This window comes from Abramis brama (assembly GCF_963993115.1).
Source record: "Abramis brama genome assembly, chromosome: 25".
In the NCBI taxonomy this organism is placed as follows: domain Eukaryota; kingdom Metazoa; phylum Chordata; class Actinopteri; order Cypriniformes; family Leuciscidae; genus Abramis; species Abramis brama.
Window position 1 is genome coordinate 28054597 of NC_139987.1, and position 139077 is coordinate 28193673.

General features: G+C 38.9%; 5 protein-coding genes and 1 long non-coding RNA gene across 9 annotated transcripts in view; 1 reads left to right on the plus strand and 5 right to left on the minus strand.

Moving 5' to 3' along the window:
* smad4a (SMAD family member 4a) overlaps positions 1–3994 on the minus strand; it is a 26506-nt gene extending 22512 nt beyond the window's left edge. The window contains exons 1-4 of one of the 3 annotated variants that reach the window (XM_084104573.1): positions 3674–3994; positions 1910–2248; positions 794–968; positions 412–441 (exon numbers count right to left, since the gene is read on the minus strand). In XM_084104573.1, the coding sequence (XP_083960699.1) occupies positions 412–441; positions 794–968; positions 1910–2152 (448 nt within the window). In that variant the 5' untranslated portion in view covers positions 2153–2248; positions 3674–3994. The remainder of the gene's footprint in view (positions 1–411; positions 442–793; positions 969–1909; positions 2249–3673) is intronic. The other 2 variants (XM_084104572.1, XM_084104571.1) reach the window with 2 other exon arrangements.
* Positions 3995–5586: 1592 nt separating this feature from the next.
* On the minus strand, positions 5587–12324 carry bmp10l (bone morphogenetic protein 10, like). The gene is made up of 2 exons (XM_084104678.1): positions 11743–12324; positions 5587–10038 (listed from the first exon to the last, which is right to left on the minus strand). The coding sequence occupies exons 1-2, from the start codon at positions 12038–12040 to the stop codon at positions 9194–9196; spliced, it is 1143 nt and encodes a 380-aa protein (XP_083960804.1). The 5' UTR covers positions 12041–12324; the 3' UTR covers positions 5587–9193.
* A 20408-nt stretch (positions 12325–32732) lies between these two features.
* Positions 32733–38655, minus strand: npffr1l3 (neuropeptide FF receptor 1 like 3; the record flags this gene model as incomplete). Its single annotated transcript, XM_084105445.1, has 3 exons — positions 38163–38655; positions 36617–36716; positions 32733–33669 (listed from the first exon to the last, which is right to left on the minus strand). Exons 1-3 carry the CDS (start codon positions 38584–38586, stop codon positions 32733–32735), a joined length of 1461 nt encoding a protein of 486 aa, XP_083961571.1. The 5' UTR covers positions 38587–38655.
* A 16607-nt stretch (positions 38656–55262) lies between these two features.
* Positions 55263–94020, minus strand: arvcfa (ARVCF delta catenin family member a). 2 transcript variants are annotated; one of them, XM_084104038.1, is made up of 19 exons: positions 93842–94020; positions 90067–90183; positions 87850–87957; positions 86708–87179; positions 86180–86262; positions 84439–84748; positions 78437–78620; positions 77254–77371; positions 75988–76147; positions 74763–74780; positions 74484–74549; positions 62988–63115; positions 62289–62439; positions 61213–61405; positions 60326–60437; positions 59972–60059; positions 58881–58957; positions 56559–56662; positions 55263–55803 (listed from the first exon to the last, which is right to left on the minus strand). In XM_084104038.1, exons 1-18 carry the CDS (start codon positions 93857–93859, stop codon positions 56570–56572), a joined length of 2496 nt encoding a protein of 831 aa, XP_083960164.1. In that variant the 5' UTR covers positions 93860–94020; the 3' UTR covers positions 55263–55803; positions 56559–56569. The 2 variants fall into 2 exon arrangements, with proteins under 2 accessions (XP_083960164.1, XP_083960165.1); XM_084104039.1 differs by having other exon boundaries at positions 86723–87179; positions 93842–93997.
* Positions 94021–100438: 6418 nt separating this feature from the next.
* zdhhc8a (zDHHC palmitoyltransferase 8a) lies at positions 100439–120873 on the minus strand. The gene is made up of 10 exons (XM_084104302.1): positions 120679–120873; positions 112461–112582; positions 111548–111705; positions 111072–111244; positions 110266–110368; positions 108244–108335; positions 107337–107466; positions 105832–105940; positions 105642–105748; positions 100439–102161 (listed from the first exon to the last, which is right to left on the minus strand). The coding sequence occupies exons 1-10, from the start codon at positions 120759–120761 to the stop codon at positions 101367–101369; spliced, it is 1872 nt and encodes a 623-aa protein (XP_083960428.1). The 5' UTR covers positions 120762–120873; the 3' UTR covers positions 100439–101366.
* A 14400-nt stretch (positions 120874–135273) lies between these two features.
* LOC311076090 overlaps positions 135274–139077 on the plus strand; it is a 25941-nt gene continuing 22137 nt past the window's right edge. The window contains exon 1 of the long non-coding RNA XR_014604614.1: positions 135274–136103. This is a non-coding gene — a long non-coding RNA (uncharacterized lncRNA). The remainder of the gene's footprint in view (positions 136104–139077) is intronic.

Consider the following 139077-nt stretch of genomic DNA (forward strand, 5'->3'; position numbering starts at 1 on the left):
CGCCTCCACTCACTCACTCAGCTCAGAGATCCACTGGTTGTCGATCACACGTTGATCTGATTGGTTACAAGGTAGTTTGTGACGTCAGAAACACCAGCGATTTCAAAGCGTGTTTTTGAGACCGTCTTTGGTTCACTGCAGTTTTAAGGAGAAAATACTCAGCAATGGAGTCGACTTATGAATTTACACATGGTTTGTCTTAAAGCAGATTAAAAACACCACATAGACACATAAACAACATTAAAAGATGGATTTTCACCACAGGGGGACTTTTAAAATTTTGGTCAGCCCTACAAGGAATGTATAAAATAAAAAATAAAAATAAAAAGATTTCATGTTGACTTTAATTTAAATCTATTCAAAACGCTGCAAAAACAACCAGAAGGTCTTTTCCCAGAGAATATCACTCACCAGAGCCTGACAGTGTGAGTCCAGATAAATCTAGATTAGAAGAAAATACAGGATAGATGAATTATGCATAGAGGACATGATGAATGAGCTTAACGCTATTAAAACAAACATCACAGTGGCTACGTTTACATGCAAACAAATCATCCGTTAGTAATGGGACTGACGGCTCAATCGGACTGAAAATCCTTCATGTAAACACTTTAATCGATCCGACTGAGCTCGATCCCAATGACACGTCGATCGGATTGAAAGGGGTTTATTCCTTTTCTAATCCGATCGAGAGAACATGTGAACACTTGATCGGATCGAAACCGAAACTCAGATTCATGAATTGGAATTAACTCAGTCCGATTGAAACAGAAGTATAAACACATCCACTGACCGATTCCCGGAGACACGACTCTCTCGTAATGGTAGGGGTTCACACACACGCTGTCACATTTGAGGTCAAAGGCAAACTGGCAGTACTTGACGTGTTTCAGCTCGTTCTTATGAAGGTCAGGCCATCGCCATAACCGTGCGTAGATGACATGTGGGAATCCTTTACGACCAGCCACCTGAACACACACACACACAGACAGAGGACTAGAGTACAGCCAATCAGACTGAAGTATGCGTTTAACAACACCAGTATATACAGATGTGCATGTGCACTACCAGTCAAAAGTTTGGGATCGGTGCGAGTCTCTTCTGCTCACCAAGGCTATGTTTATTTGATTAAAAATACAACAACAAAAAATAATATTGTTTAGTATTATGTCAATTTAAAATAACGGTTTTCTATTTTAATGTATTTTAAAATGTAATTTATTCCTGTGATCAAAGCTGAATGTTCAGCATCATTACTCCAGTCTTCAGTGTCACATGATCCTTCAGAAATCACTCTAATATGATGATCAAGAAACATTTATGTTGAAAACATTTTTATTCCAGGATTCTTTGATGAATAGAAAGTTCAAAAGAACAGCAATTATTTGAAATAGAAGCTTTTGTAACATTATAAATGTCTTTACTGTAAATTTTGATCAATTTAATCCATCCTTGATGAATAAAAGTATTGATTTCTTTTATTTATTTCCCCCCAAAAATAAAATAAAAATTCTTACTGACCCCAAACTTCTGACCGGTAGTGTTTAATGTTACAAAAGCTTCTATTTCAGATAAATGCTGTTCTTCTGAACTCTCCATTCATCAAAGAATCCTGAAATAAAAATGTTTTCAACACTGATATTAATCATAAATGTTTCTTGATCATCAAATCATCATATTAGAGTGATTTCTGAAGGATCATGTGACTCTGAAGACTGGAGTAATGATGCTGAACATTCAGCTTTGATCACAGGAATAAATTACACTTTACTATATATTCACATAGAAAACATTTTTGTATTTTTAATCAAATAAACGCAGCCTTGGTGAGCAGAAGAGACTTCTTTTAAAAACATTAAAACCCTACCGATCCCAAACCTTTGACTGGTAGTGTGAGATGTGTGTGTACCTGCAGCCGGCCGTCTAGCGTTCTCTGTATGGTCACACACTTGCTGGGATGAGCGCCGTTAGTGGTGATGGCCGTGATGAGAGAGTCCAGCTCGTCTTTCTTCTCCTTCAGCTTCTTCACCAGACTCTCGATGGCCCGTTTGGCGAAGGTCTCGCTCTCGCCGCCCTGCCGGTGGCACATCAGACTGTGGACGATGCTCAGACACGCGTCGTTACTGGTGGGCGTGTTTGTGATGGACATCATGCGCTGGTTATCGGCCTCGGGGTTACCGAGGCTCCCGGTGCCGGTTAAACTCGGTTCAGCAAGACACCGCCGTCAGTGAAGCGTCCATTCACACGCCTGACAGGAGGATCGAGATTGAGATTAATAGTGAGATATTGAGGGGTAATAATAATCACACACACACACACATAATATATAATATCTAAATTACTGGTCAAAAGTTTGGAAAAATTACCATTTTTAATGTCTTCTGTTCATTAAGCTAGAATTTCTTTGAACAAAATATATTGTGAAATATTATAGCAAAGTGTAATTTATTCCTGTGATCAAAGCTGAATGTTCAGCATCATTACTCCAGTCTTCAGTGTCACATGATCCTTCAGAAATCACTCTAATATGATGATTTGATGCTCAAGAAACATTTATGATTATTATCAGTGTTGAAAACAGTTCATTTTGTATTGAAACTGTGATACATTTTATTTTTCAGGATTCTTTGATGAATAGAAAGTTCAAAAGAACAGCATTTATTCCAAAATAGAAATCTTTTTTAACGATCTAAATCTTTACCATAATTTTTTATCAATTTACCACATCCTCGCTGAATAAAAGGTATTAATAATTTCTTTCACAAAAAAAAAATTACCCCAAACTTTTGAATAGTAAAGTATATTACAAAAATATTTCTACTTTAAATAAATGCTGTTCTTTTTTAACGTTTTATTCTTCAAAGAATCCTGAAAAAAAGTATCACAGGTTATGAAAAAAGTATCAAGCGGATTTCAAATATTAAAATTGTTTTCAACATTGATAAATCATCATATTAGAGTGATTTCTGAAGGATCATGTGACACTGAAGACTGGAGTAATGATGCTGAAAATTCAGCTTTGATCACAGAAATAAATTATATTTTAAAGTATATTAAAATAGAAAACATTACTTTAAATTGTAATAATATTTCACAATATATCTGTTTTTTCTGTATTTTTGATCAAAGAAATGCAGGCTTGATGAGCATAAGAGTCTTTCAAAAACATAAAAAATAGTAATGTTTCCAAACTTTTGACTCGTACTGTATGTGTGTGCGGGTAAAAATATAGAAAAAAATATACAAGCATATAAATACACACACACATATAACATATATATATAAACTTGTGTATATTAACACATACAAGATATGTTGTACCTGATGTTTAAAGCAAATAAAAGCATAAAGTTATCAAAACACTGAGGACAAACATCGTGTTTACTAATGTTTTAATTACGTTAGAGAAAGCGTCTCACACCCCAACAATCCTTCACACACTTGATTTGAGACAGTGCGAAGACTTGCACATGTGGAGATGTGCAGTGAACTCATGAATGCGATGACAGTGATTTATAAACGAGCTCGAGAATGTAAACAACGCGAGATCTGTGCTAGCACATCCTGCTAACTTACATGCTAGCTCACGAACAGCGCTTGCTTCAGACTTTAACTTCTACTACAGAGTAATGAAACACATTTAAATGTCAAAGTGGGTGTTTAAATGACATACCTGTTGCGTCTCCTGGGAATGAATCTGTCTTTGTGTATCAGTGTGGGGGATTTTGATGTGAATCTTGTTAGCGTCTACGGCGCGTAGCGTTAACACACTTCAGCCGGACTAACGCGTTTAGCTGATCTCTAAAACGGATTAAAGCGACAAGAGTTATTCATTTGAGCGATAACCCTGTTAGACTGGGGTTTAGCATAAGATTTTTATTAACAACAGAGTGAAAACAGTCACTGAGCGCAACGAAAATAAACAATGTCGCCGCGATGTTTTCGACGCACTATCTCACGCCCAGCTGCGCAATATGGCGAGCTGCGCATGCGCACTGCGCCTCAACCCGCTCAAAACACACCGAGCTCTGCTGTTGTATTTGGCGCCATTCCTCAACAAGTTATACATTTTATAAGAACTTGTGAAAGTGATTCTTCTGAGGCAATATATGTTAAACACAGCATGTTTCTAGGAGATATTGATATTCTGAAACACTGTTGTACTAATAAACATATTGATATTGGGAATATTTTAACAGGTGAAACAGCCACTCATAAAAGCTCATTGTGGACCAGTGTATTTAGAAATATAAACTGGGTGTGTTTGTGAAGCATACTGTTTAAATAAAGTAAAGGAGGTTACATTTAAAATTTCACATGGTATATATCCAGCTAAAAGTGTGTTAGAGGTTTGATTTAGATATTATTCATGTGATTTTTGTTCAATAGACAAATAATCTATTATCCATCTGTTTTGTAATTGTATATACACAAAGTTTTATTTGAAAATTTCATTAGAAGGAAAACAAATTTTATAATTAAATTAAATGATTTTGATATATGTATGTTTTATTCCAATGAAAGTAATAAAAATAATTTAACTTGTATTATATTAGGAAAATTTCATATACGCAAGAAGAAATGCTCAGTATCCAAGCCAAATTTGATTCATTTTCTTCAGGAGACGAAGAATTATTGCACCAGTCTGGAGAACATTATCAATAAGAAATCAAGAAAGACTTGTCATATCCTTAAGTAATATATATATATATATATATATATATATATATATATATATTAATTTGTACACTGTCATGTTTTTTTTCATGCATTATGTAAATTCTGTATACTATATTATATACTACTAAAGTCCGTTGGATAATAAAAAATTTTTTTTTTTTAAAAATTAATTAAAAATTTAAATAAAAACACACACAGAGCTGATTATATATATGCAGCTGTTTTGGGCATCGCGTCTCATTCCAAGTCAACAACATTTTTGCCACATTCTCAGAAAGCAAGTAATGGCATCATATCCATATTCTTTATCATGTTACGGTCATTTGTTAGTGTCTCTGAAACAGAATAATTATGTGTGTGTGTTTTGTTTTGTTTTAATGTCAGTGTACTGTAAGGGTTGTTCAGATCTTTTAGATGCTATTGATCCCCGAATAAGATCATCCTTATGAGGGACCCCAATCCTAAAATTTAAAAGGCAACTACATATTTTCATGTATAAAGACCCCATTAATACTGTGAAAAATTAATAGAGCCAAAATATTGAACTCAGAAGCTCAGATCAAAAAGAGTGGAAGGCCTGACAAGAAAAGAAAAACATAAAAAAGAACTCTTTAAAATCCCATTTGTTTCTCCTAGACAGCAAAAGGATAATAGAGAAAGTGGAGTATTTTGCCTGATGTTCTTCTTCTCAAAACGCTTTCATGTGTCTCTTCTGGAGAAATCAAAAGTTCAATTGAACATTTTTATTCAAATTCTCCCAAGATCAAATGACCAGCTTCTCTTTCTGCATTCTTCATTCCTTGTGGAATAACTGTGACAAGAAATAAAGAATGTGTAGTTCACTTTGCAAAATAAATGAATAAACATAACTCAGAAATGAAACATTATATAATACATGAAACAATTGTATTGATGTTGTTTTTATTTACGAATGTATGAAAGTTTTAGGAAATCTTGTCTTATGTAACTGTTTGGATGGATGGATGGATGGATGGATGGATGGATGGATGGAGAGATGGATGGAGAGATGGATGGATGGATGGATGGATGGATGGAGAGATGGATGGATGGAGAGATGGATGGATGGAGAGATGGATGGATGGATGGAGAGATGGATGGATGGATGGATGGATGGATGGTTGGATGGATGCATGGATGGATCGATGGAGGGATGAATGGTTGGATGGATGGAGAGATGGATGGATAAATGGATGGATGGATGGATGGATGGAAAGATGGATGGATGAATGGATGGAGAGATGGATGGATGGATGGATGGTTGGATGGATGGATGGAGAGATAGATGGATGGATGATAAATGGATGGATGGAGAGATGGATGGAAGGTTGGATGGAAAGATGGATGGATGGAGGGATGAATGGATGGAGAGATGGATGGATGGATGGATGGAGGGATGGATGGATGGATGGAGAGATGGATGGATGGATGGATGGATGGATGGATGGATGGATGGATGGAGAGATGGATGGATGGATGGGTGAACTGATGAATTGATGGAGTGATGATAAACTGATGGATATATGATACAGACAGAAATAGATTAGATCGATTAAAACTAGTAGTGAAACTAGTCTCACTTTTTAGAATTATAATGACAAAAGTGTAGGAATAATAAGCTATCAGCCTACACCTTTATCAGTTATTATAATCAAATGAGGCCCAAAATAAGTCTTGATGATGATATCCATAACATGTGTGCGTGTGTGTGTGTGTGTGTTTTCCGAGCAGTGCTGAGGAATGATTGCCCGCTGTGGTGTGTGTTCTGGAAATGCCTCTTATCTCCACTCATAAAGGTCTTAACATTGAAACACTTAGTGCTTCAGATCACAACATCCAGTCTGAACACAGACCAGTGTGAGTTCATGGACACACCAGAGAGGGTTTGCTGGAGCCAGTATCTGCAGGTTTATTCACATCACACACACAGAGAGGCTCGTCAGTCATGTCAGATCATCATAACATCGCACTGTAAGAAACACAATCCATAGAAATGAAGTGTAATTTTGTGCATTATTCGTTAAGTTCACTGACATTTGCTTTAACCCGATCACTCTTAAAAATCAAAGGGATAGTTCACCCAAAATTGAAAATTGCCCCATGATTTACTCACCCTGAAGTCATCCTAGCCCTTCCTGGCTCTTCCAAGCTTTATAATGACAGCGAATGGCCGTTTCTGTTTTGAAGTCCACAAAAGTGCATTTATCCATCATAAAAGTGTATCTATCTATCATAAAAGTGCATTTCATTATCCATCATAAAAGTGCATCTATCCATCATTAACCATCATAAAAGTGCATCTGTCCATCATAAAAGTGCATTTGTCCAAAAAGTGCATCAATCCATCATAAAAGTGCATCAATCCATCATAAAAGTGCATTAATCCATCATAAAAGTGCATCTATCCATCATAAAATTGCATTTATCCATCATAAAAGTGCATTTATCCATCATTATCCATCATAAAAGTGCATCAATCCATCATATAAGTGCATCTATCCATGATAAAAGTGCATCTATCCATCATAATAGTGCATTTATCCATCATTATCCATCATAAAAGTGCATCAATCCATCATATAAGTGCATCTATCCATGATAAAAGTGCATCTATCCATCATAATAGTGCATTTATCCATCATTATCCATCATAAGTGCATCAATCCATCATAAAAGTGCATCAATCCATCATAAAAGTGCATCTATCCATCATAAAAGTGCATCTATCCTTCATAAAAGTGCATTTATCCATCATTATCCATCATAAAAGTGCATCAATCCTTTATAAAAATGCATTTGTCCATAAAATTGCATCTGTCCATCATAAAAGTGCATCAATAGACAGATGTACTTTTATGGACTTCAAAACAGAAATGGCCATTCACTGCCATTATAAAGCTTGAAAGAGCCATTGTGTTCGTCTGAGGGTGAGTAAATCATGGGCTAATTTTAATTTTTGGGTGAACTACTCCTTTAAAGGTTCCATCTAGAGCTGTTTCCTCTGAGAGGGTCACTGGACCCTGGATTACTGTTGCTCATCACCGCATTAGATGGCCAGCGGAAGCGAAGGCATCGTTGGAAACTGTTGCTGTTGGCACTCAGGAATCTGACGGCTCTCGCCTCCACCGACACACCACTTGGGATGAGGTCTCATCCTGAGTGAGGGGTCGCACACTTCTCGGTTTTTGACACCTCCTTATCTCAGCTGTGGAAGAGAACGTGTTTGTGGCTCGCATGGCATGCGGCCGTCAGGGGCGAGAGAACATTCGCGCTCGGAGGAGGAACGTTTGGGTTACATCTCATGTTATTTGACTGTGTGCAGCTGAAGCTAAGCAGATATAAAGAGATGCTCACTCTTAAAAATAAAGCTTCTTTCTCCGCATCGATGGTTCCTTTAACATCCATGGAACAGAAAAAAATGGTTGTTTTAAAGAACTGATCACTGGAAGGTGCTTTGAAGGACCATTTTTGTTCCCCAATGGCATCACTGTGAAAGAAAAAACACTTCTGGAACCTTTATTTTTTTTAAGTTTTCTGAAATGTTATGTTTGAATATGCAAATGATGCATTATCTAATTAAATATGCTTTCATTTGCATACATTTCCAGAACATTGGATAAAGCCAGGTTGAAAATCTTGTTCAATTTTGTCAAAATTGTTTTGTTTTGTAAGAGTTATTATTAGTTATTGTTATTATTAATTAAATATGCTTTCATTTGCATACATTTCCAGAACATTGAACAAATTTTCTTTAATTTCGTCAAAATTGTTCTGTTTTGTAAGAGTTATTATTAGTTATTGTTATTATTAATTAAAAATGCTTTCATTTACATACATTTCCAGAACGTTGAACAAATGTTGTTCAATTTTGTCAAAATTGTTTTGTTTTGTAAGAGTTATTATTAGTTATTGTTATTATTAATTAAATATGCTTTCATTTGCATACATTTCCTGAACGTTAGTTCAATTTGGTCAAAATTATTTTGTTTTGTTGACATATTAGAGTTTGCATTAGAATTGAAACCTACAGACGCAAATAGATGAAGTGCAATGAAATAAACACTTAAAAGTGTATTTTGGATGCTTTCTTCAACTAGTCTGAAACAACACGTTATGAAAAGCTAAACAGTCCAAAAACTGACCAGTGCATGAAAAACATGAGCAAACGATGAACAGCTGTATTTTTATTAACTAACATTTAACAAAGATTAATAAATACTGTAACAAATGTCTTGCTCATGGTTAGTTCATGTTAGTTAATACACTAACCAGTGTTAACTAATGAACCTTATTGTAAAGTGTGACCGCTTAGTTTGAACTTCTCTCATTATAAGTGACAAATGATTAGCAGTGTGTTGTATATTACAAGTAGGATGTGCAATAGAAAACAGAGTAATTTACAACAAGTAAATATACATGAGGCCTAAATAAAATGCAGTTAGATTCTGGACGTTCAGTTCACGGACGTTTTATACACTAAACAGTCTTTTTCGGACTATCTGCATCCGCATTCCTTGACCACCATTCCTTCGTATTTATTATTTAAAACCACAACGCCGTTGTCGTTCTCATACAGGAGGGATATGGGCTTTAACTCGGTCGGCACACAGCAAGCTTGCGAGGCGCTGCCAGAACTCTTCAGATTGAGCAGCGTTCGGATGATGGCGTGTTTGGTGGGCGTCACTTCGCGAGCGAGAGGATATTTGCACACGCCACGACAAGTGAACGCCTGATATTCAGACGGCGCTAAGATGAACTCATCCCAGCCGATATCCTTAAAATTCACTCGCATCTCGGCTATTTTGCAGCTTTCAGTGTCAGCGCTGCGCCGAACTCTCAAGGCGTCGTTGATTGAGCGCACCTGCTCTTCATCCGTCCTCAGTTCGTTGTCCTCTTCCATCATACGATAGTTTTCGTTTTCGTCATCCGAGAAGACGATTAGCACCGGCTCGTGTTGTCCATCAGGGTTCTTGTCAATGTCAAGGTCTACCTTCGTATTTCTAAACGTGTGGAGATTTTCAATGTGAACCTCCAGCCTAGGGGTCACGATATTGAGCTTTCGCCAATGTTGAACAGCGTTCGTCATATCAAAGACTTCCCATCCGCTCTCCTTGCGGTGCACGTGCTTCGACGCCAGCGGATCTCTCTCACCTGGGCCGTAGCGTCCGCCCCAATGCGCGTCGAATACGGTCACCTTCCACCCGGATCCGACGCGCTGGATCGAGTCTCTCTCGAGGAGTGTGTGAAGACGCAGCTCGGCGCTGACCACGCGCTCGTGCTGCGGCACCGAGAGGTTGAACAGGAGACGGTGTGTACGCAGGCTCTTGCTCGAGGTGTGGTCTGTGGAAAAGACACGTTTCATTGAGAAATTAAACTTAAAAAAAAAACGACACCATTTGTCTGATGTCAATCTGGATGAGGAACAAACAGACACCAGGAGATAAAACAAGAAACATTTCGATTTTTAATGCAACGAATGGTTAAATAATAATAATAATAATAGTAATAATAATAATAAGTATTATTAAAATAACCATTGGTTTTAATTGTAAAAAGAATAATAATAATAATAATGTTATATATAAATAATATAAAATTATTTAAAAAAATTATTTTAAATAAAAATAATTAATATCATTGTTAAAATATTATGATACTAATAATATACATTATTATAATAATACAAACACCAGGAGAAAAACAAGAATGTTTATTAAATATTATTAAATGTATTTATTGTATTAATATTATTAAATAATAATAATAATAATAATAAGTATTATTAAAATAATCATTGGTGTTAATTGTAAAAAAAAAAAAGATTAAAAAAAAGAAAATAATATTATACATAAATAATATAAAAATAATAATTAACATTTTTAATTTGAAATAATATTAATTCATATATTTATTAAAATAGTATGATACTAAAAACATAAATTATTATAATAATACAAACACCAGGAGAAAAACAAGAAAGTATTATTAAAATAATCATTGGTTATAATTGTAAAAAGAATATATATCAAGTATCAAGTATATTTGTATAGCGCTTTTCACAATACAGATTGTATCAAAGCAGCTTCACAGTATTAAATTAAAATAAAATAATACAACAAGGTTTGTTTCTAGTGGAATTTATTGATTGATAGAATAAAATTAAATATCCCCAAAATATCCCCATAATTACAATAATATTATATATAAATAGTATACAAATTATAATTATTTTGTAAATAATAATAATAATAATAATAATAATAATAATAATAATAATTATTATTAAAATAATCATTGGGTTTAATTGTAAAAGAATGACAATAGTAATATTATATATAAATTAATAAATAATTAAGACTTAAAATAATAATATTAATTCATATATTTATTATTATAATACTAATAATATAAATTATTATAATAATCATTTTATTTTATTTTTTATTTACACATATTAATAATCATATTTATTAAACAATATAAGACTAATAATATAAAACAATATTAAAATAATTAATAACATTTTTAAATTAAAGAATGGTTAAATAATTATAATACTAATAATAATTTTAAATGATAATTATCATTTCAAATTATAAATTGCATTTTTTTTTAAAGAAAAATCTTATAATTATTTCTGAAACAAGTACAAAAGCATGGAAACAGGATGGGAAAAAATGCACAATACACAGAAATACTCAATAATTAATAAATCACAATTGATGAACTTAGCAACATTGACAGTTATTAAACTGAATTGATCTGAATAAAGTCTTCTGAACAGCTGCTCGTTTTGTTTCATAATTGATCAATTTCGTTATATTATTCTTTATTAATGTGAAGCTTCTGTATTTATTGATGAATTTAGTTATTTTATTGTTTATTAATGTGAAGCTGTATAATATAAAGCACTATATAAATAAATGTGACTTGACAAGCTATAAATACTGTTAAAAACAAACAAAAAAGGTCGATTCCTTTGTTTTTTGTAACTAACGTTTGTTTAAGAACCAAACCAGGATTAACAGGATTAACCAGGATTACCTTCATTCCTGAAGCTCCTCACGATGTTAGCGGACGGCGTGGCGCTCCGGTCGTTGGCGAATCGGTTGTAAAGTTCCAGCATGTACTCGGGAGGTTTGGTGCGGCTGGAGCGCGGCTTCAATCCGGGCCCCGGATCGCTCAAGTTCAGCATGTGGAGGAACTGACCCAGGACCTCCTGCATGTCCACATTCTCCACAACACCGTCCCGCTCTCCCAGACGAGGGATCGGACCACAGTGACCCCACGACACCAGCAGAACACAGAGACCCAGGACTCGAGGACACACAGAAAGAGCCATTAGAGCTATTGTGAGTTGTTAGGATGATGTGATGTGAGGTTTCGGACACCTGATGTCTGCGCCGGTCCGGTTTTCTCCCTCGGCCCCTGACAGGTTGATGTGGTGCGAGAAGAAAAACAGCCTCGTCCTTGTGGATCTTGTGATCGGGGAGTAGAGGGCAGGACTACGCTGTCGACCCGCTTGTGCTGACAAGTTTGGAGATGTTGCCACTTGGTCTGTGGGCCTTTCCTGAGGGCCACTGGGTTCCTCACACTTTCTGTATCTTCTTTCCATGCATGCCTTTCTCAAACCTCCAGCTCAAACGTATATATACGCTCTGACTACAAGTACGTTCATATTTACAGTGAGTCTTATCCACACTCTTCAAAATACAGGTTTGACAAAGAGGGTTTTTACAGCGATTCCATATAAGGGCCATTTCGGGTCAGTTCTTTAAAGTCCCCCTGTAGTCGATCATTTTATCCTTTAAAACATCTTTGATCACCAAAATGACATTTTAAACGTTTTTTTCCTCGAAAAAATGTCTTCATGCCTTAAAATAGCTTAAGTCAGTCTTTCTTTCCTTAGAATTGGACTTTATATTACGCAATTCTGACTTTATATCACGCAAATGTGACTTTATAACACGCAAATGTGACTTTATAACACGCAAATGTGACTTTATATCACGCAATTGGGACTTTTATAACACGCAAATGTGACTTTATAACACGCAAATGTGACTTTATAACACGCAAATGTGACTTTATATCATGCAATTGTGACTTTATAACACGCAAATGTGACTTTATAACACGCAAATGTGACTATATCACGCAATTGGGACTTTTATAACACGCAAATGTGACTATATCACGCAATTGTAACTTTATAACACACAATTGTAACTTTATATCACGCAATTGTAACTTTATAACACACAATTGTAACTTTATATCACGCAATTCTGACTTTATGTCACGCAATTCTGACTTTATGTCACGCAATTCTGACTTTATATCACACAAATGTGACTTTATAACACGCAATTGTGACTTTATAACACGCAAATGTGACTTTATAACACGCAAATGTGACTTTATATCACGCAATTGTGACTTTATAACACGCAAATGTGACTATATCACGCAATTGTAACTTTATAACACACAACTGTAACTTTATATCACGCAATTGTAACTTTATATCACACAATTGTGACTTTATAACACGCAATTGGGACTTTATATCACGCAATTGTAACTTTATAACACGCAAATGTGACTTTATAACACGCAATTGTAACTTTATATCACGCAATTGTAACTTTATATCACACAATTGTGACTTTATAACACGCAAATGTGACTATATCACGCAAATGTAACCTTATAACACACAACTGTAACTTTATATCACGCAATTGTAACTTTATAACACACAACTGTAACTTTATATCACGCAATTGTAACTTTATATCACACAATTGTGACTTTATAACACGCAATTGGGACTTTATATCACGCAATTGTAACTTTATATCACGCAACTGTAACTTTATATCACGCAATTGTGACTTTGTAACACGCAAAATGTGACTTTAAACAACACTCAAATGTGACTTTATAACACGCAATTGTGACTGTAACACGCAAATGTGACTATATCACACAATTGTAACTTTATATCACGCAATTGTAACTTTATATCACGCAATTGGGACTTTTATAACATGCAATTGTGACTTTAAAACACTCAAATGTGACTTTATAACACGCAATTGGGACTTTATAACACAACTGGGACTTTACAACATGCAAATGTGACTTTTATAACACGCAATTGGGACTTTTACAACACGCAAATGTGACTATATCACACAATTGTAACTTTATATCATGCAATTGTAACTTTATATCACGCAATTGGGACTTTTATAACACGCAAATGTGACTTTAAAACACTCAAATGTGACTTTATAACACAATTGTGACTTTATAACACGCAAATGTGACTTTAAAACACTCAAATGTGACTTTATAACACACAATTGTGACTTTAAAACACTCAAATGTGACTTTATAACACGCAATTGGGACTTTATAACACAATTGGGACTTTACAACACGCAAATGTGACTTTTATAACACGCAAATGTGACTTTTATAACACGCAATTGGGACTTTTACAACACGCAAATGTGACTATATCACACAATTGTAACTTTATATCATGCAATTGTAACTTTATATCACGCAATTGGGACTTTTATAACACGCAATTGGGACTTTTATAACACACAAATGTGACTTTAAAACACTCAAATGTGAATTTATAACACAATTGTGACTTTATAACACGCAAATGTGACTTTAAAACACTCAAATGTGACTTTATAACACACAATTGTGACTTTGTAACACGCAAATGTGACTTTAAAACACTCAAATGTGACTTTATAACACAATTGTGACTTTATAACACGCAAATGTGACTTTAAAACACTCAAATGTGACTTTATAACACACAATTGTGACTTTGTAACACGCAAATGTGACTTTAAAACACTCAAATGTGACTTTATAACACGCAATTGGGACTTTATAACACAATTGTGACTTTACAACACGCAAATGTGACTATATCACACAATTGTAACTTTATATCACGCAATTGTAACTTTATATCACGAAATTGAGACTTTTATAACACGCAATTGGGACTTTTATAACACGCAAATGTGACTTTAAAACACTCAAATGTGACTTTATAACACGCAATTGGGACTTTATAAAACAATTGTGACTTTACAACACGCAAATGTGACTTTAAAACACTCAAATGTGACTTTATAACACGCAATTGTGACTTTAAAACACTCAAATGTGACTTTATATCACGCAAATGTGACTATATCAAAGTTCTGCCGGGAAGACTTAATTGTTACGTCACTTTACCTTTCATCTATTCAATCACATTCTAACACTCGTGGTATAAAAGATCGGTACTTACTCATGTTTGAGTTCGCAGATGCTGACGCTCCAATTCACCACCATCCTCCCCACCACCTCCAAGTCGAATCCTTCCCTCCATCCTCCCCACCACCACCACCAGGATGGTCCCTTCCATACCTCACAGGGGGTCGGCTGCGCCCCTGCCTTGATCTTCAGGCAGGATATGCAGAGTCCGGACCCTCAGATTGTGAGCTACGGACGGGGCCTACGCCAAAGAACTTTATTGCTTGCTGGGTTGTTAATAAATGGATAATTGTCACAGTATTTATTCTCCCGAGTCTTTCTGGTAGAACTACTGTTTTAGCATGAAGAACATTTTAGTGATCAGAAGAACCTTTTTCCACTATAAAGAACATTTGGTGCATTTGAAAGGTTCCATGGATGTTAAAGGTTCTTTATGGAACCATTCATGCAAATAAACCTTTTTTCATTTTTTTAAGAGGTCAGAGCGACATACAGAAAGATTGTGTGATCAACAGATGATAAACATTCAAGAAAAGTGATTCCTGTACAAAAAATACAAATACGCACTGTAAAACCAGATGCAAATACAATGTTCTTCCACAAAAAAGAATGGAAAACTGAAAAACTTGTGATTTTGCTACTGAATCTGTAACATCACATCACAGCAAAACAAGACAGTCTGGCGGATCGGACCTTGCAATCTGAATTTAATGTTATTCTAAATATTCACAAACAAATGACTCTTATGAGGCAGTTCCTTTTAACAAATCAATGCAAAATAATTCTGAAAAATGTATATACAGTATATAAATGACAAGCTACAAAAATACAGCAGTATTACAAAACAACCACTAGGCGTCAGTGTAAAGTCATGCAGTTGATATGTAATGTAATGCAGGTTTACTGTAAGACTATTACTTTAATAGCGTTATCAGTTTGATGAGATGATGTGCATTCAAGCATCACTTTGAAAGAGAGGTTTAAAGAGCACAATAAGGGCTAATTAAGGGCTGGATTGCTGTGATTGGGAAATCATAACCGGCTCGCACATCAGAGCGGTTTTTCCTGGCGCTTGATTAAGCCCTGCAGGAGGCTGATACTGGCATTTACTGTGTTTTTCTGTCTGTATATACAGCGCCAGAGACACATGGTATAGACGCATTCATCCACAACAGCCACGCAGTGATAAACACGGAGTGGTTTTAAAATAAGATGCAAAATGTACGGCACGATGGAAAAACGGTGATGCAAATTATCTCGACGGGAAGGGTTTAATCGCAGGACTGACTGCGATACACAGCTGAGATTACAGTCGTTCTTCAGTCTCATGCTGTGCTGTTCTGCCAGACTGAGAACAACACACAGCCCGAACTATAGAGAAAACACTGCTGAAGGACACGAGAACACACACTCTTAGAAGAAAAGGGTTCACATATAGAGAACATTTTAGGCTTTCCCATTATGAGATCATTTTAGGATTTAGTTTTAACCTTCTTCCTTCCCTCAGGTCATTTTGACCCGGAAAATACTGGGTGTTCATCAGGACTTTTGTCGCACTTGAACCACGAATACATCAACAACAAAAAAATGTTTTAATTGATTCGAGGAGTTTTGTGGTCAATTTGACCCCCTTAGGAATGAATGGAACGCGAGGAATGCTTCAGTTCACATAGAAAAACTTAAAATACTCAAAATTCAAACTAAAAATGCTAAAACTTTACCAATAAATTATTTTGTCTACTTGTGTATCTGAATGCATACTGAAGGGAACTGACTTTAGGACCCAGAGGAACAGCTCATTTGCCCCATATAGAGCTATAAGGACATCTAGAAATATGAATGAAATATCATGTTATATAATTTTTTTCAACAAGAGGTCGGCAACGACACCCAATGTAAGATATTCTGCGCTGAATTAAAAGGGTTATGCATGAAATTGTGAGTTATTTTTTTATTTAAGTTGAAAGAATGTGAGGAATGTGCTTAAATTACTATTTATTTATTATTTAAAATTATTTATTACCAAATCTAGTAATTAAAAGGTAAATAAAATAAAATTTGCATTAAAAATTGAAAAATATTATCAAAATGAAATAAAATAAGCTTTCTGGACAAAGAAAAGAGATGAATAATCATAAATGTTTCTTGAGCATCAAATCATCATATTAGAGTGATTTCTGAATGATCATGTGACACTGAAGACTGGAGTAATGTAAAAGTCGCAATCAAGTAATTAAGTCGTATTCGCAATTTTTTCTCTCACAATTCTGTAAGAAAAGTCAGAATTGTGAGATAAAGTCGCAATTACGACTTAATTAATTGCGACTTTTTCAGACTCTTTTTTCACAATTGCCAGTTTATTTCAACTCTGAGAAGTCAGAACTGCAAGATTTAAAGTCGCAATTCATATTTTTTTGTTACAATTATGAGTTTATATCACACAAGTCTGACTTTATAACCCACAAATGCGAGTTCATATCTGACTACATATTACATTATTGGAATAATTGCCCATTGAATATACGTAAAATGAATGGCAAAGACTCTTTTAAGTACCATCTGAGAATGCACTACTTAAATTTGTGAGTAAGGAAAGGACATATTTATTTTATGAATGTAATACTGTAATCTGTCATGATTCTGCCTTCATGTCCTAGATCTTTCTTGTTTTGAGGCAGGATCATGACAGACCCATGTTTTGTGTACTAGCACATGGCCATTTGTTTGGGCCATGTGCTTGTGTTGTCTCGTTCTCTGCCCCGCCCCCTTGTTATCCTCGTTTTGTCTTGATTGCTTTACCCATCATCACCTGTGTTCCTGATTAGTTTGCTCCCTATTTAATCCCCTCATGTTTTCTGTCCTGTGTCGGTACATTGTCTTACATTGCCTGTTATCCCCTGTGGTACATTGCTTGTTCTACACTGTGAGTACTTTGTCAGAGACCTGTTATATCAGTATTGTGAGTTTGTTTCCCGTCATTGTCAAGTCAGAGTTTAGTCTTTATTTGTTATCTAGTCTTAGTCAAAGTTACCTGTCTTCAGTCCTGTTTTGCCCCCTTGTGGGTATTGTTTTCTGTTTTTGTGTTTAAATAAACCTTGAGTGTCTGCACCTCGTCTGCTTTTGGGTTCATCTCCTCCACATCCCATGACAGTAATCATTTATTCAGTCTAATTTATGATGATGTGGTATTGATGTATATAATGTTATAGTGCTATACTGTTTTTATATTAACATTGTTATGTCATTTCTTTTTTGTCGTGGACCCCAGGAAGACTAGCTCGTTTCACTTTGGTGACAGCTAATGGGGATCCTTTTTACAATAAACAATAAACTACACATCTGATCTGTGAAAAAGTCCAAATTTTGAGATAAAAAGTTGTAATGACTTTATTTTGTTATTCTGTGGCAGAAACAAGCAGAAACAAGAAACATCATATTTCTGCACACTGTCCTTTTTAACGTTTAATCAATTCAAAGTTAATTAAACATTGTTATACATAGTTTAGTTTAGATTTTACAAGACATGAAACACTGTTCAATTAATAACCACAGACATTTATGCAATGTTTCATATTTTCAATGATTTACACTCACCTAAAGGATTATTAGGAACACCATACTAATACTGTGTTTGACCCCCTTTCGCCTTCAGAACTGCCTTAATTCTACGTGGCATTGATTCAACAAGGTGCTGAAAGCATTCTTTAGAAATGTTGGCCCATATTGATAGGATAGCATCTTGCAGTTGATGGAGATTTGTGGGATGCACATCCAGGGCACGAAGCTCCCGTTCCACCACATCCCAAAGATGCTCTATTGGGTTGATATCTGGTGACTGTGGGGGCCATTTTAGTACAGTGAACTCATCGTCATGTTCAAGAAACCAATTTGAAATGATTCGAGCTTTGTGACATGGTGCTTTATCCTGCTGGAAGTAGCCATCAGAAAGGACATCAGTAGGACATGGTCAGAAACAATGCTCAGGTAGACCGTGGCATTTAAACGATGCCCAATTGGCACTAAGGGGCCTAAAGTGTGCCAAGAAAACATCCCCCACACCATTAACACCACCACCACCAGCCTGCACAGTGGTAACAAGGCATGATGGATCCATGTTCTCATTCTGTTTACGCCAAATTCTGACTCTACCATCTGAATGTCTCAACAGAAATCGAGACTCATCAGACCAGGCAACATTTTTCCAGTCTTCAACTGTCCAATTTTGGTGAGCTCGTGCAAATTGTAGCCTCTTTTTCCTATTTGTAGTGGAGATGAGTGGTACCCGGTGGGGTCCTCTGCTGTTGTAGCCCATCCGCCTCAAGGTTGTGCGTGTTGTGGCTTCACAAATGCTTTGCTGCATACCTCGGTTGTAACGAGTGGTTATTTCAGTCAAAGTTGCTCTTCTATCAGCTTGAATCAGTCGGCCCATTCTCCTCTGACCTCTAGCATCAACAAGGCATTTTCGCCCACAGGACTGCCGCATACTGGATGTTTTTCCCATTTCACACCATTCTTTGTAAACCCTAGAAATGGTTGTGCGTGAAAATCCCAGTAACTGAGCAGATTATGAAATACTCAGACCGGCCTGTCTGGCACCAACAACCATGCCACGCTCAAAATTGCTTAACCCTCTGAGGTCGGCAAACGCGCGGGCGCGTTTTGCCGGATTTTCTCCACATTGTAGCACTATAAACTTAAATTACTCCATCATTTATGGTCATACAGAAAAAAGAAATATAAAAAAAGAATCTGTGATATTTCTCCTTTTGTATGTGTCCACTTACAATCAAATCAAAACATTGTGCTTTTGTAAAATAAAGAAAATAAACAGGGTGTGCGTTCTGCCTCTCTGTCGCGGTGAACTTTTTTTTCTTGAGCACGTCTATAAACTGAAACAAAACTCAGCGAATACTTGTCACACATTTATGAGCCATATACCTTTATAAACATTTAAGTGTGTACTTTTAAATAATCGTATTCAAAACGAAAACAAATATTCTCTGTTTACGTAATTTGTATAAAACCAACAAGATGTCCAGCTTCTCAAACGCTTGCTCATTACAGTTAATTTGGCCACGCCTACTCGCGCAAAAGATATTCACATGCAAATCTCCACATGGAACGCGAACGCGCTCGTTACCTCAACAACAAAACACTTCACTTCACTTTTCGTCGAGTTTGAAAGACGTGCCTGAGCTTACATTGGATTTAGGCTACCTCAGAAGAAGAAGAACGCGATTTGAAGACAAGAAAGATAAGGTAAGAAATTCTTACATAGCCTAGTTTGTTATTGTTGCATAAATGTCACGTTGCAGTTGAACTGTTGCTAGATATATGGGGAATATTATAATATTTAGACCCGTGTTTACTGTGTTTGTGGATATCTGCTCAAACATAGATATGTTTATGGTAACCATAATGTTTTATATTTGAGCGTGATCGCGTTTGAATGTATCATATTTTGGATGAAAGCAAAACGCACCAAACGGCTTCATGTTTTTATTATTATCTCATTTCATATCATCATAACGGATGGAAACATTTGAAGTAACATGATAATCAATATATTTTTCTCTAGCTTAGTTGTTACTGAAATCTTTTGGAAGATTTATAGGCTGCTATAGGTTATTTATTGTTATTATTATTTTATCCGCACTGCGCATATACCTTATGCCTACAAGGCACAACAAACCTGGTGTTCATTATATTATATATCGTTGGAAACGTGTGTGTGTGTGTGTATTCTGTGAATTTTAAAAAGGAATTTTAAAAAGCAATTTTAACCAGAAAAATCTAATATTTATTTCCAAAATCGTGCAGGCCTTTCTCTTGATATCAGTATGTTCACTTTTTTTTTTTTCAGGTCCCAGATGCCACTGAGGACTTCAACATTCACATGAGTCTCAGTACGTGAACATGGTAAAGTGAAAATCTTGGAAATGAAAGGTATGTACAGTGTTTTTAGGAATGGCACAAAGGTCTCTGTCTTTGAAGTGCTTTTTTGGCATTTGTTGTGTATCTTTGGATTATGTTGTGTTGTAAATAAATCCAAACAATTTAAAAGCCATTCTTTTTTAAATCTCCTCATTTACAGTATTGTGCAAGGTTGCTCAGAATGATAGGGGCCTGATAGCTCCTAATAGGGCCGTTAGGGGAGGTTCTTTGTCTTTCTCAGGTGAGAAAAGCTTACATATTAATGAGCTCTCGCATAAGGCTTTTTCACACAAAACACGTCGTAAAAATTTTAAATCAATATATTGTCTTATCTGAATGAGCAGTCAGGGTGATTTTCACATAGTTTTGCAGCAAATATTCTAGGCTACGTCATACAATTTTCAAAAGTCTTGTGAAGAAATAATCAGTATGGGTTTCATGGCCTTATTTCAGTGAGAATTGTTTTTTGTATTTTCAAAAACCACGCATAAATGTCATTATCTCAAAACTACAAACTTTTACATACATGCTGTTGATATATTATTGTAGCAGAGTTTGTGCTGAATACAGTGTAATTAGACTTTAGCCATAAAAATGTCACAAGTAACAGAAATAACCAGAAATGTCAGAGCATGTCAGAACACCTCCAGGGCCCAGAAAACAGCTCAGACCTCAGAGGGTTAAATCACCTTTCTTTCCCATTCTGACATTCAGTTTGGAGTTCAGGAGATTGTCTTGACCAGGACCACACCCCTAAATGCATTGAAGCAACTGCCATGTGATTGGTTGATTAGATAATTGCATTAATGAGAAATTGAACAGGTGTTCCTAATAATCCTTTAGGTTAGTGTATTTTACTTTACAATGTATCACACAATTTTACACATCAGGTTCAAACAATTTAGTACAATTTACAAATGTACATACAGTATGAATCACAATGAAAGGAAAGGGCACCAGGGGGGCCGCAGCAAGTTGGAAGAAAAAAGAAAAGCGTAAAAATATTTATATTATTATGAGTATTGTTATGAAATAGCATTATAATAATTTGTTGCATAGCCTATCTGAACATTATACTTTTAATGATAATCTTTTAGAGATACACTGATTGATTAGCTGGTGACCGGAATTGGCCGATTTTCACGAGGTCGGCCATGACCGGCGACCGGCCGATCAGTCTGACATATGCAGGGGGGTAATCCAGAATCTGGAAAGCGTCCCCGGGGGCCGCCATTGGCTAACAAGCCTTCACCTGCTGTTAGCATTCCATTGACTCCCATTCATTTTGGCGTCACTTTAACAGCGAATAACTTTACATCTGAGGCGTTTAAAGACTCCATTTGTCCATTGTTTATTTCTAAAGAAACACGACAATGTATAAAAGGCTCCATTACCTTGTATCTTACGTTATGGCCCTGTAGAAATTACCGTATGGACAGGAGGAGAAGCTCGCAGTCAATCGGGGGGATGTGGAGGCATAAAGTCCGATAAAGTCAAGGGAGAAGCCCATAGAGAGTCATAAAGTGTCTCCTGCTCCTAGCTCATGGACAGCTCCTACTCACGCTCTCTGTCTCTGCAAGATTCGGAAGGGAATGATTCAGATTTCTCTCGGCACAGCTACTAGAAGACAGACGGGTTGCTCACGTCACATCTACGTCGTCAAGCTCAGTGTGAGTCTGCGCAGTCGCTCAGCCATCAGGAAGAAGAGCTTCTAATTTGCTTCACTTTTCTCCGTTGAATCCAATGGGGTCGCTGTGTCCATTTCTTTTACTGTCTATGGACATATGCCGATTTTATGCCGGTTAAATGCACTCGGGCGCCGCATGATTAACATTGCGCAACATCAGCATCACACGTGCACACGGAACGCACGTTATAGGAAACCTCGTGAATCATGGCCGTTTCAGACGCAAGTGCAAGCAGCGCATATTTTTTCCGGTGTGCATGTTCAATGAGTGCATTCACACCGCGAGCAGGAGCAGTGTGCGGGCAGCAGTGAAGCGGGGTTTCGGAGTCTATTTTTGCTGCGCTGCTCAATTAAAGTGAAAGCACACTTTTGATGGACAAAATAAATATGATTTCACACAAAAAAGTGCCCATGCATGTCTAGTGTGTTTTAACAAGAACTGGAGTAGGCTGTGTCAGCAAAGAAAATGAAGACTCAAATATTTATAGAAAATGTACCCATTTAAACTTGTTTTTATTATTCAGTTTGGGTAAAAGTATATGGTGTTTTATAAAAAATAAAAATATATATATATAAAAATATATTTGTGTGTGCTGTAAAGTGGTTAGAAAAAAGGAAATCGGAATCAGCTAGAATCTGCGATCGGCAGGTCAAACTCAATGAAAAATCGGAATCGGCCTAGAAAATTGTAATTGGTACATCTCTATAATCTTTCAGATTGGCTGGTATCAAACACCATCACAATCTGATGTTCACCTAGATGTTTTATTGATTTATTTCTACATTTGCCGTAGTATTTTCGATGGGTTCAATAACACATCCTGCAAAAGGGGGGCCTTGGCCAGAACCTAGTGGTATTTGGGGGGCCCTGTCATGGAAAAGTTTGGGAACCCCTGGTCTAGCCCACCAGTCGGATCACTACATATATGATCCCCCTGTGGTGTAAATCCAGTTTTTAATGTTGTTTATGTGTCTATGTGGTGTTTTTAATATGCTTTAAGACAAACCATGTGTAAATTCATAAGTCGACACCATTGCTGAGTATTTCCTCCTTAAAACTGCAGTGAACCAAAGACAGTCTCAAAAACACGCTTTGAAATCGCTGGTGTTTCTGACGTCACAAACTACCTTGTAACCAATCAGATCAACGTGTGATCGTCAACCAGTGGATCTCTGAGCTGAGTGAGTGAGTGGAGGCGGGGCTCATTTGCATATTCATAGAACCGTGCATACTAAATGAGGCGAGGGTGTCGAGTTACTAGTGATGTATGTCTCGAGACCACTTTTACGTGGTCTCGGTCTTGTCATGGCCTTGACGGTCTTTGGTCTCGGTCTTGTCTTGGTCTCGGACCTCTCGGTCTTGTCTAGGTCTCGCTGTCTCAGACCAACATAGTGGATTTAGCAATACAATACTACAATATCCACGACGACACAACGTTCGATAATGCAACATTATTATCCGCAACGGAACGGATTGAAGTGCGCGTCCGAGTGCTGACAGTGCGGCGTGTGCTCGAGCCACACGAGAAAACACTGTATCCGCGCCACTGATCGCAGCGGCAACGAGCACTTTGATCACTTGGTTTAAAAAACACATATCAGTAACATGATGGGTTTTAACTTCATTCAGGAGTCATTCATTTTGGGTAACTGCACAACTACACAACTGACAGATGACTTAGAGCGCACCGCCAACGGTGTGTGTGTGTGTGTTGTGTGTGTGTGTGTAACCATAGCGACAAAACGACCAACTTTCGGATCCCGCACTTAAGCCTATAATTTCGTTTTTAAAAATGTAATTAAGTATTTAAAAGTTGCAGAATGGGTTCATCTGGAGTCTGAGACTCCGAAATCGGCAGAGATAGGCAGGCATTTGCTTAGATGAATTTGTATCTTTGATATCTGTGTGTGTGTGTATGTTGTGGTGTTGGTGTTAGACTAAATAAATGGTCTTTTAAATATCATCTGCATATCTCCGTTGTGTTGATTAGACCTAATCCAAGTTTATAATTGTGTATCTTTAATTTGATGTTATACGTTTTCATCTACACATTAATTATAATTTCAATTGGTTACATATTTCTCATTCTTTAGACAGTTGTTGGAGGAGCAAGATGGTGTTGGAGGTGTTTGATGTTTTGTCAGATGAACCAGTCAGTACCAGTCATGTCAGTCCTCAACAGTACACAAAAGTTAAGGGAGTCTCAATCCTCTAATAGTGCAGTAACAGCCGTCATGCAATTGCTACACATAGTTGATCTCACCCAGTCTGCAAAAACACTTACAGTGAGCTCACAGTCACACACATGACATGGTCTGTCTCTGTATTGTTCTGCCTGTGTAGTTGAAGTAATACCATCTAATATGTATTGAATGTAAACTGCGGCTGAACCCTATGCTGCTGTTCTTGAATTCATACAAGTTATTGCTTAGCTTCAACACTAGTCTGTTTTTTTCCCCTCCGGTCTCGACTTGGTCTCGGTCTCGACTTGGTCTCGGTCTTGGTCTCGACTTGGTCTTGGTCTTGACTTGGTCTCGGTCTTGGTCTCGACTTGGTCTTGGTCTCGACTTGGTCTCGGTCTTGGTCTCGACTTGGTCTTGGTCTCGACTTGGTCTCGGTCTTGGTCTCGACTTGGTCTTGGTCTCGACTTGGTCTCGGTCTTGACTTGGTCTCGGTCTTGGTCTCGACTTGGTCTTGGTCTCGACTTGGTCTCGGTCTTGGTCTCGACTTGGTCTTGGTCTTGACTTGGTCTCGGTCTTGGTCTCGACTTGGTCTTGGTCTTGACTTGGTCTCGGTCTTGGTCTCGACTTGGTCTTGGTCTCGACTTGGTCTCGGTCTTGACTTGGTCTCGGTCTTGGTCTCGACTTGGTCTTGGTCTCGACTTGGTCTCGGTCTTGGTCTCGACTTGGTCTTGGTCTTGACTTGGTCTCGGTCTTGGTCTCGACTTGGTCTTGGTCTCGACTTGGTCTCGGTCTTGGTCTCGACTTGGTCTTGGTCTTGACTTGGTCTGTCTTGGTCTTGGTCTTGGTCTTGTCTTGGTCTCGATACCCTCTGGTCTTGGTAGTGTCTTGGTCTCGGTTTAGGCGGTCTTGACTACAAGTCTACGAGTTACATTCAAGATATTTTAAGGCATGAAGAAATGGGGGTTTTTTTTAAAGGAAAAAATGCCTAAATACATCATTTTGGTGATCAAAGATGAGATTTAAGGGGTAAAATGATTGACTACAAGGCTTTAAAGACAGTAGATAAGACACAAAAATATTTTCACTAATGATTCACATTAAGGCCGTGACACGTGTGTGCGGGAGTTCGCTTGATTCAGATTGTTGGATCGCCGTCGATGAGAGAGAGAACTCTGATTGGCTGTTCAGATTAGTGAACGAGTCGGTGAATGAGAATAAAAGCGAAAGCAAAGAGTCTTACGTCATTTTACCGGAGCATTACAAGCGTGAACGTTTTCATAACAACACGAGTCAACGCCGGGAATGAAGAAAGTGATCAGCATGATTGATATTCAAAATGGTCAGCAAGCGCTGCTTTGTTTGACAACACGATCGGCTCTAGTCGCCGCTCGGTCTTTGCTGTGGCGTGTCAGCCTTCAGATCAACGCTAACACACTAGGAGGATTATTCCTCAGGTAAAGGTCTCTTATATGAACTGTCAGTCTTGTAAGTAACACAACAGCAAGACAAACAACATCCAAAAATAAAAGCGCAACATCGTTCACAGAATATTACACTTCTCTAGTGCACTGTACAAGAAGACAAATGAAACCATATGAAAATCTCACGATGTCTCACTCAGATTAATGCCACAGCGTTTCATGATGAATGACTGACTTCATGTGCCATTTTCTTTTGCACATCACAGTAATATCAAAATTAAAGTGTATAAATCTTACTCAGCATTACATTTCAGCTCAATTTGCCAAAGAAAATATGTGAAGTCTACATGAAACAGCTCATTAACTTCTGTAATGTGATATTTATAACAACAATAACAACAACAACAAGTAGGGCATTGATTTTAAATCAATTGTAATGTTGAATCAGAATAACTTTCTCTTGCATCATCTCTTCTCTGATGATGTGGGCGGGGCAACCTGTCACTCACATGAGATCAGCCAATAGCAAACCACCACCATCCAATCAATTCTCACGGACACAATCAAGCCCCGCCCACATTTGTTCTTGTTCCAGAAGCGTTTCACCCGGATATACAGAACAATAGAGGAGAAAACACCAGCGCAACTTCCATTTAATGCCTTGACTTTAATGAGTTGTGGTGTCTGTAAATATAATACATTTTTAGCAAACTGTGATTTGTATATGTACATTTCTGAAATACATAACTTAGACAGTCACCTCTGATAACAGATCACTCTAAATTGTAATGTGGACTGCTTTGAAATGATGTGTATTGTGAAAAGCGCTATACAAATAAATGTGAATTGAAATGAACTGAATTGAACTGAGTTGTAAATGACAGTAGAGTGAGATGTGGTTTAAGCTAAACACTAAAAACACATCTGAGGCTCTGAGGACATTCGATTTTCATCTCCAGGTCCGTAAACAGAGCAATCCTTCATATTCCAGCATATTCTTTCTGGTCAGGAACACAAGCAGCTCGATCTCTCATGGGGAATTATGAGTGAGTCGTGAGGAAGGCACACAGTGCTGTGATGTGCTGCAGGTGTATGTAGTTTTCCTGTCATTTTCTCAGAAATTGGTTCTGTTGTCAATGGGTCTATTGTTTTTCTATAGAGAAAGAGAACAATTCATTGCACTCCTTAAATGTCAGCGCGCGCACATTTCATCCGTAAAGCCAAATGATGAAACATCTCAGATGATAATTATCTGAAGCAGAGACAATCGTTTGAACGTCATTAACGAATGTCATTTTACTGGTGATGTTGCAATCATGTTCATCTTGTGTGTTAAACTCTTCTCTAATTAAGACACTACAGGTGAACAGGGTAAAATTTGTACCTAGCTATCACCATGAAACTTTCCCAGTTGATTACCTACATTAAGATGAGAAAAAAATGTATTACGTTTTCTGTAATTTAATGTTTAAATATGCAAATTATGCATTTTCTAATTAAATATGCACTAATTTGCATATATAAAAAAAAAAACGAAATCTGAGTATTGGATAAAGCCAGGTTCAAAATTATTTTTTCATTGTGTTCACATATTAGATGGGAAAAAAATTACAGAGGCATTTATGGATATCTACTTTTGTTATCCTGTAAATCAGAATATACTGTCAATAGCCTTAAAAAATAGATTTTCGCCATGTTTTTTGGAATAAAATGTTAAAGGATTAGTTCACTTTTAAAAAAACTTTTGCTGATAATTTACTCACCCCCATGTCATCCAAGATGTCCATGTCTTTCTTTCTTCAGTCGAAAAGAAATTAAGGTTTTTGATGAAAACATTCCAGGATATTTCTCCATATAATGGACTTCAATGGGCCCCAAACGGTTCACGGTCCAAATGACAGTTTCAGTGCAGCTTCAAAGGGCTTTAAACGATACCAGGCGATGAATAAGGGTCTTATCACGTAATACGCAATTACGTTGAAAAGGTCACGCTTGACGTAGGCGGAAGTACCGAGTCAGTGTTTACAAATGTGCGGAAGGAGGACCATATACACATATTCAAATGTCTTTGTGTCAGTTTATCGTTTAAAATGCCCATTTCGTGTGCGTATCCTGGGTGTTTTAATATTAAAAAGCCTAAAAGAAAATTTTCGTCAGGACCGAAAAGCGTGACCTTTTCAACGTAATTGCGTATTACGTGACGTCACGAACGCGCATCACAGAACAGAGCAAGGCGAGCATTTGTGCTTATAAAACTTAAACTTTTTTATTTATTTTTTAAATGACCGATCATTTCGCTAGATAAGACCCTTATTCATCGTCTGGTATCGTTTAAAGCCCTTTGAAGCTGCACTGAAACTGTCATTTGGACCTTGAACCGTTTGGGGCCCATTGAAGTCCATTATATGGAGAAATGTTTTCATCAAAAACCTTAATTTCTTTTCGACTGAAGAAAGAAAGACATGGACATCTTGGATGACATGGGGGTGAGTAAATTATCAGCAAAAGTTTTTTTTAAAGTGAACTAATCCTTTAAATAAATCAGGTTAGGAATAATATATTTACAAATCCCTCTGTAAATGTCTTCATAATATAACTAGGTACAAGATTGGAAAGTTTGGTGTATATCGGTGCGACTGAAGTGGAGATTTCGGACTTGGAGTTTGAGAGAAAAGCCATTTTGAGAAAATGCTGTTATTTTAAACTTTCTATTCAACAAAGAATCCAGAAAAATAAAAATGTATCACAGTTTCCACAAAAATATGAATTGTTTTCAACATTGATATGAAATGTTTCTTGATCATCAAATCATCATATTAGAGTGATTTCTGAAGGATCATGTGACACTGAAGACTGGAGTAATGATGCTGAACATTCAGCTTTGATCACAGGAATACATTACACTTTACTATATATTCACATAGAAAACAGATGATTTACACTGGAATTTTTTTTTTTTTACTGTAGTTTTGATCAAATAAATACAATCTTGAGCAGAAGCGACTTTCAAAGACACTAAAGAAGTCACACACTTTTGAACAGTACTACTATTAATAACGTTTTCCCGAAGACAAACACCTGATATTTATCAATGTCTGATGCAGAGACTGATATCTACAGTCTGATGGTTGCTGAACTGCTGATACATACATTTTAATGAGAATATTTACACAAAATCACACTTATTTTACACAATATTTACTCTATTTCATTAAAAAATGAAGGCTCTCTCTACATAAATCTGGACACTTAAAAAGAAGCGTTTCAAAACCAGCAATGCAGGTTTGAGCGGTGGCGCCCCGCCAAATCTTGCGAGAATCACAACTTGCTTTATGGCACGACGTCACATACATCAACAACATATGAAAGACACTAGCACGCATTTCAGACGTGAATCATGGCAGAGTCGACGAAGAAAACGAAGAAAGCGCGGTCAGAAGAGTCAAGGAAAAGAAAACGAGAAACTATTTACAACAGTAACGTTAAATACAAGTACTCCACAGTGACTCTAGGGGTCGCTGTTTGACAAAAAACGGAAACTGCATAGTGTGCCTTTAAAGGTAGGGTAGGTAGGATTTTTTCAAATTTGTTTAAGCTGTCTTTATATACCAATACATAATTAAAATGTAAGTGCTCTGAAAAAGAGAGTTTAAAAATCGAGTGACTGTAGACCTTTTAATCTGCAATAAACACAGCTCATTATTTCCATTCGGGACGAAACAATTGATTGGTTTGGGCGACTGTCACTCACTCTCGCAACCATGGCAACCACCACTGTTGGTAGATCTGCCCATATGCGCGCACCCGTTTGATTTGAGGAGTGCAAGAGAGGCGCGGAACCTACGAAGAGTAAAATTATGGCAGAGAAAGAGCATTCAAAATTCAAAGCACCTGCATATGCAGTCAGCGAAGGCAAACAAGGCAAAAACTACTTCCTCGGACCCTGGTTGCCCGCACTCTTGAACGACCTCCTCTGCTTCGCCCTCGACCCCGGACCTGTCCTCGAACCGACGATGCGGTACTTGTCTCCGGAGTGTAACGTTAGTCCTCATCAGAGTCAACAATGTTTTCATCATGGAAACTCTTACATGCAGAACACCGTATATGTTATGACTCTTACACGAAATTCACCTTCATCACAGTGTAACTGATTTGGCGTCGCGCGTTCATGTGTTTTGGGGGCGTGGCTTTGGAAGGAGCCCAGAAGGGAGGGGGTGGAGTGAATGGAAATAATTAGCTGTGTTTACAACAGTCGTGAGAGGTCTACAGACACTCGATTTCTATACTCTCTTTTTCAGAGTACTTATATTTTAATTATGTATTGGTATATAAAGACAGTTTAAACAAATTTGGATTTTTTTTTTTTGTAGAAAAATCCTACCTACCCTACCTTTAAGTATTGCCTTTAGAATTCGAATATAATTCGAATTTTGCTAATATTTAAGAAAGAAATTAAAATTGAGCTTTTCAGCCATTTTGACAGCCCTAGTGAACACAAAAGCTCACAGAGACTGTACCGCGGATAATAATTTTCTCACGCTATTTTTCAGTGTAGTCGGATTGATAATGGAAACGCTTCTTTCAAATGTATCCGGATTAATGTTTATAATCCACTGTGTCTGTCAATCATTTATTTATTTATTTATATAGCACATTTAATGCAACAGCTGTTGCCCAAAGTGCGTCACAATCACTAAAAACACAAAAATAAGAGTACAGACCGAGAAATAAAAAAAGAAAAAGAAAAAAAGAAACAAGTTACAAAACATAGACAAGGTAATAATCAAACACCCATCATGAAGATGCCCAGGACGTGTGCTTTTAACATGGCCTTAAATTTCAGTAGTGACTTTACTAGGGCTGGTCCGAATACCATTTTTGAGCTTCGAAGCATCGGTAGTAATGAACATCGAATATTCGAAGCTTCGGAGAGAGGGGGCTGAACATATTCTTCTCTCTAATAAAGGCAGGAATCTCTATGTGTCTGTCTGTCCGTTTGCATTTTGATTATTTCGAGAACCGTTCATCCAATCGACTTCACAAAGGAGTGCAGTGCCACATTTGGTGCAATATAGATGGACACGTGAGACGCGACACGTTCAGAATTAATAAACTTTTAGTAAACTACAGAACAGCGCGAGCGGGAAGCGGCGCACCTCACGCGGGCAGGGCTTATGCTCCGAGGACGGACACTGCACTAGAGATATACACACACACACACAAACACAGGTCTGTTAACTTAAGCAATACTTGTAGTCTAATATTTTTCTGACTAACAAATTACTGACACAGTAAAGGGTAGATTTAAATAAAGAAAAACGAAATTTAAATAAAGAAAAACAAAATTTAAATAAAGAAAAACGAAATTTAAATAAAGAAAAAACAAATTTAAATAAAGAAAAACGAAATTTAAATAAAGAAAAACGAAATTAAGTTAAATTAAAAACGAGATTAATTTAGATTGATGATAACGGGTAAAAAGCTTAAAAGCTTAAAGCTTATATTTTGTTTCTATAATTCTATTTTCCACAATGTCAAAGCAACGCAGCTTAACCCAAAACACAAGCTCAGGCACTTCTGTCCACACACACTCCGCTGTTCTCATGCACTTCTGTCCACACACACACTCCGCTGTTCTCATGCACTTCTGTCCACACACACACTCCGCTGTTCTCATGCACTTCTGTCCACACACACACTCCGCTGTTCTCATGCACTTCTGTCCACACACACACTCCGCTGTTCTCATGCACTTCTGTCCACACACACACTCCGCTGTTCTCATGCACTTCTGTCCACACACACACTCCGCTGTTCTCATGCACTTCTGTCCACACACACTCCGCTGTTCTCATGCACTTCTGTCCACACACACTCCGCTGTTCTCAGGCACTTCTGTCCACACACACACTCCGCTGTTCTCATGCACTTCTGTCCACACACACACTCCGCTGTTCTCATGCACTTCTGTCCACACACACACTCCGCTGTTCTCAGGCACTTCTGTCCACACACACACTCCGCTGTTCTCAGGCACTTCTGTCCACACACACTCCGCTGTTCAGAGAACACTCCCGTTGCAGGAACACTTCAGTAGGCCAAGAAGAAGCAAATATATTTATTAAGTGTAACGAGGTTGGGTTCCTTCAACTGTCCATCCTATTAAAATGGCTATAGGCTATATAAGATAACTGTAAAAAAAGAGTATTGTATTTCACCAGATTTTAAACATATTAAAGCGTGAATGAGAACCGTGTCGAGGGGATGCAGGTGTGCAAAAAAAACAACAACGAATATTCGAGTGTCAAATTTTCAAATTGAATACCAACCCACCGAACGAATATTCTAATATTCGAGTCCAGCCCTAGACTTCACTGACCTTACAGGAAGAGGGAGATCATCACAAAGTTTGGGTCCGACATGGGAAAACGCTTTTATGTTTGTGTTTTGTTCCGACACTCTTCGGCCTGTAGCTGTCAGCCGATTAATCCGATGCATCTGCTGTGTTTTCAGAGCTCCCAGGCTTTATATATTTTACCTCCTGCTATCTCAATCTCTTGGAAGTGGCTTTTTCTTTTAACAGAGATGGCGCCACTTCCACCTTCGGCTTCGCCGTCTCCTGAACCGCTCCGATGCTCGAGCTCCAGGCGAACGCATCCGGTAAGATCGCTCTCGGTGAAGATCTGGTTTGTCCGTGTTCCCAAACCGAGCGGTTTTCCGCTAACACCCGTATTCAACGGGCTACAACCCTGACCTCCGACTCTGGGCTGTTTAATGCTAAATCGCCGTTTCCTTCGGCTAGGGAAACAAGCGTGCTTCTGACACGCGGCTTGAAAGCCTCTCTTGAAGTTCTCGTTGAAGTAGCCGTAGATAATGGGATTGACGCTGGAATTGGAGAACGCTAGCCAATGAGAGATGGGGAAAACATAGCTTGTTAGAAGCTCCAGATTGTCCTCGTCTGGACGAGCGTAATCAGTCAGTAGCATTAGCGTCCACAGAGGAAGCCACGATAGCATGAACAGCAAGGCAACCACAATTAGCATCTTTATCACTCGAATCTTGCGTTGAGACGCGGGACATTTCGCCTGTGAAGGAATTTCAGGCTCGGCACTGGAAAGGACGGTTGTGCCGTACAGCTTTGCCCCGATACGGCCGTACATTAGCATGATTAGCGCGAGGGGAATCACGTATACGTGCACGAACAGGACCGTCGTGTACACCTTCCTCATCTCGGGGTCGGGCCAGGTCTCGTAGCAGGAGTACAGCGGGTACGTGCGGTTGAGGTTGTCACTGTGAACCGTGAAATGGTTCTTTTCTTGCTCGACCGTCAACATTAACGCTGAGGGAAGCATAATGGTGAGCGCTAGCACCCAGATCGCCCCAATCGACACCTTCGCGACAAACAGCGTGAGTTTGGGCTTGAACGGGTAAACGATGCAGCGAAACCTGAGTTTCAGATGAGGAGAAAACACATATGCGCATCATTAACCCAGATGTAATGTTTTCTAGAGCTCACAATTATTTAAATTAACATGTGCTGGGAAACGATTAATCGCATCAAAAAAGAACGTTTGTTTTTACATAATATATGTGTGTGTTAATAATTTTTTGTATATACAAATACACACACATGTATGTTTATATTTAAGAAATATAATTTAGATTATATATAAATATATTATATATAAATAAAAAAAATGTCTTAAAGATATACACACATGTGTGTATTTGTATATACTAAATAATTATACACAGCACACACATATATTATGAAAACACAAACTTTTATTTTGGATGCGATTAATCGTTGCCCAGCACTAAATTAAACATGTGATTTTTGTTCATGCACTCTGCTATATTAAAGGAATAGCTAAATGTCACATTTATTATAACGGCTTTATGTAAACATTGTTTTAAGTGCACTTAAATTAAACATTGTTATATATTTTAAACCCTACGAAATGCTACAAATGATGGCATTTGCAATTCTATTATGCTGTAACGCTGAATTGCCATAATTACTCATTTCATCCCCAGAAATTGAGGGAAAAATCCATTTAATAGAGACATCAGTAGAAGTATTCGTGATGCTGGCCTTTATTCTTAGTACTCAGTAAAAAGATGGCATTTAAGAAATATTTAAAATAAATGTATGTCTGACAATATTGAACGCCTTCACGAAGTCTCAGTTCACTTCTGTCTCTAAATTTGTACATATGTTAAAAAAGTTAAAGCTTTGCATGGCATGGTGTGTCTATCCAAGCATTCATACGTGTGCACTTTATTAAAGTCCCCCTGAGGTGAAAATGAAGCTTTTAATGTTGTTTATGTGTCTATGTGGTGTTTTTAATGTGCTTTAAGACAAACCATGTGTAAATTCATAAGTCGACAGCATTGCTGAGTATTTTCTCCTTAAAGGGCATATTGCAGGTTTTTTTCTTTCTTCAAAATCAATATATAACCTTGTATGAAAACACCATATGAAAAGTTAATGCAGGATTTATAAATGTTTTGCAAGACATAAGGGCACATTTTTGTGACAGTTTCCTTGACCGTGTTGAAAAAACGTTGTTTTTTCAATATCGCGTCATATGACGTGACAAGAGTCGTTTGCCGGCTCTGTGTGTTCAGCAGGAGCGCTCGTGACTCAGAGATCACTTACTGTACATCTGTTTCAGGGCTTGAATTTCGGTGCGGGAATGCGGGGATTGCGCATAATTTAAACCATTCCCGCAAGGTTAGCTTTTATAGTGTGAGAAATTCCCGCACAAATATATTCGCTTCATCTCAGAGCAAATGATTCAAAAATAAATTCACAGATGCGAGAAAAAAGATGTCAAACTGTCTTTTATTTTCGAGTTTAATTCCTCAATCAGCGCTGGACCGGCCTTTCTGTCTTCCGCTGAGCCCTGGCCGTAGACAGATCATGATCACGCTGTCAATGCAGTGGTCTGCGTTGCGCTGATCTTATTCACACTATCGAGTGTAGGTGCAGCATTCTAACATTGAGTCATAATGAGCTGTTTGTGAAGAAATTATCCGCTTCCAAATTATGTCATTTTAATCCCGAAATTGAAACATTAAAAACCATTTTGCAAGTGATAGAGCGCGGCAGCAACGAACCCACTGATCAGCTCGCAGCGTAACAACATTGAATGCTCGGCCGAACAGCTGATCATAGCTGTACAGGGCACCTTATTATTTTTCATCTCCATAAATATATCTAGTAGAAAAGCTAATGCAAGGGCTAGAAATCAATGAATCTTTTGCTGATACTTCCTTGTCATCATGGAGAGAGCAGTTCATGGTTGCATAGCAACGACAGACGCCACGTGAGAGCAAGTGCTTGTGGAAAGGAGAGAGCGGCGCGCTCGCGCTTTCCACTTGTTTTTACACATCTAGAGCAAGGTTGTTGATTGTTTGAGCATGTGACTGCGCGTTTCTCCTTGTTTTCTATTGTTATGCGCATGAAAGACTCTGAAACTGAGAGACATAAATACATATAGTTTAAACTGAGTTCTTAATATCAATTTGAAGGAGAGCATGGCGTATTTTGTATGACGTTTTAAAAAAAAGCAAAGAATTGAACTGAACTGAAACACATGAACGACACTGAAATAGAGAGACATTAATATATAGCCTAGGCCTAGTTTAAACAGAGGTCTTAATGTCAATTTGAAGGAGAGCATGGCGTATTTTGTATGACGTTTTAAAAAAAAGCAAAGAATTGAACTGAACTGAAACACATGAACGACACTGAAATAGAGAGACATTAATATATAGCCTAGGCCTAGTTTAAACAGAGGTCTTAATGTCAATTTGAAGAAGAGCATGGTGTATTTGTATAAATTATTATTTGTTTTTGTTATTAACTGTTTTGAGAACTGGAAATGCACAATTCATGCATACAAATCTGTAGATATTAATAAATGAAGATGATTAAATTAGACCGATGCATCAAAAGTTATCCCCCCCCCATAATCTTTAGATCCCCCCCATGTGACCCATGTAAGGGGGGAATTCCCCCCCCAGTTTAAAAAACGAAAGGGACCAGTTACATTCAAGATATTTTACATCATGAAGAAAAAAACTTTAAATATGTAATTTTGGTGATCAAAGATGAGTTTTAAGGGATAAAATGATTGATTACAGGGGGACTCTAACAAATACATGCAAATACTTTTGCACTCACGCTCTACTTATCTCGCGCTCTAGTGTTTTCAGACACTATGAGCTTCAGAAACAGCATCATAGAAGAGCTGTCAGAAGGGCGAGCTATTCACCACTGCATTTCATGAGACTATAGTTCAGCTTTAACAATCTGCTGATTAGTGCTTACAGTGCTTCAATGGTTAATTTATTTAATTTGACTCTCAAAATGATTAACACTTACCTGTCCACAGCGATGGCAACTAATGTGAAGACTGAAGCACAGACTGACGTTCCTTGTACCAGGCCACTCAGTTTGCATATCGTGTTGCTGAAAGGCCAACCTGGCGAAGACAGAAACATAATCAGGTTATATAAAAACTACATCTACATTAATCCAGATACATCTGAAGTAGGGCTGGGTATCGATTCAGGTGTCCGATTCGATTCGATTTCAATTCACAAAATCTCAATTTGATTCAATTCTCGATTCGACTCACTGATTTCAGTGATTCTATTTTCACTGGCCCCACCACAAAGAAAGTAATAAATTAACAAAATAGTTATTCACTGCAAAAAATGCTTTTCTTACTTAGTATTTTTGTCTGGTTTCCAGTCCAAATATATAAAAATTCTTAAATCAAGATGCATTTACTAGATAAGTAAAATTAGATAAGAAATTATGTCTTGTTTTCTGGGGAAATAAATCAAAATTAAGTGAGTTTTTGCTTAAAAAAAGCAAAATTATCTGTCCATGGGGTAAGAAAAGTAATGTTAATTCAAACAGAAACAAGATTATTTTTCTTACCCCATGGACAGATAATTTTGCTTGTTTTAAGCAAAAACTCACTTAATTTTTATCTTATGTCATTTTACTTATCTAGTAAATGCATCTTGATTTAATATTTTTTTTGATATTTGGACTGGAAACTTACTAAGTAAGAAAAGCATTTTTTGCAGTGTTGTAATAAATAAGGTCATGATGCCAGTGAAATTTAACAATTCTCGATTCCAGTTTCAATACCACAGCTAAAACTACTGACATGAATTTCTAAGATTATTACAAACAAGTAAACTGTCATTAATAAAAAAAATTGAAGCATTTTTCAAAAGTTGCTTGTCTGCACAGAATTATTTTTATTTTTTATCATCTTACTGCACATATATAAAAATAATAAAAGCTCCCTGAGATGATACAGGGAGACCAAATTTCTCATGCTATTCTTGTGGCACAATCATTTTATTAGCAAAATATCCCACTACATACTGGAGCATATTAGGGATGTGCGAGAGGATTAAAGAGGCTATATTCTGCCCTTTTACAAAGTCGGGATGTTGTTTCAGGCTCTACTAGAACAGGTTTTCCTGCTTGAATGTTGATTATTCTCCTCATATTCTCCATTGTTGCGGCTCCTCTCTTCCCAGTCTGTCAGTAACGCTCTGTTTACTTCCTGTCTCTATGAAGCCCCTCCTTCTGAAAAGCACACAGTGCTCTGATTGGTCGGCTGGAGCAGTGTGTTGTGATTGGTCGAGTGCTTCGAGTGTGTTTGGGAAATGCCCCGCCACACTACTAACTAACTAGTACACACTACTAACTAACTCAACCAGGCCATGCCCCTTTATTCTGCGTATTAATTATTTAAATGACGATTATTGTGATGTGTTCGTTCCCGGAAGAAACTCAAGACTACAATGGAGGCGTTTCAGGAGTTCAGGAACAGACACTGATATAGAGAAGAACTAATAACGTATTATGCTAATATTGCACAATCTCCACGTTAATCTCTCACCTGTGATGAGGTTGTCCACTAACGTGGTGGGAATGCAGAAGATCCCGATCAGAAGGTCGCTGACGGCCAGATTCAGGATGAAGATGTTAGTCACGGTTCTCATGTGCCGGTTCCTCAGGACTATCGCACAAACCAGACCGTTTCCCATCAGGCACAGCAGGAAGATGAAGAGATACGCCAGCGTGAAGAGCGTGGCCGTCGGCAGGGAATGCTGGAAATAAGGAGACAGGATGAAGCCCTCCGTTGTGCTGGAGTTGGTGCTGTTGGTCTGGTTCGGGCAGGAGGCGAGATCTGAGAGGATGCAGATGGAGCCAGAGTCCCATAATCCCTCCATGGATGCCCAGAAATCCTGGGAAAACACACACATGAAATGGAACAAACAAAAAAAAACAAAAAATTCCTTCAGTTTTAGTACTGATGACATTCAGCAGAAAACACACTGAACACTTAGAAACCCAGTTAACTTTATAGATCGAGCAGCTTTTAGCACTTGTTTCCAGCAATAACTTCATAAAACAATTAACAAGCTATATGTCCACCACATAAGAAAAAAAACATGCTTTGGTAAATCATAATTTTGACATAAATCAACATTATGGCATATTAAGTCAAAATTATGACGAAAAAATTATGACATAAAAAAATCATAATTAGGCTATAACTTAGTATGTCTATGATTTTTGACTTTTGACTTTTAATGCTTTGCATATTTTGACTTGTACGAGATCAAGAACAGACATTTGAACTGGTAAACATAATTATTGATATCAAAAATAAAGGTTTTTACTAGTAAGAATTGTATTTCTGAAATGTGAAATCTGAATTTTTACTAGAAAGAAATCAATCCTTGATATCAACAATCGAATTTGAATAACAGCCTATGGTCACATTTAATTAGTGGAAATAAAATTACAGATATCAAGAATTATAGTGTTTCCAAGCTGAAATTTTATTCTTGATATCAAGAATTTGTATTTCTGACATCAATTTTTAGTGTAAATGTTATTCCTGACATAAATTTTTTACTAGTAAAAATCACATTTCTGATTAGAAATGGCATTTTAACTAGTGAATATTGAATTGTTGATATCAATAATTCATATCCTGGTAATGAATAAAAGTAAAAACGGCTTGTCATAAGGACACACAGCTCTACTTTATATCTCTTTATTTTATAAGGTTTTGAATCAAACTTCCGAAAACGAAAATGCTTCTTTTCTCTCGCTGGTTTCAATACAACTAATTGTCTTATATTAGAGTGATTTTTGTGAATTCATTTAGGCATCAGGTAAACACAATAAAATCAAGCTATGATCATGTAATGTAACACTATGTAATGAATTCACAGCTTGTGTCATTGCAAAATATTATTTGTTAAAATTGCATTGATTTTATTTTTGGGGCAAGTTGTCACATGTGTTCATGTCATAATTTGTCATTGGCCAAAACAATGGTTTGATACTTTTCATATGACATTTTCCCAATTTTGCGGTTTTATGAATTGCCTCACTGTTAGATTTGCTGAAAAAACATCACGTTAACGTTATTGGGCTGTGCCCGTTGTGACAACATGCCCCAAAATCACTCAACGAATGTCAATATGTGTTTTGTTGGGTTTTTTTCCAGGGCAACAACCGTGGAAAATAGATTATAGATAGCTTAATAGATTTTGAGGTTTGTATCTACAGCAATTGTATTACAGTACTGTACATAATATGTAAATCGCCTCAGAAATAACGTTATTCACTAGGAAAAAAAATGCGACAACTTGCCCCAAAGCGCAAATCTCTCATCTTTTATTTCGTATAAGAATATTAATGTATAGGACATGTTCAATATCTTTATATCAAAACAATTTTCCACATTATCCAGCAGTGAAGATCGTTTTATCCCGCTCATGATGACAAGAAAAGCGCGAAGAAGCTGCAGTGATTCAGACTGAAAGAACTTCACCTCAGGTGCAGGAACTGATCAAAGTAGCTTAAATACTTGATAACATTTTTGTTTTAACAGTTAATGTGAGTCACAAAGGTCTTACCTTTCTGTCCTTCTGCTCAACGGGTGAAATAAAGCCAGTGGTTTAATGATATGAGAATAAAAAGAGCTGGATTATAATGGCGTGTGTCTCTGAATAACGCTTCAGCGAACTCACACCTGTCACGCGCTTCTGATGTCCGATTCACGAACCGGTACTTTTCAATGATTCATGTGAACCGACTTACAAACCGTGTGTACAAATACTGGACTATAACTAAGGCATAACTTGTTTGGGAGAGATTAATAAAGACGTAAATACAATTAAACTCTCAATTATGTAACTTGAAACAAAACAAAAAATCAGTTTTTAAGGAACACGTCTGAGTGATGAATCATTTAAATGAATCAGCCAAGAGAGTCGATTCTCTGAAATGATTCACTTTTTCACACATCACTCACTCACAAGTCACGACAATTTTCACATTTGTTAAGATGCTGCAATTAATGTGGAACAATGATTAGACCCGCTGATTAATAATTACTGCCACATAAATGACTCGCAATAATTACATTAAATAAAGCGGTTATCATGAATGCTAATACCAATATAATTAGAGTGTATATTTAATTTAGTCGAGATTGATTCACACATATTCATAATTAGGTCGACATACAGTAATTCCTCACAAGAGTTGCAATACTGTGTGGGAGGCTAATTCCTCTGTTTAATACATTAACTAAACACTGAAATCTAAGAATAAATCACTTGACTGTTATGTGAACACGTGTTCACATTAAATATAGGCTACATAATGAAAGTTGTATAGGCCTATTATGAGAAAATGCATGTTGTAAGGTTAGTTTATGCCCTGTTGTGAAGCACCTGTACAGTATGTGGGTGTGTGATTCTTCATCAACACCTGTGAAATATTACAACCTTTTTTTTAGGTTGTAGACATCTCATGATGTTTGTTTATTGGAGAATATGCTAATTGAAATATATATTATTTGAGCATGCATGCCAGCTTGTGTTTCTTTATCCTTCTGGTGTTGTTTTCAGTTCAACATTTACAGAGCTCATGAAGATCAAAAAGAATTGTACATAAGAAACTGTTTTCTTTCATCATTTCAATAGCCTAAGACTCTCACTGTTAAATTGACTGGTTATTTGTCTGCATCATACTGTTATATGTTTAAAAAATTCAACAGTTTACAATGCTTAACATTTTCCGAACTGTAGTAGCCTAATCTATTGCATGCTTGCCCGTGATATTGCTGTTGAATCTTCAGTTTGTTTGGTTAATGAACATATGAAATATTAAACACCTTTCTCCTTTTTGTAAGCTTCTAGTTTTATATAGCTTTATTCTTCTTATCTCTCACAAATGTTTATCTTCGATTTCCCAGCTGTGTTTGCTGACATTTCTATGCAGCTCTGCTCGGATCCCGAAGGATTTAAAGACAGCAGGAAAGACTTTTGTGCACAGAGTTCAATTTTAACGGACTATTAATATCAGCTTGAGAGCAAGAAATATGGGCGTTTTAAATCAAAATTTAAGACTCCTGTATTTTTCACCTCTTTTATGTTGTGTTTTATAATGTCAGCTCTTGGTATGTAATTCTGAACTTGATAGGCCTGCCCAAATAGTTTATTATTGATAGAAAATCCATTAAAATCTGTTGCTGTTGTGTTCTTCCCTTTATTATTATCATTTTTCCACCCGTTTTGATATTGTGCAGTGTGTGGTGGCCACATAATCTAGAGTAAATAGGAACTATCCACAGCATGAAGCAAAAGTTAGACAATAAGTTATGAAAATGTTACTTTTGATTGTTCTTTGAAAGTTCTGTAACAAATAACATTTAATGACATTGATTGGTAACGTTTTGAGAACATTATTAAAGACCACAGTCTAAAAAATCTTGCATTATTTTTTCTACCCAAATCCTGGGATGAACCTTTTGAGTGCAGCTCCGTCAAATTGGTGCGTGTCTTCGGTAAAATACAGGTTTGTGTACATTTTATTTTATCTATAAATACGTTATTGTTTTATATATAGTTTAATTTTATGCAAAGCAACATACAGGGGAGCGATGCGAGTCACCTAAACGAGTGTCGAGTCAGTCTTTTCACCCGATTAACCCAATATTTTTGGGTTATTTTTTCAGTGTTTTTAGTTTCAGTGTGTTCTTTAGTTTTTGTGTTACCCAGATCCTGGGTCAGACGTAACAACCCAGTGTTTGGGTAGTTTTTGTGTTACCCAGATCCTGGGTCAGACGTAACAACCCAGTGTTTGGGTAGTTTTTGTGTTACCCAGATCCTGGGTCAGACGTAACAACCCAGTGTTTGGGTAGTTTTTGTGTTACCCAGATCCTGGGTCAGATGTAACAACCCAGTGTTTGGGTAGTTTTTGTGTTACCCAGATCCTGGGACAGACGTAACAACCCAGTGTTTGGGTAGTTTTTGTGTTACCCAGATCCTGGGTCAGACGTAACAACCCAGTGTTTTGGTAGTTTTTGTGTTACCCAGATCCTGGGTCAGACGTAACAACCCAGTGTTTGGGTAGTTTTTGTGTAACCCAGATCCTGGGTCAGACGTAACAACCCAGTGTTTGGGTAGTTTTTGTGTTACCCAGATCCTGGGTCAGACGTAACAACCCAGTGTTTGTGTAGTTTTTGTGTAACCCAGATCCTGGGACAGACGTAACAACCCAGTGTTTGTGTAGTTTTTGTGTAACCCAGATCCTGGGTCAGACGTAACAACCCAGTGTTTGTGTAGTTTTTGTGTAACCCAGATCCTGGGTCAGACGTAACAACCCAGTGTTTGTGTAGTTTTTGTGTAACCCAGATCCTGGGTCAGACGTAACAACCCAGTGTTTGTGTAGTTTTTGTGTAACCCAGATCCTGGGTCAGACATAACAACCCAGTGTTTGTGTAGTTTTTGTGTAACCCAGATCCTGGGTCAGACGTAACAACCCAGTGTTTTGGTAGTTTTTGTGTAACCCAGATCCTGGGTCAGACGTAACAACCCAGTGTTTGGGTAGTTTTTGTGTTACCCAGATCCTGGGTCAGACGTAACAACCCAGTGTTTGGGTAGTTTTTGTGTTACCCAGATCCTGGGTCAGACGTAACAACCCAGTGTTTGTGTAGTTTTTGTGTAACCCAGATCCTGGGACAGACGCAACAACCCAGTGTTTGTGTAGTTTTTGTGTAACCCAGATCCTGGGACAGACGTAACAACCCAGTGTTTGTGTAGTTTTTGTGTAACCCAGATCCTGGGTCAGACGTAACAACCCAGTGTTTGTGTAGTTTTTGTGTAACCCAGATCCTGGGTCAGACATAACAACCCAGTGTTTTGGTAGTTTTTGTGTAACCCAGATCCTGGGTCAGACGTAACAACCCAGTGTTTGGGTAGTTTTTGTGTTACCCAGATCCTGGGTCAGACGTAACAACCCAGTGTTTGGGTAGTTTTTGTGTTACCCAGATCCTGGGTCAGACGTAACAACCTAGTGTTTTGGTAGTTTTTGTGTAACCCAGATCCTGGGTCAGACGCAACAACCCAGTGTTTTGGTAGTTTTTGTGTAACCCAGATCCTGGGTCAGACGTAACAACCCAGTGTTTGGGTAGTTTTTGTGTTACCCAGATCCTGGGTCAGACGTAACAACCCAGTGTTTTGGTAGTTTTTGTGTAACCCAGATCCTGGGTCAGACGTAACAACCCAGTGTTTGGGTAGTTTTTGTGTTACCCAGATCCTGGGTCAGACGTAACAACCCAGTGTTTTGGTAGTTTTTGTGTAACCCAGATCCTGGGTCAGACGTAACAACCCAGTGTTTGGGTAGTTTTTGTGTTACCCAGATCCTGGGTCAGACGTAACAACCCAGTGTTTGGGTAGTTTTTGTGTTACCCAGATCCTGGGTCAGACGTAACAACCCAGTGTTTTGGTAGTTTTTGTGTAACCCAGATCCTGGGTCAGACGTAACAACCCAGTGTTTGGGTAGTTTTTGTGTAACCCAGATCCTGGGTCAGACGTAACAACCCAGTGTTTTGGTAGTTTTTGTGTAACCCAGATCCTGGGTCAGACGTAACAACCCAGTGTTTGGGTAGTTTTTGTGTTACCCAGATCCTGGGTCAGACGTAACAACCCAGTGTTTTGGTAGTTTTTGTGTAACCCAGATCCTGGGTCAGACGTAACAACCCAGTGTTTGGGTAGTTTTTGTGTTACCCAGATCCTGGGTCAGACGTAACAACCCAGTGTTTGGGTAGTTTTTGTGTTACCCAGATCCTGGGTCAGACGTAACAACCCAGTGTTTTGGTAGTTTTTGTGTAACCCAGATCCTGGGTCAGACGTAACAACCCAGTGTTTGGGTAGTTTTTGTGTTACCCAGATCCTGGGTCAGACGTAACAACCCAGTGTTTGGGTAGTTTTTGTGTTACCCAGATCCTGGGTCAGACGTAACAACCCAGTGTTTTGGTAGTTTTTGTGTAACCCAGATCCTGGGTCAGACATAACAACCCAGTGTTTTGGTAGTTTTTGTGTAACCCAGATCCTGGGTCAGACGTAACAACCCAGTGTTTGTGTAGTTTTTGTGTAACCCAGATCCTGGGTCAGACGTAACAACCCAGTGTTTGTGTAGTTTTTGTGTAACCCAGATGCTGGGTCAGATGTAACAACCCAGTGTTTGTGTAGTTTTTGTGTAACCCAGATCCTGGGTCAGACGTAACAACCCAGTGTTTGTGTAGTTTTTGTGTAACCCAGATCCTGGGTCAGACGTAACAACCCAGTGTTTGTGTAGTTTTTGTGTAACCCAGATCCTGGGACAGACGTAACAACCCAGGGGTTGAGTTATTTATCCTGGGCTTTTTGTTATTTATCATGGGTTATTTATCGTGGGTTATTTATCGTGGGCTCTCCTCTTCAGGAGAGAACAGTGCAGCTCCGTCAAATTGGTGTGTCTTCAGTAAAATACAGGTTTGTGTACATTTTATTTTATCTATAAATACGTCATTGTTCTGTATATAGTTTAATTTTATGCAAAGCAACATACAGGGGAGCGATGCGAGTCACCTAAACGAGTGTCGAGTCAGTCTTTTCACCCAATGCCTTGCATAAAATTTTATGATTTTATTAAAAAAAGATACAGAATATAAATGCTTAGAGAGTTGAAATATGTTCTCAGACATGTACAATGATTGTTTATGGACAGGTTATGGAGTCAGTCGCCGCATATTTCGGCTATAAGTGAAATGCAGGACGGCGGTCTGTTAGAAGTTCCCCGGCTTAAAAACTATATAAAATATGCTATACTGTAAAATATGATTAAAAAATAAAAGAATTATCATGCAAACCAGTGGTTGTGTAGAGTTTTTTACCTATATTTACCCAGCCCTTGGGTTGAAAACAATCCAAATTGGGTTGTTTTTAGCCCAATGTTTTTTAAAGTGCAGATAACGTTGAACAAACGTTCTGTTAATGTTCCTGGAAGAACGTTTACTCATCTTTGACAGAATGTTCCCTGTTAGCTGATAAGAACTGTTCAATCTAATTTCAAACACATTCCCATGTAAAGTCTATCAGATTGTTGCTGTTCACTTCAATGCAGTTCAGTTCTCCAGCATAAGTGATTGTAAAACACAGAAATAGTCGTCAGATTAACAGTTTTGTTCTTGGAACTGGAAGGTCAAGGTTTAATCAAGTAATTACTGCCTCCTGCTGAGACTTTCAAGAACATTTAAAGCTCCTGACAGGACATTATAAATGCAGAGACATTTCATTTCCCATTCTAATTTGTTCTATACTAAAGAAAATAAATTGGTCTTGTGCTACTTGCTAACAGTGACCTGAAAACAAATATGCATGCACATTGATAAGCTATTTGCTCTCAACTAACCAAACAAAGCTGAAACTACAGGCACTATCTGTGTGTCCCTCTCAGGAGCAGAATGTCCAAAAGCAAGAGATCGTTAGATCTGCTCATGCTGTGTCTCTTCGGGTTTACTCCTTTTGTTTCTTTCATTAAATTGTTGCTTTTGCAAATAATGATCATGCTTTGCATGAAGAACATGAGGCGTTTGAAGGTGTGGAGTCAAGTAGGTTTGAGAACGGCGCCATATTGATCATAAGGAGGTTTACTGAGGCTAAACTGTCAGTTTAATGAGGCTCTGATAGTCTCATGCAACCATAAGAAAAGCCGCCCACATTCCCAGCGGATTCAACAGAGCAAACACAGGACACTATATCTGTGAGCTAAAATAGCCCTTCCTTTCCTTGCAAGAAGATGCACTAGGAAGATTAGTTTCAAACCAAGCCTGATCTGTTTCACTGGCCCGTTCACACCAAGAATGATAACTATAATGATAGTTATAAATGAGCTCTTCAGTCCTCTGGTGCTCTTCGGTTATTTTTGTTTTTTTTAGAATGTTTTACTTCTCTGGAATGGTCCGAGACTTGGTAAAAGTTTTGGCACTTGCTGTGTGAACACAACACAATCATAGACATGATTCAAACAGGTTTAATGGTCCTGAAAAACAGCCACACTTGTTCTGTTCGTGGTCAGAAATGACGAGTTTGCTCTAGTGGAAGCGTTTGGAACTGCAGCCGAACAACATCTCACCGAAAGCTCATTTACTCAGATCTCAACATCAAATCTGGAGCACAACTCGTTAAGATTTAAGGCTTTGATTTTCTCACAGTTTCAGAGTAAAACATGTTTTGGAAAACATAGAAAGTTTAAGTTATAGCATGAAAAAATGCATAAAAATACAAATAGTATTTCTGTGCATTTTTCATAATAATAAACTTAAACTTTTTTTTTGTTTCATTTTTTTATTTACTTTTTTCACTTCAGCAATAATCTGCCACGTATCGCCTTTAAAAAGAGACCAAACTTCAGTCTGTGCTCCAAAGATTCGAGATTTACCACAGTTTATGTTGAAAATTTGCATATTTTGCTCAAAAAGTGAATAAATGGATTATAACTACTGCATATATATAATTTAGTACCATACAATCCACTAAAAATACCAAATATTTAATAAAAAACATGATCAAACTATAATATAGTATACATTCATGTAATTTCGAAGTCATTTTTGAGGGTTAAAGCAGGATGGATTCTGATTGGCTGGAAATAAAGTCATTCTGAAAGTGATTCCACAGATATTGTTCCTCTGTGCCGTTATTGTTATAGCGGACTGTTATTTTATATTTAGAACTATATCTTTATTGTCATGAACGGGCCTTGATCTTCATGTAACCTGCAGCTCTCTGCAAATGAAGCCACAAATAGTTCATGCATCTGTTCATTAATTATCAGTAACGCTGCTCACATTTAATATAAATCCTCATTTGGGAGGAACGTTTTCGCTTGAATTCACTAAAACACTTTAATTCCTTAAATAATTCCCAATAAATTAAACTCCTTTGTTTCCCTGCAGAATAGACAATCATGACTTTTGTGCTAACGATTAATTGTCATACAATATAATTGCGATTAATGATTTAATTCTGTTTGGTTCATGTCACTTACAGTGTAAGCCTAAAGTTATTTCTGTTTACTTGGAATCATATATAATATAATAATAAACAATTATAATAAATTAGGCTCATATGATTAATTTTAAAGCTGTGAAAAATGTGTAATATAATATAATACTATAATTAATATAATATAATAATATATTTAATATAATATAATATACTATAATGCATGCTGATTAAATCCTTCATTTCGAATGAAGGAACGCCTTTGACTTTATGTACTTTACAAGTTTTTTAACATATATGTTCTTTAGCAAAATGTGATTGAAATTTAAAGTGCCTAATTATTGCAGTTATCTCAAAATATTGCAATTAAATCGAATAACCATGATCAGCCGATTAATTAATAATCACATCAGGCCTACATGTGTTTAATATATATAAAGTGTTTTCATTCAAATCATTGCTTTGATGAGATAAAGTGTGATATTTACTTTAAGCTGCAGAAGAAATGTAATGATGCTCATATTTATTGTTTGTTCTCTCTGCCATCATGTGGTCATTCATCACATTACATATTCACATTCACTCTCACAGACGTCAGTGGCAATAAAACATCGGGTCACAGTCTGTCTGATGTCCAACGCTCTTCTCCTCTTCTGTTTAATAAACATAAAGACATAAACACATAAACATCTCACACTCATTTACTGCTCATTACAATGGAAGCCCATTTTACCCTAAAAATAAATATACCAAAATGTGTGTGAAATACATATATTTTATGCTAAGTATACTACAAATACATTTACAAATGTTTAATATAAATACATTACAATTGAACGTTTGGTATACTAAACTGATATACTTAAAGTCTGCTAAATTTGAAGAGCTAATTTTGTACTTAATGCACTTTAGTTAATAGATAAACTTTAAGTTTGATTGTGCTAAAGTGGAACTATTGCAAGAATACTTTAGATACACTTTAAATATAAATAGGCCTAAGTCTGATATTATACAGAGATCATACTATCTTTACTAAGAGTGATAATTAGTGCAATAAATACGTGCTCCAAATAAAGTTTATTTATAATAATTATATCAGTAGGTCTCAAGTGATATGTCAGTAAATATGTCAATGGATTTGTAGTATACTTAGTATGAAATAAATATATTTTAAATACATTCTGGTATACAGTAGTTTTTTTTCACTATCCACACAAATTATGTATGTCGAAATTTTGCCATAACAAATCATACTTGTGACATACAAAGTCATAATTATGAGAATAAAAAGCCTTTTTAAAAAGATTAAAGTTTTATTATAACTTTTAGGTCATAATTTCAACATTTTATGTTATTTTGAATTTTGTCAATTTTGACTTATGTCATAATTACAACTTTTAAGTCATAATTTTGACCTTTTATGTTATAACTATACATTTTTATTTTATAAAGTTTTTATTTCAAGTTTCCATGTCATAATTTTAACTTAATTTCGACTTGTCATAATTACAACTTAGAAGTCAATTGCAACTTTTTATGTCAATTATAAAGTTTAAGTCATAATTATGGCCTTTTATGTCATAATTATAAATATTAAGTCATAATTTTGACTTTTCATGCCATAATTTTGACTATTATGTCATAATTATACATTTTAAGTCATAATTCCGACTTTTAATGTCATAATTACAACTTAAGTCATAATTTTGACTGTCATAATCATTTCAATGTTTTTCATAATTTAGACTTTTGATCTCATAATTTACTTTTTAATGTCCTAAATTCAACTTTTTATATCATAATTTTGACTTTTCTCATAATTTCAAATATTTATCTCATCATAATCATGACTTTTTAAGTAATGTCAACTTTTTATGTCTTAATTATAACTTGTTAGTCATAATCTCGACTTTTTATGTCACATGTCACAATTACAACTTTTAAGTCATAATTGAAATACAACAACATGAACATAATAAAGAACAGTTAGACTTGAAAGAATCAGTAGTACCTCAGCCAGTATGAGTCTCCGGCAGAACCGCTCGAACCGCTCTCTCAAAGCTAACAGAAATCCTCTGAAGCAGAGCGCTCTTCCACTTCACACAGGACTGTGGTCTGGGAGTGTGTGTGTGAGACTGTGTGTGTGAAGGCATCTCGATCTGAGGTGAATCGCTCTGATGTTTAATGTCCTCACAGTGGAGGACATTAAACTCGTCTTTAAAGATCTTCAGCTGTGGAACTAAAGGTGCTTCACAGACAGACTGTAGATTCGAGTTTTGTTCCTCCATGTTGGTTGCTGTAATCTTTAGGGATGATTGAGGAATCAGTTTCTCACTGGTTTGAACGGCCAGTTTGAGATCAGATGAATCTTGGTTGTCCACATTTTTCTGTTCAGATGCAGAAGCTTCTGTGCTTAAATTAGAGTCAATATCATGGAAGTCAGCCTCAGTCCGTGAACAACAGGACGTCTTGGACTCATCAGGCAAGTAGAAAGAGACCCGTGTGTGTTTTCTCGTGTGTGTGTCGGGTCTCTGGTTTATCCGGCTGGTTTCTGAGCGGCTGCTGTCCAGTTTCCGGCGGCTCGTTCTCACTGGATCACCTCTCCCATCATCCGGATACTCACAGGAGCCTGTGTGGAGATATTCATATGTGTGAGAAAGCTGATAAGCAAGTAAAATCAGCTCATCTTAATCCATATTCAGTCAATTTTGTCTTTCATAACCCGGACAGCAACATAGATCCGGGCCACATCTGGGCCGTGTGGAATCCATGTGTACCGGATGTGGGCCGGATCTGGGTGACACTATGTTGATGTCTGGGAAGTAACACTAAATTTCATTTTTTTAATTCCAAAGGATGATAACTACATATCAGAAACTCAGAAGACATTGAAGATGAATTATAAAATTATATGATGTTTAGGCCACCTGGGTGTTAGACAATAAATAGTTAGATGTTTGCTATGTAGGCCCTCTTATTTATATGTATACAGTTGTATATACAATGTCCACATCTTTATGCAAGTCTTCTGCTTATTTCATCTAGGTGTTAAATACTCATTATTTTTAATCCTACTCTTGTTAATTGTATTTCTATTCTCTTGTGTATATAGGTATGTATGTATGTAAGGACCTCCTCCTGGAAACTTTGCAGATTCTTTGTGAGTTTGTGCACACTTGCCGAATAATAAATACATTCAAATAATATTGAAGACTGACCTTTGACCCAACAGGACCCTGCAGGTGACGACTGACCCTGAAATGAAATGGTTAATCATGCAGACTGACAGATCATGAACATTGATGTATACAGATTCTGATGAGGAAAAAACTGTGACTCTAAAAGAAGTTCGACACTCTAATGTACAAATATTCAGAAACTCCACGGAGCCCCTAAAGCGACACGGTGATGGTAAAAAAAATAACGAGATGGGGGGGGGGATAATTTTTCAATCCTTTAGCATAAGACATTTGCAAATGCAAAAGTTTCGCAAGCGAACACAAATATTTTGTTTTGCAAGCAAACGCTAATTTTTTTTAAGTGAAAGCAAAAGTTTTGCAAGCGAACGCAAATGTTTCGTTTAGCAAGCAAATGCAAATGTTTTGTTTTGCAAGGGAATGCAAATGTTATTTGAGTGAACACAAAAGGTTTTCAAGCGTACGCAAATGTTTTGTCTTGCGAACAAACGCAAAATGTTTTGTTTTGCAAGTGAATGCAAATGTTTTTTGAGTGAACGCAAATGTTTTGTTTTGCAAGCGAACACAAATGTTTTGTTTTGCAAGGGAATGCAAATGTTTTGTTTTGCAAGTGAACGCAAATGTTTTTTGAGTGAACGCAAATGTTTTGTTTTGCAAGTGAACACAAATGTTTTGTTTTGTAAGCAAACGAAAATGTTTTGTTTTGCAAGTGAATGCAAATGTTTTTTGAGTGAACGCAAATGTTTTGTTTTGCAAGTGAACGCAAATGTTTTGTTTTTCAAGGGAATGCAAGTGTTTTTTGAGTGAACGCAAATGTTTTGTTTTGCAAGCAAACGAAAATGTTTTGTTTTGCAAGTGAACGCAAATGTTTTTTGAGTGAACGCAAATGTTTTGTTTTGCAAGCGAACACAAATGTTTTGTTTTGCAAGGGAATGCAAATGTTTTGTTTTGCAAGTGAACGCAAATGTTTTTGGAGTGAACGCAAATGTTTTGTTTTGTAAGCAAACGCAAATGTTTTGTTTTGCAGACGAAAACAAATGTTTTTCGAGTGACCTAAAAGTTTTGCAAGCGAACGCAAAGTTTCTTGGGGGACACAAAAATATTAAGTTTCAAAAAAGTTCTGCAAGCGAACACAAATGTTTTGTTTTGCAAGCGAACGCAAATGTTTTTAAAGTGAAACTTTAAAGTTTAAAGTTCCAAAAGAGCAGAAATGTTTTGCAAAATAACGCGAAGATTCACAAAAGTTTGCAAGTGAATGCAAATGAGCAAAAGCAAAGTTTTTCGGGGAAACGCAAAAGCATTCAAATACAATTTTTTTCCCCATTACCATGTGGCCTTAGGGGCCCCTTAAAAAACTTGGTCTAATTAAAGATATTCACTTGATATTCATTTGAACAAACACTTTCGGGTGTTTGTAAAGATCCTCTAATGGATCATGTGACTGACCTCCCGAGGTCTGTGCGGTTTCTCGTCCCCCTGTCTCCCTCTCCTGGAGAGCATCCGGTGTTCCCTGCTCCTGCTGCTCGTGTTGTGGGCCATTTGTCTGCCGGGCTCTGAGCTCGTGGAGGACGACGGAGACGAGTCTGTTCCCGAACCCAACTGAAGATCTCTGACGGAACGAGTCCGAGCGTCCGAGTCTCCAGAACGACTCCTGCGCATCTCCACTTGCTTCAGCTTCTCTTGAAAGTTTCTAGGCTTCGGTTTCAAAGAGTTCAGCATGGGAACTGGCATCTTCCAGATCCGTATTGCTCTCCTGAGGAGTTTGTGTGAGTGTGTGTTCAGATAAATGGCCGGGTGAGCTGCGGAGATGCTCTTGTTTTGCCGTTGGCCTTGTGGATCTTCTCTCTGAACATCACACTCTTGCTCTGCTTTCACCTTGTGTTTGGCTGCATTTATCCGCTGCTGTTGTGTTAATTCCAGCTGTTTCGTGGCTCTGTAAGCGGGTGAAAGAACATCAGAGGAGATTCTGGACTTGGATGGACCTTCTGCAGCATCGGACAACATATCTGGACAGAAAATAAACAATTCTTAAAGGGGTGGTTGATTATGATTTCACTTTTCTAACTTTAGTTAGTGTGTAATGTTGCTGTTTGAGCATAAACAACATCTGCAAAGTTACAACGCTCAAAGTTCACAACAATGAATGTCCTGTTGCTTCTACATGTTGTCACTTCTTTTTGAGTCTCTCCATCTTTGTCTGATTCTGGTTTGATCATAAAAGGCTAAAAGTTTTTGAAATTTTCAGTGTAGGTGTGTACTTGTGCACTATTATAAGCCATTTTGTAGTATGAATACTGCAAGTAGTGCGTTCACACTGAAAATTCTAAAAAGAAAAAGTGCACTTTAAGTACCGGGATGATATTAAACTGAAAAAACCCCCAAAGTGTGGAACGTTGGACACTTCATGCACTCGACTGTCACCGCTTTAATTACGTAGCGAAGGGGGAGGGGCTATCAGACTCCGATGCTGAAAGACAAAATAAATGTATAAAGTTCATACACTACATGGTTGAGTACATAGTTTATAAGTGCATAGTGTATAGTGTGTCATTTGGGACACAGCTGTGTCTGCATGAGGTAATTGGAGCTGCTAACACACACACGCACACACACACACACACACACAAGCTCTTGAAGCTCCGCCCTCTGTGCTGGAAGCAGCAGCTCATTTGCATTTAAAGGGACACACACACTGATCTATATAGAATGACATTATATAGATCAGTGGACACATGAAAACGGCGCGTTTTTGCTCACCCTCAAAAAGTGACAATTTTGGGGTATTTTGAGCTAAAATTTCACACACACACTCTGGGGACATCAGAGACTTATTTTAAATCTTCTGAAAAGGGAATTATACCACCCCTTTAAACTCCATTGTTTAAACGTGCAATTTTAGGACAGTTAGTGCAACAGTATTATTGATATACTATTATTTATTTGTAGTCCACTTTAGACATTCTAACATGGTGTCGGCCCAGATCCGGCCCACATCTGGGCAGTGTGGAATCCAGGTGTACCAGATGTGAGCCGGATCTGGGCCGACATTATGTTGCTGTCTGGGTATAAGTGACTATATCAACTAGCAGTCATTATTGTATTAGCGGACTGTCTGCTTAATATCTGTTAACACTTTATTTTGATGCTCCTTCAACAGAAATTCTACTGACTATAAGTAACTTTAATATATAACTTTCTATAAGTAATTACGTCAACTTATTCTACTAACCCTATAACACAGTGTAATCCGGTGTAGACAGCAGCACTGATCATAATGCTTTCTTTGTGTTTTTATCACACCACAGTGTAACCTGTCTACTAATACTCTAATGAGAGTTAGGTGACATGTAGTTATCAAAATAAAGTGTAACCTTATAGCTATATAAATATTTTGAATGAGTTTTGTTTTCATTTTCAATTTTGGGTAACTACAATGGTTTTATTACATGAGCATTAACTAAGAATGAACAATACTTTTACAGCATTTATTAATCTTAGTTAATATCAATTTCAGAATTTACTAATACATTATTAAAATCAAAAGTTGTGTCTGTTAACATTAGTTAATGCACTGTGAACTAACATGAACGATCAATGGACAGCTGTATTTTTAACATTAACAAAGATGAATAAATACTGTAACAAATGTATTGTTCATTGTTAGGTAATACATTAGCTAATGTTAACAAATGAGACTTTGTTACCAAATTTGGTAAGTTTTAGTAATTTTGTTATGGTATGTTTTTTTAATATTTTATTCCAGTTTATTTTTAATTAGTTTAGTAGTAGATTTAAAATGATGCCTTGGCAAATTAACTTAAACTAATATACGTTTTCAATTTAATTTTATGTTAAGTTAACATTATTTTATTTCGTGAACTTTATTTAAATTGTATGCATGCATGGTTTAATTTTAGTTAATGATAATAACCCTGAAAAATCTCTTCCAACATTTTAGAAATATTACAGAATCTTTATAATTTCTCGTTTTGCTGAGTTACAACCGATTCCCTGTAATAAAACAACATGCTATAATAATTAAGCTAAATACGCACACAGTTCTGAACGGGCATTTCAAAAGACTTGCTCAAAGATCATAAAAAGTAAATAATATAAAGAACGTTAATTTAAATATATTTGCATATTAACGCATATGGACTCTGGCTCACCTGTGGAGTGTCTCTTGTTCTCCTCAGTCTGTAATCGATGATTTTCACTCATTTCTGCCGATCAGCATCCGAAGATTCAGTGATTCTGTAACCGATGCGATTTCAAAAAACGCGAATCTTTTGAATCGAATATTTTCTTTTGAATCGCTCAAAACATTCCACTGACAATGAGCGAATCGTTCATCTCGCGCCACGAAATGTGCCACAAAACAAGTTTTGTTTTATTTTTATTGCATTTTATTTTCTGTTAGATGCATGACGTAACAGCTTTATTAAGAACTCATTGATTTTTATTTTTCAAGCCATTAAATCACTGATGTTATGAAACAATTTTAGTATGAATGCATTAAAATCTCTGATATATTCTCTGATTTAGACTATAATAAGTACAATTTCGGTTTTGCCTGTAGAGTATTAATATAATCATATCATGTTATCATTTCTTTTTGTGCATAAAACTTTAGATACAGAACTGAAATCGTCTGTGTGGATGATCAGAAATAGATGGAACACTATTATACAATTTAGAGACTCGTCAACAACAACAACAACAACAACAAAAAAAGCAATAGAAACAACACAAGATCATAATATGGTGTATAATCAGATCTATGAGTGACTCGCCACATCATGATTCTTGAGTTTAACAGTGAAGATTGCCAAAGCAGCAAAGAGTCAAATTCCACGTTCAGACGGATCGGATCTTCAGTATTTGGTTGTTGTGTTGCTGTCATATTTCTAATTCTCTTGTTTGATTCTGTGATGAATTGTGCTGAACGTCAGTATAAATGCAGGTCTAAAAGTGGATCTGCAACCTGTGAAAACACAGAGTGAATGTCAATATTGACATGGTTAATGTGTTCATTTTAAGGGGTGTAACAATATATCGTGTCACAATATACCGAAAAAAAAAAAATGCAACATGTATTGTGGATACTGACAATATGTATTGTTTATAATTCACCCAAATTTAAAATTACTGTGCATGAAAAAATTCTAGTTGTCAGAGTTTTAGTGTTGGTACTACATGAAACTACTATATAATGTTGAATATAATGTATAATAATGCAATGGGAGAATGTTTCTGCATCCTGATAATGCCAAATGTCTGATGTTACCACAGTAAAAAGTGGCCGACATTATTATAAATATATCTAGTCAGTGAAAGAGTGAATTTGAGCTTCAGAATCATGAATATTTTGCAATATTTTACCAGCACCAAGTCCAAGCGTATTAATTTCCACAGCCAATGTAATATCAAATTTAGCATTTTAATCAGCAGTTCATTTTTTTTTAACCTTTTATAATGTATCGCAATAATATGGTATCGTGAGTTCAGTATCGTGATGTATCGAATCGTGACATTGAGGGAATCGTTACACCCCTAGTCATTTTTCAGCGGATAAATTGGGTGTTTATATGGGGTCCGTCACACAGAAATAATCATATTTGGAGATTGAAAACCCAAGAAATAACCAAGCAACTGCTCTTTCTGGCTCTTTATGACACATGCAGAGAAGCTGAAGCGATGATGTGTGTGTGATGATGTGTGTGTGATGATGTGGTTTACCGTGAGCCGGATCAGACCCATGAGTCGAGTGGTTGAGGCGTTCGCTCCACTAAACCCACCGCGGGCCTGCTGGTCCTGATGAAAGGCCTCTTATCATTCACACCCTGAAACACAATCGACAGCAGCTTCATACACACATATATGACGTCCCGAGGGGAGACTGGTGTTTAAACCATCAAAATAGGGATAATTTTTAATAATATTTGCATGAAGAGTGATGATGGTAATGTTCCTAGGCCAGACACTACTGTAAATATAAAAGGTCTCATTATTAATAGTGTCATTATTATGGTGTTCTGAATGTATTTTAGCATATTGAGTGTATGCGTGTGACGTCACCGTCGGCCGGAGTGACTGCGGTCACACACACTGAGTGGCAGAAACACTGAAACTGAGTGGCAGAAACACTGAAAGATAAGGCGCGTTTCCATTACAGATTTGCGCAAAACTTTCATGATTTTTTCTAAATGTCGACAAAAAACTATTGCGAAATGACAGCGTTTCCATTAACTGATGTTATGCGACTAAAAATTATTTTTTTTTTCTCGCGACAAGTCATTCCAAACATCATGGCGACGGATGTTGCGAGGTTTACGTATATCCCAGCCGCTGCACTAGCCATTATTATTAATGGAAGGAGACGTGTTTTCCGATGTGTGTTTTCCAAGCATTGATGGTAATGAACGACCCTTATTATACTTGTGAGCGGCACATATGAGGAGTTTCTGGGTGTTTCTCCCTCAGATCTGCTTCGAGGTCTTGATTGTGGCATTTCTTTGAGGTTTAGAATCCAGTATTCCTGTAATTCTTTTGTCTTTTGTCTCGTCTTCTGTCCAAACACACCACGTCATCTACGTCAGATGACCTGTAATTGCGCAAAAACTGTTTCCATTGCAGTTTTGCGAAATATTTCTTTTTCGAATTGCCTGAAAAAAACCCTCATGTGAACGTAACAACTTTTTTGCGATAAATGGGAATTTTTACGAAATTGACGTGTTTCCATTGGGTGTATTTTCAATTCACAATTTCAATTTGTGCAATTTGAAGGGTAATGGAAATGCGGCTACTGAGTGGCAGAAACACTGAGTGGCAGAAACACTGAGTGGCAGAAACACTGAGTGGCAGCATTTATTTTCAGCGTGAATGCAGCGAAAAACACATGAAACGCATCTAAAACAGGAAAGAGCTTTGAGATTGACTGAATATACAGATTTGACAAAAAATCTGAGGTATATTTTTATACTTCAATAGACATGAAGGACTATAATGCGTTAAGAGCTCGCTCAAGCACTGCGGAGCTAAACCATTTAGTGCTTTGTAAGTAATCAGCAATATTTTAAAATGTATGCGATGTTTAATAGGCAGCCAGTGCAGTGTTGACAGAACCGGGCTAATATGGTCATACTTCCTGGTTCTGGTAAGAACTCGAGCTGCTGCGTTTTGGACCAGCTGTAGTTTGTTTACTAAGCGTGCAGGGCAACCACCCAGTAGAGCATTACAGTCATCTAGCCTTGAGCTCATGAACGCATGAACTAACTGTTCCGCATTTGTCAATGAGAGCATATGACGTAATTTAGATATATTTTTAAGATGGAAGAATGCGGTTTTACAGATACTAGACACGTGACTTTCAAATGAAAGACTGGTATCAAAGAGCGCACACACACACACACACACACACACACACACACACACACACACACACACACACACACACACACACACACACACACAGGTTCCTAACCGACGACGAAGACTTGACAGAGCAGCCATCAAGAGTTAGACAGTATTCAGAGTATTCAACAATATTGTATTGTTATATATTCTATTGACAACTCATCAATTAAATATTTACCATCGTATATTCTGCATAATTGGATGTTTTTAAATAAACACTGACAAAAAGTGACACAAGTTTTAGGGCTGGACGATATGATGATATATATAACACTGATATAAGTGATCACATGGATTTAGACCTATATTGTGTTTATATAAAGCGTTCACAGGCAAATGTGCTTTGTGTATTTCCCCGCCGTTGAAATCAGGCTCATATAAATGTCAGGAAACACGATTCCTGCTTCATGTTAATATCCACGATCACTGGATCTTTGGTAAGTTGTAAGGAACACTATTTCCAGTCCAACCTTTAGTTTAAACTGATAATCGTTTGTTTTACTGGCGTTTTCACAGTTTCCTCTATTAAATCCAGTCACTCCGCAGCTCTTCTGCCACTCAGTCCGGCTGAGGGAGTGTGTTCCCCCGGGAAAGTGATGTCAGTGCATTCCCTCTATTGCTACAGGACACAACATGAGCATTGACCTGAAAAGTTTCTCGTTCGATCATGTGACACGGAGCGTCTCCGGCTCTCTCGGCCTGATCAACGGAGCAGTATCCATCTGAAACAGCAGAACACAACACTGCATTAAAGTGCATGAAACACAGTGGCAGCCTTTGAATACCCGTTCAAATTGAAACAGACCTCGAAAAACAGCCTCGCATCAAGCCACGCACACACACGCCAAGGTCGGAAATGAAAGCAGCTTGGGGCAAAAATGCCACCAAAAATAAAGTCCCCCTGTACTCAATAATCTTATCCCTTAAAACTCATCTTTAATCACCAAAATTACGTATTTAGGCATTTTTTCCTTGAACAAAATGTCTTCATGCCTTAAAATATCTTGACTGTAACTCGACACTCTTGCCTCATTTAGTATGCGCGGTTCTATGAATATGCAAATAAGCCCCGCCTCCACTCACTCAGCTCAGAGATCCACTGGTTGACGATCACACGTTGATCTGATTGGTTACAAGTTTGTGACGTCAGAAACACCAGCGATTTCAAAGCGTGTTTTTGAGACTGTCTTTGGTTCACTGCAGTTTTAAGGAGGAAATACTCAGCAATGGAGTCGACTTATGAATTTACTCATGCTTTGTATGTGTATTATTAAAAACACCACATAAAAACACCACATAAACATATAATTTATTATTTTTTGAACCAATCGTTCAAATGAATGACTTGACGACTTCTGCTTTGTCCCTGAATGAATCAGCCTTCTGGAACGAATCGCTTGAGTGAACGATTCAACGACTGACTCGTTAAGACAGTGATTTGCCGCAACCTACTGGTGGATTTAGTATTATTTGAGATTGAATGCTGTTTTTGTTTTCAGTTGTGATTGTAAACAATAGTTCTGGTTAAAGAGATAGAATGCGTTCATAAATAGAAATTAAAAGTCAAATATGAGATTACATATCCCAATACCATCTGTTTCTTTGAAACGGGTTTCTGAATCGCAAAGGCCGCCTCTGTCTCAAACTTACATGCCATTACATGACAGAAAGGCTTGTGGAAGAGAAGCATTTTTCTCATTCTCATGAATACAGTTCAGTAAATGCCAATCAGTGACCTTGGTTTTTCTCCATTAAGGGCAGTGTGATGTCATCGCTCCCTTGCTTGGCGTTCTTCTGCTTCTTGGGCAGGCCGGAGACGGCTGGCTGAAACACCAGATCCATATTCATCATCAGCACAACATGAACATGAAAGTACGGCAGTGAAGTCAGCAAGAGGTGAAACGCTGTTATAGGGCTGTGACGTATGGATTTCTTTCTTACCGCGGTGAAGAAGCAACAAATCAGGCTTTTATCTTTAATCTATGACTTATGATCAAGAATGCATGTTCTTGAAATTATTCAAAAAACCTCAACACCGCGGTAGGCATGTCATTACCACGGTAATGCGGTTATTGTCACAGTGCTGTTACCTTGAAGTGTGTTTTGTTCCAGCCGGCCTTGAACAGTGTGTGTCGGAGATCCTTATAGGCCCAGACGCTCTGCAAGATGTGTGACGCTGCTTTGGTCTCGCGCACTGATTGGCTGACAAGATAGATAGATAGATAGATAGATAGATAGATAGATAGATAGATAGATAGATAGATAGATAGACAGATAGATAGATAGATAGATAGATAGATAGATAGATAGATAGATAGATAGATAGATAGATAGACAGACAGATAGATATATAGATAGATAGATAGATAGATAGATAGATAGATAGATAGATAGATAGATAGAGTTTCAAACATCAACATATAAGCAATTCATCCACAAGAAACTACAGTCAAACTAAAATGTATTCACACACCTTCTACATTTCTCACATTATCACAGTTTATTCGCTATAGTTTAGAAAATGGTAATAAAATATGAGCAGAACTCAGTTGATATTTGACTGGTTTTGTCCGTCCTTCTGTTAGACTGTCTCACACATGAATTATGTTGAATATCTGTCAGCTGTTAAATTTAACTACACAATTAGATAATACCAGTTTAGCTCAACCAATCACCAAGCAATGCTTCATTGTGTTCAGTCTGTGTGTAAAAAGAGCATTAGCAATTAAAGAAGAAACACTTCAGCAAAACATGATCAGCTCAAAGTTTCCGAATCATTTTTGCTCCCACATTTTTACTGGTAGTCACTGTATGAAGAATATTTTGGTATAATATGTCACATTTGACTTTATTTTGCTCTCCTCACTTACAGAAATGAACTATAGTGTCACTAGTAAAAAAATATAATAATATCTGGTGTCTGAATAATTTTTGGTCTGACTGTACAGCTTTACTCAGATGTGATGTGGTTTGTCACCTTGTTTTGTTGATTGACACCAGCTTCTGTATTCCCTGTCCCTGGATGAGGAATCTGGCGTTCTCCAGGTTCTCCGAGACGATCTCCAGGATCGTGTTCAGGATGGCCACCACCGTGTCTCCCTCCAGGTTTTTGGCGGGTCTCTGTTGTCCACAGGGAAGATTACTGACCAGATCCCTCATGGCGAAGCTCCCTGATTGGGCCACACAGATGATGATGTCAGCCTCATTCACAATTACATTTAATCATTTAGCAGACGCTTTTACCCAAAGTGAAGAATAATAGAAGCAGTTAAAGCTGCAGTCGGCAAGATTTTTTTGATCATATTCACTGAAACCGACACTATGCTCCGACAGAACAACATAAATCAGCCGGTTTTAGAAAAAAACCCGCACCTCTACCTCCACCTGGAGCCTGTTATTTGTTTTGCAAAAATCCACCACTCCCGGTTCTTCTGGTCCAATCAGCGCAGGGCTGTGTGAGATCGCAGGTGATCGCCTGAAGTTCGCAGGTTGTGTTGGATTGTACGAAGCGTGATGGCGGAGAGAAAATCTACTAACAAGCTTCCAATTCCTCAGTTATTGCCATCTATGGGTAGATTAGCCAGGGCAGCCTATCTCCGAGTCCATGGTGTTGATCGATGCTGAAGAGACGGACGCGTGTTCACAGAAGATCTGGTGCACACACACTGACGAGCACGAACTCGATGGGGGGGTGCTCGCTGGTAGTGGGGGGGGGGGGGGGGGGGGCATGACAGTTGTCTCTAAGTCACCTCAATCTGCCAGACTTGCTGACTGCAGCTTTAAACTTACAGTAGGACAACAACAGGGGTCAATATGTGATAAATTGCCTTTTTTTCTTAAAAATTTGAACGTTGGGAGTGGCTTATTCCTATTTTGCCCAGAGCGCTGGACTGTCTTCCCCTGGCCCTGTAGCCTCATCATCATCCTCATCATCCTCATCATCCTCATCATCATCATCCTCATCATCCTCATCATCATTATCATCATCATCATCATCATCATCATCCTCATCATCATCGCACAGGTTCTGGAGAGTAAAGTCAATGGTCTTACCGATGAGATCTTTGTTCTTGTGGTCGATGGCCAGGTTTCTGAGTGCGATGGCGATGGCTCGCACCACTTTATCGGCGTCGGAGTGCAGCAGCTCCACCAGCACCGGCAGACCCTTCTCCTTACGCACCGTCACGCGGATGTAGCTCGACCACTGCAGAACAACACGCTCATCATGAGCAGCAACTTACTTACTGTTTTAGAAAAGTAATGCGTTACGTTACTTTTGCGTTACTTGTTTTCACCTGGGCTGGGCTTGTTTTAATTCTTATAACAAAAAAGTTATATTTTTGGGCAAATGTAAAGACCCTTTCACAGCAAAAGAGAAATAATAAGCCTCACACTGCAAAACATGCTTTTCTTACTTAGTATTATTGTCTTGTTTCCAGTCCAAATATCTTAAAATTCTTAAATCAAGATGCAGCCGCTTACCCTAACCTTACCCATCACAACTAAGTGCCTAACCCGACCCCTGACCCTAAACCGACCCTTAACCTCATTATAACCTTATCCCTAAAACCAAGTCTTGACCCTCATTCAGGCCTTTAAAGGCTCTCAGAAACTGTGGACCGGCCGACATGTCCTCACTTTACTCTCTCTGTCCTCACTCCACTCTCTCTGTCCTCACTCCAGTGGTCTAAAACTCAAACTGGTCCTCACAAAGATAGTTGTACAAGTACACACACACACACACACACTCACGGCCCAGTGTCCGGCACACAGGTTCTGCAGCGCCCCGGCCGCCGCCTCCAGGGTGTTCTGGTTCTGGCTCAGTTTGAGGAGCGACAGGTAGAGGCGAACCACCTCGGGCTGGTACAGGAGCTCCAGGCCTGCAGGAACACACACACACACACACACACATCTGAAGCTCCAGGCCTGCAGGAACACAGAGACACTAGGTGTGCAATAAAGGTGTGTGAGAGAGAGAGAGAGAGAGAGAGAGAGAGGTGTGTTTCAGTCAGCGCTCGACCATCAAATTGATTTCTCTTTTGTTTCCTTGCCCTTGAACGGAGACGTACACACAAAATTATGTCTATACACCCGTCTATACGCCCGTCTATACACTCGTCTATACACCCGTCTATACAGTATACCCGTCTATACACCCGTCTATACGCCCGTCTATACGCCTGTCTATACGCCCGTCTATCCACCCGTCTATACACCCGTCTATCCACCCGTCTATACGCTGTCTATACGCTGTCTATACGCCCGTCTATACACTCGTCTATACACCCGTCTATACACCCGTCTATCCACCCGTCTATACACCCGTCTATACACCCGTCTATACGCCTGTCTATACACCCGTCTATACACCCGTCTATACAGTATACCCGTCTATACACCCGTCTATACGCCCGTCTATACGCCCGTCTATACGCCCGTCTATCCACCCGTCTATACACCCGTCTATCCACCCGTCTATACGCTGTCTATACGCTGTCTATACGCCCGTCTATACACTCGTCTATACACCCGTCTATACACCCGTCTATCCACCCGTCTATACGCCCGTCTATACGCCCGTCTATACGCCCGTCTATACGCCCGTCTATACACCCGTCTATACACCCGTCTATACACCCGTCTATACACCCGTCTGTACACCCGTCTATACGCCCGTCTATACGCCCGTCTATCCACCCGTCTATACGCCCGTCTATAAGCCCGTCTATCCACCCGTCTATACACCCGTCTATACAGTATACCCGTCTATACACCCGTCTATACGCCCGTCTATACGCCCGTCTATACACCCGTCTATACAGTATACCCGTCTATCCGCCCGTCTATACGCCCGTCTATACGCCCGTCTATAAGCCCGTCTATCCGCCCGTCTATACACTCGTCTATACACCTGTCTATACGCCCGTCTATACACTCGTCTATACACCTGTCTATACGCCCGTCTATACACTCGTCTATACACCTGTCTATACGCCCGTCTATCCACCCGTCTATACACCGGTCTATCCACCCGTCTATACACCCGTCTATACACCCGTCTATACGCTGTCTATACGCCCGTCTATACACCCGTCTATACACCCGTCTATACACCCGTCTATACACCCGTCTATCCACCCGTCTATACACCCGTCTATACACTCGTCTGTACACCTGTCTATACGCCCGTCTATACGCCCGTCTATACGCCCGTCTATACACTCGTCTATACACCCGTCTATACAGTATACCCGTCTATACACCCGTCTATACACCCGTCTATACACCTGTCTATACGCTGTCTATACGCCCGTCTATACGCCCGTCTATACACCCGTCTATACACCCGTCTATACACTCGTCTATACACCCGTCTATCCACCCGTCTATCCACCCGTCTATACACCCGTCTATACACTCGTCTATACACTCGTCTGTACACCTGTCTATACACCCGTCTATACACCCGTCTATACACCCGTCTATACACTCGTCTATACACTCGTCTGTACACCCGTCTATACACCCGTCTATACACCCGTCTATACGCCCGTCTATGCGCCCGTCTATACACCCGTCTATACACTCATCTATACACTCGTCTGTACACCTGTCTATACACCCGTCTATACACTCGTCTGTACACCTGTCTATCCACCTGTCTATCCACCCGTCTATACACCCGTCTATACACTCGTCTATACACTCGTCTGTACACCTGTCTATACACCCGTCTATACACCCGTCTATACACCCGTCTATACGCCCGTCTATGCGCCCGTCTATACACCCGTCTATACACTCATCTATACACCCGTCTATACAGTATACCCGTCTACCGACGCAGCCTAATATTCCTGCTGTCGTCTGTCATTAATGTTAATAAAACAACAAAATACAGCTTTAACAAAGATGAAACTATATTTCATTTCTAAAGTGAACAAATAGTGTTATTTTACATTTAGTCTTAATTATTAATGTCTGTACCTGAATACTACTGTTAGACTGTAACTTTGTTATTTAGTTTTCATCTCTGCTTGTAATTTGTGTATTTGTTCTTATTTTATTACTGACTGTTCACTTGTTTTTACAGTTTTTCTCGATTGCTTAAACACATTTCTTGAAACTATGCCTCGTATTCTCAAAACTATAAACACAAATCCATAACGTCTCACCCAATTCCCCAAACATCCTATTTTCAGGTCAAAATGAAGCTCTACACTCAAAACCATTCACTCTTGCTGAAAAACCATACTTTGCCCTCAGAAAGGACACACAAGCCCTCAAAATCACACACACTACAACATAGTCTAACACACTGGTGTAATAAATTCAAAACAACATTTCCAAAACTGGTAAGTTATGTTGCTTGTGGTTCCCCCCTCACAAACCTTTTCACATGATGAACACAAAAGACACAACCAATGGATACATTGGCACATTTTTATTCATACACAGAAAACACACACACACACACAAAAATATTTTTTTACTCTTTTTTTTTTTACTCTCTCCTCTAAATTTTTTATTTATATTTACTTACAGTAAGATGTGTGTGACCAACATATGACAGTAAAAGAGCACACACAAACCTTATTCTAATATGAAAGTGTATTGGAATGGTAAAGAGTGTTGGTCGAGACAGGAGGGTCTCCACTCAAGGAGACAATATGATGAACACGTCTAAGAATGTTCCACATATGGTTGAAATACCATCATTGGCCTAGAAAGATAACATTCTGGGAGTCAAGACTATAAAGGAGAAAAGATGCTTCACTGTCACACTCTGTGCCACTCTGTGTGACTGTACGACTGCTGGCCTTTTCTTGCAAGAAAATACACCTCATCAAAGACTATTGGAAATGTTTGTCTCTTATTCAGTGATAGGATTGTGTTTGCCACCACACCTCCCTGAAGGTTCTCGAGGCGACGGTAAAGCGACTCAAATTTGGCCGTACTCGTAGCCCAGCCTCCCTCATAGTCATACCATTGACTAAGACATGGGCAACTAGAGTGGCTTGAACTTCATCTGAGACTGCTTGTCTTCTTGTCCTTCCTCCTCCTCATTCTTATCCCTCTTCCTTCATGTCTTTCTGGATCCATTGTTCCAAAACTCAATAAACTGATTTGGGCCCTTTTATATATCTATTGAAGGTTCTGATTGATGTGTGTTAAATTTTGACTCTTAGTGTTTCCACCTGGGTAATTGTGTGCTAACTGAGCTGAAGCTGTGCTGACTTGAGTGAACAATATTGAATGCTAGTGCTTTCTAAATGACAACATGGTCTAAGCAATGAGAAATTAAGGGATTTGTGTGTAGAGTTTTGCAGTGACAGTTCAACAAATCTGACTCATGTGTCAAAACAGGGAATAGTGTTTATAGTTTAGTGAAATGGGTGTGCTTTTTGATAAATGGCATTATGGTTTTGAAATTTTAGTTCAAAAGCCTGGTTATAGTGTTTAAGCAATCGAGAAAAACTGTAATAATGTTTGAACTTTATCGGTTAGGCGAGTAGTTTTTGATGTGGTATCAAAGAACTTCAAGTGAGCTTTAAGTAATAAATAAAAATTACCCCCCCCCCCATATATATATATATATATATAATTTATTTTTATTTTTTATGATTCCAACTGTGAGTTTTGTGATCCGCTCCCCCACTCAGAGCCACACATCTGAAGCTCCAGTAGCATCAATCATTCATGAGGACAGGGACTCATCTAAAATGCATGGTAAGAGCAAATCCTGTAGCCTACGTTTTACATTATTTCTGAGGACAGGGTGCTTGACATGGAGGTTTTTAGATTCATGCTTTAGTTTAATACTTAATGTTAGAGGTTTGTTCAAATCACGACGAGCGCTAGACTAGTGATGTAATGCCTGTAGGTTACACCTGAACCGAGAGATTCATGATTCTTTAAAGTCTCCCTGTGGTGAAAATCCAGCTTTTAATGTTGTTTATGTGTCTATGTGGTGTTTTTAATATGCTTTAAGACAAACCATGTGTAAATTCATAAGTCGACTCCATTGCTGAGTATTTCCTCCTTAAAACTGCAGTGAACCAAAGACAGTCTCAAAAACACGCTTTGAAATCGCTGGTGTTTCTGACGTGTGTGAGTGTGTGTGTGTGTGTGTGTGTGAGTGAGAGTATGTGTGTGTGTGTGTGTGTGTGTGTGTGTGAGTGTGTGTGTGTGTATGTGAGTGAGTGAGTGAGTGAGTGAGTGTGTGTGAGTGAGTGGGTGAGTGTGAGAGTATGTGTGTGTGTGTGTGTGTGTGTGAGTGTGTGTGAGTGAGTGTGTGTGAGTGTGTGTGAGTGAGTGTGAGAGTGAGAGTATGTGTGTATCTGTGTGTGTGAGTGAGTGAGTGTGAGAGTGAGAGTATGTGTGTGTGTGTGTGTGTGAGTGAGTGAGTGAGAGTATTTGAGTGTGTGTGTGAGTGTGAGAGTGAGTGTGTGTGTGTGTGTGTGAGTGAGTGAGTGTGAGAGTGAGAGTATTTGAGTGTGTGTGTGTGTGTGTGTGTGTGTGTGTGTGAGTGAGTGAGTGAGTGAGTGTGAGAGTGAGAGTATTTGAGTGTGTGTGTGAGTGTGAGAGTGAGTGAGTGTGAGAGTGTGTGTGTGTGTGTGAGTGAGTGAGTGTGAGAGTATTTGAGTGTGTGTGTGAGTGAGTGTGTGTGTGTGTGTGAGTGTGTGTGTGTGTGTGTGTGTGTGTGTGTGTGTGTGTGAGTGAGTGAGTGAGTGAGTGAGTGAGAGTATGTGTGTGTGTGTGTGTGAGTGAGTGTGAGAGTGAGAGTATTTGAGTGTGTGTGTGAGTGTGAGAGTGAGTGTGTGTGTGTGTGTGTGTGTGTGTGAGTGTGTGTGTGTGTGTGTGAGAGAGTATTTGAGTGTGTGTGTGAGTGTGAGAGTGAGTGAGTGTGTGTGTGTGTGTGTGTGTGTGAGTGAGTGAGTGTGAGAGTATTTCAGTGTGTGTGAGTGAGTGTGAGAGTGAGTGTGAGAGTGTGTGTGTGTGTGAGTGAGTGAGTGAGTGAGTGTGAGAGTGAGAGTATTTGAGTGTGTGTGTGAGTGAGTGAGTGTGAGTGTGAGAGTGAGTGTGTGTGTGTGTGAGAGAGAGTGAGTGAGTGAGAGTATGTGTGTGTGTGTGTGTGTGTGTGTGTGTGTGTGAGAGAGTGAGTGTGAGAGTGAGAGTATTTGAGTGTGTGTGTGTGTGTGTGTGTGTGAGTGAGTGTGAGAGTGAGAGTATTTGTGTGTGTGTGTGAGTGTGAGAGAGTGTGTGTGTGTGTGTGTGTGTGTGTGTGTGTGTGTGTGTGTGTGTGTGTGTGTGTGTGAGTGTGAGAGTGAGAGTGAGTGAGTGTGAGTGTGTGTGTGTGTGTGTGTGTGTGCACGTGTGTGTGTGTGTGTGTGTGTGTGTGTGTGTGTGTGTGTGTGTGTGTGAAACGTGATGGAACCCTTTAAGGTTCCATATAGAACCTGTGATTGAGCTGAAGAGAGAGAGAGAGAGCGAGAGAGAGAGAACGTGTCTGTAATACAAACACACATCGAAACAATTCCATCTGTTCCTGCAATGAGAACCAGAGTTTTCCCACACTATAGTCATGTTCTCATGATTATGAGCTGTTGCTCTCTCTGATTATGTTCTCTCAGGCTCTGAGGTCAGATCTCATGTAAGTAAACGCTGGTTCATATTGTCATTCTCAGGCTTGCTGACCCAGTTACATGAAATTACAGTCGTCTGGTCTTTAAACACACTGATCCGCTCCGATTCAATGCCACAGCAGCACATTAATAAAACATAACAATATTATGTCAATAAGACATAAAACACATCAGCGGAAATCAAAGCTGTCCACAGATGATCAGTTCAGATCAATATTTGTGCAGTTTTCCTCTCCTAATCTACTCCACAAGGAAGAATACAGAGAGAAAACACTCTTCTGGTGTTTATTAAAGCAAGTATGTTTTTAAATCATTCATTAATTTTAATATATTTGCTATAAACATGCCAATTAAGACATTGGCTGTGTGTAAAAACGTGCAGAACGTCTCATTAATACATTTATGAATTCAGTTACTTCTGTCAATCATTCATAGATGCCAGTTTTTCTCTCTCTCTCTCTCTGTGTGTGTGTGTGTGAGTCAACAAGAGGTCAGTAAGATGTTTTTTTTGAATACTTGATACTTTTATTCATAAGGACGCATTAAATTGATCAAAAGTGACATTAAAGACATTTATAATGTTACAAACAAATGCTTAAACTGAAATGCAAATTAAAAATGTTGCTTTGAAATAAAATAAGTTTAAGTACTAAAATTTAATAAAAAAAAAAAAGTAATATAAAAATAAAGAAAAGCTAAATAGAAATGTTGCTTTGGCAACTTCTTTACTAAGGCCAGTAACTCCGAGGAGGAGCCCAGGCACCGGACAGAGTTTCTCCACCTCGTCCTTCTCCAGCTTCTCCAGATCTCTCCATCTCGCGGTGACACTCCTCCTCCAGGCGTTTCTTGCTCTCCCTCTTCACCTCCTCCTGTTCTGTGGAATTCTTCAGTTTCCACAGTGTGTCCTCATTTTCGTTTCTTTATTTCCACTTCTATCGCAGGCTGCTTTGCTCTTCCCCACAGCTCTTCGTTCTTTATTTTACAGGCCATCTGATGTTAAGAACGGCAGTGGTTGGTGAGACTCGTGGCTTGCTCAGGAGGTTCTTTGTTGTTTTCCACGTCTCAGATCCGTAGAGGAGAATGGTTTTTATGCTTGAGTTGAATAGCCGTAGTTTGGTGTCGAGTGTTACGTGCTCTCCATATGGCCAAATGCATCTCTTCAGTCTTGGGAAAGTTCACTTTCTACATGAACTATTTCAAAGTTCAGTTCACAAATTTTAAAATGAACTAGTTCAGTTAATCGTTCATACTTCAAAATTTTTAACTAAGTTCACAGTTCCAAAAATGAACTAGTTCATATTTCTTTTTTTCCATATGTTGCTACAAGCTTTTTTTTTTTTTAAATATTTCCACTGCCCATATAGAACCACAGACAGCAATTATTAAAAACGTGCCGCTTGAATGGTCTTTTTTAATGAAGAATTATTAAAAGAAAAACAGGACAGTAGTCCTTAAGGTGCAAATGTTTTTCAATTTTAATAATTTTCCATTTCAGTACATACTAAAAAGGAATACTGGAATCCTGGAAAAATATACCGTGGCGTTCACAGACACCAGAATGAACGAGTTCACAGTAACGTTCATCAGGCAGTATAACGGTACGTTCAGTTCACGTTCGCCCAAAATATGAACGAGTTTATGAACTATCGTTCAATGAACGCGTTCAGGCACAACAGTGCATCTCTTGCCTTGCCTATTCTCCTCTTTACATCCCCTTCTGATCCGCCATCCCTCGCTACCTCACTTCCCAGGTAAATGAAGGAGTTGGCGTCCTCTAGTGGTTGGTGGTTAACCATCAAGCTGGCCAGCGTCTTTGTATTGGCCTTGAGCACTTTGGTCTTCTGTGTGCTAATGTGGAGTCCTGTCTCGGCTGCCTTCTGTTCTACCTCTCTCAATCTCTCTTGCATTTGTTGGTGGTTTTGGCACAGTAATGCGATATCATCTGCGAAGTCTAGGTTGTCCAGTTGTGTGAACAGGGTCCACTGGATCGCATTGAGCTGTTGTCCGTGGCTCGCCGCATGATCCAGTCGACCGCTAAGAGGAACAGTAGTGGAGAGAGTGAGCCGCCTTGCCTTACTCCTGTTGTGATGTGAAAAGACTCTGTCTGCCGGTCTTCATGTATGATTCTACACTGCATTCCCGATTAGGTGATCTTGATGATGGTGGTGAACTTCTCTGGTATGCCGTAGTGTCTCATCAGTTGCCAGAACACTTCCCTATCCAGACTGTCGAATGCTTTCTCGAAGTCCAGAAATACTGTGTAAAGTGGAGATTTAAACTCTTGTGATCTATTGCACATGATCTATTTTGCCTGAATCCAGCTTGGTTGTCTCTAAGCGGTGCGTCCACTGCTGCCTTGAGGCGTTGCAGGATTATCCGGTTTAGGATTTTGCCTGGTATGGAGAGAAGCATTATACCCCTGTAGTCGTCGCAGAGGCTTAGGTTACCTTTCTAGGGTATTTTTACCAGATGGCCTTCCTTCCATTCCCCAGGCAGGTCTTCATCCCTCCAGATCCTACCAAACAGGTCATCTAGTATTTGCGAGGATGTGCTTTAAAGCAACACTAAGGAAGATTTGGTATAATATTTAAAGGGGTGGTATAATGCCCTTTTCACAAGATGTAAAGTAAGTCTCTGATGTCCCCAGAGTGTGTGTGTGAAGGTTTAGCTCAAAATACCCCACAGATATTTTTATATCGCATGTTAAAATTGTCAGTTTTTGAGGATGAGGAAAAACGCACCGTTTTTGGGTGTGTCCCTTTAAATGCAAATGAGCTGCTGCTCCCGGCACAGGGGGCGGAGCTACAACAGCTCTACCTCACACAGACATGCACTGAATATGTCAATGTTTTTGTTTAAACCGGAGTCAGACAATGATGGAGAGACTCAAGAAGAAGTGACAACATGTAGAAGCAACAGGACATTTCTGAATGGTTAGTTGATGAGTTTGTGTAGTTATCTTCTAGACATTGATTAGCATATTCTGTCTTGATAATCTATAAATCGTGTTCAGGGGGCGGGGTTTATGTAAATTATAGGGTTAGTGATGTCACTATCCTGGGTCGTTTGTTGTAGTTCTTAAATAACGATTTCTTTAAAAGTAAATATCTTCCTTTGCTTTGAACTTTGAGCGTCGTAACTTTGAAGATGTTGTTTATGCTCAAACAGCAACATTACACACTAACTAAAGTTAGAAAAGTGAAATCATAATCAACCACCCCTTTAAAATAATGTTTCCAAAATGGTTCCAGTGGTTCATCAAGTCGTAACAGGGTGAAAAGCACTTCTGCCTCCGCTTTGCGGTCCTTTATCGGCTAAAACCACACCATGTAAGATTGCCAGACCGGGTCGCGTTTCTGTAGTTCTAATGAGACATAAGAAAACTACAAATTTGGCTTGCTTTACGTCAAGCGTTACAATAGTCATTATTTTGTTTTTCTTTGTTTCTGATGTCGCAATACATCAAACTTTCATGAAATCACGCAACATACTCTACCTTGTCTGTGGACATCGTTCATGCGAGCGAGCGTGCGACGGTAGGCGACGGTAGGCTAAATGATTTACGACAGCGGTAATGCACAATTCCGCTTCCAACCTGTAGGGCGACCGAAGAGGAAATGTTCCTTGGTGTTGCTTTAAGAGCTTCTGTATCTTATCTGGACCTGGTGTCTTGCTGTTCTTGGAGAGCTTGATGGCTTTTCTAATCTCTGCTTTGATTGGCCGTCTGCAGTCAGCTGACGGGGGACTTCTGCAGGTCGCATGTTTGCTCTGGTTGGTTCAGCAGGTCCGAGAAGTGCTCGACTCACCTCTTCATTTGTTCTTCTTGTGTATTCAGTGTCCTTCCTCCCTTATCTTTAACTGGGTGGTTCCCTGTCTGGTATTTTCTGGTCAGGAGTCGGATGTTGTCAGAGCTTTGCAGCTTCCTCCGTCTCTTATCTCTCCTAGCACTCCTTTCCCTCCCGGTCTGCTCCGCTATATGCTTCCCCAGATGTTTTCTTGGCTGCTCTTGTTTCACAATTGTTTAATAGTTTCTTCCTTTCCTCTATTCTGATCAGGGTGTCGGTTGTGAGTCATTCCCGGTGTTTTCTTTTCTTGGGCCGAACTGACTCCTCACACTCCTGTACTCGCTGCCAGTGGTTTTCTATTGTTCTGGGTTCCTCCTCCATTTCTTGTAGAGCTGTAAAGCGGTTTCTACGCTCTATTTGGAAGTCCGCTTGTTTATCTTTGATGGACACATTGTAGCGCTTGCCTATGGAGTTACTGTTGTGGTGTTTTTTCAGCGTAAGTTTTAAGTTAGCTACCAATAGACGGTGGTGCGTGCCTCATCAGCTCCTCTCCTCACCCGAACATCTTCAAGGCTTCTCCTGAATCTCTTGGAGATGCAGAAATTATCCATTTGGTTTTCTGCCCTCATGTCCGGAGATGCCCAAGTTTCCCGATGGCATGGTTTGTGGGGGAAGAGGGTTCCGCCGATGACAAGATTTGATTGCAAAGAGTTCTCCATTCATCACTCCAAGGCCATGCTTTCCCATCACTTGTTCAAAGCCGGTGTTATCGTTGCCAATCTTTGCATTCAGATCCCCCATTAAAATGGTGAGATCCGTCTCAATGCATTTTCTCCTGGTTTCCTCTCGCTTTTGGTATAAATCTTCTTTTGCCTCCTCCTCTGCTTCATTTGTGGAGGCGTAGCACGCTTATGTGAGGTCTTGAATTTGGCCATGATGATCCTTGGCTCACTGGTGTCTTCTGGGCTTCATTTGATAGCATGATTGCTACCCCGTCTGAATGAGCCGCATTATCTCCCGTCAGTCCCGTGTGTCCGGAGTATATGATTGATTCTCCTGATGAGAGCCATGTTTGTCCTGCTTCCTTCCACTTGGCTTCTGCAATTCCAAGTATATGGATGCCATATGCCTTCATTTCATCCGCGATGGTCTGTGCTTTTCCTGTAATATGCATTGAGCGCACATTCCATGTTCCAATCTTTGTGATAGATTTAGGATTAAGAAGTTTCCGCCTCCTGTCGGCGTTGACCACAAGGCTTCATCCTCCTCCCAGTTGAAGGTCCTCTTCCTCCCAATTCTAAGGTGTGTAAAATATATCGTTCAGTGTTTCTGTAATCAAAGTTTGACCTTTAGGCGGGGGATTGGCCTACCCATTCTCAGTCTGTTCCCTCTCCCGAGACCGGTTTGCCGAGGGAGACCCTACCAGGAGCACGAAGCTCCAGACAACACAGCTCTCGGCTTCACCGGGACACTCAAACCTCTCCACCACCATACGGTCTAGAAGCGGTGCTTCGGCAACTGACTGAAATTAAATAATTTTAGGATGAAGCATTACAATTTTATGGAACTAAAAGTAATAAAATAAAATTTAAATTAAATTGAAAACTGAAAATATATAAAAAAAGCTGATGTAATTGTTTAGTATGTAAATGATATGATAAACTGCTGGTTTAGTTCAGGGTAATTGTGTGATACGCAGATCTGACCAGCAGGAGGTGTCTCAGTTCCCATGATGCCTCTGTGTTTGGCCTGAAGTGTGTGTGTGTGTGTGTGTGTGTGTGAGTGTGAGTGTGTGTTGGTTTCAGATGGACTCAAACCTTTCATCGGCAGACTCCTCCTGGGCAGATCCAGACTCTTCTTCTCTACGGCTCCGTGTCGTTTACCTGCGAATCACAGCACACACATCAGCATCTGAACCTGAGTGTGTGTGTGAGAGTGTGTGTGTGTGTGTGTGTGTAGGTGTGTGTATGTGTGTGTGTGTGTGTGTGGGAGCAGCAGTGGGCGGTGAGTAGGAGCACTCGTGGAGTAAATGGAGTGTGTGTGTGTGTGTGTGTGTGTGTGTGACTCTCAGTAACAGTGAAGGATTCGACACTTACACTGATGGAACCATTCGTCTGCAGCATAAAACACAAAACACACACATTTACACACGATCACAATCCGAGAGAATAAGACCTACAACTTTTACTGTATTTTAAACATAATTAATATGGAAACAGGCATTACATGTTAAAAACAACAAGAGTTGACATCAGTAAGATTTGTTATTGCTTTTTATTACATGGCTTGGTTGAATTCTAATGTAGAGTGCGGTGTGTTATTTCTTGATATCAGACGCTGCTGAGTATAACACACCGTTGCCATGATAAACAGAGCGTTGCAATGGACGCAGGATTCTAACCGTAGAGACGGAACGGACTATTTTCTTTAGCGGAACCAATACAATCGTTTTTAAATCAATAAACTCCTTTTTAAATCAATATTTTGTGTCAAATTATTGATTTATTTGGTAGGTAGCCATGTAATAAGCGGGATAATGTAGAGCAAGGCGGTTGTTATAGCGAATAAAACCCCTTCAGGCTGACTCAAGATCCCGACGCGAGCCTCGCTCTACATTATCCCTTACTTAAAGAAATTGATACTTTTATTAATCAAGGATGAATTAAATTGATCAAAAGAGAAAGTAAAGACATTAATAATGTTACAAAAGATTCAAATAATTAATATTTTTTAAAATAAAAATATTTCAAATAAATGCTGTTCTTTTGAACTTTCTATTCATCAAAGAATCCTGAAAAATAAAATGTATCACAGTTTCAACACAAATATAAAGCTGTTTTAATCATTGATAATAATAATAAATGTTTCTTGAGCATCAAATCATCATATTAGAGTGATTTCTGAAGGATCATGTGACACTGAAGACTGGAGTAATGATGCTGAACATTCAGCTTTGATCACAGGAATAAATTACACTTTACTGTATATTCACATAGAGAACAGATGATTTACACTGGAATAATATTTCACAATATTACTGTATTTTTGATCAAATAAACACAGCGTTGTTGCGCAGAAGAGACTCTTTCAGAAACATTTATCTTTTGGAACATGAACTATTGGATTTTAGAAACATGACCTCATGACTAAATATTGGTTGATTATTTCTGGTCTACATGATTTTGATTAAATATTCCGAAGACACTCTTTGTTTTTAATGCAATTACATCAGAAGTAACAGTAATTAAATGACATAAAAATAATTAAGAGCAACTTAATTCGACTCCAGTAATTAATGGCAGAGTAATGAGTTCTAATGACCTTTGCTGGTGCGTCCGGTGAAGCAGTCCCTCTTCTTATGATGACCTCCTGACCTCGCGCTGTGATTGGCCGCTTGGACGTGGAACTTCTCGGCTCCGGGAACCTCCTTGTGCACGTGATAGGACAGATTACGCAAGATACACACACAGTTCTCCACCGACTGCAGAAGAGAAACACACACACGCGAGATCAGAGGACACACTACACCCAACCAACAGCACACGTCATTAAACACACCGCATCACAGAGCAGGAAAATAAACTTAGATTACATTATAAATAATAATACATGATAATAATAATAATTATTATTATTATTGTCGTCATTATTGTAGTAAATTAAAATAAAAAACTAAATACTAATACAAATAATAATATAAATTATTATTATTTAATTAAACTAAATAGTATTAATCATAATTATGATTATTATTAAATTAAACTAAACACTAATAATAATAGAAATATAACTATTATTAAATAAAATAAAATGTACTTTAATAATATCAAATTAAAATTAAACTGAATTAATAAAATAATAATTATTATGATTATGATTATTAATATTATTTAATTTAAACTTTAAATTTTGAATTTAATATTATTTAAAATAATAATTATAATAATTATTTTTATAATGTTGTAGTGAGTCATTATTAAATTATTATTATTATTATTATGTTTAATTTAGGTTGAATAATTATATTAAATAATAAATAAATGAAACTGTATTAATAATACTTATAATAATAGTAATAATAGCAACAATTATCATTATTTATTACTACTATTGTTGTTGCTGTTTTGAATTATTATGTTTAATTTTTATTTAATAATAATAATATTAAATTAAAATTAAGCTGAATTAATTATATTAATAATAATAATAATAATTACTATTAAATTAAACTAAATGTTAATAATACTAATATTTATAATTATAGTGAGATTTTATTTAATTCTTTTAATTTTATTTAAAACTGAAACAATAATAATAGTACTATTAATTATTATTATTAATTTATTTATTATTTATTATTATTATTAAACTTTAATTATAATATTAAATTAAAATCAAACTGAATTAATTATTTAATTATTTATTTAATTAATCAGTTATAATGAGTTTATAGCTTAGCATCGTTTTATTACATTGTTTCTGGGTCAAGAGAGAAATCAGGATTTTTTTAATACAATATATATATATAAATATATATCAGGTGGTGTGCAGGTGTGCCGAGGCCTGGATTTCTATTTAAATTCTTACTTTGTTATTGATGTCTCTCTTTGCGACGGCAGAATAAAGCGCGTGCAGAAGCGCGTCCACGAGTCCCTCACACACACGCAGTCTCTGTCGAGCTTCGGCTCCGTCTGAACTCACGTTCCTGCACACACACACACACACACACACCCTGCATCTCAATGTCCACCATCCATCCTAAACAGTGTGTGAGATTAGAATAATAAAAATAAAAAAATTAAATGAAAAAAAAAAGAAATGTGGAGGATTTTTACTGTGAAAAGATGATTGACAGGCCAGTTTACTGTGACAGGATGAGAGAGAGCAACCGTTAAAATTGACCTATCGCTAAGCCCCGCCCCCTTAGTTACTGTTGCTATCTCGGACAAACAAACGGAGTCGTAACTGTCTGTCAGTGACAGCCGTCAGTGTGAAAACCTCGTCCCAAGATGTGTTTGATAAGCGTTGGACACAGAAGGACCAGCTCTCGCCGAGGAGCATCAAGTGGGACTTAAATACGCCATGGAGGGATTTATAAAAGATTTAAAAATAAATGTGGTACGTAACAAGATTAATTTGTTAGCGAGGGTTTACAGATCACAATGCAATAAGCCTCATGTTACTGTACATGACGTGAGAACAGTTAGCTATTTAGGTTAGCACGTTAGCATGGACTCACTAACTAGAGCATGACTACCAGAAAATGAACGTTTTCATCTTCATTGGGATTGGGGTTGAATCCTTAGGGAACCAGGTGACTGCGCTCACATCACTGATATTATAAATAAACCAGGCTTCAGTCGTATAGCGCAGATAACTGGTCCTATTACAAGTACCCAACGCACATCGTTTTACCATTTTTGTAGCATAAACACCATAAAAACCGCGAGAGCTTCGGATCTTCCAATGTTTCTCTATGGCGCTGAAACCTAAAGATGTCCGAGTTCCCCGTGCAACTGCCATTGGCTGAGCGCTGTTCGAGGGGCGGGGCTTACCGATAGGTCAGTTGTATGACGTGATAGTTCGTCCCGAAGCTTGTCTACTCTTCTGCTACACACTCAAAAGTATCTACTTTTTCTTCACAATAAGAACACATAGTGTCAGGGCGCAGTAAAGCAGGCGAGTCACGCTCTCAGGAATCCAGAGGGATCAGGGTCACAGAAAACTGTGGAAAACCGCCTAAAAACAGAGAGAAATGCTGCGAGCGAACCTCAGACATCCAGAAGTGTTCTTGAAGACCGTGTTCCACTCGGGGTCTCCGGGCCGGGCCGGGTCGTTCGGGTCTCCTCTCAGGCCCGAGTGAGGGATGATGATCTCGTCCGTCAGCGTCTGCAGGCCGTGGTCGATCACCAGCATCTTCAGCGGCTCGTGAGACGACAGGTTCCACAGCGTTCCTGAAACACCAGAGAGAGAGTTCACAGAGAGTTGGTTTGATTGCTGGGAGATTCACAAGAATGGTATCTCCAACTGGTTAAGGCTTTAGAGGAACCATTCCCAAATATTTTTACTGTGGCATTGAAAACAGTAAAAATAGTGAAATATTATTCCAAGCTAAATCAGCTGTTTTCTATGTGTATATAAGTTATAGTAAAGTGTAATTTATTCCTGTGATAAAAGCACATCAAGAAATGACAAAAACTAACATGAAAACTAAAAATAGAAAAACTAAAATAACAGTATTTGCTGCTTAATATTTTTGTGCATTTATTTTCCAGGATTTTTTGATTGATTTATTGTCACTTTTGATCAATTTAATGCTTCCTTTATGAATAAAACTATTTTTTTGAATGGTAGTGCATCATGATTTCTACAACAATATGTGACCCTGGACCACAACACCAGTCACAAGGGTACATTTTTTGAAATTGTGATTTATACATCATCTGAATGCTGAATAAATAAGCTTTCCATTGATGTATGGCTTGTTAGGATAAGACTTTTAAAGTTGTCCATTTATGTTGGCGATTTTGCTGCATCCACTCACAATTTAAAAAAATATGTATATTTACGGAAGGAAATTTACAAAATATCTTCATGGAACATGATCTTTACTTAATATCCTAATGATTTTTGGCATAAAAGAAAAATCTATAATTTTGACCCATAACCTATTGCCACCCGTGCGACTCGTGACTGGTTTAGTGGTCCATTAGGCAGCAAACCCCTTCAGTTCCCCTTCGAGGGAACTCGCACTGCGTCGTCGTCGTGACGACACTTTGGGGAACGCCCTCAGCGTAACGCATCTGAAGCATGAATGAAATCTGTCCAATCCTGATTGGTGCTGCGTCATGACGTAGTAGATGACGGCATAACCGGAAGATACAAAGGGACGCTGGCACAAACACACATCAGCTTTTTGCTCTTCAGCAAAGCGCTCTGTGTGAAACTGTTTGTCCTATTTGGTGTTGTTTGTCCTATAAGAATTGTCCCAAATAACGTCTGCATTGCAATATAGAATCTAGTGGCTCGGATCTCGCGTTTGCCGAGGCAGCGCGTAGGTTGCGGGTCTACTGTGCAATAAAGATTCTGTGACTCGCGTTGCCGAGGCAGCGCGTAGTTTGAAGGTCTGCATTGCAATACAGAATCTATAGTGGCTCGGATCTCGCGTTTGCCGAGGCAGCGCGTAGATTACGGCTACTCTGCAATAAAGATTCTGTGACTAATCTCGCGTTTGCTGAGGCAGCGCGTAGATTATGTCTGCATTGCAATACAGAATCTATAGCTCGGGTCTCGCGCTTGCCGAGGCAGCGCGTAGATTACGGGGCTACTCTGCAATAAAGATTCTGTGTGGGTGCGAGGCATGCACAGTCAGCTCCTGAGGGTGCTGGCTGTGTGTTCATTGAGAAATATCTTGACGCACACAGCCGTGCGTTCCGGGTGTTTCAACCTCGCGCCCGTTGGCTTTCTTCTGGAGAGATGAAAGCCAAATATATTGTGAACACTCGAATCTCGCGTTTGCCGAGGCAGCGCGTAGATTACGAGTCTGCTATAAAAGGGACACACACGGTCTGTGAAATAATACTGTTTGGGTGCGAGGCATTCACAGTCAGCTCCTGAGGGGGCTGGCAGTTCATTGAGAAATATCTCGGCGCGCGTGCATAGAAAAAAGCCGTGCGCTGTCGAATGTTTCAACCTCGCAATTGTTGACTTTCTTCTCGAGGGATGAAAGCCGATATATTGTGACGACGGCTCGAATCTCGCGTTTGCCGAGGCAGCGCGGAGATTACGAAACCGTTTAAATAAATATTAAACTAAACAAACAGTATTTTCTGGTGATTATGGCTGCATTTAATTCTTAATGGAATTAAATGATGGAATATTATCTGACCTTGAGAAGTTAGATATTTTAATTCAGCCTACCATCCAGACCGTGTTTCACTTATCTAGTGTTTTTGGCTGCATTTAATTTTGAGGAATTAAAATGTTGAGCCTCGCACCGACAGGTGCAGAAAGAGTGTCGCCTCCCGCGCCCCTCCCGAGGGAGCCTGGCAAAGGAGACGGCGCTCTTGCGGCAAGCCTTCTGAGCCTAAGGTCGATCTGAGGACCGTCCTTTAGGCAAAGAAGGCTTCTGCCAGATGGTCCTAGCTGCGGCCGGACCACTCAGAGCTGTCCCCCCCGGGGTGGAGCGATCGAGGTCGCCTCCCCCCGGAGCTCTCAGGAAATCAGTGCTGTGTTCCCGCCGTCCAGTACGCTTCGGGCCACACTGATTTCCCGCGCACGCACGCTGCTCCAGCCGCCTCTAGAAAGACCTGCAGCTGGGCAGCGAACGCGTCCGCACACCGAAAATCATTCTCGACTGCTCCCTGCCGGTCAGCCGCTTCAGGGGGTCGGGAATGAGGCTCGGTTGACACCCGAGGCCAGCCTTGAGAGGCTGGTTCCCTTAGTAGATTATCTCGGCGCATGGTCATGCTTCCGAATATATCTACGTGGGCCCTGCGTACTGTAGAGCTGGGTTACAGACTGCAGTTCAGCTCCCCTCCCCCGAAGTTCAACGGGGTGGTCTGGACTGTGGTCGGCTCAGAGCAGGTTTGGGTTATGGAACAGGAAGTTCAATCCCTGTTGGTCAAGGAGGCCATAGAACGTGTTCCTCTGCCAGACAGGGAGTCCGGGTTCTACAGCCGGTACTTCATAGTTCCCAAGAAGGATGGGGGGTTGCGTCCAATAATAGATCTCAGGCACTTGAATCGTTCTCTGAGGAGATTCAGGTTCAAGATGCTCATAATTCCAGCCATCGCGAGTCAGATCCAGTTCGAGGACTGGTTCGTCACGATAGATCTGAAGGACGCATACTTCCATAAATCCATCCTTCCATGTCACAGGAAGTTCCTGAGGTTCGCTTTCGGGGGCGAAGCGTACCAATATCGGGTTCTTCCCTTTGGTCTAGCTCTTTCCCCTCGCACCCTCACCAAGTGCATGGATGCAGCGCTGGCTCCGCTGAGACTCCAGGGCATTCGTGTACTCAATTACATCGACGACTGGCTAATATTAGCCAAGTCGTACGATATGGCAGTTCGGCATCGAGATGTCGTTCTGGCCCATATCAGGTGCTTGGGGCTGAGACTCAACACAAAGAAAAGCGTGTTGACGCCCTCCCAGAGGACTACGTTCCTGGGAGTGGTATGGGACTCCACGACGATGCGGGCACAAATGTCTCCTGCACGGGTGGAATCCATACGGGCGATGGTCTCCAGAGCAAAGCTAGGCCACAACCTCACTGTGAAGCAGTTTCAGAGACTGCTGGGGCTCATGGCAGCAGCGTCCAACATCATACCTTTTGGCCTACTGCACATGAGACCCCTACAGTGGTGGTTGAGAGCCAAGGGGTTTTCCCCGAGGGGAAATCCGTTCCGTATGATCAGGGTAACGCGCAAATGCCTTCGTTCTCTCGTCATATGGAAGAAACCTTGGTTCCTGTCCCAGGGACCGGTGCTGGGAGCATCATGTTGCCGGAAAACCGTTTCAACAGATGCCTCCCTCACTGGTTGGGGCGCGGTCATGGACGGCCGCTTTGCGAGAGGTCTGTGGGAGACCCGGCATTTTTCCTGGCACATCAACTGCCTGGAAATGCTGGCGGTCTACAAAGCTCTGAGGAGTTTTTTCCCGGACCTCCGCGGCCACCATGTCCTGATACGCTCGGACAACACTTCTGTAGTCGCGTATCTGAATCATCAGGGGGGTCTGAGGTCGCGCCCTCCATGCAGACTGGCACACCAGATCCTTCTGTGGTCCCAGGGGAAACTGTCGTCTCTCAGAGCGATGTATGTCCCCGGAGACCAAAATCAGGGAGCAGACGTCCTGTCGAGACAGGGGCTGAGGCCTGGGGAGTGGCGACTCCAAGCCATGTGCGTGAGATTCGGCCCAGTGGAAGTGGATCTGTTCGCGTCTCAAGAGACGTCCCACTGTCCACTGTGGTTCTCTCTCAGGCATCCAGCTCCGCTGGGGCTGGACGCCATGATGCAGACGTGGCCGAGGCTGCGTCTGTACGCATTTCCCCCGATCGCTCTGCTCCCGGGAGTCTTGGAGCGGGTCTGCCGGGAGGGGATCAGTCTACTTTTAGTAGCACCCCGCTGGCCGACCCGAGTATGGTTTTCGGACATTGTAGCACTGCTGGACGGCCTTCCGTGGCAGGTCCCTCTGAGGAGGGATCTGTTGTCGCAGGCAGGGGGCACAATATTTCACCCCCGGCCAGGGCTGTGGAACCTCTGGGTCTGGCCCCTGAGGGGGCCCGGTACCTAGAGGCTGGCCTGTCAGCAGGTGTTGTCGAGACCTTACTCAGCTCCAGGGCTCCTTCTACCAGGAGACTGTACAGCCTGAAGTGGAATGTGTTTTCCACTTGGTGTAGAGAGCGTGAGGTGGACCCAGTTAACTGCCCAGTGGCTTCAGTGCTGGAGTTCCTCCAAGATCGTTTCTCCGCCGGTCTTACCCCGTCCACACTTAAGGTGTATGTGGCTGCCATTGGGGCTTTCCACTCGCCTGTAGGTGATGGGCCTTTGGGGAAGCACCATCTGGTTGTACGTTTCCTCCGTGAGGCTCGGAGGATGAGGCCTGCGGCTCGCTCCAGAGTCCCAACTAATGGGACCTGGCGGTGGTACTTGAAGGGTTGGCTGAGGCCCCCTTCGAGCCACTGGAGTCGGCTGAGGCAAAGAACCTGACCCTTAAGGTTGCCTATCTCCTTGCTATCACTTCTCTGAGGAGAGTGGGGGATCTCCAGGCCTTGGCTATAACGCCAACTTGCCTGGAGTTTGCCCCTGGCGGAGTTAAGGCCATCTTACATCCTAGACCGGGCTATGTGCCCAAGGTGCCATCTAATGTGGCACGGTCAGTGGTTCTTCAGGCCTTCCATCCTCCACCTCACGCGACGGCGGAAGAGGGAAGACTTCACCTGCTCTGCCCAGTCAGAGCCCTTAGGGTTTATTTGGAGAAGTCTTCTCATTGGAGGAAGTCAGACCATTTGTTGGTGTGCTTTGGTTCACCCAAGAAAGGGCTGCCTGCATCTAAACAGACAATCAGCAATTGGATTGTCCAGGCTATAGCCACGGCTTATCAGGTGCGCAATTTGCCTTCACCTATGGCCGTGAGGGCTCATTCCACCAGGAGCATGTCCTCCTCGGTGGCCCTCCTTTCTGGCGTCTCGCTTCAGGATATCTGCGAGGCGGCCGGGTGGGCCACCCCGCACACCTTCATACGTTTTTACAGTCTGCAACTTCCTGTGACGCCTGGCGCCAGAGTGCTCGGTCCTAAGTATGCCTGTTCTTACAGCTTCATACTAGGGCGGGTGTGATTACGGTGTGGCATAGTGGGTATTACGTTCCCCAAAGTGTCGTCACGACGACGACGCAGTGCGAGTTCCCTCGAAGGGGAACGTCTCGGGTTACGACTGTAACCCTTGTTCCCCGAGAAGGGAACGAGACACTGCGTCTCGTCGCCACACCTATCACGGTCAGAGCGCTTGCTTCATCGCAAATAGCTGATGTGTGTTTGTGCCAGCGTCCCTTTGTATCTTCCGGTTATGCCGTCATCTACTACGTCATGACGCAGCACCAATCAGGATTGGACAGATTTCATTCATGCTTCAGATGCGTTACGCTGAGGGCGTTCCCCAAAGTGTCGTCACGACGACGACGCAGTGTCTCGTTCCCTTCTCGGGGAACAAGGGTTACAGTCGTAACCCGAGACGTTTCCCCGTGCTCATTGATGAATGCTGATGTGCACCTGTGACCAGTTCCCGGACGTCCGCGTCGTTGGATTTCCTCAGCAGTCTCAGCAGCGCAGGGATCCCGTCTGAGTTCTTGATGGCCACCTTGTTGAAGTTGTCTCTGCCGTAGGAGATGTTTCTCAGCGCTCCACAGGCCTTGCGGTGCACCTCGGGTTTGGGATGATCCAGGAGCCCGACCAGAACCGGGATTCCTCTGAGCTGCCGAACGTCTTGCTTGACCGTGTCGTTCTCGTAGCAGAGATGCTGGAGATACGCCGCGGCGTTGGACTTAACCGGGTCCATCGGGTGGCTCAGCATGGAGATCACCTCCCTGTATTCATATAGATTATCATCATTCAATTTAAACTAAACACTAATAATAGTTATATTTTTATGATTATAGTATTTATTATTAGTGTTTAGTTTTAATTTAAATTAATAATAGTTATATTTATATGATTTTATTATTATTATTAGTGTTTAGTTTAGTTTTAATTAAATAATCATAATATAATCATAAAAATATAACTATTATTACATTAAATGTCATGTTTACAAATGGACAGAAGCAAAGATGCAAGTAAAACTCAGAGTTTATTGAAAGTGATGGAAATAGTTCGATGGTGAGAAGCAACTGGTGACACAGGGACTGGATGGTCAGTGAAGATGTCCGTGAAGAAGTGGTGCAGAAGTGATGATCCAGGTGAAGACTTAATCCAAAGTGAACGAGAAACGGGAACATGAACATGAACATGACCATGACCATGACCATGACCATGACCATGACCAAGAGACATAAACAAACAATCTGACAAAGAGAGGAGAATGCAGTGAGGTTTTATAGGTGTGTTAATGAGCTGCAGCTGGTGATGATGAATGAGATCAGCTGGATTGCTGATCTGCCGGAATTAAGCGGTAACGCCCACTCACACACACACACACAAAACAACAGTTACACGAGACGAGAAGGAAACAATGAATTTATGAACCGTGACATTAAATTAAAACTAATCTAAACACTAATTATATAATCATAAAAAATAACTATTATTAAATTAAATTGAATGCACTTTAATAATATCACACTAAAATTAAACTGAATTAATACAATACTAATTATGATTATTCATATTATTTAATTTAAAATGCAATATTATTTAAAGTAATAATAATAATTATTATTATTTTTATAACCTTGTAGTGAGTCATTATTGAATTATTATTATTTTGTTTAATTTAACTTTAATAATTATATTAAAATTAAATTAAACTGTATTAATAATACTTATTATTATTATTTATTACTACTATTGTTGTTGCTGTTTTGAATTATTACGTTTAATTTTTATTTAATAATAATATTATTAAATTTTTTAAATTAAACTCAAATAATAATAGTAATAATAATACTTATTATTATTAAATTAAACTGAATATTAATAATATTAATATTTATAATTATCATAGTGAGATTTTATTTAATTATTTTTATTTTTTCATTTTACTTTAATAATATTAAATTAAAACTGAAACTGAAATAATAATAGTAATAATAGTAAATAATCATTATAATTGTTAGAATTTAATCTAAAAACTGAATTAATAATAATAACAATAATTATTAATTATAATAATTAATTTATTTTAAAGCAATTCTAATGATAATTCTATATTTAAGAAAAATGTGTTATTTATATCTAAAATATGTATATTTATATATAATAATATAAGCATGGAGTGGCTCAGGTATGCGATGACCTCCCTCAGGTTCGGGTCTCTCCAGCGCGAGTCTTTCCGGACGGTGTCCAGGCTCACCATGCTGGCCCGTTTCTGCGGGATCCCTGGTGGACAAAAGTATACTTTATTGTACTTGAAATATATTCCCTTTTTCAATAGTACATTGCAAATATACTAACTAGTGTGCACGTGAAGTTTTATCTCAAAATACCTCACAGATATTTTTATAAAGCATGTTAAAATTGTCACTTTTTGAGGGTGATGCAGATGTTTATAATAATAGATTAAAAATTAATAAAAAAATAATAGATTCACCATTTGTGATGCGGCAGCAAGCTATAACGCACATACATATTCTTTTTATGTGTTTATCAGAGGATGAATTCATATCAAAATCTGCCAAACTTCTCATACTACTTCTGAATAGGATGTCTACTTCATAAATTGTATGAAATGTCTGGTTCAGATCACTCAAACCATATGGTAAATGGAGGCGCCCTTATATGGCTTGATGTATACTAAATTAGTCTGGCTGCAAGTATACTTAGCATATTTTGTTTTCACCAGGGATGACCGTCCTGTACAGATCCTGGAGGAACGCGTGAGGAACCGGCCCGAGATGCTCGTCCACAGAGAGGTCCAAACTCTGCCTCATGTGATGGACGGGAAGGTTTGGTACGCCGGAGAGAATATCTATCCCATCATGCTCTGCTTTTGAAGCGCCGCCTCGAGTAAAACTGTCCCGGAGGAGCGGAAGCGTGTAGCAGTTTTCCGGTAAGTAGTTTCTGGTGGGAACGCTGGGAAACGAGGGATGGAACGGGAATCCATGTAGGAGAGTCAGGGAGTGAGTGTTGAGAGTGCCGTAGTGAGCCGACTGGTCCTTGGGATTCTCGAGGTCAGAGGTCACGCTGGCCTCAGGGTGGGGGGGTAGGACCATAGGATCTTCCTTTTCGACGGAGGATTCGGGAATCGGCTGGGTATTCGGGGATTGTAACTCGTCCAACCCTTCAGATGAACTTTCCTAGAGGGGAAAAGTCAAAATACACACATGACTTGAGGAATCACATAGGAATAAATACTTAAAAATGTAAATAACCCGCTAAATATCAAAGTATGATGCAATTATTTTAAGTCCCCCTGCGGTGTAAATCCAGCTTTTAATGTTGTTTATGTGTCTGTGGTGTTTTTAATCTGCTTTAAGACAAACCATGTGTAACTTCATAAGTCGACTCCATTGCTGAGTATTTTCTCCTTAAAACTGCAGTGAACCAAAGACAGTCTCAAAAACACGCTTTGAAATCGCTGGTGTTTCTGACGTCACAAACTACCTTGTAACCAATCAGATCAACGTGTGATCGTCAACCAGTGGATCTCTGAGTGAGTGAGTGAGTGGAGGCGGGGCTCATTTGCATATTCATAGAACCACGCATAATAAAGGAGGCAAGGGTGTCGAGTTACAGTCAAGATATTTTAAGGCATGAAGAATGAATTTCAAGGAAAAAACACTTAAATATGTAATTTTGGGGATCAAAGATGAGTTTTAAGAGATATAATTATTGACTACAGGGGGACTTTAAGATATTTCTCCTTATATAGAATCTTTTCGGCATTAACTGAGTCGAGAACACTAGAGTTCTATATAGAACCCCAGGCATTTGATTGCATCATACGAATGATCTGTTCATATTCACCTTCAGGACATTCTGCACGACCTGTTCGCTGGAGCTGCTGGAGCTGAGCGGGTTGGTCTCGCTGTCAGGGCTGGACGACTTCTCTGTCCCGATGCCTGAACTCTCAGTCTACAAAACCAGCACAGAAACAGCGTGCTTTCCTCAGCGTGTGCTCATTAACAGGACGTTTAAAAACAGAACGGCTCATTACCCTGCTGAAAAAACAGCAAAAACCAGCCTAAGATGGGTGACTGGTCTTCCAGCCTGGTCATGACTGGTTTAGCAGGCTGGTTTTCTAGGTGGTTAGGCTGAAACCATCTTACAAACCTGATAAAAACCAGCTAAACACCAGCTTAGCCACCCTGGGAAACCAGCTTAAACCAACGGCATCCAGCTTAAACCAGCTAAAATCAGCTTAAACCAGTTTAAACTAGCGACGTCCATCCTAAACCATCTTAAACCAGCAACATCCATCTTAAATCAGCTAAGACCAGCCAACCAGCTTAAACCAACGGTATCCAGCTTAAACTAGCTTAAACCAGCAACATCCAGCAACATCCATCTTAAACCAGCAACATCCAGCTTAAACTAGCTTAAACCAGCGACATCTAGCTTAAATCAGCTAAGACCAGCCAACCATCTTAACCAGCGGGATCCAGCTTAAACCAGCAACATCCAGCTTAAACCAGCAACATCCAGCTTAAATCAGCTAATACCAGCCAACCATCTTAACCAGCGGGATCCAGCTTAAACTAGCTTAAACCAGCTTAAACCAGCAACATCCAGCTTAAACCAGCAACATCCAGCTTAAACTAGCTTAAACCAGCTTAAATCAGCGACATCTAGCTTAAACCAGCAAAGACCAGCCATCCAACTTAAACTAACTTTAAAGGGATGGTTCGGAGTAAAATCAGCCTAGGCTCCTTTGCACCATGACCTCGAGCCAAACCCCCCCCCCAGAAGCCTTTTTTCCTTGGTTGAACATTATTAAAGTTAGAGTTTATTTAGAGATATCAGCCGGATGGCTTAGTGCAGGCGCTAACGGATCCAAGGCTGTATCTGGTAAATTACCACACTAATAATGCCCAGAATGGACCAAACTTATGCAGTAGTAGTATAAATTGGTTCTGTAATCATTAAACGAGGCATTGGAAAGTGTGTAAGTACATCAGGAGTTTATTTAAATAACACTTGCCTGACGGCTAATGCTACCGCTAACCTGGTCGTCGAGGTCACTCCGTCGTCTGGCACTTGATTACAGCCACCTATTCGTGACAGATTACAAGACCAACCACTGTTTATTTTTTGCAGTGTTTTCTTTTGTTTGTTTTTCACCATGGACATTACCGCTGTTGCCCTGCTATGCCTGGAGCAGAAGGTCCGCTCCCTGGAGCCTCACACCAGGGAACTCTTGGAGTTGGCGTGCCAAACGCACTATCCTGACCGGTCACGCCTCCCAGGGAGCGGTCCTCGTGAAGATTTCGTGTAGAGTGGGTGCTGGTAAACAACAACTCTGCATTCACCATCGGCCTCGCAGAGCCTACCAACACCCCTCCACCAAATCCAGAGTTTCGTCCCATCGAGAACCCCCTTCAGCCCGGGAGATAGGTCATCTCCGCCATGGCCACCCGAAGGGTCGTCTCCGCCATTTAAATAATTCATACACAGAATAAAGGGGCGGGGCCTGGTTGAGTTAGTTAGTAGTGTATTGAAACTGGTGGTTATGGTAAGGGGCGGGACACTCGAAGCTCTTGACCAATCACAACACACTGCTCCAACCGACCAATCAGAGCACAGTGTGCTTTTCAGAAGGAGGGGCTTCATAGAGACAGGAACTAAACAGAGCGTTACTGACAGACTGGGAAGAGAGGAGCCGCAACAATGGAGAATATGGGGAGAATAATCAACATTCAAGCAGGAAAACCTGTTCAAGTAGAGCCTGAAAACAAGACTTCGTAAAAGGGAATAATGGCTTCTCTTTAAGTTAAACCAACAAATCATTTTTCCCAGTAGATATTTGTTAATATAAGCAGACTTTCTATGCCATGAGGAAACAGCTACTCATTCAATTCAATTCAATTCAAAACACTTTATTTGTCCCAAGGGGCAATTAACGAAGGCCACATAGAGTCAGGTAAACAGTATACATAAAAACATCATACATTAAATAAATAACGCAATGTGCATGGAATACATATTAGTTATAATTATTGATAAACATATAATTAATTGACCTACATGGGTTTCTGTGTGATGTGAGGCGTCCGCTGTCTCCTCCGCTGGAAGAACCTCCTCTATCTTCTCTACGGTGTCTTGAGTTGAAGGTTCGGCCGGTGGTTCCTCTGGGTCCGGCTTCTTTTGGACCAAATATAAAAAATATGGAGGAGAATCAACATTAGCCTGAAATCTGAGTGGATGCTTGGGTTTATAAAGCGTTTGTTTTAACAAGCACACATATTCATGGGAGTTCATCAAATCATCCTGATGAACGTCTCCACATAAAAGAGCATCATGAGATCACAAAACGCCCTTTGATGAAACCGCAAAAAATACAGGCGTGAAAATCACCTCTGGGCGAGTTCACTAAATTATTCTCAACCCAGCATCAGAACAAACACTCTTAAGAAAAATCAGCAGAACTTCTTCCCAGAGCATCAGTGAATTATACATGAGCGCAGCCTCTAAACAGCCTCGTAAACACAAGACGTGGTTTTAAAGAGACAACTTACACAAACATTTGCACTGAAACTGCTAACAAGAGTGGACAAATTACTCAAAGACTGTATCATTATGCTCTCCAACAACACAGAGAAATTACACTTTTTGTCTTCATTAATGTCAATGTCTTCAACACACTGTAAAAATTATTTTAATGATTTGTTATCACCGTTTTGTCTTTTGTCAAATCAAATCTTAGATTGACTAATGTTGTTCACAGTCTTGGTGGTAATTCATTACAAGTAGTGTGAGTTACAAAGAGTTATTTTAAAATATTTATACTTTTAAATTTTAAAAAAAAATATCTGTAATTTTTTCAAATAAGTAATGCAAGTTACTTTGTTCTCCCATTTATTGACTGACAACTGTCTTCATGTTGAGAGAAATCAGGAGTAAATGCAGAAGCACCTTGTGTAAACACTCTTAACGCAAACATGTAACATTACTTTCTATAAAAAGTAACTAAGTAACACAATTACTGTAGTTACTTTTTAGGAAGTAACGCAAAATAACGTAACACTTTACTTTCCATAAACAGTAACAAAGTAACGCAATTAGTTACTTTTTAGGGAGTAAAGCAAACATAACGCAACATTACTTTCCATAAACAGTAACAAAGTAACGCAATTAGTTACTTTTTAGGGAGTAATGCAAATGTAACATTGCACATTACTTTCCATAAACAGTAACAAAGTAATGCAATTAGTTACTTTTTAGGGAGTAAAGCAAAAGTAACATTGCACATTATTACTTTCCATAAACAGTAACTAAGTAACGCAATTAGTTACTTTTTAGGGAGTAATGCAAACGTAACATTACACATTACTTTCCATAAACAGTAACAAAGTAACGCAATTAGTTACTTTTTAGGGAGTAAAGCAAAAGTAACATTGCACATTATTACTTTCCATAAACAGTAACAAAGTAACACAATTAGTTACTTTTTAGGGAGTAACGCAAACGTAACGTAACATTACTTTCCATAAAAAGTAACAAAGTAACACAATTAGTTACTTTTAGGGAGTAACGCAAAAGTAACACATCACTTTCCATAAACAGTAACTAAGCAACACAATTAGTTACTTTTTAGGGAGTAACGCAAACGTAACGTAACATTACTTTCCATAAAAAGTAACAAAGTAACACAGTTACTTTTTAGGGAGTAATGCAAAAGTAACATAACACATTATTACTTTCCATAAAAGTTAACTAAGTAATGTTTAAGTAACGTTTTAGGGAGTAACGCAAAAGTAACGTAACATTATTTTCCATAAAAAGTAACTAAGTAACACAGTAACGCAAGTAAGCGAGTAACGCAATATTGTTACTTTTAAAGGTAACTTTCCACAACACTGGTTGTTCAGCATAATATTTTGAGTTTCTGTTGATTAAACTCATTTATTTGTATTAACTCACTTTTTTTAGCTTCAATGTACTCAAAAGGCAAACCAAGTTTTAAAGTTAATTTTTTACTTTAAATTAAACCCTGATTTAATTTAAAGTAACTGTGAAAAAGGTTTGTACCGTGAAAAAGCCAGGAAAGTGAGTTTGTTCTTTTATTTGTTTTCTAATGTAATGACATTCACCCATGAACTGAAGTGATCTGAATAATGACTCTTGTCTTCTTATAGCAGAATTTGGACGTTTTGTATTTGAAGTTTGCATCATTGATTCTGTTTTATACCTGTTTATTACTGTGAAGCTGCTTTGAAACAATCTGTACTGTATAAACGTGACTTGACTTGGCATGGCAGATATTTTTGGGTCACTGTAACTCAACAGGTATCGCTCAATCTAAAAGAATCTGGATTGCGCTGCATAATTATAATTTCCTCTTTGAAGCCGAAGTGATTTAATTCTTACGCTGCATTCTCTTGATCATGAGCGTTTCCATCGCTCTGAATCTCTCAGAATAATCACATCTGCTAAAGCAATCTCTTTAAAGGACAGCGCGTGATGAAACGCTTCAGGATAGATGTAGCCGTACGGAAACCAGCATCAGTCTCGAACCGATCACTGTGGGTTCAGGAATCATGACGCTCTGAATGTGCCAGGATCTCTCCTGACTTCCTGTTTGTGTTTGTTAACATCACTTTATGGATTTAGTTTTAATTTATTTGAATTCATTTTTACATTTTATGAATCATGCAGCTCATAAACATACATTATCACTAGAAAAAATGAAATAACTTTCTAAACATAAAAAAATATTATGCAATCGTTTAAGATAATAATGTACATATAAGAATATAAGAGTCTCAAACGGTGATAGTGTTGCTATGTAGGCTAGTTGTTTGGGTGGTTGTTAGGGTGTTGCTATGCAGGTTCAAATGAGTGATAGTAATAGTGATGCTTGACTTGACTAAAAATGTATTTTGACTCATTCATACCTTACAAAAATGTACTATGGTTTTACTACAGTAACCATAAATCAAATTTAGCTATTTGCAATGGTCATCACTATTTGAACCACATTGTAAAAAATAAATAATAATAATTAACCAAAACAAAAATTATTGGAGTACATTTGACAAGAAAATACTATTTCGGACTTTCTACTTCAAAATTTCACATTAATTCAATGTTTTACTTTTTCTTTGCAATTATTTGTGAAATTGTTTCTACACTCATTTTTTCTTAATATAAAATAAAAAAATTAAATATGCTTAAAGGAAAGTCGTTTCAGAGGTGGAGCGAGTTATTACATTATGCTGAAAGATAAATATGCATGCACAGATGATGAATCATTAAGAAGTCATTTTGTGTTTATCAGCCCTAAATTCCCACCTCACTAAACGCCAGATGATTTTACATGGTTTCTAACCCGTCTTACAGAATACGTCATGTCAAGTGGCCCATGATCCATCCATCATCTATCCATCCTTCGGCCGCTCGTGCACATGCTGGATCATCACACACAGTGTCAGTGACTCGCTCAAGGGCAGCACGGATCCGAACACACACAAGTAGGACACATGAATCACGGAGCGACGACAAACTTCATCTGGATCTGCATGTGATGCGCGCGCCTGCAGTGCGTGTTTTGGTATGCCAGTCGAGTTACGCCGCATCCAACGCAACGCGACGCAGCGCGTCATTCCCACGGCAACCAGAGTTTAAATCTCACTGCCAAACGCGCACTAAAGCACGCGTGCATCATAATCACATGTGATTCAGCCACATGTGTGAAGCATGTAATGCACACAGACGCAGTCCGCAGTCCGTGCGTGGAAAGATCCAGAGCGCGCGATGTCCACCACACACACACACACACATAACGCACGGAGACACTCACCTCCTTCACCTCCTGCATGCTGGCGGCGCGAGCGACGAGTCTGACGTTTCTCCGGAGTAAATACTGCTGTCTCTCACTCTCTCTCTCACACACGAGCAAGCATTCTTCCTCCTGCCTCACGCGTCCACATGCACTCGATCATGTTCTCACGCACGCGAGCGCGCGCACCTCAGCGCAGTGGAAGAGCTGCTGAATCAACAGCACGGTTTGCACACACACACTCACACACACACACTCCCTTCAGAGCGCAGCGAGGAGCGCGACATGCAGCCCGTGTTTGTCATTCATTAAATGAGACCATTAACGCTCATTAAACAAGAGAGATGCGAGTGAACGAGGAGGTCCGAATGCGACTGATGATACACACACATACACACACACTCTCTCTCTCTCTCTCTCTCTCTCTCTCTCTCTCACACACACACACACACACACACACACACACTCTCTCTCTCTCTCTCTCTCTCTCTCTCTCACTCACACACACACACACACACACACACTCTCTCTCTCTCTCTCACACACACACACACACACTCTCTCTCTCTCTCTCTCTCTCTCTCTCTCTCTCACTCACACACACACAGTGAAAATTGTGAGAAATAAAGTTAAATTTGATCTCTGAGAAATAAACTCGCAATTTTAAGAAAAAAATCTGAATTGCGGTACAGGACAACTCTGACTTTATTCCCTGAATTTGTGAGAACTGAATTCTGAGAAAAATAGAATTGTGAGAGAAAAAGTTGCAATCAGCTTCCACAGATACTCAAGTCCTGACAGATCGCCCGAAGCTTTGCACTGTCACACACACACACACACACACACACACACACACACACACACACACACACACACACTCACTCACTCACAGACACACACACACACAAATTTGATATCAGAATATGATTTTTTATGTCATAATTTAGATTTTTCCTCTTTCCTCATGTCTCTCCGTTATCAGTTTGTAGCAGTAAATGAAGAGATGTCTCATCGATCACAAGTTCAGTATGGCGTACCACAAGGCTCAGTACTAGGACCGCTGCTGTTCACTCTGTACATGCTACCCTCACACACACACACACACACACACTCACTCTGTACATGCTACCCTTAGGAGATATCATTAGGAAGCATGGCATTAGTTTTCACTGTTATGCTGATGATACTCAGCTCTATATTTCTTCACACCCTGACGAAACTTACCAATTCACAAAATTAACGGAATGCAGAGGTGATATAAAAAACTGGATGACTAGTAATTTCCTACTACTAAACTCTGAAAAAACAGAGATTCTAATTATTGGACAAAAACTTCCTCACGTAATAATCTAGAATACTGTCTAACACTTGATGGCTGCTCTGTCAAGTCTTCGTCGTCGGTTAGGAACCTGGCTGTGTGTGTGTGTGTGTGTGTGTGTGTGTGTGCTCTTTGATACCAATCTTTCATTTGAAAGTCACGTGTCTAGTATCTGTAAAACCGCATTTTTCCATCTTAAAAATATATCTAAATTACGCCATATGCTCTCATTGACAAATGTGGAACAGTTAGTTCATGCGTTCATGACCTCAAGGCTAGATTACTGTAATGCTCTACTGAGTGGTTGCCCTGCACGCTTAATAAACAAACTACAGCTGGTCCAAAACGCAGCAGCTCAAGTTCTTACCAGAACCGGGAAGTATGACCATATTAGCCCGGTTCTGTCAACACTGCACTGGCTGCCTATTAAACATCGCATACATTTTAAAATATTGCTGATTACTTACAAAGCACTAAATGGTTTAGCTCCGCAGTGCTTGAGCGAGCTCTTAACGCATTATAGCCCTTCACGTCTATTGCGATCTCAAAACTCCGGCCAGTTGATAATACCTAGAATATCTAAATCGACTGCTGGCGGCAGATCCTTCTCCTATTTAGCACCAAAACTCTGGAACAGTCTTCCTAACATTGTCCGGGAAGCAGACACACTCTGTCAGTTCAAATCTAGATTAAAGACACATCTCTTTGACCTAGCATACACATAACACATTATAGACTTCTATAATTCAATGTTAGGCTGCATAGATCATGTCAGCCGGAACCGGGAACACTTCCCATAAATCCTGATGTACTCGTTACATCATAAGAAGAATGGCATCTACGCTAATATTAGTGTCTGTGTTTCTCCCGAGGTTTACCGCAGTCCGCCGGATCCAGATCTAATGAAGGACCAGCGCCTGGACCCGACGACAAGTGAATCAATCAAAACTAACTTTATCTGGACAATAACTTTATTCTAGATCTGCTGTAAAGCCTAAACACTCTCTGTTACTGTAATCTCCTATTATCACTGTAAAGCTGCTTGAAACACTTGTTAAAGCACTGTATAAAAGAAGGAGACTTGACTTTGAGTTTTTTCATGTTGGCTTTTTAATATCATAATAATTACTTTTTAAACCATAATTTAAACTTTTTGTGTATAGTTTCAACTTTTTTATCTCATAATTACGTTTTTGACCATTAATTGACCATTTTTAAAGTCATTTCTTATAATAATGACTCAGTATGTCATTACAGCTTCTCATCACTTGTCTCGTACTGTGATTGTTGTTCTCCTGCAGAAAGTGTGCACTGAACCACAAAACGGTGAACATGAAAATGAAAATTGACTATATATGTTCTTATTCTGCATTTATTTATTTAAAACATGTTGAGGTCTGTATGTGAATGAGCAGAAGCTCTTTAATCAGGCTGATGCAGATAATGCAGCCTTTTGAAAATCCTGTTCAAATTAAATGTAAATCAACGTGACATGTAGAGCCTTCTGGGAATGTCATTTTCATGACTAAAATTTAAGGTGAGTTCTACTTTTTACATAACATTTCTACAAACATTTAATGTAGAAATGCATGAATATTCTTGTTAAATATCAATGTTCACTGATATGGTCATTCTTATATTTGAAATATATTCATGTATTTCAATTTTTCAATATTTTTTAGTATTTTAATGTATTATCTTCATAAATATCTGTGTTAAGGTTGCAGAGTCTATGGATTACATTGTTTTTCCTGCAGAAATGCGTGTTTTACTGTGTTCTCAGATTAAACTCAGCATTAATGGATCCTCTGATGAAGTTTACGGTTGACTTTCGTCTGGATTCGATGATGAAATGCTGAAAGATCCGAGTAAATCATCCTGCTCTCCAGGGGAAGTTCTCTTATATTCATTATTAATCACAATAATAAAGACTTGTTCCCTATTTATTATTCATCATAAACCGCTCCAGGCTCGTTCCCATCGTAGAGAAGCCTGAGGGAATGTGTGTGTGTGTGTGTGTGTTCTCTGAAACACAACATTAATCTGCCTCCTGCTTTAGTTTAAGCCTAGTTTAGTCCTGATTATCTCTCGTCTTCCTCCAGGAAATCAGTTTATTAAACTCTGGACTAGAATAAGTCTAGACTGTTTAAAACCATGACAGAGAAAGCTGGTTTTTGTTAGTCTGATTATATGGCCTTTTAACTTTAGGACTATAGGCTTAATCTCTGTTCGGGAAACCTTTTCTTTTCATGCCATAATTATGACCTAAAAGTAGAATTTTTACTGATTATTAATTATGATTTAGTATTTTATCTCATAAATCAAAATTATAACAGTCAATTTCAACTTTTTAGTATCATAATTAAAACTTAATAGCCCGGTTTCACAGGCGGAAGGACTGTGAGCAACTCATCTGGTCTGAACTTTGATATGCGAGACACATAATCATGCAGAAGCAGCTCATCATAACCTCAGTGTGTCGAGGCTCTTCTGTACTGGCGCAGAATCCATCACACCGTGTGCTCGCGGGAAAAGACCTGGGGTCATGTGATCATCCGACACGGACGGGTCGCGCGCTCCTCGGACTCACTGCGCATGTGCGAGAATATGAACATTATATATCTTCAATATTATTAGCTGTATGCTCATTTGTAAGATTCAAACTGATCTGGGTAACTGGGGAGATACAGAGAGGATTTGTGATCAAACTCAAAGTGTATTGCAATTATTGTGAGTCTCGCAATTCTGACTTTATAACTGTCATAATTCCTGTCTTGTGTGGACTTTTTGTCATTTCCTGTCCTGTGCCATGTTTTGTAGTCCTTTGTAGTTTCTCTTGTTTATTGGTATTCCCAGGTGTTTCTGATTAGCCACGCCCCCTTTGTTTAAACCCTGTGTCTAGTTCAGTCTTTGTGAGTTCTTGATGTTGTATGTTGGTTGTTCTGTTTCCAAGAACTGAGTCCCGAGTCCTGAGTCCGAGTCCGAGTCCGTGTCCTGAGTCCGAGTCCAAGTCCTGAGTCCTGAGTCCTGAGTCCTGAGTCCTGAGTCCTGAGTCCGAGTCCTGAGTCCTGAGTCCTGAGTCCGAGTCCTGAGTCCTGAGTCCTGAGTCCTGAGTCCGAGTCCGAGTCCCGAGTCCGAGTCCCGGGTCGTGAGTCCGAGTCCTGAGTTCGAGTCCGAGTCCGAGTCCGAGTCCCGAGTCCCGAGTCCGAGTCCGAGTCCGAGTCCCGAGTCCGAGTCCGAGTCCGAGTCCGAGTCCGAGTCCGAGTCCGAGTCCGAGTCCCGAGTCCGAGTCCCGGGTCGTGAGTCCGAGTCCTGAGTCCTGAGTCCTGAGTCCTGAGTCCCGAGTCCCGAGTCCCGAGTCCGAGTCCGAGTCCGAGTTCGAGTCCTGAGTCCTGAGTCCTGAGTCCTGGGTCGTGAGTCCCGAGTCCCGAGTCCGAGTCCTGAGTCCTGAGTCTTTATATCACGCAACTCTGACTTTATATCTCGCAATTCTGATTTAAATTACGCAATTCTGACTTTATATCACGCAATTCTGACTTTATATCACGCAATTCTGACTATATATCTCGCAATTCTGACTTTATAACACAATTATGACTTTATATCTCGCAATTCTGACTTTATAACACAATTATGACTTTATATCTCGCAATTCTGACTTTATATCTCGCAATTCTGACTTTATATCTCGCAATTATGACTTTATAACACAATTCTGACTTTATATCTCGCAATTCTGACTTTATATCACGCAATTCTGACTTTATATCTCGCAATTCTGACTTTATATCAAGCAATTCTGACTTTATATCAAGCAATTCTGACTTTATATCACGCAATTCTGACTTTATATCAAGCAATTCTGACTTTATATCACGCAATTCTGACTTTATATCTCGCAATTCTGACTTTATATCACGCAATTCTGACTTTATATCACGCAATTCTGACTTTATATCTCGCAATTCTGACTTTATATCTCGCAATTCTGACTTTATATCACGCAATTCTGACTTTATATCAAGCAATTCTGACTTTATATCTCGCAATTCTGACTTTATATCAAGCAATTCTGACTTTATATCAAGCAATTCTGACTTTATATCACGCAATTCTGACTTTATATCAAGCAATTCTGACTTTATATCTCGCAATTCTGACTTTATATCTCGCAATTCTGACTTTATATCACGCAATTCTGACTTTATATCAAGCAATTCTGACTTTATATCTCGCAATTCTGACTTTATATCAAGCAATTCTGACTTTATATCAAGCAATTCTGACTTTATATCAAGCAATTCTGACTTTATATCACGCAATTCTGACTTTATATCTCGCAATTCTGACTTTATATCTCGCAATTCTGACTTTATATCAAGCAATTCTGACTTTATATCAAGCAATTCTGACTTTATAACACACAATTCTGACTTTATATCAAGCAATTGTGAGATAAAAGATCGCAATTACCTTTTTTATTTTTTATTCTGTGGCAGAAACAGGCTTCCATACTAACTGATCAATAAAGCAAAGAAAAGCTTCTCCAGCCATTGCAGTCCATCAGACCTGTTATATTCACATTCTGCTGGTAAAGTTAGTTAAACTACACTCAAGCCACGTTTAATATCTGAAGTGATGAACCACATTTAACAAGTTATTTCACTTTCAAAGAAGATGTGTAAAGTATGTGCAAGGAAGGACACAAAGGAATCGTTTTTAAACAGGCTTATTTACATCAGTGGAACAACATGTAATATTTCCCAGTGAACACCAGAGGGAACTTCTGCTTCCATAAAGTGTGTGATATCCTGACAGTTTTCCCGTCCTCTTCCCGAGCTCACTAAAGAAATCAAGGAAATCTACTGTAGCCTCATCTTTAGTGTGTGTTTGTAACCGGTTTCCTTTGACTGAAGGCACATCTTTATCTAATATTGACAACTCTTGAATATTACAGTGTTTATTCTAAATTATTTATCATTATTGTGTTAAATTCATGTTCCTAATTATCTTGAATCAGAATAACTTCCACTTGCGGCATCTCTTCTCTTCTCTGATGATGTGGGCGGGGCAACCTGTCACTCACATGAGATCAGCCAATAGCAAACCACAATCATCCAATCATCCAATCAATTCCCCCCAGACACAATCAAGCCCCGCCCACATTTGTTCTTGTTCCTGAAGCGTTTCACTCATATACGACACAATAGAGGAGAAAAGACGAGAGCAACTTCAGTTTCATGAGGACTTTAAGAGGATAAAATACAACATTCATTGAGAGAATATCAAAGCAAAACTATGAAGTCAACAAATCAAACTTTATTAGCCAAGAAATAAATTATAAAACACAATATTGATACAGAAAAAAGAAATAACAAAAAACAAATATATTTTAATTATACAATTAATAAATAACTGTTTTAAATAATTTTAAAGCACCATACTTGAATTGTTAAAATTTAAAAAAGAAACTAAATAATAATTGCTCATAGAATAGAATTTTATTATGCAATATATTCCTGTAAATACATTTTAAAAATACATACACTGCTGGTCAAAAGTTGGTAATAATTAAAAAAAAAGTGTAATCTGAAAGAGTCTCTGTTCACCAAGGTTGCATTTATTTTATAAAAATACAGTAAAAACTGTATTATTCTAATGTAAATCATCAGTTCTCTATGTGAATATATAGTAAAGTGTAATTTATTCCTGTGATCAAAGCTGAATTTTCAGCATCATTACTCCAGTCTTCAGTGTCACATGATCCTTCAGAAATCACTCTAATATGATGATTTGATGATCAAGAAACATTTATGATTATTATCAGTGTTGAAAACAGCATCATATTTTTGTGGAAACTGTGATTGGCGTAAATAAGAATAACTTTTATCAATCAAGGACACATTCAATTGATCAAAAGTGACAGTAAATACATTTATAATGTTACAAAAGATTCTATTTCAAATAAAAGCTGTTCTTTTGAACTTTCTATTCATCAAAGAATCCTGAAAAATAAAATGTATCACAGTTTCCACAAAAATATGAAGCTGTTTTCAACACTGATAATAATCATAAATGTTTCTTGTGCAGCAAATCTGCATATATTAGAAGTATAATTGATGGCGTATCAGCATCTCCCAACACCTTTTGAGCAAGGAAGTGAAATTTTCCAGGTCTGCATAATCCCTATTAAAATTCCCTGATATTTTGATGATTTCCGTGACGGACTCATAGTTCAGGTTCGGGTCTTTCTTCTCCTCTGATGAACGCCAGTGCTTTCTGATGGCCGTAGGAGGAGCTGGGAAGAGCCGATGGGAGCTGTTGGGAATGTCGGTCCAGAGAGTGATAGAAGGAGGGAGAGAGGGATCGGTTAAAGTGCAGCGGGGAGCTGGCGGTCCGAGGAGTACGGGTGAGCGAAGACGAGGAGGAGGAAGACAGATGTGACCGGCTCCCGTATCCGTACGCCGCGCTGCTAAGGAGGAACTCGCGCGAGCCGTACGCCGGAGGAGTCGGTCCGCGAGACGACGGGCCTCGGAAATCATGTGGAAGGCTTCGTCTGCTGGGAATGTCGTAGATCCCGGAGTTCGGAGCGAGAGGTTTGTCCTTCTCGTCAGGTTCCCGGCGCTCCTGAATGGAGCTCATTAGCGGTTTAGGGAGGCTGTCGTAGCAGACGGGCGACGGCTCGCGGTGTTGCGGCGAATGCCGGCTAATATTCATGAACACCGGGCTGCAGTTGCATCCGGGACCTCGGGGGAGACTCGAATCCATGGGAATGAATGGCGTCTGGGATCCGAGGCGCTCGGCGGGACGCAGAAGACTGTCGTAGGACAGACTCCCGGATCGGCTAATGAGGACGCTAGCGCTCGGATGTGGACCTGGAGTTTCGGCTACGCGGCGGTGGGAGTGTTTCAGACTCAGCGACCGGGAATTCAGAGTCAGAGAGTTTCCGGGATTCTCCGACTGAAGGAGACTGGGATCGGACGCGTGCTCCTGCGGGACCAGCGGGGAAATCCTCGTCCCGATCTACAGGGACAGACAAAGGAACATCATTTAAAATCGTATTTTTTTATTCTGCCGTTTGATCATACATGAGTGTCGTGTTCGTGGTGTAACGGTTTCTATTAATGCCTCAGTGTATTCAGGTTTTATCTGTGACTGTTGTAATGATATAGAATTTGAATGTGATTTTATGATTATTTTGCTTTGTCCCATGTACAGCACTGTGGTCAACTGTTGTTGTATTAATATGTATTTAGTAAAAATGTTTTCAGATATTTATTCTAGACAAGGTATCTTAGAAGGCAAATTTATTTCCAGAAAGTCGTACTGTTATGTCTATAATGGAAGTTTTAGGGCTGGGGGATATGATGATATATAACGATTTATGATTTATATCTAGCTATATTGTAGCCTATCTATGATGTTGTCTAGCACATACATCAGTGCCGCAGTGACTCTAACGCTAGCCTGAGCGAGCAACACAGTTAAGAGATTTAAACGTCGATTAGTTTCGTTGCTTTAAGAGATTTAAATATCGGGCGGTTTTGTTCATTTAAAGGGGTGGTTGATTATGATTTGACTTTTCTAACTTTAGTTAGTGTGTAATGTTGCTGTTTGAGCATAAACAACATCTGCAAAGTTACAATACTCAAAGTTCAAAGCAAAGGGAGATATTTTCTTTAACAGAAATGGCTTTTTAAGAACTACAACAAACGGCTGGTAGAGACTACACCACATTCCTCTTGGGTTAGTGACATCACCAACACTAAAATTTACATAAACCCCGCCTCCGGAACACGCAGTCCATGTTGAGAAGAGGAAGAGTTGTTGTAGTCGAGCACATCTGTGAGTCGGCTCAAACTGTAGCATCCGTCTTTTCACATGCAATAGAAAGTCACTCTGTGTGCATCTCACAACAGTTCCTATACGAGCGATTTATAGATTATCATGAGAGAATATGGTAATTGAAGATAGTTAACTCTACATCAGCAACATAAATTTATCAACTAACCATTCAGAGACGTCCTGTTGCTTCTACATGTTGTCACTTCTTATTAAGTCTCTCCATCTTTGTCTGACTCCATTTAAACATAAAAGACAGTTTCTGTCATTTTAGTGTGTGTCTGCGTGAGGTAATCGGAGCTGCTAACACACGAGCTCTTGAAGCTCCGCCCCCTGCACCGGGAGCAGCAGCTCATTTGCATTTAAAGGGACATACACAAAACGGTGCGACGGGTGTGTTTTTGCTCACCCTCAAAAAGTGACAATTTTAACATGCTATATAAAAATATCTGTGGGGTATTTAGAGCTAAACCTTCACACACACACTCTGGGGACATTATAGATTTATTTTACATCTTGTGAAAAGGGCATTATACCACCGCTTTAAGAGATTTTAATAGCGGTCGGTTTTGTTCATTTAAGAGATTTAAATATCAGTCAGTTTTGTCTGTTAAGAGATTTAAATATCGGATGATTTTGTTTCGTTAAGAGATTTAAATATCGGTTGGTTTTGTTCATTTTAGAGATTTAAATATATTTTTGTCTTTTAAGAGATTTAATAATCGGTAGGTTTTGTTCATTTAGGAGATTTAAATGTCGGTTGGTTTTGTTCTGTTAAAGGTGCAATGTGTGTTTTTCTGAGAATCTAATGGCAGAAATGCAATATAAGATCATAACTATGTTTTCAGTGGTGTATAAAGACCTTACTTAATGAACCGTTATGTTTGTATTAACTTAGAATGAGTCATTTATATCTACATAACCGCGGCCACCCCTTTCTATGAAGGTCGACATATTGTGGCGTCATGTTTCTACCGTAGCTGACAGCGAACAAACAGAGCGCGTTTCGTCACTAACTCGATTGACAAACAGCAGAAAAAGACGCAGCAGCAGAGTTTCGTGAAAATGAATGTGACTGACCACAGTTATTCTATCGGACAAGAGCCGAAGGAGGGTAAATCTGATTCGAAGAATCACCTCTGCCTCTCTGCCCTCTTCCTCTCCCTTTCCCTCTACCTCTCCCTCTTCTAGTTACCTCAGGTACATAGTCAGGTTGTCCCTGACTCTGCAAACGTGGAAAAAAACATGCTGTCTGAACGACGCCACGGACATTGTGACATTAGCTATTTACCCTTACCAAGCTGCTTTGATGCTCTTATCCATAATTTTTTTTTCCCGTTAAGAGATTTAAATATCTGTCAGTTTTGTTCATTTAAGAGATTTAAATATCGGTCGGTTCTATTAAGAATTTTTAAATGTCGACCGGTTTTGATATATAAAGATTTTATTTAAATTTAAAAAAGAGCTTCTCGTCCTCCCTGCCAATCCGTCTCTACAACACGACTTCACTATCCAGCTAGATTCATCATCAATCACCCCATCAAGGTCGGTCAGAAATCTTGGAGTAATACTGGATGACCAGCTGACCTTCACAGACCACATCTCAAAGACAGCTCGATCATGCAGGTTTGCACTGCACAACATCAGGAAGATCAGGCCTTTCCTAACTGAGCATGCAACACAACTTCTCGTCCAGGCCCTGGTCATCTCTAGGCTTGACTACTGCAATGCTCTTCTGGCTGGACTTCCATCATGTGCAACTAAACCTCTACAGATGATCCAGAACGCTGCAGCTCGTCTTGTCTTCAACGAGCCCAAGAGGGCCCACGTCACTCCTCTGTTCATCTCACTGCACTGGCTACCTCTCGCTACTCGCATCAAGTTCAAGGCATTGACGCTTGCTTACAGATCTATCACAGGCTCAGCTCCTCCTACTTTCACTCACTCCTACGAGTCTACATCCCTACCAGAAGCCTACGATCGGTCAAAGAGCGACGACTCGTGGTTCCATCACAGAGAGCCTGAACATTTCCAGAACATTCTCATTCATGGTTCCACGCTGGTGGAATGCTCTCCCCACCCTCATCCGGAATGCAGAATCCCTGACAACATTCAAAAGACAGCTGAAAACTCATCGCTTCCGTGAGCACTTAACCTCTTAAAAAATTCCCTTTTCCTTTAATCCTGCCTTGTCTGGTTTATGCTATTGAGCAATGCCTGAACTGTGTATTTTGAGCACTTTTTGCATTGTTTTTGCCTCTTCACGATGACTCGCTTGCTTTAGTCCTCATTTGTAAGTCGCTTTGGTCAAAGGCGTCTGCTAAATGACTAAATGTAAATGTTGGTTTTGTTCTAGGTGAGAGTAAGTCAGCAAAAGTCTGATGCTCGGACACACTCTGAAAGTAATTAAGGCATTTAGATAATGGTCGTTGTGATATAAGTGTACAATACTCAAAAAGCATCAATGAAGATATAAATATTTAAATAGCCAGTTGTCAAAGAGTCAAAGTAGCCATCCAAGCGAAGATATTGAGAAATATAGGCAACGGCTTTCGTTTTCATTAGTAGCATCTCTGATTTCAAGAAGAATTGCTATATTGATAAAGCATTCCTTACCGTGGTTGAAACAGACTTTTTGATCAGCAGTTTGAACAGTCTCACCTGATCTCTGGGAAACTGGTAGAGCACTTTGGTGGGCGACTCTGAAGTCTGAAGTGGGATTATTTTGTGTCCTGAAGGCATAACGGCTCTGGACTGGAGCAAACTCTCTGTTATAAAGCACAACGAGAGGACATGAACACATTTAGTGCAGAAACGTGATTCTGCTCAACGCTTCCACACGTACACACACCTTCCAGAGCTGCCAGATGGTTCTTGAGCAGGACCGGGTCTGGTTTAGGGGGCAGTGGAGGTGGACTGCTCAAACTCTTACTGTCTGGATCATCCACTTCTTCCAGAGACTGAAACAAACACATCAAAATACATTATACAGATTCTGGACCAGCAGTGACGAACAAATCACACTCTCACTGTCTAAATGACAATCACAAGTATTCATTACTTCAATGAGCTCATTGTTTCTGCCTTTAATTATTACACTGTTTAAATTAGTATATTTTTCGCTAACTGTGATTTTGTATATGTATATTTCTGAAATACATAACTAGCTCTGCTTTTAAACGATGTGTATTGTGAAAAGCGCTATTAATAATATAATTGGATTGATTGTAGGGGAAGCTACTGTGAAACCTTACAAACCAGGGTTGTTAAACTAAAGCTAATACCATAAGAAACATGTCTGTAACTTTCAAACGTTCAGTTAAGGCTATATAAGCCATCATAAAATCTTGTCCGGACAAACTTTACTTTCTAGTTTAACTACTTTATAAAAATAAAACAAACAGATATATAAAAAAACATTTAAAAAATATATATAAATAAAAACTATACAGATATATTTAAAAAACAAAAGCTAATAAAAATAAAAAACACAATACAATTACTAAAACTTTAAATGAAAACATAAAATATAAAAACAAACTCAAAATATTAATAAAAACTATAAAGATATATTTAGAAATACAATGACTAATAAATAAATAAAATTACTAAAACTAAAATAGTAATAAAATCAATAAAATAGTATAAAAAAAATAAAAAAAAAATAAAAAAAATAAAAACCATTCAAAATTTTAGTAAAAACTATATTCATAATTCAAATATAGTCAAGCTTTGTATCTAAGCTGTCAATATATGTCAATATATCTTTAAATAATAGTTTTTTATTCAGAGCAGGATTTATTTTTCAGCAAAACCTGATGTGTTATAAAGTCAAATCTCATTTAACTAAATACATAACAACATTTATATGCTAAAATGGTAAATTTCTAAATAGACAATCTAAACTGACAGTATCTTTATATCTATAAAACTCTCTAAAACTAAGTGAGTTTATGAGCCACAGCTGAACTTTGATGATCTTACTCATTTTTAGTTATTCTCAGTTTAGTTTAGTTTAGTTCCTTTATTGTCCACAAGTGGAAATTTGTCTTTGGCTTCACTATAAATAAAAAATATAAAACAATTAAAACAATAACTTTCCCAAATGTACATAATGAAAAATAAAATAAATAAATAAATAACATGTAAGGAACCGTTGCTGTGTGTCCTGTGCTAGACTTCACTTGTGCACTGTTGTCCTCTTGCTGGTCTGACTGCTTCTATTGCTCTCCTCATTTGTAAGTGGCTTTGGGTAAAAGCGTCTGCTAAATGATTAAATGTAAATGTGCTTATACATTCTATGCATATATATCCACACCATGTCCCATTAGTGCAGTATCTGTGAAACACACGTACCTTCACGGGAAGAGTCTGGCTGGGGACGCAGTTGTCGGAGCTCTTCACCGGGGTCAGCTTCTGAGACTCGGGATGATGGAACGGAGGATGAACGCAGACCGGCAGTCTGTCTCTGAGTTTCCCAGTGTACCTACGATTGGAAGAGCAGAAATAATCATAACAACAATAAAACATCAATAAAGTTATAATTTAATACAATATATAATAAAAAAAACAGCATGAGTGCGCACAAAAACACATTCTGTCCTAAACATGCATGATGTTATCGGTAACACTTTATAATACTGTTCCTTTATTAATGAATAACTACACAGGAACTATTAACATTCTAGTAACTACTATTTACTAAACTGATTAATTCAATTCAAATTCAAAAAACTTTATTATCTATCAACTAGTGATAGAAATTTGTCTTTGGTTAAAAGGCTCACATACAATCACACACATCACAAAACACAATTAATACAAAGAAAATACCGTACAAATATGAAAATAAATAAAGGCTTAAATACAATATACTAATAAAACTTTAGTGCTTTACTTACTAACTTTAACTTAGTAAGTAAAAGCGCTCAGTAGAATGTGGTAGTTCACTATTAGCTAATCAGTAACTACTATTTTTCATCCCTCACTGAAGACTATACAGGTTCATAATTAATATTAATAATGCATCATTTATAATAAAAGGTAATGGTAACCCATTAGTGATGACTCAAGTGTTACTGCATCCTAGTATTCTAAAGTGAAAAACATAAAAACTACCTAATATTGACTGAAGTCATTGTGAGCTTTAGAGGTTTTTGTAAGGTTTTGGATCTTGTTAGTTAATTAGAGGGTTAATAGTGCGTCTTCATTAATGAAGGAACAGTGCTGTAAAGTGTGCCGTGTGATCAGCGGATCCGCTCACCTCGGCTTGATGGGACTGAAGAGCACAGACTGCAGGTTGACACAGCATCCGCGCGTGAACGGATTCACTCCTCCCTGAAACTTCCCTGTCACCTGTGAAGAAGTGTTGGTGAGAGCAAGCTCGTGTCATCATGATCTCACCTGTGTTCGCTTTCACAGCAACAGGTTTTAGTCATAATAAACCCTCTTTTCAATTAATGATATATGCATTCTTTAAAACAACTTGCATACATCATTCTTTATTCTTTCAAGCAGACATATTTATTTGTATAAATTAAGGCGAGACACTACAGGTGAATAGGGTAAAGTTTTTAACTAGCAGATATCACCATGAAACTTTCCCAGTTGATTACCTACATTAAGATGAGAAAAAAATGTATTACAAGTTTTCTGTAATTTAATGTGTAAATATGCAAATTAGGCAATATCTAATTAAAGATGGCGGCAGTGGCTCAGTGGTTCATGTAGGTTGTCTACAAACCGAAAGGTTGGTGGTTCAATCCCCGGTTCCACCTGACCAAGTGTCGAGGTGTCCATGAGCAAGACACCTAACCCCAGCTGCTCCCGACGAGCTGGATGGCGCCTTGCATGGCTGACACCGCCGTCGGTGTGTGAATGGGTGAATGTGAGGCTATGTAAAGCGCTTTGGTGGCCATAGGTCTGTGAAAGCGCTATATAAATGCAGTCCATTTACCATTTACCATTTTTAAATATGCGCTAATTTGCATATAAATCTGAGTATTGGATAAAGCCAGGTTAAAAAATATTTTTCATTGTGTTCACATATTAGATGGGAAAAAAATTACAGAGGGATTTATGGATATCTACTTTTGTTATCCTGTAAATCAGAATATACTGTCAATAGCCTTATAAAATGATTTTCGCCATGTTTTTTGGAATAAAATGTTATATAAATCAGGCTAGGAATAATATATTTACAAATCCCTCTGTAAATGTCTTCATAATATAACTAGGTACAAGATTGGAAAGTTTGGTGTATATCGGTGCGACTGAAGTGGAGATTTCGGACATGGAGTTTGAGAGAAAAGTCATTTTGAGAAAACGGGCTTTAAAGATTTATCATCAGCCAATGAGATTGCGCATTCAGCCCTTTTACTTTCACGATTGGTTGCTGATAAAAAGGACGTGACCATATTTGGATCCGACAGGATTGTACAGGAGAGAGAGAGCTTTCCAGCGGTGTGTGTGATGACAGGAGCAGACAGAGATCGTGGAGCAGCGGAAGGATTTAGAACGGCAACTTTTGTTGAATTTATGAGAAATCTACAGACGCAAACAGAAAGTGTAGGAAAATAAAGACCTAAATGTGTATTTCAGACTTTTTTTCACCACAAGTCTGAAAGAAGACATGTTATTGAAGACAAATATACAAAAAACTCAAAATTGACCAGTAAAAAATAAAACGATGTTTTTGCCTGCCGTGATTCGCCTTAAGTATAATTAAACTTTATTAAAGCTGTTAAAGAGCAGTGAATGCTTTTCTCTTTTTCTTATGTTATTTGATTAATATTAAGGGCACAGACGGCATTCGGTTTATTACGCACTGTCACTTTAAGACTGAATGCACGGATCCAATGCACTGATGCACATCTGATAATCTCACAACTGTATACGTTCTGTAAAGACATAACCGACTGTGTTTACGTGAATATAATACAGCGCTCTATTGCGTTGTCACTCTTCAGATCTATCCATAAGTCAGCTCTTCTCTTTCTCCCAGACGTTTACGCATCAAGCGCATGCCAACTCATGATCAGCACGTTACAATTCATATTTTCGCATCGACCACAAACGCAGGACATCAATTCTGACTGGATCTCTTCCCAAATCGTCCCTACCTAACATTTTCGTCTAGATTTTATTCGTTGACAAAAATGTCAATAGATTTTCGTCATAGTTGTTGTCATTCAAAACTAGTTTTATTTAGTTATCGTCACGTTTTCGTCTGTGAAAAAATGTCGTTATTGACGAAAATAATGATGATATTGACAGTGGATCTCACCTGTTCGTTTGTCGTGCGTCCTCGTGCCACCAGCACCAGATGAAAGCAGGCCAGACCCAAGACCGGGATGAAGAACAAACCGGAAACGCTCATGACCGCCAGCCTGTACACACACTGTCAAGGCACTCGTGTGTGTGATGATGAAATAATAAAGTGAAACACTGCGATGCTTTCTGAACACTGACCCGACCATAGAATATAAATAAATATGTTCGTCGTGTGCGTGACGTCACGCGTAGTGTTTCTGAAGAGCGTTTCTGAAGCCCAAAGTGGGCGGAGCCGGCCGTCGCCATCTTGGCAGCGTCACTCCCGTATAAACGAAAATGTGCAGCGAGGCGGATTAGCTGAGGTGACGTGACGCTAACGCTAGCAGACAAACGGCTAGTAGTGACATCAGCGGTAATCCACCTGTCACTCAAGTGGCCACGCCCTTAATTATGCAGAACTTTACGGCTTAATACAATTTACACGGATGAGTTATAAAAAATGTCATCACAGTCGTCAGGAAGAGCAAAATTAGCTTTATAGACCAAAACCACTTTTTGCACCAGGCTGTAAACATGTTTTTTTCTGCTGTAAAGTTGGGTATATTAACATGGAGGTTTATGGGATTGACTCTCTTTCGGAGCCTGTCTCTAGTGGCCAGTGGATGAACTGCAGTTTAAGTCTCTTCAGTGTTGGATTCAAGAGAGAGACTGGAAGGTTGTCGCTTGGACCCGACACGTCAACTTCTGACTTAGCCAATCACATGAGTTTGGAGGCGGGGCTATCAGTCTGACTGACAAATTACTCTAGCTTAAGGATACGTGACAGCGGCGTGCAGTTCCCACAAATCCTCCAGGTGATCCAGGACGTACAGGAGACCTCCGGAGAAAACCCCAACCATGTGAAGACTCAGAGACAGGAGGAAGAGGAAGAAGAAGCGATAGTTGCGTCGCCCGATGCAGTTGTTCACCCAGGGACAGTGATGGTCAAAGTCCTGGAGAGATTGAGAGAATATGACCTTTCCTCAGCGCATACACTACAGTTTACTCTCATATTCTTTATTCTTTAAACCTATTAAATAGAAACAAAGTTACAAAAAACAAAACATTATGAATTCAAAGTCATACTTATATCGCAGAAAGCGAGTTTGTATATAAACATTTTCAAAAGGGGTGAATAGACAGACAGAAAGACAGGCAGACAGACAGACAGACAGAAAGATAGATAGATAGATAGATAGATAGATAGATAGATAGATAGATAGATAGATAGATAGATAGATAGACAGCTGTCTCACCTCCACACAGTGATCACACACGCTGCAGTGAGAACATCTGGGTGGCCTGTAGAAGTGACAGGAGGAGCACCACTTCATGCGCACCTGCACTCCTCTCACCTCCACGGTCCTGTAGAGCGGAGCGCGCAAGTCCTCGTCCTTGTCCTCGTCATCATCCGCTGGAACACAGCGTGAAAACATTATCTGTTTATATATATATATATATAGTGCCCCATTATGCCTTTTCAGATATTCCCTTTCATGCAGTGTACAATAAAGCTGTTTGTGAATGTAAAAGGTCTGAAAAGTTTTGAGTTGTTGACTTCTAAAAGAAAGAAACGAGTCGTCAGTAATTCCATTCTCACTTCCAACGTAGGTTTGTTACTAATTTGCATAATGCCCCCCTCTGGTCTTGATTGGCTGAGCATCGTCTCTTAGCTCCGCCCTCAAACACTGTAGTGTATCTGAGACTGGAGAGTTTGGGCCGTGTTGTTCGTGTCGAGAAGACGCTGTTTTCTGAGATTGATACGGTGAAACCCACGCCATCATCACTGTTCATGTCACTGAGATCAAGAGCTGAGAGTCAGATATGATAATGAGCGTTTGCTTTCTGACCAATCAGAGCAGAGCATCTCTCAGAGAGGCGGGGCTTAGAGAGACTGAATCTTTCATCGAAGCGTTTCAGACACTGAGAGAGAAGAGCTGACGCTGCAGTGGAGATTAGAGGACATTACAGTGATTCTGAGCTTGGATGAATGTGAACCTGTTGTAGGAGACTGAAATAACATTAGGAACTTTTAAAACAGCAGAACAGAGGCACTTTAAGTGTTCTCATGTGTCTCAATTAACACTAAACTAATGTGTGATTGCAAACTAGTTTACAGAACAGCCAGCGCTCAGACTCATCCGTGATAATGCGTTAGACTCGACTCACCCCTCGGAAACACGCCGGCATCCATGAACGTTGCCATGGTGAAGTTTGCCACGACAAAGAGGAACACGATTCCGACACATGGCGGGAAAATGAGAGACACGTTTTCAGCGAGCCAAGGACACCTGCGAGGAACAGACACAACATGTACTTCATTAACCCTGTAAAGCTACTGCAGCATATTTAATACACACATTTCCTCTAAATGATGAACATGATCTGATAAACCTGTCGCACACCATCTCCTCCAGTCCTTCTGTGTCTGACTGATAGTAAAAGTCCTTTAGTATAAAAATAATTGTACAAATGTCCTTCTTCAGCTCGAGCTTCACGAGTCTTTCTGCTGTCAAATCTGCTCTGATATTATCAAGTAAACGTAAGAATAACTTTTATATTGTTAGTAATATTTCAGCTGGACTGAAGCAGGTTTACTTGATTATCCAGATATCATTTATTATAAAAATCATGATTATCAAATATGATCATCAGGCTTTTGAGGAAGGTTTATTTGTTCATCTCTTTCTTATATTGCATTGCATTATATGTTTTAAAACTACAGATCATAAAACTAAGCATTTAAATACTTATTATTGGCAGATATTGATATTTATATGCATTTTATGTCAGTATCTGCTATACTGTTATAAAGATTTCAATGGTTTACATTACAAGCATCAGAATTTCATCACTTTTTGTCCATATAAATATCAGCATCTGCAGCAAACAGCATATTTTTGCTCAGTTTGAGGCTCTGAATAAAACTGAGCTGTTTTTCCCTTTATATTCTCACTATATCAGACTATATAAGCCATAAAAGCCTGATGTATCTAATATAATATGCAAAAAACACACGCAAACTATACATTTTTAATAAATATTTTGTCTAAAGGTTCAATAAACTGTTCCACTTAAAAAAATTATAATTTCTGACTATTATTTCCGGTTTAATTCATGTTCAGACAATTCCTGATCAATAAAATCAAGTTCCATCTATATTTTATAGCACTGAAACTCTTTTTGGCTCAAAAACGCATCAGGTAAAATGGGCTGTAAATGCCGTTTCATGTTGACTTTAAGAATCCACCTCTATATTAAAGAACAATCAAATGAAATACATCAACTTCATGGCAATGCACCAATAATCATTTCAGATCTGCCTTCATTGTTCCATCTTTTAGATCAAATGTAGCGTTGGCTGAATAATTCACAAGCAAAAGTTGAATTAAGCGTCTTTTGCCTGTCTGTGGTGTTTGAAGCTCCGTCTCGAACACATCTGAGAGGCTCGCCGGCCCCTGAGGACCAGCACAAATGAAAGTGTGGATCATTCCAGAAAAAAGAAAAACCCAGCAGGGGATGATTACATCTGGAGCGTGAGATTAAACGGAGAGGTAAATCATGGCCACTGGGACGCAGATTAAACTCCGATTTTCATTGAATGAATGTCGTGTATGGAAGGATATTTCTGCCACATAAGAAAAACAGTCATGCTCTGGCAAATCATTATGATGACATAAAAAGTAAATTATGACAAAGTCGAATAATTTTGACTTTTTGTCATAATTTCGATTTATGCTACAACTCAAATGTCATAATTATGTCATAATTTCGAATTGGTATGTAATAATTTTGACTTTTTATATCATAATTATGACTTATTATATCATAATTTTGACTCGTCATAATCTTAATTTTGTGGGCCCTATTTTAAGGATCTAAGTGCATGGTCTAAAGCAGGGTGCAAGTTCAGTTAGGGCGTCCGAATCCACTTTTGCCAGTTTAACGACGGGAAAAATGGTCGGCGCTCCCGGCGCTGGTCTAAAAGGGTTGCCTCTATGCTCTTAATGAGTAATGGGTGTGTTTTGTCTCTATTCTCTTAATGGAGTAATGGGTGTGTTTTGGGCGTAAGGTGCTATAAACCAATCAGAGTCTCGTCTCCCATTCCCTTTAAAAGCCAGTTGCGCTCGCGCCGCGGTGGATTCGCTATTTTACATGGAGGAATTTGATAGTGGAAAGACCGAACGTGTCTCCAGAGCGCCAACGGATCTGCTCGTGCGCGCGGCTAAAGCTGTGTGTGTGTAAACGTGAGTGAGTGTGTGTGTGTGTGTGTGAGGTTAAAGCACGCGAGCAGACCATCTACGGGACAAGCCGGATTCACCATATCTTTATGTACACAATAAAAATCTTTTACATTGTTATCCTTTTATTTTTAATATTTGGCATGTTTGTGTTCTGCTGCGCGTCCCTGTGTGTGTAATAAGCGAGTGTACGCGCGTTGTGGACCTGCATACAGACTTATATTTTTGTTGGTCGACGGCTCAGTCTATTTCAGTTCCTCAAAATAGCAACGCTCCAACAATGCTCCTGAACACACACCTCGTTCTCAGACCAGCAGCCCATGAACGAACAAACGAGCGCAAATGCATTCACTATTTAAACAGCGTGGTGCAGGACGTGAAAATGAAAACTGCGTCAGGCTGAAACTAGCAAAAAGCACTTGCGTCGCGGCTAGCGGGTGTATGATAGGGCCCAGTATGTCACAATTTTGACTTTTTTATTAATTACTGAGTGACCTTTTATGCCATAACTTTCAATACTGCTTGACCACAGGTTTAATTATTGTTTTACTATTGTTGTGTGCTTTTTAATTTTGGTAGTTTTATTTTTCCATTTTCTTAGTTTTATTCTTTTCACTTTGGTCAGCCTTGTTTGTTTTTAAATGTGCTTTATAAATAAATATTGTATTGTATTGTAATTTCAACTTAATGTTATAATATTGACTTTTTATATAATAATGACTTTTTAAGTCATGATTTCGATTTAGTATGTCATAATTTCTACATTTTATGTCATAATTATGACTTTTTAAGTCAATTTCGACTTTTTATCTAATAATTATGATTAATCAAAGCATGATTTTTTCCCCTTATGTGGCAGAAATGTGTTTCCATAGTCGTGAGATCGAATTAAAGACAGGAAACTACAACATGATCTGGTTCTAACTGAAATGCATGCAGATTTGTTTCTGTCACATATTTCCTCATATTCTCTAGTGCCCGTGACACATTTCTGTCTGGTTTATGTGTGTCAGTGGTGGTCCTGTAGTAACGGGGGATGGAGGGGCTGTCCCGTACGTACGCCACTAATCCCAGATTACTGACTGCGGATCAAACATCCGTCTGCCAGAAAAACTGCTGGATCCATATGAGAATACACTATAGTGAGCGCAGAGAAAGAAACCAACAATCAGAAGATTAGACAATCAAGAAGTAAGCAATAAGATATTTAGTATGATGTGAAAAATTAAGCCTGTTTTAGGACTTTCACGATTTTGTTTTGCTTTATTTTCAGCACGATTAAGCACATTTGCCCCCTAATTTCTCATTGAAATGTGCTTAAAACCCTCTGTTCTATAGTAACTTTTGACTGAAAATATTTACGTTTTGATTTATTTTACTTCATTGTAAAGTTGGACATGATTCAAAAAGGTTAAAAGATCCTAAAAAAATCATCACACTTGTACTCCTCGTGAACGGCATTACAAATGAATGGGAAATGAAAACCAAAAGCTGTATCAATCTATAAATCAGCCAAGATGGAAAAAAAGCACAAAGCAATGAAGGGGCTCACTGAAAAATTATTTACAATTTTTTATGAATGAATTGATTGTATTGTATTGTGGAGACAAATGGATCATAATTATTGCATAAATATTACTTAGTACCATGACATTCCTCAAAATACAAAATATTAAATAAAATGTATTATTGAGCAAAACATATTGCAAAAAAAAAAGTAAAATTTGGAGTGTTTGACCACTTTTGCAAAGTTTCTCGGGGAACTCAAAGTTTCTCAGGAGAACGTAAAGTTTCTCAGAGGAACGCAAAGCTTCTCAGAGGGAACTCAAAGTTTCTCGGGGGAACTCAAAGTTTCTCGGGGGAACTCAAAGTTTCTCTGGGAACTCAAAGTTTCTCTGGGGGAACTCAAAGTTTCTCGGGGGAACGCAAAGTTTCTCAGGGGGAACTCAAAGTTTCTCAGGGGGAACGCAAAGTTTCTCAGGGGGAACACAAAGTTTCTCAGGGGGAACGCAAAGTTTCTCAGAGGGAACTCAAAGTTTCTCGGGGGAACTCAAAGTTTCTCTGGGAACTCAAAGTTTCTCAGGGGGAACTCAAAGTTTCTCGGGGGAACGCAAAGTTTCTCTGGGGAACGCAAAGTTTCTCAGGGGGAACTCAAAGTTTCTCGGGGAACGCAAAGTTTCTCAGGGGGAACGCAAAGTTTCTCAGGGGGAACGCAAAGTTTCTCGGGGGAACTCAAAGTTTCTCGGGGGAACGCAAAGTTTCTCGGGGAACTCAAAGTTTCTCAGGGGGAACTCAAAGTTTCTCAGGGGGAACGCAAAGTTTCTCAGGGGGAACGCAAAGTTTCTCGGGGAACTCAAAGTTTCTCAGGGGGAACGCAAAGTTTCTCAGGGGGAACGCAAAGTTTCTCGGGGGAACTCAAAGTTTCTCGGGGAACTCAAAGTTTCTCGGGGGAACTCAAAGTTTCTCGGGGAACTCAAAGTTTCTCAGGGGGAATGCAAAGTTTCTCGGGGGACCGCAAAGTTTCTCGGGGGAACTCAGAGTTTCTCGGGGGAACTCAAAGTTTCTCGGGGAACGCAAAGTTTCTCGGGGAACGCAAAGTTTCTCGGGGGAACTCAAAGTTTCTCGGGGGAACGCAAAGTTTCTCGGGGAACGCAAAGTTTCTCGGGGGAACTCAAAGTTTCTCAGGGGGAACTCAAAGTTTCTCGGGGGAACGCAAAGTTTCTCAGGGGGAACGCAAAGTTTCTCAGGGGGAACTCAAAGTTTCTCAGGGGGAACGCAAAGTTTCTCGGTGGAACTCAAAGTTTCTCGGGGGAACGCAAAGTTTCTCGGGGGAACTCAAAGTTTCTCAGGGGAACGCAAAGTTTCAAACTTCAAAGTGTTTCACCTGTAATTCTTCTATGAAGCAGTGAACACTGTTAAGGAAGTTAATGTGCACGTGTTCATGTCTGATCCAAATGAAGCTGGTCTCAAATCAGACTGATATCATTATTAAATTAACTTTATTCTGTTCAATCTCATAATCAGAATATCACTTTCCTACACAGTCAGCACCATCAAACACAGACGCATGACAATACATAACGCATAAGCTCTGGGAAAGTGAGTTAATCACTGAATATAGGTCATAAACAAATGATTTCTGTGTGAGGACAAAGGCTTTTCTCTTTAAGATCCTGATTTCTTATCAACGGATTACTGCCGATGTCTCTGTGATTTCTGACCATCTGCACACACTCCAATCCCTGATGAGAAACAGAGCCATAGTAAAGCTAACAGCAGCAAATACACACATATATGACCGTCAGTAAAATATACAAACACAAAATGATTCACTCAAAAGTGATAAAAATCATTTAAAGAAAGACTGATTCGCACAACAAATCAATCTCAAATCAAGGTTTGTATGCATATCTTCTTCATTCTTCATGTTATAATAATAGTGCAGTGTAGCAGTAACGTGAAATCCAACAACAATAACAATAGTGCCGTGATAAAAGCTCAAATAACACAAATAGAAGTCTGGAAAGTGATGAAAACATGAAACAACTGAAAATTTGCTTATATTTGAGCTTCTTCTTTGCCTAGAGTCCAGTGTTATTTTAGTTTCATTCAAATTCCATTATTGTTTTCAACGTTGATAATAATCATAAATGTGTCAGTCAATCCCTGATGAGAAACAGAGCCATAGTAAAGCTAACAGCAGCAAATACACACAGATATGACCGTCATTAAAATATACAAATATACAAACACAGATGTTATGAGTGACTCATGTTACCTGGATCATCACTGTGCATGAAAACTAAAATAAAAACAAAATGTGAAAATAAAAACTAATTCAAAATATTAAAAACTTATAATATAGTATCTCAATGAAACCTTTATTTACCTTGTGTGTTATATTGCTTTAAAAAACACTTTATAAATACTATATAATATAATAATAATATAATATAAAACACTATATAACACAAATATTATGATCCGATTGATCTGTGTGATTCTTCCACTAGTAGATCTAGTTGTGTCATAAACTAAAGTTCACTGTTTTCTAATCTGTTCTAACAATAAGCAGACATTTTTATCCATAATAACTCATAATTGCTTATTACAGGTACAGACAAACTGTATTCTAAACAATAAGCCTGGTTTAGTTCACACCCAGTAGCTTCAGTGGTGCACACAGAACAGATGGAGCGCCACGCTTTCATTACTCTGGTTAATAGAGGCCAGTCTATCTCTACAACAGCAGCCGAAGATTACAGTCGTAAATAACCTGGGGAAAATCATGCTTTACACAAGCACAGTGCATGCTGGGAAATCTGCATGTATTCCTAGAGACTCCAGAGGAACATTTATAATATAAACTCGGTATTAAATAAAAGCAAAATGTTCAAATGAATCAAAACGATTCACTCAAAAGTGATATCAATTATTTAAAGTAAGACTGATTTGCACAACAAATCAATCTCAAATCAAGGTTTGGATGCATATCTTCATTATTCATGTTATAATAATAGTGCAAAATAGTGATGAAAGCACAAATAATACAAATGTTGTGATGAAAACGTGACAGGTGAAAACTTGCGTATATTTGAGCTTCTTCTTTGTCAAGATTCCAGTGTTATTTTAGTATCAGTCAGATACTATTATTGTTTTCAACACTGATAATAATCATAAATGTTTCTTGATCATCAAATCATCATATTAGAGTGATTTCTGAAGGATCATGTGACACTGAAGACTGGAGTAATGATGCTGAAAATTCAGCTTTGATCACAGGAATAAATTACACTTTATGATATATTCACATAGAAAACAGCTGATTTACATTCTAATAATATTATGTGATTTTTACTGTATTTTTAATTAAATAAATTCAGCTTTGATCACAAGAATAATTTACACTTTACTATATATTCACATAGAAAACGTATATTTTACATTGTGATATCTCTGATACGAGCCGCTTCTGCTCACCAAGGCTGCATTTATTTGATGAGGAATGCAGGAAAAATAGTGAAATATCATTACAAACTCTTATTTATTCCAGCATCTGAACGGTTGGTGTGAAGCCCGTTCTGTGCAGATGACAGATGTGGTTTCTGTGAGCTTAAACTCGTGCAACGGAGGTCACACGCCGGGTGAACACCTCGATGTGTCCTGAACGGGGAATAAAACAGCACTGGGAGCAAATCCTAATCCCGAACTTCCCATCTGCTGGAGCCATCAGAGCTAAACGCACAAAACCGCAGGAAATCTGGGACAGACACGGTTTCAAAGGTCATTCCATAACAATCCAGCTCATCCACAACACCTGATCCAATCAGATCAGCCTTTCATTTCAGTGCATGAAGTGTTCGTTCTCAACATGCATATAAAAAGTGCAGCAATGAAAATTAAGAATCACAAGACTAGATATCTGAACAAGCACCAATGCTACACGCTTCTCAATGTCATCATCATTTGTTAACAAACAAGTATTCATGACTTCAATGAGATCATTGTTTCTGCATTTAATTATTACATTGTTTACATTAGTATATTTTTAGCTAACTGTGATTTTGTATATGTGCATTTCTGAAATACATAACTAGTTCTGATATCAGATCACTGTAAGCTGTAATGTGGACTCATGCTCTTTCTGTAAAGCTGCTTTGAAATGATGTGTATTGTGAAAAGCGCTATACTAATAAATGAATTGAATATTATAATGGTGTACATCAGGGCATAAGCAGTTGTTTGCAGTGGCTCACTGCCCTACTTTCAGTGCTGGATTAAAACCACATCTCAGTATGGAGTTCATATACTGTGCTGTCCTGTTTAACATTAAACGCAATACTAAATTATACACTAATTAAGAAATAGCTTGTGGTTGTGCTGCTGCTTACCTGGTAAAATATGATTTCAGAAACTATCATTAGTTAGAAAACATGTCAAAGAAATGAAACCACACACCCTGTGATCACTGTTGACTTACATGATGGAATATCATAATCTCAAGTTATTTTGGCAAAAACGACATGTGACCAAATTCAAAGTTATTTTGGCTAGAAGTGTGTGACTCACAGACTATATCGGGTCTATAGTTAATCTAGAAGGTGAAATGACGACTATTGTTTGCTGGGTGTGTGTGTGTGACTTACGTGAAGACGAAGAAGAGTGTGGATGAAGAGACCAGCAGAGCGGCAGCGGTGGACACTGGGATATAAGCGCTGCTCCTGCGCATCGTTCATCTGCAACATCCATCAATCAGCCCAACAATCACACACTCATCACATCAGACACACACCAACATCATCAGCATCATCATCATCAGCATCAGTGTTTAAATCCTCAGTGTCTTTCTCCTGTCAGTTCAGTGTATTTATACTGGGGATGCTGAGAGGGCGGGGCTTGAGGGCCAGTGGGTGTGGCTTACAGAGGGAAGTACAGGGGATGATGAGTGGGCGGAGCATAAGGGCAGTGGGTGTGGCTTACAGAGGGCGTGGCTTACAGAGGGAAGAACAGGGGATGCTGAGTGGGCGGAGCATAGTAGCAGTGGGTGTGGCTTACAGAGGGCGGGGCTTGATGGTCAGTGGGTGTGGCTTACAGAGGGAAGAACAGTGGTTGATGAGTGGGCGGAGCATAATGGCAGTGGGTGTGGCTTACAGAGGGCAGGGCATGAGGGTCAGTGAGTGTTTATTTAATTTTGCATTTACATAAAATTGTATTTATTTAAATCATGTTTTTATTTATTTAATTGTGTATTTACATTAAATTGAATTTATTTTAAGAAATTTATTGTAATCAAATATATTAATTTAAATGCATTTTTATTCACTTATTTTTAATACATTTTTTATTTTATTTATTTTTACATTTTTAAACATTTATAAAACACAATTTAATTTGAGAAGTCATGTTAAATGATCTCTGATTTGGTAACTGATTTTTATGGTTCTGTGTGATAATCTGAGAAGCATATCAGAATAATAAAAGCTGTTTACAGGAGTCCTTCACTGGCGCCCCCTGCTGGTGCAGAGGAATAAACACCATTAATCCTGCAACAGGCACACGATCTCGTCATTCTGGACCCAGAAAACAAACCAACCCAACTGTTTTCTTAACAAGTCTTTATGTAACAAAGAAACACATTTCATTACATTATAATTATAAATTAAATATGCATCATACTTCAGATGCAAACATTAATAACTCCAGCATGATAAAGGCAACACAACTGCTGTGCAAACATAGAAACATATTCTTTAACTTGCATTAGTGTTTAGGAAGTGGTAAAACTCAGCTGTTATAAATGTGAATATAAGAGCTTGTAGAGTGCCAGAAGATGTCAGTGCACCTCTGGTTAAAGGCGAGTGCAGGATCTGCTCGGTGGACTGAACATGAACTGTCCCGGGTGAAAGTGACCGGCGCTCCTGAGCTTCGGCGAGACGGGTGACCGGTTCAGTGTGAAGGCCGATGGACTGCGACTCTCGGCGCCTCTGCTCGGTGAAGCTGACGGCCAGCTGGAAATCACACACAAGATTTCATTTCAATGCATTTTACAGAATACAAGGCGTGTTTTTATCATATGAAACATGCTGCAACTGTAATGCAATTAAACATCAAGCATGCGAACCGTGCAAACGTTCAGATTCGTGCCGGATTAGATCAACGAAAGCCCAGAAACACACCCAAATTAGCTTCGGTTAAACAGGCGTATAATAATTTGGGTAAATGTGTAAGCTTGATTTATGCCTATTTTTCACATCGTCATGGACTCAACAATGATTTCCCTCGTGTTTTAATATTTTTACGAATGATTTGCGAAAATGAAAACTGCTGCTTCTGTGTGGATGAGAGAAGCAAAGTGTATGTGTGTGTGTTGTGCACACGCTACATTATGGCCAAGCATGCGCCCTTAAAATAGCATCTGAATAAGGCGCCACTGATTTTAGACGAGGTTTCTCCTGGTCTGTGGCGGAACTGTTTTCTGAAACTGCAAAATAGCACCAGGGAACGTTTGCGCCGGAACACGCCTCCTCTTTTCGCTGAACCGCCCCCGGGAGCGCAAGTTCATTCCCTAATTTACCGACGTGCGTCTGTGGAGGGAAAAGTCCGCTGTGCAAAATAGGAATGAAACATGCGTCGGTGTACAAAGTCAGTTGCGCTGGTTGCAAGATAGGGCCCATAATGATCTTATTGAAAGAAATCAATGTTCGATGTTTCTTAAAGCAGTAGATGAAAAGGAAATAATAGATATTGTTAAAAAATGCAAAACTAAATGTCGTCCACTGATTGCCGCGAAATAGATATTTTGAATCTCAAAACCATTAACTTATATTTTTAATTTGTCATTCCAAACTGGTCAATTTAGAACAAAAATGAAAACAGCAAAAGTCATACCTCTGTACAAATCTGGAGATAAACACCACTTAACAGATTACAGGCCTGTCTCTCTACTGCCACAATTCTCTAAAATTCTAGAAAAACTCTTCAATGACAGATTGGACAAATTCATTGATAAATAGAAATGACTTACTGACAGTCAATATGGATTCAGAAAAAGTAGGTCAACATCACTAGCTTTAACTGAACTCATTGAAGAAATTACAAATTCTACAGACAAAAAGAAATTGGGGTATTCATTGATTTGAAAAAAGTGTTTGATACAATTAATCATGAAATATTAATCAATAAACTGGAAAGGCTCGGGATCAGGGGGGAAGTGCTGAATTATTTAAAAGAATAATATTATAATAATTAATATTAATATTATTATCTAAGACAGGAAACAATTTGTGAAGTTGGGAGATTATACATCTGATTGTTTGGATCTTGCGTGTGGTGTCCCCCAGGGGTCAGTATTGGGACTAAAATGATGTATTCTCTACATAAATGATATATGTAAGGTATCTGAACTACTGAAATTTGTGTTATTTGCAGACGACACAAATATCTTTGGTTCTGGTCAGAATTTGGAGCAACTCTTGGACTAAATCACTTTAGAATTCAGAAAAATAAAACAGTGGTTTGATATAAACAAGTTATCATTAAACTTGAGGAAAACTAAATTTATGATATTTGGCAATTGTTCAATCAAGCAATTTCAGTTAAAGAAAATGTTAACATAGAAAGAGTATATGAAATGAAATTGAGTGATTATAGATGCCAAGATTTGTTGGAAATCTCACATAAAATATATCCAAACAAAACTGTCTAAGTAGGCTATCTCAATCCTGGCTAAAGCTGCACATTCTGGATTACAGATCACGATACATTTTGTATTGTTCACTGGTGTTACCGTATTTAAAGTATTGTGTAGAGGTTTAGGGAAACACATATCAAAATTCATTGCAATCATTATTTATACTTAAGAAAAGAGCAATCAGAATAATTCATATCACAGGATATTTGGAACATACCAATTCAATATTTTTAGTCTAAAGCATTAAAACAAATTGATCTGGTTGAATTTCAAACAGCTGCATTAATGTTCAAGGCTAGAAACAATTTATTGCCTGGCAATATACAGAAAAGCTTTTTTGAAAGAGATTTAAGGGGAATGTCAAATTTAAGACTCCCAGTTTTCGAACTACTAGGAAAAGTTTCTGTTTATCTGTCAGTGGCGTCAAATTGTGGAATAAACTAATGAGTTAAAGCAATGTACAAACATATTACATTTTAAAAAGATGTGCGGTGAAATACCTGCGTGAAGTTGGCCCCCCACCCAACGCAAAACGTCGTCAAACTATGCTCAATCGTTTGTGCTGGTTTGTGCTGTAAAAATTTTCGTTTGTGCTGTTTCGGTTTTTTAGATATTAAAATAATATTTGTAGGTCATTCTGAGGTCACTCAGCCCCCCCACATGCTCCAAATTCACCCAAAATAGTCTCGTTCGTTTGTGGTTCGTTTGTGCTGTTTTGTGCCGGTACAATTTTCGTTTGTGCTGCATCGGCCTTTAAAATATTAGACACTGAATGAAAGCGAATTATAGACGGTGACTTCACCAGCCCCCCACCTGCATCTTCGTGAACGCACCACAGAGAAATGCACATTTCATACATAAGCAGAGAGCACTCTGTTTTCTTTCGTTTTGAATTGTTCTGTTTAAAAGTAGACATGGCTGTGATGCAAGTAGGCCTAGGCGCTGAGTTTCGGTTCATTTATGAGACCAGCTGCAGTTCAGGCTGATCACTTGATTATATATTGTCTGGTAGTGTTGTCACGATACCAAAATTACTGTTTCGATACCGATACCAAGTCAAGTATTGCGATTTCGATACTTTTTCGATACTTTTCCTGAAAAGGGAGAAACACTCTCAAATATCATTGCTGTGCTTTATTTTAAAACCGGGACAACATTCTAATCATATAACACACTAATAAATGAACATATGAACAGCATATTAAACATTTGAACAAAATATGAAATATCAAAATATAAAAAATAAATTAGAGCAATGACATTCAAGGTAAAAAAAATATAAATTTAGCAGCATTATCTCATTTATCATAAGAAACATAAGAGCTTTATCTTGATTCTGAACTTTGAATAAAAATATGAACAGCGATTATATTAAACAATGTTTAATATTGGTATGATAAGCCTCATTGGTGATATATTTGACGTGGGGAGAGAGTTGTGGAAGGCCTATACTTCATGTTAAACATAAATATATAGCAGCAAAGACAACGTCGGCAGTGTTGACGGCAAAATAGGCTACAGAATAATTCGTTCTGTATTGAGAGGTGCAATATTTGAAAATCGATAATATTTTTTTAAATTACATTTTATATTGTATTTGTCAAAACTTTCAAACATCAAAATGTCATTGATTAATATGTATTCGTGTCAAAATGACATAGAAACATCTTTTCCTATTCTATTTTGCCTGGAAACGCTTCCAACACGCGTACGTGTCGCGTGAAAAATAGGCGTCGGTTCTATTTCTAGCATGCACACGTTTTCCGCGCGTCTCGAGCTGCGCCCAGACGCGTGTGTCACGCAGGCAGTTAACATGGGAGCCGAAATGAAAACGGACACGACACGCGCAGCCAGTGTGTCGCCGGCCTTTACAAATCTGGAACGCGGTCATTCTTAGAAGTATCGATACTAATAAATTAAGGAATTGTGACGTTTTTAATTTCCGGTTTTCTTTTGAAGTATCGGTGCACCGTGCAACAGAGCAAGGTAGGCAACGTACTTCCATATGTCACTCCTCGCGTCATCTTTGTCTACGAGTCGTGGACCACTTGTGCTCGCACATGCAGCCATCTCGCTGTAGTGTTTTGTCACATGACACTGACAGCGGCAGGTTCTTTGCTGCGTGCGTCAGGAAAAAACACAGACGTCCATAGGGAGGCGTTTTTTTTTTTTTTTTTAGTATCGATACTGATAAATTTAGGTATCGTGACGTTTTTAATTTCCGAGTATCGCGATACTTTTGAAGTATCGGTACATCGTGCAACACTATTGTCTGGTATAGGCCTATATTTACTTCTTATTTTGCCTATTAAATCCTGGCAATTGGTTGATGAAACATTGATTAAAATTAAGATACAATTAATACAAAACGAATTTCACCTTAAAGAAAGGCTTTGTGCTTTCTGTTTGAGGTCTCTGTAAGAAGTTTTAAAGCAGTCTTTTAGTGCCGTTTTCAGAGCGGTCAGTCTGTCCGTAACGCAGTTCTCCGTCCATTACGTCCGTTAGGCTACATTGTTTTTTCCTCATAAATGCAAACAAGAAAAATTAAATAAAATGAATAATTTATGTTCTGCGGAGAGCCAACGCTTCTTCATCCGGTGGGTAGTATTACTTTTGGTTTGCGCAGTGTAATTCATAGAATTACTAAAAAAATGTAACGCACATGCTATTTCCCTCATATTAAATATAAAACGCATGGGTAGACTGATATTTTAATGTCTGGACTCCTTTATTAAGGGAGAAGCCTATGGATATATAAACAGACGTTTCAATATATTGGTATTAAGTGCATTTTCGGATAATTTATATTTCAAGTTTTGACTTGCAAATGTCACGTCCATAACGCTAAAAATTCAGCTTTGACATTAATTGGACCAATTTTAAAGAATTTATCCTCAACTATTTTTGTGGTGTAAGTCTATGTATTTTATAATGTTAACTTCAAATAATAGTGATTTGAAGATGTGGTAGCATTGGATCTGGACTCTGGAGCTGGAAGGGGTGTGTCGCGATTCTGCCTTCTCACACCGCAACACAGGTTCGTGGATGGAGCGTCGGGATTTCGGTTTCATATTGCATATTGTTACACAGCCCTAGTCGTTTTAGAATGTTAAGTTCTGTAGTACTGTAAGGTAAATAATTACTTTTAAATAAAAGTAACAAAGTAATCTATAATGTATTACAGTTTGGAAGTAGGCCTAACTTGCACAACACTGCTGATATTGTGAAAAATTATTAGCTTATAAATATATTTTCATATAATTAATATTTTAATGTTTTAATATAATTAAAATGTGATTTATTCCTGTAATGTCAAAGCTGAATTTTCTGTATCATTACTCCAGTTTTCAATGTCACATTATTCTTTAGAAATCATAAGATGTTGATTTTGTGCTCAATTATTATTGGTGCTCACTGCTCAGTTTAATACATATTGCGTGGTTTTTTTATGTTTAATATTTTTTGTGGAAACCGTGATAATTTTTTCACTTTTGATTAATTTAGTCCGTCCTTGCTAAATAAAATTATTATTTTTTATATATACTACTTGATCAAAACCTTTGAATGGTTGTATATCTTGATTTCCAGGAAAAAAATAACAATATTAAGCAGCACATTAGAGCTGTTAGAGCATCAAATTCATAACACTGAAGACTGGAGTAATGATGCTAAAAATTCAGATTATGGTGCGTGTATTTATGACAATGTTCATATTATGTTATTAACAAAACAATATAGGCCTAAGTAAAACACTTAGCCTATCTTGGAGTTTGTGTTATTGCACACATCCTGTGATCCGCAGTGTCTGTTAAAAGTTGGCACAGGATAAATAACAGTTAAGTGAATACTGTGATTTGGTTTGCCGTTTCGGTCTTACCTTGTTACTTCAACTAGCTACTGTAAAAATAATAAAAATAATAATAGCTAATAATAGCTAATAATAATAATAATAATAATAATAATAATAATATATAAGTCACCGTCTATAATTCGCTTTCATTCAGTGCAATATTTTAAAGGCCGATGCAGCACAAACGAAAATTGTACCGGCACAAAACAGCACAAACGAAGCACAAACGAACGAGACTATTTTGGGTGAATTTGGAGCATGTGGGGGGGCTGAGTGACCTCAGAATGACCTACAAATATTATTTTAATATCTAAAAAACCGAAGCAGCACAAACGAAACTTTTTACAGCACAAACGATTGAGCATAGTTTGACGACGTTTTGCGTTGGGTGGGGGGCCAACTTCACGCAGGTCCTCCCTCCATCTCTCCATCCATCTCTCCCTCCCTCCCTCCATCTCTCCCTCCATCCATCCATCCATCCATCTCTCCCTCCATCCCTCTCTCCCTCCATCCATCTCTCCTTCCATCTCTCCCTCCCTCTCTCCATCCATCTCTCCCTCCCTCTCTCCATCCATCTCTCCCTCCACCCATCTCTCCATCCCTCTCTCCTTCCATCTCTCCATCTCTCCCTCCATCCATCCCTCCACCCATCTCTCCATCCCCCTCTCCTTCCATCTCTCCATCTCTCCCTCCATCCATCTCTCCCTCCATCTCTCCCTCCCTCCATCTCTCCCTCCATCCATCTCTCTCTCTCTCTCTCCCTCCCTCCATCCATCTCTCTCTCCCTCCCTCCATCCATCCATCTCTCCATCCCTCCCTCCATCCATCTCTCTCTCCCTCCCTCCATCCATCTCTCTCTCCCTCCCTCCCTCCTTCCATCCATCTCTCTCTCTCTCTCTCTCTCCCTCCCTCACTCCCTCCATCTCTCCCTCCCTCCCTCCACCCATCTCTCCCTCCACCCATCTCTCCCTCCCTCCCTCCCTCCATCCACCCATCTCTCCCTCCATCCACCCATCTCTCCCTCCCTCCCTCCATCCATCCATCTCTCCCTCCCTCCCTCCATCCATCTCTCCCTCCCTCCCTCCATCCATCTCTCCCTCCCTCCCTCCCTCCCTCCCTCCCTCCCTCCATCCATCCATCTCTCTCTCCCTCCCTCCCTCCCTCCTTCCATCCATCTCTCTCTCTCTCCCTCCCTCCCTCCATCACTCCCTCCATCACTCCCTCCATCACTCCCTCCATCTCTCTCTCCCTCCCTCCCTCCCTCCCTCCCTCCATCTCTCTCTCCCTCCCTCCCTCCTTCCATCCATCTCTCTCTCTCTCCCTCCCTCCCTCCATCACTCCCTCCATCACTCCCTCCATCTCTCCCTCCATCCATCTCTCCCTCCCTCCCTCCATCCATCCATCTCTCCCTCCATCCATCCATCTCTCCCTCCCTCCCTCCATCCATCTCTCTCTCTCTCCCTCCCTCCATCACTCCCTCCATCACTCCCTCCATCTCTCCCTCCATCTCTCTCTCCCTCCCTCCCTCCCTCCATCCATCTCTCTCTCCCTCCCTCCCTCCTTCCATCCATCTCTCTCTCTCTCCCTCCCTCCCTCCATCACTCCCTCCATCACTCCCTCCATCTCTCCCTCCATCCATCTCTCCCTCCCTCCCTCCATCCATCCATCTCTCCCTCCCTCCCTCCCTCCATCCATCTCTCTCTCTCTCCCTCCCTCCATCTCTCTCTCCCTCCCTCCATCTCTCCCTCTATCACTTCCTCCATCTCTCCCTCCCTCCACCCATCTCTCCCTCCTGTTTTGTATATCTCTGTATCCCCCTATTGTTATTGGTATTGCAAAAAAAAACTTGCGTTCTTGCACATGCGCAGTACAGATTGTGTTTCCGGGTACGCATTGAGTAGTGACACAGCGTGCTCTCGAGTTGTGCAACTCTTTTACCTTCATAGGGAGCTGCTGGATTTGATCTCAGTATTCTGATTACGCGGTGTTCAGTCTGTTGGTCAGGGGGACATCTGAACTAATCATGGGCAACTTATTCTCAAAATCACAAGAGTACTATGATAGGACTGCTCTTCATCTTTATAAAGCAATTTTACAGCATGAGCCACACCTCTTACCAGATATAGGCATAGATGAGTCTCTGCAGAAATATTCTGGTCCCGACTCTAACGCTGTGCTGCAGGCTTACTCTGAGGAGATGCTCAACACGGTGCAGCAGGATTGCTCTGGGGAGATGCTCAACACGGTGCAGCAGGATTGCTCTGGGGAGATGCTCAACACGGTGCCGGGTTACCTCGCCAGTCTTGGATCTGCCATTGGTCCACTGACTTAAGTCCCGAATGCTGTTGGACTTGGAGCTTTGGTGATTTCCTTGCTCATAGAGATCGCCATCAAGAGCAACACTCAGACAAGTGATGACACATACAGCCTGTTACGACGTCTGTCTGGGGAAGAGAAAGCTTCGAGTGTCCGAGACACAATGTCAGAGTATCTGAAACGCCATGAAATCTACATGAACAATGACCGACGATTACGGGAGGAAATAAAGACACTGGAACATCAGCTGAGTGACCGTCTCACCATCCTCAGAAACTCCCTGCTGCTGGATGACGGACAGATGAGCAGCCGTGGGCTCAAGATCTGGGTCAACGGAGCCGCCTTCAACGTCCAGATGCTGATCCATGAGGCTCGACTGGATATTCAGGCTGGTAAACCTTCATCAGACTGCGTTCATGAAATCGAAGCTGCAATCAATGTGTATTTACGGCACCTGGATCAGTTGCTGAAGGAATACAAGACCTACAAGATCAATTCAAATATGTTTACAACTGAATATCACAACATTGACAAGGATCAACTTATTTGCCATTATCTGAGAAATAATGAAATTGAAAAGACAAGTATCGAGATTAATAATTATCCTGGTCATAGTCCAAAAGGTATGGCGGTTTTAATGAATCTTGTTTACTCAAAGTATGAACCGATCAATGGTTTAAAGAGTTATTTTTTAAATATCAAGAACAATCTCAACTCTCTAATCCATGAACGTGGTTCATTCACTCTGCCGTTAGCAGAAGGTTAGTTTAGATATGTGGTGTTGATAAGGGATACATGGGGTTATTATTGCATTATTCCAAATAAATAGATTAATATTCACAAATAAATGTAAAGAGATTCACAAAAATGTATCGAATTCACAAATAAATAGATTAAGATCCACAAATAAATGTAAAGAGTTTCACAAAAAATTGATAAAATTCACAAATAAGTAAAATGAGATTTGCAAATAAATAAAATATTTACAAATGTTTTATTATTTAAGAAACACAACTCTGCCTGGCATTTATTTGTGAACCGCTTTCTGTGCATTTATAAATATTTGTGAATTCGATACATTTTTGTGAATCTCTTTACATTTTTTTGTGAATATTAATCTATTTATTTGGAATATTGCAACAATAATAACCCCATAGGGATAGTGGTTTTCACATTCTTTTTTATAGCCTATGTATTTTTATCGACGCGACCCTAACCCATTCTTAAGTATACAGAATACAATGGGGCTAAAGGCGCATTTGACTTTATTCTCATTTAAAACACTGCGGTGCACAGCTGGCACAAATTCAGCTCAGCACTTTTCTTAACCGCTTTTGATGATGCATGTGCACTGGCTGATCCTTGACGCGATCGCAACGCCAAGTAGATTCTGCACTCTTTTGATTAGCTATGCAGGGATAGATTGTAGCCTACGGATTTTAACCAACAGCCTTAATGCTTAAAAAATACACTACAAATATTTCACAACAAATCCTTTAAATTTAATGATATTCAGAACAGAACAAGAATGAAAAAAATAAATAAATAAGCCAAAACGAAATAATTTAAAGCAAAAGTAAAAGTAAGCGGCGTTGGCCTCACGTAACTCCCATTCGAATAAAAAAAAGTCCATATTCGCGATGTATTTGGATTCTAAACTATTATGCTAATTATTATAGGCATTGTAGCTTCACTCACGTTCCAATATCGACGGGGAAAAAATCACCCTCTTCACATGCGCAAAAATGTGCTTGGAAACATCAGAGTTGTTCAAAGCGGTGCTTACGCCGAATCTGATACTGACTATTTAAACGGCTCCCAGCTATCACAAATACGTAAATGTTACGTAACTGCGACGTCGTGTGTTAGCTGGGAGAGCAGTGTAATTTTTATATGTTAGGTCAGGGTTCACCAATCTCGGTCCTGGAGGGCCGCTGTCCTGCAGAGTTTAGCTCCAACCCCAATTAAACACACCTGAACCAGCTAATCAAGGTCTCACTAGGCATACTAACTTTCAAACAGGTGTGCTGGAGCTAAACTCTGCAGGACAGCGGCCCTCCAGGACCGAGATTGGTGAACCCTGTGTTAGGTGGTTGACTATTTATTTTGATAATGAACAGGCTGCGATGTCAAGATTGCGAAGGAATATTTTGTGAGGCATCTTGTGATCTACATGTATATTTGATCTGTGTTTTGCTGTAGTGATGTCATGATGCTCTCCTGTTACATGTTACATGTTTAAGACATAAAATACTCTGAATGCTAAATAATCTGCTGCTTAGAGTGTCTAGCATCTAAAATAGTTTAGTCCTGTTTCCGGTTTAAAAATCCTTAAAATTACATCTGCTCTTTCTTCCTCGTTGAAGACTTCTGAATCTTTGAATAAGTAAATGTTCATTATAAAAGTGGAAGTGCTGAACACGAGATGTCTCCTACTTCACTGTAAAGTTTTGTTCTTAACGTTTGCTTTTGTGATGTTCTCTTTAACAATAAAGGATCATGTGTGTTATTGTTCCACGTGTCTGTGTATTTTAACTTAAAGTGTTCTCAATATAATATACAGCAGGCTTCTGCTGTGCCATTAAATTAATTTCTTTGTGGAATTTTAATTCTTTTTATTGACTTTGGGGCAACTGCACTCTACCCGTATTTCTGTCTATTTTTATTTTATATACTTTATTCTGTTTTCATTTTTTAATGTCTTTCTTTCAGGGTTCGAAATGTACTTTTTCGACCACCAGCCAAAAGGCTATAGTAAATGTTCAAATTTCACCAGCCACTCAATACATTACCATTGTTTTTACGACTGAGTGAAGCAAATCTAGCAGCCACTTGCATATTTTACCAGCGTTTGGCTAGATGGGGCTGATTCTGAACCCTGTTTACTTGGCCTTAGAGCGCTTTGAATAGTCTGTGTGCTTAACAAAAGGGAAAACAGAAGCCCAGCTCTGGGGCTCGTTCTTCGTAGTTGCTTAAAACATCCGAGATCAAATGACACATCCAAGATGATATCATCGTGCGAATCATGATCTGGCTAACTCGGTTCTTCGAACACACTTGCTGGATATGATTAGTATAGCTGGATTGAGTTATCTGAGATAACCGCGCGTTCATGCGCTGGTTAAAAGGGGATATGTATCGATAGTAGAAACATTGATCAGCAACACTGCTATTGGCTGCTCAGCGTGGCCAAAGAGCGGCTCAGTTTTTCTCCTCAGCAGAGCAAGAACTAATAGTCGAAGTTTATTCGGAATTTTAATGTTTAACCAAAACGCCACGGAACACCTCAAAGTCTGCGAAAGCCAGGAGAGAGGGCTGGCAAAAAGTAGCAGACAATTTAAATCCGTTAGAAGTGGCCATGTTAGATGTTTTTATCACTTATTAGCCTATATTTTTGTATTTTAATAATTGCATAATTACTTTGTTCATTGTAATGTCAGAGTCATCACACTAGAACATGGGAACAAATAAAAGTGAAATACAAAAATATTCTACATAATGGTAATTTTTAGTTATATTATAGTCTCTTTTATAAAAGGCACTGTTAAATAAATGGGTGTCTGTTTATAAAAGCAACCAAGAAAAAGATCTTAGTAGCCTACACTGCGAATGAAACTTGCTTTTTGTTTGAAGTTTTGTTTGAAAAAGACTTTGATTTTGATTGAATTAGATAAAGAAAGATAAAGAAAGAAATGTGGAAATCAATATTGTTATCCTGAGATTTATGAATTTTTACATTTTGAAATCAATTTAAAAAATGAAGAAATTGTTAAAATTATAAATCATAATAATAGGAATATGTATTCTGTGATAATTAGGAAATTTTGAGTAATGAAGAAACTTTTATGAGTTAGACTTTGATGTAGTTATGTAGATGAGATATATAAAACTGAGCAATAGAATTTAAGCAATTCACTGCTTTTGAATTTAGGCAATCACTTAAAGTGACGAATAAATAATAAGATATTAACTGCACCGGTCTAAATATTATACTTTCTATATGAAGGCGTCTAGAATTTGTATCCCGTTATCCCTTGTGGGAGACAGTGTGAAAACTGATCCATTGCAGAGATTCTAAGAGTCAATTGTTTATGTTTAACTAGGATATTTTTTGTGCATAGTATGAGAATGAGATTGGGTGACCAACTTTAAATAGAAATTGTGATTTGAACAACCACATAACAGACATATTAGAGCCATTTTATTTTGGTTTCTTGTAAAAAAGAAAAGACAAATAATTATTTTTGTTTACATTATACACTGTATTATAATAATAATTAGAGTTTTCCTGCTTTTTCCTGCGTCTTTGCAAAGAAGAAGTGCTTGCTTTTTTCCGCAATGAAGTACTAAGCTTTTTAATAAATTGAAGAATTGCTGTGTTGTAAACCAGAAGAGACTTTTGGAAATTAAGCTGTTTAATTTGATTTTTTGCGGTTCTTTGAGTGTTCAAGATTTCAGACAGCTGCCTTGAAAAGAAGGGATGACTGCAGAAAAATGAAAGAGGAAGTGGGGCCTGCAGCCGCCCTCCTGAAAGAGGAAGTTGACAATTCTGAGAGGGGTCAGCATGGGGAGACTGAGACAGCCTGCAAAGATGACAGTTCACTTGAGACTTTTCCTAAAGACAATTTTGACATGCATTATGAAATTTTGTGGCAGGAGATGCAAAGGCCAGACCGAGGAGAGTGTCATCAGCCTGACGATCCAATGTATCAGCCTGAAGTTCAACTGAATGACAATCCACACAGAAAGACAATCAGCCTTGTGGGCTAGGTGCTGCCTTTTCAATGATCACTACAGAGACCGTATCAAATTGAGTTATTTTTTAACTTGATTGTTTTTGATTATCCACTGGTTTCAGCAATTCTTCATATTTCTTAAACTAACTCTTTGAATATGCTTTCAATTGGTACCAGTCAGTAACAGCTCTTCTGCAGGAAGTTCAATAGCGGAAGTTAACAATCAGTTAAAACTGAGGCTGGATTCTCTAGAAAAGACATTATATTAACCAACTAGTGGTAAAAAGCATTAATAGGTTATTGACATTGCAGAATTCTATGGAAAATAAAAAATACAATATAGGCCACAAGGCGTCTAAAGAGAAATTATGACTAGAAAAGCAAAAATATTGGTCACTCCATTTCATTTAAAGGTAATTTTCTAGATTCAATAGAAACAATGTTTTCTAATTATACACATTTGAAATCACATGCTGTCATCACCAGGGGTACGAGATGGAAATGTTATTTTTTATTTTTGTCCATGGATCTAAGATTGTGTGAAGATTTCTAAATCTTCTTTTAAATGGCTTATGAGCAACAACAAAAAGTTTGAAAAATTGAAATTGTGCAATGAATGAAAAATTGCATTTGAGGGGTGGTCACGTGACCCATGCACGTGATGGTCGAGGGACTCTGATGCTCTGTCCAAACCTTCTTCCTTTTGCTAAATAACAATATATAGTATCGACAGCCAGTTATTTTCTACTCTGTATATTGTCAGCATAATGTACGGAAACAAAAAACAGGACTTCTCACCGTCCACAACTCCCTCTGGAAAGAAAAAGATGAAGCTAGCGAGCACTGAGGCTAATCTGACAGACGCCATTGCAGAGGCGCTTGCAAAACAACAAGTCTTGCTTGAAACTACGATTCAAAATGCAATTCGGATGGCTATGGAGGATGTTAAATCTTCTCTGATCGAGCTCCGCCAAGTAGTGCACTCTCAAACCAACACAGTGCGAGACTTGGGATCAAAGGTAGACAAGATTCAGGGTGAGACGCGACAGATGAAGAAAGATCTAAACTTGTGCACAACAGAGCAGCAAAGCCTCACCTTGAAAATCGCAGAGTTATGCCGCGTTCCAGGCAACCTGTAACCCGTGTTTTTCCAACTCGTAACTGGGAGTACATCGATCTAGTACGAGTTCACGGGTGGGAAGTCACGGGTTTGACTGCAGTGCACTTTCACGGGTATAAGGTTGGAAAAACACGGGTTACAGGTTGCCTGGAACGCGGCATTAGAAGACTGGTCTCGCCGTAATAATGTGCGTTTGGTGGGGCTGCCGCAGGGCCGGGAAGGGGATGACCCAATATAGGCTTCCTTCAAAAGATGCTCCCTATCTGGATACCCGCGCTGAAGAAGAAGGGACCGATCGAGATCGACCGCGCGCACAGAATCTAACTTATAGGGTTGAGTGGGGTAAAATGAGCCAGTGGGTAAGTTGACCCACCCCCTGTTTCTAGGCAACTATGCACATTTGGTGTCATGGGACCATACATTTTGAAGGACTCCATCATTTATATATTGCTGTGAAGAGGAGAAGCACATGGGACAAGAGGGAAGTTGTCTTTTCCACAAAAACACCTTTTTTTGCATGTGAAAGTAAATTTTCTGCATTTCAGGTATATTAGCTGTTTTGTCAAAGCAAATTGATCTAGATCTAGGTGAATCATTAAGCTAAAGGTTACCATGAATTGCTAAGCTAGGCCGTTTTTACCAAAATGGTGATTAGAAGTTTATTCGGAATTTTAATGTTTAACCAAAACGCCAGGGAACACCTCAAAGTCTGCGAAAGCCAGGAGAGAGGGCTGGCAAAGAGTAGCAGACAATTTAAATCCGTTAGAAGTGGCCATGTTAGATGTTTTTATCACTTATTAGCCTATATTTTTGTATTTTAATAATTGCATAATTACTTTGTGCATTGTAATGTCAGAGTCATCACACTAGAACATGGGAACAAATAAAAGTGAATTATAAAAATATTCTACATAATGGTAATTTTTAGTTATAGTCTCTTTTATAAAAGGCACTGTTAAATTAATGGTTGTCTGATTATAAAAGCAACCAAGAAAAAGGCTGAGAAAAAAATAGAAAAGATCTTAGTAGCCTACACTGTAAAATAATTTTTGCTGCATTAAATTAAGGCCTTATAGTCATTTCAGCTGTTAAATCTTGAGTAATGATGAATTGCTCTGACTTGTGAAAGTGAAAACTGATAAACTTATGTTAATGTAAAAATATTTTGCCATGAGTTACACATTTTTCCCGAGTGTAGATCATTGTATTGACATTGGGTCTCATTCATGAAACATTCGTAAATATACGAGTAAATATGTGAGTGATTTGCGCGTAAAGAGACATTCCCGAAAATTCTTCTCCTGATTCACAAATACTTCGTAAACGTCAGATTTGATAGTGAAATGTGTGTGTGGGTTAATGAATTCCAATCACTCGTAAATGGGACGCGCGTGCACGCTCATTCTCAATTACCATAAATCCCGCCAATTAAAACCGACTGACAGCTATATATGGGCATCATATTATGACACGAAACGAAGGATTTCAACATGTCTTCTCAAAAGCGAATGCTATTGTATTATTACATGTATAATTTTGGAAGAAAAAAAAAAAAAAAGCGAATGAAGAAGAGAAATTTCTCAGATGCAGAAATTGAAGTTTTATTATCAGAAGTTCATTCAAAACGCCACATTTTATTTTCAAGCGTACATAGTGGCGTATCAGGTCTTAAAAAAAAAGGATTTTTTTAGGTAATAGGCTACATGCTTTAGGTAAAAATGCTTGGCAGCATATTACAGATGCAGTTAATGGAGTTTCATCTTTTAATCGAACAGTCCCAGAAGTGAAAAGAAAATGGTTCGACATGAAGCTTGACTGCAACACTTGTAACTTGCGGACTTGTAAAAAAAAAAAAAAAAAAAAAAACATCTTGAATATAAAAAAATTAAAAAAACTTGTGGACTTGTGTTCCGTTTGCAGATGCTATTACTGGCTCTCGTAATACAAGTAAAAAGAAAAACCGTATGTAATTACTATATATAATACTTTTTCAAAATGCTGTGTAAATATGTACCCGATTACGTTGAATTAAAATGCAGTTTATTAATGAGCAAAACGTTCGGATGTTAAACGTACTATTTACGCGTGGCTGGGAGCAGGTGTAGATTTCTTTCGTACCAACTAACATTTGGGAAATACGAACATTTTAATGAATCCGAAAATTTACGCCAGAACCACTTTACACACGATTTACACAAAAATTCGTTCTGCTCGTGTTTCATGAATGAGACCCATTGTGTTTTCCTCTTTTGTGCACTTTTACATAATACACCAACACTTGTATCTGTTCCCAAGAAAGTGGCTGAAATATGTGCAGTAAGTGGACATTTTCTAACTTTCCAAAGGAAAGAAAGTATAAGACTTTGTAATGTCCATTTGTTTCCAGTGCACTGGACAGTGAATAAACCCTCTCAGATAACTGTCATATGGAGGAACTAGCCTGCAAGTGCATAAATAACTTTACTTAATTTATACTTTAGTATGCTTTATGGCTGCAATATAAGTTGCAGGATTCCACATCTACAGAAAGGCCTACAGAAGAGTCTGCACAGTCAGAGGAGACACAGGCCTACAGGCGGGCAGTGTATAGACAACTTTTCCTTTTTATTTGTTGCATGAGGCATGTGTCTAATATCTCTTGTTGCAGGCACTTGACCACTGGCTTTTCTTTACAAAGAACAATTGAAATAAAACTCAAGGAACTAAGCATATTTGTCTTTTATTAAACATTTAATGAAAAGTGTTTGTTTTTGTGGCAGTGTTGTGTAGTATGGCACATGCAACAATGTCACAGGCCCTGTCAGGTGTGCAACCCTCAGACTTTTCAGACACTGAAATCTTCCCTTTAGCCAAAGTTCATTTCATTGCCCTTGTCCTGGCTAGAGCTGCACTGTAACTGGTTTGGGTCAGGGAATGGGGTCATAAAACACCTGTCTGCAGGAACATGTCATAATCACCTATGAAGACATGCAGTTCTGTTAGGATCAGCATAAGTGTATGTAATACGGTGAGCTTGATATTTAATTGTGGAACTTTCCTTAATGTATATAAATGTGAATCTCTGCAAATTATAAGTCATGCACAGATCCTGGCCATTTTGCTTTCACTTTTGTGATATGGAAGATTTTAGTCAACTGCCTTTTTTTATTTGATATAATATTACTAATCTGGAATATTAAGAATCCCAATAGTAACTGGGCTGCACATTTACATTGTGAACCCCCTTTCTGTTCACATAATCCCCTTCATTGAGGCCTTGATGGCAGTCTATAGTCTATGGTACCAATCACGTTAGTGAAGCCTGAGTGACACATACTGTAATCGGCATGGTCA

Coding starts and splice junctions, on each gene's coding strand:
- bmp10l (XM_084104678.1), bottom strand. CDS start 12,040: ATGGCTCTTTCTGTGTGTCCTCGAGTCCTGGGTCTCTGTGTTCTGCTG. Junction 10,039..11,742: donor GAGGAGCTTCAGGAATGAAG/GTAATCCTGGTT, acceptor TCTTTTCCACAG/ACCACACCTCGAGCAAGAGC.
- arvcfa (XM_084104038.1), bottom strand. Junction 87,180..87,849: donor TCGTGCAGAATGTCCTGAAG/GTGAATATGAAC, acceptor TTTCCCCTCTAG/GAAAGTTCATCTGAAGGGTT. Junction 62,440..62,987: donor TGTGTGCCGGACACTGGGCC/GTGAGTGTGTGT, acceptor GTTGTTCTGCAG/TGGTCGAGCTACATCCGCGT.
- zdhhc8a (XM_084104302.1), bottom strand. CDS start 120,761: ATGCGCAGGAGCAGCGCTTATATCCCAGTGTCCACCGCTGCCGCTCTG. Junction 112,583..120,678: donor ACACTCTTCTTCGTCTTCAC/GTAAGTCACACA, acceptor TGTTCCTCGCAG/GTGTCCTTGGCTCGCTGAAA. Junction 105,941..107,336: donor GCCAGACTCTTCCCGTGAAG/GTACGTGTGTTT, acceptor TGTTTGTTTCAG/TCTCTGGAAGAAGTGGATGA.